A 121896-nucleotide genomic window follows, 5' to 3' on the forward strand; every position below is an offset into this window, starting at 1 on the left:
TTAATCCCAAGGGGAAATTCACATAATCCAGCAGCAGTATACTGATACAAAGAAACAATATTAAATTAAATAGTAATAAAAATGAAAAGAATTAAAATAAAATTAATGTTAGCATTTACTCCCCCGGGTGGAATTGAAGAGTCGCATAGTGTGGGGAGGAACGATCTCTTTAGTCTGTCAGTGGAACAGGACAGTGACAAAAGTCTGTCACTGAAGCTACTCCTCTGTCTGGAGATGACACTGTTAAGTGGATGCAGTGGATTCTTCATGATTGACAGGAGTTTGCTTAGTGCCCGTCGCTCTGCCACAGATGTTAAACTGTCCAACTTTAATCCTACAATGGAGCCTGCCTTCTTAACAAGTTTGTCCAGGCGTGAGGTGTCTTTCATCTTTATGCTGCCACCCCAGCACACCACCGTGTAGAAGAGGGCACTCGCCACAACCGTCTGGTAGAACATCTGCAGCATCTTACTGCAGATGTTGAAGGATGCCAACCTTCTCAGAAAGTATATTCTGCTCTGAGCTTTCTTACATAGAGCATCAGTATTGGCAGTCCAGTCCAATTTGTCATCCAGCTGCACTCCCAGATATTTATAGGTATGCACCCTCTGCACACAGTCACCTCTGATGATCACAGGGTCCATGAGGGGCCTGGGCCTCCTAAAATCCACCACCAGCTCCTTGGTCTTGCTGGTGTTAAGGTGTAAGTGGTTTGAGTCGCACCATTTAACAAAGTCTTTGATTAACTTTCTGTACTCCTCCTCCTGCCCACTCCTGATGCAGCCCACAATAGCAGTGTCATCAGCGAACTTTTGCATGTGGCAGGACTCCGAGTCATATTGGAAGTCTGATGTATATAGACTGAACAGGACCGAGAAAGTACAGTCCCCTGGCGCCCTGTATTGCTGCACAATGTCAGACCTGCAGTTCCCAAGACGCAAATATTGAGGTCTGTCTGTAAGATAGTCCACAATCCATGCCACAAGGTGTGAATCTACTCCCATCTCTGTCAGCTTATCCCTAAGGAGCAGAGGTTGGATGGTGTTGAAGGCGCTAGAGAAGTCCAAAAACATAATTCTTACAGCACCACTGCCTCTGTCCAGGTGGGAGAGGGATCAATGAAGCATAAAGATGATGGCATCCTCCGCTCCCACCTTCTCCTGGTATGCGAACTGCAGAGGGTCTAGGGCGTGACGGACCTGTGGCCTCAGGTGGTGAAGCAGCAGCCACTCCATGGTCTTCATCAGATGTGGCGTCAGAGCAACAGGCGGAAGTCATTCAGCTGACTAGGGCGTGATACCTTTGGGACAGGAGTGATACAAGATGTTTTCCAAAGCCTCGGGACTCTCCCTGTTCCAGGCTCAGGTTGAAGATGCGCTGTAGAGGACTCCCCAGTTCCAACGCACAGGCCTTCAGCAATCGTGGCGATACACCATCTGGACCCGTTGCTTTGCTGGCACAAAGTCTTTTCAGCTCTCTGCTCACCTGGGCTGCTGTAATTGTGGGTGGGGATGTCTCACCTATGCTGGTATCAGCAGAAGGATGGTTGGAGGATGCAGTACTCCGAGGTGAGCGTGGGTTACTGTGATCAAACCTATTAAAGAAGTTGTTCATTTGGTTTGCTCTATCCACGTCTGTCTCGATTGCGGCACCCCGCTTCGAGCTGCAGCCAGTGATAATCTTCATCCCATCCCACACTTCCTTCATACTGTTTTTCTGCAACTTCTGCTCCAGCTTTCTCCTGTACTGCTCTTTCGCCGCCCTGAGCTGGACTCGGAGTTCCTTCTGCACGCACTTCAGCTCATGCTTATCACCACCTTTAAAAGCCCTTTTCTTCTGGTTCAAAAGGCCCTTGATGTCACTTGTAATCCATGGCTTGTTGTTAGCATAGCAGCGTACTGTTCTTACTGGAACTACAATGTCCATACAGAAGTTGATGTAATCAGTTGTGCATTCAACAGCCTCTGCAATGTTCTCACTATGTGATCTCAGCAATATATCCCAGTCTGTAGTTCCAAAGCAGTCTCTCAGAGCCTGCTCTGCCTCAGGGGACCACTTCCTGAATGAGCGTGTGGTTGTAGGTAGCGCCCTCACTCTTGGTTTGTATTGAGGCTGAAGCAGAACCAGGTTATGATCTGCTTTCCCAAGCGCAGGCAGTGGGGTGTGACATACCAAGCGACTTGCTTCAGTAAAATCAAACGTCTTTAGTCTTAGGGGAGTGCTGTGTGTGCATGGCAGCTTACAACCAACGAATACTGACCCAGAAGAACAATGCCTAAAATGCAGTGACAAAGAGTAAAGAACGTGAGTGTTTTGGACCTCACAAACATGTTTTACAAACCATGACAGGAAATGGGAAAACGGGCATGGATTGCTGGTCTCTCCATACCTGTTAACCCTTTGTACAGCAGGCAGCACACTATTGGCTGTCAGAAAAAGGAGCAAGTACGGCTATGCTAGAAAGTTATCATGTGTGACAGTTTAGGGTTTCTCTCGCACCCTTGTACCTTCAGACCACACGTCAGACACCAGATAAAAGTCCAAATAATTGATTTATTATTATAAATAAGTGCACAAAGCACACACCTCTCCACAATTCTGAATAAACAATAATCACAATAAACAATCCTCCTCTCCCAGACGCTTAGCCACCCTGCCTCCCAACTCAGCTCAGTGTCTGGGCTTTCCCAGAGTCCTTTAATACCCCATGACCCGGAGGTGTTCCTGACCCACAGTCCATAAGTCCTTACCACTTCCAGGTCAGTGTAAAAGTCTTTCTCTTCAACCTGGAAGTACGTCATTCCTCCCGTTCACGTGACCAGGACACACTTCCAGGTTATAGGGCACATAAGAGTCTACGAGCCTTGCTACAGCGACTCCTTGTGGTCCCCAAGGTATCCAGCAGGGCTGTGTATAAAAACTACAAAGTCCATGAGGCCCTGCTGGAACTCGGGGCACGTCCATGCTGTCGGGAGAGCTCCACCTGGCGGCCTGGGGGTGAGGGCCTGCAACTCTTGCTGGACAACCATCACGATTCCCACCCCCTTAGCGAAGCCAACTGGGGCAGAGAGTCCAGCCCCCGCGAGGGACGTCCTCCTCCAGGAGGACACGTCAGTCGGACCTTGGCTATATTGTCTATGCCCCCCAGAGAACCTTGGGGGAATGGTGTATCTTCTGTCCCACCGATCTCCTGTCCTCTAAGGACAGCTTTGCCACACGTGGCCCCGCCGACAACAGTTGTAGCACCAACGTTGCCCTCCTGGTAGTCCTCCGCGAGACTGGAAACACCGCGGAACTCCGTCAGCTCCACCCTTTTCTCCGCCACAGGAATTTTACTGGACGCCTCGCTGCTCTCCACCCTTTTTTCCACCTTTTCAGGAGACCCACGGTGTATTTCGGGGATCCCCTGCTTACTCTGGGGCCAGAGCACAGCTTGAGTCTCTCTATTGGGAAAAGAGAGCCTCTTTGCTGTTTGCACGCCCATTGACTTTAAAGTAACCAGAGGCGGCGTCTTCAGCACCGCATCGCTCCGAGAGACTGCACTTTTCAGCTGCTCTGGTACGATCGGCGCTTCCACCTCCCCTTCTGTCATCACACCACATTTGCTTGTAGGGCTCGTAGTGACTTGGCACCCGCTACTAATTAACTGTGGGCCCGTGTCACTCTGTGTCCCCTTATTCTGTACGGTACCGGTAAAACTCACCTGTACCGCCAAATCAATCATGATGGGAGACTCCCGACCAAATCGCCATAGGAATTCATCCACCCTCCTTAAAGGCGCTTCGGCCGCTGCTCCTAGATCCCCAGCGATCTTCTTTATTGCCTCCACCACCTGTAAAAATTTGTGCACGGGCTGAAGCAACTTCTCCAGCTCATGCACGTCCAAAAAGTTACTTAATTCAGCCGGAGGCAGGCTGCAGCTATCACTAGTCTTACCCTCCGGCTGGGAGCCAATAAGCACGCCCGCTCCTGGCACGTGCTCAGACAGGTCCCGCATGGGAGCCTGGGATTTGGAGTTCTTTTTGGAGGACCGCGGTGCCACTTTTGGCTGACTGCGATCCGTCTGAATCAATTTATCGACGGACCGATCAGTCATTTCCTGGACCTCCTTACCTTTTTGTAGGGAGAGCGGTGCTTCCTCGCCTCCCCTTTCTCCTTCGGAAAAACCAAGTCCGTCTTTTCTTGGGCGAAGCCACAAACAGCTGGACATGGAACGTCACCTTCCTGGAATCCCTCGTGGTACGTCCCGTGTCCCTCGCCAGCACCCGTAATGCGGAAGTCCTTCAGGTTACTCATTTGCCTGAACGAGAGCGCAGGCAATGCCGAGCGCTAGACCTCCGCTGTTGCTGGCGCTCTGCTTTGTCTTCTTCTTTCCCATGACGTCCTTGGTAAATCGGGGTTTCTGGCAATTTTTCCTGTGTGTGTCGTGACGCTATCTTCCCGGGGTATTCTGTCCACAGTAAAAAAAAAATTTTCCAGGTCCTCTGCCAAACTGACAGCCAGAGAATCCTGCCGGCTACGCCAACTGTGACAGTTTAGAGTTTCTATTGCACCCTTGTACCCTCAGACCACACATCAGACACCAGATAAATGTCCAAATAATTGATTATTATAAATAAGTGCACAAAGCACACACCTCTCCACAATTCTCAATAAACAATAATCACAATAACCAATCCTCCTCTCCCAGACGCTTAGCCACCCTGCCTCCCAACTCAGCTCAGTGTCTGGGCTTTCCCAGAGTCCTTTATACCCCATGACCCGGAGGTGTTCCTGCCCCACAGTCCACAAGTCCTTACCACTTCCAGGTCAGGGTAAAAGTCTTTCTCTTCAACCTGGAAGTACATCATTCCTCCCGTTCATGTGACCAGGACACACTTCCAGCTTATAGGGCACATAAGAGTCTACGAGCCTCGCTACAGCGACTCCTTGTGGTCCCCAAGGTATCCAGCAGGGCTGTGTATAAAAACTACAAAGTCCATGAGGCCCTGCTGGAACTCGGGGTACGTCCATGCTGTCGGGAAAGCTCCTCCTGGCGGCCTGGGGGTGAGGGCCGGCAACTCTTGCCGGACATCCATCACACATGATATTCCTAGCTATGACCAATCATTTGATATGGTTCATTGACGAGCTCAGCAACTGCAGTTGATAAGTCTGACATAACCTACAAGTACAAGTCCAGTAACTTTATTAACACTGAATGACAGGATTAAAGATGCCCCCCTTCTGCTAACCTGGACGGATCTTGTTCCTGTATAGCCATTTGATTTCTTTATGATCTGACTTTTACAGCTGAGGACAGACACTTGACAGCTTTAAGAGAATCTGAGCAAATGTTTCCATGACGACAATATACATAAAATGGCTGCAGGACTTTGTGTTTTTCTTTACCAAACACTAACACGATCACACCCCACATATAACTAGAGTGTAATGAAGAGTTGTATCACAAACAATTAATTCTTTATCTGTCAGGAGACAGAGCTGGAGGTAGCAGAGTTAAAGATGCTAAGATTTGCATTGGGTATGACGAGGATGGACAGGATTAGAAATGAGTACATTAGCGGGTCAGCTCAAGTTGGAAGGTTGGGAGACAAAGTCAGAGAGGCGAGATTGAGTTGGTTTGGGCATGTGCAGAGGAGAGATGCTGAGTATATTGGGAGAAGGATGCTAAGGATAGAGCTGCCAGGGAAGAGGAAAAGAGGAAGGCCTAAGAGAAGGTTTATGGATGTGGTGAGAGAGGACATGCAGGAGATGGGTGTAACAGAACAAGATGCAGAGGACAGAAAGATATGGAAGAACATGATCCGCTGTGGCACCCTCTAAGAGGCCTTCTGTTTACTCTGCATGTATGATCCTTCTGTTTATGCATTTTAGTAAAAGTTCCAAGCTTTATGAAAAGTTGGTAGTCTATTTTTGGGGGCACCACATACCTTATTTCTGCACATTTAGTTTCACTTCTAATTAATACTTAGCCATGTTTGCTGTTTTCCTATTTTGTATTTTAAGCCTCCTCTTAATTTAAAATACTTTACAAATGAATGCAAAACAGTGGATTTGAATTTTATTACAACTAATGTGTTGCAGTCATCATTCAGCTATATTTGTGCTTCTTTGTTTGCATGGACTTCATGCAAGGTACTATGATTTTCCTTCCACATCCCCAAACAATGGCCTAGTGCCTCATCTAGGGCAGCTACCTACCTCATACTCTGATGCTACCAGGCTTGTATTAAGCACGATATACTGTAGGGTGTTACATTATTGGTAGCAAAACACGTGGACCTCCAGCCTCACGCATTTCTCTGTCTTTGTCAATCTTTTATTCTGTATCCTGCACTAGACACTCAGCAGATTGTGTTGCTCTTCTTCTTATTCCTCTTCCTATTAGGCTGTTCATCATCATCACATCATCAACTTCTGCTCTTTGCTTTCTGCTCAGCAAATGTTGTTTCCACCATGTCACCTCATTTGCTTATCACTGTGCCATAACAAACCCATGTGTGCAGGTCAGTTTGCTGAGTTTTCTAGTACTTTGAGTTACCAGAATGTATCAGCACATAGGCTTTCAGTCAAGACCAAAATCAAGCTTCTAAATCTCACATTTTTCTGTCTTTGTCAATCCTGCATTCTGGATCCCACACTTGATACTCATCAGTCTAGCCCCAGGTCAGTTGCATTTTTCTGTCTTTGTTGCTCTCTCATTCTGTATGCTGTATGTGACATTCAGAAGATGGCATTTCTCTTCTTCTTCTTCTTCTTCTTCTTCTTCCTCTTCTTACTATTATGGTGGGTTTTTTTTGTAACATCATCAGCATCTGCAATTTGGTTGACACTCAGCAGATGTCACTGGTCTTCTTTTTCTTTCTCCACATCACTTTGTTTAACTTTCACTTTAGGCAATAGCTGTAATCCAGTCAGGTAATAAAATTGCTTCCCAGAGTAGTAGAAAAACGCTGTACCTGTCATCTCAGATAAGATCCTGCTTTGGCCAGGAGAAAACTTTGTGCGTGCTGATTAAGATGTCCTCCCATCAGCCCCAGTACACTTCTGCAACCTGATGGAAAGTGTAGTCCCCGAGCCAGTGCTGGTTTTTGGGTTGACCCCCTCTCATTACAACCCTTCTCTCCTATACATCCTTTGTCTGAAGTTGGATTAAAGGCAACGCACCTGCAAAGTTTTGTGATAATTGGATCAGTCAATTTTGCATGATTGGCAGGGGTACAAACAGCTTATGATTTAACTTCTATAGTGTCAAGCACGTAAACATAGACAATGGGCTCTGGTGATGGTAATTCTATGCCACTCCAGGGGTTGGCGCTGTGTGATTACGTCTTCTTTTTCCTGCCTCTGCAGACCAAAAGACTAATGGCTTTTCTAAGAGAGATAACTAACTAAGTAAGTAAGTAACTAACTAAGAGATAACTAACTAAGAGAGATAACTGTGGTAAGTGCAACTGGTAACTGAATTCCTCCGGACACAAACATTAATAAGGCTCTTAACTTTCTTTATGCTAAAGTAAATAAACAACAGCAATCTTATCCCAATGGAGCACATATCATTGCTGGGGACTTTAATCAAGCAAATTAAAGACCATACTTCCTAATTTCACCCAGTATATGAAGTGCTCCCACAGAGGGGAAAATACACTTGACTACATGTGTAGTCAAATATAAAACATGCTTATAACAGACTTAGGTCAGTTGGATCATCTTTCATTGCTCCCCATTCCAGCATACACACCCTTCAGGAGAAGGCAAAGCCAGTTACAAAGACCATAAATACTTGGCCTGAGTGTGCTCTATCTCAGCTTAAGGACTGTTTAGCATAGACAGATTGGCACGTGTTTGAACAACAAGACTTGGGGAAATATACAGAAACTGTTCTACATCAAGAACTGTGCTGATAATGTCAGTGTCAAAAAGAAGATCCGGGAGTTTCCAAATCAGAAACCCTGGATGACAACAGAAGTACAGACACTCCTCAAAACACACAACACCGCTTTCAGGTCTGGTGTCAGGGTGTTATACAATACAGTCAGAGCTGAACTAAGGAGAGGTGTAAAAAGAAGTCAAAGAGGCCTATAAGAGAATAATACAAGACCACCACACAGAGTAAAACCCACAGCTGGTTTGGCCAGGAATTCAACTCATTTGAAAAACTAATAGGGCAGCACCCCCAGCTCTGTTCTCAAGAACAGAAATCAGAAATCTTAGTGATAGGCAAATATGGATATAATAAGGGTATTGGAAATAAACTTGCAAATAATTTAGGGGTAATTAATGACTAAGACCTAAACGTTAAATCACAAATTACTAGGTTTGTATTTTTTCACTTAAGGAATATAGCAAAAGTTAGACCTCTTATAACTTTACAAGATGCTGAAAAATTAGTATACACTTTTGTATTTAGTCAACTAGGCTACTATAATGCACACCTAACAGAACTACCTAAGAAAGACATCAACTGGTTTTAATTAGTGCAGGATGCAGCAGCCAGAAGCTTTACCAGGAAAAGAAAATCTGAGCACATCTCACCAGTTTTAGCATTGTTACATTGGTTACCTGTGTCATTCAGAATTGACTTTAAAATACTGCTAATGGTTTATAAAGCCTTAAATAATCTTGCTCCATCCAATGAGTTGGAATGCCTGCCCCCCTACACTCCAAGATGTAATCTTAGATATTCGATTTGCGGTCTGCTTATAATTCCACGAGACAAACTTAAAAGAAATGGTCTTATGCTGTTATGCCAGGCTAGTACTGTGCATCATTTAAAAAAACTATTGAAAATCCATATACTTAATATGACTTTTTCATAGCTACATTTTAGAACATTAGAACATTAGAACAATCTAGACGAGAACAGGCCATTCAGCCCAACAAAGCTCGCCAGTCCTATCCACTTGTTTCCTCCAAGAAAACATCAAGTCGAGTTTTTTAGTTTATTTTAGTTATATTCCTGATAGACTATACAGTATGGGCATAGAATTATCATATTCTTCAAGGATCCACAATCTGTACTAATCCCCACTATTTTTTTCTGCCTTTTCCAGTTCGTATGTAGTGGTGATCTGTGCCGCCACCACCACCTGATCAATGCACCATGCAGCCCCCTGAAATGATGGAATGAAGGTGGGCGTCTCAGCTATCCACAAGACCAACATCATCAATTACTATTACGTGAAGCCTGAAAACAAAGAAGACTGATATACAAACATTTATGTTAGGTAGAATGCCAGGTGGAGGCTGGGTGGTCTTATTGGCCTTGGAACCCCTGCAGATTTTGATTTTGTTTTTCTCTAACCTAGCTGGAGTTTCTTATGTTTTTTCTGTACTCCTGGACATCTTTGTTACTTATTTTTAATATTATTACTTAATTACTTAATCTTATTGTTTTTTTGTTTCATATAGCTTTCTTTTTGTCATTTTGTAAAGCACTTTGAGCTACATTGTTTGTATGAAAATGTGCTATATAAATAAACTAGCAAAATACCCGCGCTTCGCAGCGGAGAAGTAGTGTGTTAAAGAAGCAATGAAAAGAAAAGGAAACATTTTGAAAATAACGTAACATGATTGTCAATGTTATTGTTTTGTCACTGTTGTGAGTGATGAGTGTTGTTGTCATATATATATATATATATATATATATATATATATATATATATATATATAAATATAAATATATATATATATATTTACACACACACACAAACATATATATATACATATCTATACATATACACATACATATACATACACACATACATACACACACATATATACACACAAATACATATATATATATATACATACACACACACATATATAAACATATATATACATATACATACATATCTACATATATACACACACAGCTATTTCAGTATCAGTGCAATACGCTGTTTGTTAAAACGGATGACACCCGCTCTTACGTGCAAGTCTGCGTGGATATTATGAACTATCGTATTTGTTCAAGTTCTATTTAAATTTTAAATAGAAGGAATTTTTATTTAGTCGACAGAAATATCTTTGGTAGGAATGGTAAAAACAGACAGGAATATTATTCCTGAATAAATCAACTCAAACCTTAAACAACTTATAATATTTTGCTCTCCATAAAAATATATCCTGTCTAAATTATACAAGTTAGAAATAAAGTAAACATTAAAAGAACAAACATTCAAATTTCTTTACTCTTATGTAATTTTATATTTTATAAAAATAAACTTAGATTTTAAATATCCCAAAAGATTTTGCTCTCCATAAAAATATATCCTGTCAAAATTATACAAATTCAAATATGAACATGCTGCATAACAAAACCTGGAAATATAAATAAAATGTGTTCCTTTCAGCAATAACAAATCAAATCATTCAGTTGTCTTTGCTCATATGTCATTTTAGAGCTGGACGCCTGGCATCTTTTTGGCAACAGGTTCGTTTCTGTTTGGTGTGAGGTTCTGTGTTGTGGAGATTCTCAGGATGGATTGCAGGTGCTCATCAGTGAGGCGACTCCTGTGTGCTGTTTTGTTAGTCTTTATCACTGAGAAGAGCTTCTCACACAGATATGTGCTACCAAACATGCACAAGGTTCGAGCCACATGTAGACGGACTTTTTGTTCTTCAAAGTCACCAAAGCGCCGTGCAAACTCAGTGCGCTCAGTTTATCAGCAAAGTGCGTGTTGGGAACACCGTAGTGACGACTTGGTTTAACATTACTTGGTAATAGGGAAAGTGGGGCAAGTGGTTGTGTCTCCCATAAAAGCAGCCTCAATTGAAATCACTTTGTGATTGTGCACGGTAAAACGTCCGCTGAAGTGTCAGATTCTTATTTAATTCTTCTGCTTTCTGTATCTTCTGCATTGCATTCAGGTTACCCTGATGTTTTGTCTCATAGTGCCGTCTTAGATTAAATTCTGTAATTACAGCCACATTAGCTCCACAAATGAGACACACGGGTTCAGTAAACATATACTCAGCCTCCCATCGGTTTTAAAGGCTCTATTTTCAGAATCAACTTTTCTCTTCAGCATCGTGTGAGCTAGCCGCAATAACTTGCAGCATCTTAAGGTAGACTTGATTAACGCGTAACTGTTAGGCAAGGCAGCTGAAGCGCTGCATTATGGGATCTGTAGTTTATTGTGTTACCAGCGCTTCATATACCGGGCTTTAATAACAATAATACAGTATATAAAATGATCTCGGGGCGGATATAATTACGCCGGGCGGATGTGGCCCTGCCCTTGAGTTTGACACATATGGACTAAATAGAACTTGAAAAGATATATTTTTCAAATGTGATCGCGCAATTCAGATAGAGTTGGCGCACTACAGCCTGCATGCCTCAATAAGTCATCCTCCCTTGCCCTTACTTTTTTACCGTTCATCTAATGAATACACTGAGTATGGCTTTACCAAAACAATCACTGATGGCGAATAAAGTATCCATTATTCGAGTATGTAGATCGGGTTATATATATATACATATATATATACCAGCGTATCAGCGAGAAGTAGTGTGTTAAAAAGCTAGAAAAGAAAAGGGAACATTTTAAAAATAGCGTAACATGACTGTCAATATACAGTATTTGTTTTGTGAGTGTTACTGAGTGTTGCTGTCATCAAGGATTTGATTATCATTATTTCTTTCAATCAGGTTCGTATTTGTAGGATGTGTTGTGTTCAAGTTACATTCCGTGTTTGTCAATCGTTGTAAAGATGACAGGTTTCATTCATCGATTCGTTTCTTACTGCATCAATAAACAGCTCGTCTTGTTCTTTATCTGAGACCTGACACACTGCATGCACGGGTTTTTACACTGTCTTCCTTTAGCGGGACATTGACTTTTCCAACGTGTGCTTTGTTTCCGCAGTAGTTGGATTTATGAATATGCTTGTATGTATCAGGCGCTTCATATTTTTGCTGCCTTTTCAATTGTGTAATTGGTTTTGTTCAGCGCTCTTTGGAACTGTTGCTTTTTATCTGTGCACTGCGTCAGTTCACGTGAGCCACTCGGTGTACATGCATCGAAGGTTCCCAGCTGTGCTGGTGCCATCTCGTGCTATGTCCATGGCTGTATTTAATGTTACCTTAGTCCTGGCACTTAAAACTAACAGTTTCTCTGAGTTTGTGTCAAACACCACCCTAACCATCTCATCTTCCTCTCCATAAGCACAGTCCTTCACCCGTGAATATTTACCCGTGGCAGTTTGCTATTGGATTGCCGCTGACGGACGGCCTTATATGGGCAGGCACTAAATTACAAGCGCCAGCGCAGCCTGTCTATGAACTTAATTTAAAGTGTAGGTTTACATCGTGCTTTGTTTCAGTAGCAGAACTCATGAATATGGTTGTATATGTCACTTTCCGCTTCTTATTGTTTAGCTGCCTTCTCAATTATATAATGCATGTTTTCTTCAGCGCTTTTTGAGGTCTTCCTGGTTTTCTATGTACTGTGTGATTACGTGGGAGGCGTGATGATGTCACACGAAACTCCGCCCCACGGCATTGAAGCTCATCTCCATTACAGTAAATGGAGAAAAACTGCTTCCAGTTATGACCATTACGCGTAGAATTTCGATATAAAACCTGCCCAACTTTTGTAAGGAAGCTGTAAGGAATGAACCTGCCAAATTTCAGCCTTCCACCCACACGGGAAGTTGGAGAATTAGTGATGAGTGAGTGAGTGAGTGAGTGAGTGAGTGAGTGAGTGAGGGCTTTGCCTTTTATTAGTATAGATATTGTTGTTGTTTAGAGATTGTCACATACAAGCTAAAGGAGCAGCATTTTTGTCGCTTAATCTGTCGATCTGAACTACCATTAAATTCTCTTCAAATCATTTCATCTAAAGAACAGGTGAGCAGCTTTAAAAGGCACTGTAACATTTCTATCATTGTCATATAAAAAACAAAAACTTTAAAACAGCAAGCAGACTACATGGCAGTGTTATCATATCCACCCTTTAACAGAGAGCACAATTCTTCACTATTCTTTCCCATCATGGACTCCATTATTTGTGAAATGGAAAACTCTCCTCAAATCCTCAAAGTATAACATACAGACACTAAACCCATTGAGCAGTCAGCTCTTGAAGGAGGGAATGGAGATGTTATTGGCATAAGCACATGGCTCAGATTTTCAAAACTTGAGGAATAAGCTACATTAGACAAAGACTTTCAAAAGGAATAAGGCAAGTGGAAAAGAGAATCCCTCACACAGTTTGTTAATTTTTTGGATCCTTTTAAGGACATTTTTTCATGAGCTGTTAACATTTGTGTAAGACTGCAGTTGTGTTTCCAGTGTTGGAGGTGCATGCAGCTTCTCAGCCTTAAAGCTTGTAAATGTCACCCGCGCTCAACCATGGCAAAGAGTCAGCCGGCCGAAGTACAGAACAGGGATAAGTTTGTGAGCTGCACAGCACAACAACTGTCACCTTAAGCACTTTCAAGATTGTATGGAGGAAAGATGAGCTTTAAGGTAGCTTAGAACCAGTGTTGTTGGGTGAGTCAAGAGACGCTACTGGAGCTCCATTATACTAGCAGCAATATGCCTACATAATTGGGAATGGGACTACAACTGACAAGTCAGGCGTTTTTCTTACTTTTTAGGTTTCTTCATTTTTAGTCATTCTGCTGTATGTTCAAACTATATTGTGTGTGTGGGTGTGTATATTAAATTATCTATTACATTTATTTAAAGAGCTTCTGTAAAAATCCAGATTTCCCCTGGAGACAAATGATCTGATGTTAATGCCACTACCATAGAGTTCCCATGTACACCTTTGTGTCACATATATAAACTTTTTAATTTCTCTCACTCAGCTCCTAATACCTTCTTTATGTAGTCCCCGTTCATCTCCTGCATGCATGCACCATTCGTTAGCAATCCCACATAAAATCTTCTACATCTACCTCTGGGTCACACCAAATATTGGTATGATTTGGATTCTCACTGTTTACTGCTCTTTCCGGTATTTTTTACATATAAAAACTATTCATTTATTTTTGAAAGCCTTTTTACTTTGCAGAGTTTTTACAGTTGCCTGCGACTTCTGCACAGCACTTTCCACACACTGTTTTACCTAATCATGAAATGTTTTGGTAAACTACATGATTTCATTATTTCAATTATATTCTACTTATTTAAAATCAGTTTCTAAATCTTAATTAGCTAATACAAGGTCTCACTACTTTTAATTTCCAAACTGTATAACTTTTTTTATCTCATATATATTTCTCTTCTGGTTCGTCCTGCTTCCACTTCAAACCCGGTCATGTCACATCACGTCACCACCCTACTGTATATCTAGCCTGACCGCGTGACCTTTCACTTCGGTGATGACGTGGCACCAATGGGGTCATGAGAGAGGAGCGGGGAACGTGGTAGTCCGAAGGAGGAATAGGAATCGAGAAAAGCGGCATGGGGGTGTATGGGAGGCTGCAGCCAGCGTGGGGAAGGGTTTGGAAGAGGAGGAATAGGAATCGAGAAATGCCGTGTGGGCTGCATGTGGGAAAGACCGGGTTTGAAGAGGAAGCAGGATGAACTAGAAGAGAAATGTATATGAGATTATTGAGTGCAAACTGATCGCTATCCAAAATTCTGAAACAATCTTCATTCCCAGAATCCCTCTCCTTCCTTCTGACACCAATCTCCCTTTTAAATATTAACGCACACAATTTCCACTCAGACTCGCCTTCTCCATGACTATCAACAAGTCCCAAGGACAAACATTGCAAAGATTTGCGTTAATCTACAATAACCAGTCTTCAGCCACGACCAGTTGTACGTGGCTTTTTCTGGGGTTAGATCTTTTGACTCATTATCTGTCGCAAAACACCTATTCACAACTGCGTCTTTCAAGAAGGATTTCTTTCTTCTTGATTTCTGAATTCCTTTCTCACCATTTTCCGTTCCTATTCTTACACCGCCATATGCTACGGCGGGCATCGGCTAGTAATTTTATAATTTACATACATTTTTCTTTATTTACAGGAGTGGCCAACAGTTGATTTGTAACCAATACATTTTTGATTACTTCTTTAATTCTTCTTATCAGTATTCTTGCTAGACTTTCAAAATACAAAAAGAATCACTGATAAGCTTTTTTTAATTTATTTTCTTGTTTGTATTTCACTAAGAAATAATAATCTGCAGTCATATTACAACAGTCTTTTCAATAACTATTAATATTTCACAATATACCCTCACTAAGCAAATTTGTAAGAACGCCTGTAAACCTAATTAGCCTTGCAATTATATAATCAGCCAATCATGTTGCAGCAGCACAATGTATAAAATCATGTAGATACAGGTCAGGGGCATCTGTTACTGTCCAAATCAAACACTGGAATTGGGAAAATTGTAATCTCAGTGATTTCGGCCATGGCGTGATTGTTGGTGCCTGACGGGCTGGTTTGAGTATTTCTGTAACTGCTGATCTCCTGAGATTTCACACACAGCAGTCTCTAGAGTTTACTCAGAATGGTGCAAAAACAGTGAACAGCAGTTCTGCAGCCAAAAACGCTTTGTTGCTGAGAGAGGTCACTGGAGATGGTCAGACTGGTTTGAGCTGACGGAAAGGCTACGTTAAGCACTCTGTACAACTGGGCTGAGCAGAAAAGCACCTCAGAATGCACAACAAATCGAATCTTGAGGCAGATGGGCTACAACAGCACAAGTACTCTTGCCAGCCAAGAACAGAAAGCCGAAGCTGCAGTGGGCACAGGCTCACCAAAACTGGACAGCTGAACACTGGAAAAATGTAGCCTGGTCTGATGAATCTCGAATTCTGCTTAGGCACACGGATGACAGGCTCATTTGTCACCAACAGCATGAATCCGTGCACCCAACCTGCCTTGTGTCAGCAGTTCAGGCTGCTGCTGGTGTAATGGTGTGAGGAATGTTTTCTTGGCAAAATTTGGATCCATTAATACCAATCAATCACCACTTGAAAACCATAACCTATATAAGTGTTGTTGCTATCAATGAGCATTCCTTCATGGCCACAATTTACCCATCTAATGGCTACTTCTAGCATAGCATGGTAGTAAGGCACCATATCACAAAGCAAAAATGGCCTCAAACTGGTTTAGTGAACATAACAACGAGTTCAGTATTCTTCAGTGGCCTTCCCAGTCATCGGACCTGAACCCAACAGAACACCTTTGGGAAGTGCTAGAATAGAAGATTCGCAGCATGATTATGCAGCTGACAAATCTGCAAAAACTGCAATTATGTCAACATTGACCACAATCTCAAAGGAATGTTTCTAACATCTTTTGGAATCCATGCCACAAAGAATTATGGCTGTTTAAGAGCAAAAGGAGGGCCTGCCCAGTATTAATATACTAGCAGAATACCTGCGCTTCGCAGCGGAGAAGTAGTGTGTTAAAGAAGTTATGAAAAAAGAAAAGGAAACATTTTAAAAATAACGTAAGATGATTGTTAATGTAATTGTTTTGTCACTGATATGAGTGTTGCTGTCATATATATAGACACAGACACACACACATACACAGACAAACACACATACATATATACAGTATATATACATATACATATATATGCATATATATACATATACATATATATATACATATACACATATATACATATGCATATATAGCAAAATACCCGCGCTTTGCAGCAGAGAAGTAGTGTGTTAAAGAAGTAATGAAAAAGAAAAGGAAACATTTTAATAATAATGTAACATGATTGACAATGTAATTGTTTTGTCATTGTCATGAGTGTTGCTGGCATATATATATATATATATATATATATATATATATATATATATATATATACACACATATCTACATATATACAGACACACATTTCCATACACCTATATCTATCTATCTATATATGTATATCTATATCTACTGTATATCTATCTTATATATCTATCTACATGTATATATCCATCTATCTATATAATCTATATATCTATATCTATCTATCCATATATGTTTATCTATATCTAATTTTAAATATAAGTAATTTTTATTTGGTCGACAGAAATATGTTTAGTAGGAATGAAAGTTAAATTTAATCATCATTGCATAAATTTTTCTTCACCATAGAAATTTAAAGACTAAATCCAACTTCCATTCCTACCAAAGATATTTCTGGCGACTAAATAGAACCTACTGTAGTATATCCAAATTGAGCTATTGAGCTATCGCCTGCCTGCCTCGTCACCTCGCTTCGCTCTTACTTTTTTTCCGTTCATTTAATCTTGGCTAGTCGCGGACATATTATAACATGGAAGGAGGATTACACCGAGTATGGCTTTACCAAAACAATCATTGATGTCGAATAAAGTATCTATGATTCCTAAAGCTTAAATTGGTGATCTGGTTTTCTGCGTTAACCTCTTATTTTTCATACTTCTTCCCAAACAGGGGTTGCGAGTAAAATGAATCATTAAGCGCTGATATATATATATTGAATATATTGAAATAGTTTTACTATCAAATAATGCAAACAGTACGCGGCACGTGCTTCGCCCTAATTCTGGGCTCATCAGGCAGTACACACGCACTGCACCCACTCTCGCGAATCGAACCTAAGATGTCAGCGCTAAAGGTGAAGCCTCTCATGTTGCGCTATGGTGTGTGGGTCGTTTATTTGACAGTATTGTAGATCGGGGTGTATACATATATATATATATATAACTTTTGAGAATGCAACGTATAGTTTTGTCCAGGAGGAAAGCAATGTTGCCTCAAATCAATGGCAACCTTTTGTAGGGTGTGTCCCTGAGACTTATTAATTGTCATCGCGAAGCAGAGCCTTACTGGAAATTTGAGGCATTTCAATGCAAATGGGAGATCAGAAGGTATAACGGTGATGCCAGCAATACATTCAGAGTGTGGCGCTCTGCTTTTTCTGTGTAGCTGCCTTCACTCAGCCTCTCCGCTGCTTTATAAACGAACGCCATAGAAAGCCATCACCTTGTAAATTGTGTAATGCGTTTTTTGAACAGGTTTGATGCATGGAAGTGATCACTCGTACTGCGTTCAGTAAGTTCTCGTGAGCTGCTATCTTGTGTGATGTTGCGATGTCTACCGCTTAATTTAATGTTATCTAAGACCGGTACTTAAAAGTTTCTGGCTGCACTCCGGTTGTAATATGACGAAGCTGCACGAGCTCACTTTTGAGAATGCAAGTATAGTTGTCCAGGAGAAAAGCAATCTTGCCTGAAATCAATGGCATCGTTTTGTAGGGTCTGTCCTTGAGACTTATTACTTGTCATCGCGCAGCTGAGCCTTACAGGAAATTGGAGGTATCTGAATTGAAATGGGAGATTAGAGGGTATAAAGGGGGCGCGAGGAATACATTGAGTGTGGAGAAACTCTAGAGACAGCGTGTGTATTAACTTGTGGATTTTTCTGTGAGTATTTGGTGGGAGTGTGATGAAGTTGCTTGAAGACGCCGTTAGCAGGAGCTCAGCTCAGAGCGAAATGAGGTAAATGGGAGGGGATATGATGACGTCACTCCCCCAACCGCGTTAACTGTCAATCCCCCACAAACACAGTCTCTCGGAATTTGCATAAGCACACCCCTTCACCTGCAATTTTAACTTAGTTACAAAGTGATAAAAACTCTCGTTTATATCCTGCGTCCTCTCATTAAACTTGTATCCCCATTACCCGTGGGCATGAGAAACACCAGCGGCACCCTGTCTATTAACTTAATTTAAAGTTTAGGTTTACACCTTTCTTTCAGTAGCAGCACTCATTAATATGGTAGTATATGTCACTCGCCGCTTCTTATTGTTTGCTGCCTTCTCAATTATATAATGCATGTTTTATAATGCATGTTTTCTTCAGCGTTTTGGAGCTCTTCCTGGTTTTCTACGTAGTGCGTTGACAGTCAGTTCACGTGATTACGTGGGAGGCGTGATGATGTCACACGAAACTCCGCCCCCCACGGAACTGGCTGAACTCCATTACAGTAAATGGAGAAAAATACCTTCCAGTTATGACCATTACGTGTAGAATTTCGAAATGAAACCTGCCCAGCTTTTGTAAGGAAGCTGTAAGGAATGAGCCTGCCAAATTTCAGCCTTCCACCCACACGGGAAGTTGGAGAATTAGTGATGAGTCAGTCAGTCAGTCAGTGAGTGAGTCAGTGAGGGCTTTGCCTTTTTATTATAGATATAGATATATATATATATATATATATAGAGAGAGAGAGAGAGAGAGAGAGGTTAGGAGCACGCACTGATACAGAGCATTGCCGCACCACCACATGTGTATTAATATAGTGCTCCTAATAATTTTCACAGATCACGTACTTCCAGATTTGTTCGCCCATCTGTTTTCATAACCTACAGGGGGTAGAACTGAGTGCACAGAAGGAACCAACCCTGAATAGGATGCCAGTCTACTGCAAGACACACTTCCACACTCAGCCATACGCACTCACACTGAGGCACCAATCGACCCACCATGCATGTCTTTGCGACGTGGGATGAAATGTGAATGGTTGGAATAGCCTAGTCGAAGTCCTGACCTTAATCCTACAAAAACGTTGAAGCAAGCAATTTATGCAAGAAAGTCCACCAAAATCCCTGAGGTGAAGCAGTTCTACAAGGTGGAATTGGCTAAAATTCCTTCAGGCCGATGTGCGGGGCTCATCACCAGTTACTAGAAATGTTCAGTTGAAGTTATTGCTGCACAATTTCACACACAAGAACGTGACATTGGAATATTTTCCTCAATAAATAAATGAACAGGTATATTTTTTATGCGTCATTTGTTTAATTAGCTTCTCTTTATCTAGTTTAAGCACTCACATAAAAATTTGATCAAAGAAATGGAGAAAATCCTAAAATCTGTCTTAGCATCACTGCATAACCAGTCCCACAACAGGACACATTTTAAGATGTCTTGGAAGAACGGCCTACAATCTTTACAGTATATTTGCTTTATTTGTTCACTTGTCTTAACTCTTTGTTTATATTTTTATATTTTCAGTTAACTTGCAACACGCTAGATTTAGTCTTTTCAAAAGCTAATGTGACGCAGGTCATGGATATTAGTATATCTGACCATTTCTGCAGGGTGACACAGAAAAACGGGAACTTTTGAAAAACCCAATGAAAATAGAAGAAATCCAACAAAAAACTTGCCTTTTAAGAGACAGTAATCCAAATTATCAATGTCTGAAAATTACGTCCTGTAGATGGCGTCCTCCTGTACGTATGCATTCTTCCAATCTGGTGTTGAGGTTCCCCATTGATCACTGCAACATCTCAGCTGGGATACCACGAATTTCGTCTTGAATTCTTCGTTTCAGTTCATTCAGTGTCCTTGGCCAAGTCGTGTAGACCCGACTGTTAAGGTATCCCCACAAGAAAAAATCACAAACGGACAAATCCGGTGATCTTGAGGGCCAGGATATGTCACCGAATCTTGAGATGACACGGTTACAGAACAATTCTTGCACAGCTGCCATTGATTGCCTTTCAATTGATAACTAAATGGCGAGATTGTTTACAGCTCAAGGTCCCTGTTCTGCAGTGCTGCCAACTGTACGTGGCTGCCACTACGCATTTCAAAAGTTCCCATTTTTCTGTGTCACCCTGTATTTAATGCAGACATTCTTGAAACTAAAACTAAAGAGCAGCATATTGTTAAAAAGCATTTTTAATGCATTTGCAGTGTCTCAAGTTTTCTAATATTCTGAAAAATCAGTCCGAATATAGTGCCTGACCTAGCACAGCCAGCAATGTTACCAGTAAAGTGGAATATTATCTTTGTAAGGTTAGAGCTGCAGCTGACCTAGTGACCCCTAAATAAATTGTTATTTAAAGACTCGAGCACTAAAATACCTTGGAAAACTCATAAGACTTTACAAGAAAACAGTGTAGGGCTGAGTGTAAATGGAGGAAAATTAAATAAAGGCACCTACAGCTGAATATAATAAAGCAGTCCATCTTAAGAGGCATTAAAAGGCATCCACCTTAAGAACCATTTTTCTAAAATTCTAAATGATAACATTGGAAACTCAAGATTTTTATTCTCAATGATGGATCGTCTTCTAAACCCAATTCATTCAACGGAATGCCTCCTGGAAACTTCTAGGGAAACTTATGAGGCCTTTGTCACATTTTTTAAACAAAAAAATATTTAGAAAGAATACATCCCTCCAAAATGAATCATTTTGAACCTCAGCATGCTGGCTTTATAGAATTAAGTACCTTCACTGAACTCCCCTTGTGTCCTTGACTCAGTCCCAACAGGATTTTCCAGAGAAATCTCATAGGTTCTACTAAACAGTGCAGTTGACATAGTGAACTTGTCATTTGATACGGGGGTCTTCTCAGATTGTTTAAAGACTGAAGTGGTTAAACTGCTCCTCAAGAAAAATAATCTTCTCTGTACTTGACAACTTTAGACCTATTCCTAGCCTGCATTTTTTAAGTACAATTCTAGGAAAAGTCGTTTTTCAGCAATTAAATGACTATTTAAATACGCATTCTATTCTTGATAAGTTTCAGTCAGGTTTTTGAACAAATCATAGTAGAGAAGCTAGAATTTTAAAGCAGTTAATGTAGTTGGTCTGCTGGACCTGAGCACAGCATTTGACACCACACACCGTAGGATTCTAATAAATCACCTTAGTCAATGGGTGGGCCTCTCAGGCAGTGTCTTCAAATTGGTTTCATTCTTATTTAACAGGTAAGTTGTGGTGATCGTAGTTCTGAGACCCATGATATAGTGTACGGTGTACCATAAGGATCTATTCTGGACCCGTTGTTATTTTCAATTGATATGCTTCCATTAGGCCAGATTATCTCAAAACTCAAGGTGGACTACCACAGCTATGCAGATGACACACAGCTTTAGCTACCCATAGCAAGCAATGGCCCCAACACTCTGGGCTCTCTGACCCAATGTCTGGCTTCTATTTTGGAACTGATGACTAGTAATTTCCCAAGCTAAATAAGAAAAACATTGAAACCATAGTTGTTAGTAAAAATGGAAATAATTAGGGTATTAAAAACCAACTTGATCCCTTAGAATTAAAAGTCAAGGGAGAAATACGGAATTTAGGTGTACTGCAATCATGGACTCTGACGTAAACTTCAAATCACATATTAACCAGATTACTAAGACTGCATTAGTCAATTTAAGGAACACTGCAAAAGTTACACCTCTTATTGCAATGTAAGATATGGAGAAACTAATTGAGGCTTTTGTTTAATCATTGGCTAGATTACTGTAAGGCACAGTCAGTTGCAGTTAGTCCAGAAAGCAGCAGCAAGAATTCTAGCTAGAAAAAGAAAATTTGAGCACATCTCGCCAGTTTTATCATCATTACATTGGCTACTTGTGCCTTTTAGAATTGACAGTAAAATACCACTAACAGTACATTAAGCTTTAAATAACCTCGCTCCTTCTTATAATTTACAGCGCCTATCCCCCTACATTTCTATCAAAATCTTAAATCTTCTAATAGCGGTCTACTTATAATTCCAAGAGCCAAGCATAAAAGAAGTGGTGAGGCGGCCTTTTGCTGTTATGCACCAAAAATCTGAAATACTTTACCGATAGAGACATGCCAGGCTAAAACTGTGAAACATTTTAAGAAACTACTGAAATCCAACTTTTCAATTTGGGTTTTTTGTGGCTTCAATTTAGTATCTAATTTATTTAGTTTATTAAGAATATCTATTCTTAATAAACTAAATATACACAGAAGTACTATACTTTTCAATGAACCTGCAATCTTTATTAATTTTTAGTCTGTTTTCTTTTCCAGTTCTCACGTTGTGGAGTTCTATGCCACCACCACCTGATCAAAATCCTGTGCAGGCACCTGTAATGTTTGTTTGAATGAAAACTGATACCCCAACGTGCCACAAGATCCTATGCGTAGAATCCACTTAGACAAAGCCTTTCAGAAAATCAATGAAGAAGGTTTTCTTCTTTTTCTGTCCACACTGGCCAGCTAAACTCATCACTGGACTGTGACTTAAAAAAAAGACAATTCCATATTTAAGGACCCTATTTTGCTTAATTACATGTCTTATGTAAGTGCGCGGGACGGCACGGTGGCGCAGCAGTTAGAAGACCCAGGTACGCTTCCCAGGTTCTCCCTGCGTCGACTTTTCATGTTCTCCCCGTGTCTGAGTTAGTTTCCTCCCAGGGTCCAAAGACACGCAGGTTAGGTGGATTGGCGATTCTAAATTGGCCCTAGTGTGTGCTTGGTGTGTTTGTGTGTGTCCTGCGGTGGGTTGGTTCCTGCCTTGTGCCCTGTGTTGGCTGGGATTGACTTCAGCAGGACCCTGTGTTCGGATTCAGCAGGTTGGAAAATGGATGGATGTAAGTGTGCATTATTTGTCATATACTATTTATGCATTATTTTTCTTAACTAATATTCGTTTCTTTTTCTTTGCATGTACTGTACATTCATTACTTCTTTGACATATTGTAAAGCAGTTTGAGTTACATCATTTACAGTATATAAAGATGTTTTATAGAAATAAATGCTGTTGTTGTAGAACCTGACAGGAATTTTTTTAACACTTTAGACTTCTAGCTAAGTGGTTTGGTAGTGGAAAATAACCCGGATCAGAAGCTTTTTATTTTTAATACCTGCTGTCCAGTCCAAGTTTACATTTAAAAAGCTTTAATGGTGTGAGGTGTGGTTGCTTACTCTTTACACAACACATTCACATGTTGAGACTTGCCGAATTATTTTTATATTCTCTGTACCAAATGTTTTATTGATTATTATCATGTACTTTCTCTGGAACTGCACATTTATATACAGTATAGAAAAATCTTTTAAATCAGCAAGGGGAACTGATAACACAAATTGATTTATTGTAACTTGAGCTGTTTATAAAGTATGAAGAACTGACAAGAGCTCTGGCGTCGTCGCTGTCTAATGATTACTGTACTCTTATCGTTGGAACGTCTGGAATTTCCCATTTAAAAGAACTTCCTTCCTTCCTTCCATTTTCTCAGTGTTTGTGGGTGATTCATACCAATCAGTTGGACTCTGCACAGGTCCAAGTCAAGGACAGATCTCTTCAACACACTTGTTTGCAGTTTGTTCTTCATACTCATAAACATGCACACACTATGGTCTGAACACACAGCAGAATGACTATAAAGTAAGAAAATTAAAAAGAAGGAAAACGTCTGACTTGGCACTCACAGTCCCAGTGAGGCATTATGCAGGCAAATTACTGTTGACATAATGGAGCCCCAGGAGTGTTTCTTTACACACTTCTGCTTAAACATTTGTTGGCTGAAAGTCCTCGGTGTCAAGTGTGTCAGAGAAAGGAACTGCAGCATTGTTCATAATGGCACTCAATTTTAATTCTCTCCTTTGCTACGAACTCAAGGAGGTCTACCGTGTGTCCCATAACTGAGCCTGTCCTTTTATTTCGCTGGTTGATTCAGTGGCTGAATGATACTGAAGTGCTGCCAGCTTTGTCCAGGCTAGAATAAGCCTTGTGGAGCAGATCATTGTATCCTCCACTTGGAGTCTCTGCCCGATGAGCAAAACTGCCAGTGTTCCAGGTAGTCTACCACAAGAGGACTCACATAGTTCAGGACCAGCACTTTTAGAGGTCTTTGTGATATGAAACACAAGTGCCACTGGTCTGTAGTCGTTACTGTAGGTGAAGAGGTGCCTACTTTTTTTCTGAACTGGAACAATGCAAGATGTTTTCCACAACAGCAGCACTTTTGAGATTCTTAGAGACAGACACAAAGAGCAACAAACCTCATCTTGGGAAGATACTGGCCAAAAAGTTAAGCGAGCCTGAGCTTATCAATCTACACAAAGGGGGACATCACTTCTGTTATGAATTAGGAGTTTAGAACATCACAGATTTCTGTACTCATTTTGCATGCATTTGTCTAAATTTGAGTTGCGTCAAACTTTTACAATTTTGAGTATTTTTTTCATGACGGCAGTCCTATGCAGTGTTGTTGGCAACTAGTACAAGATGGTGGTACACGACTCTCAAGCTGTCCAATTTTCTAGATAATAAACACAATTTTTTTATGACACTCTAAACAAATTTATTTTGAGGAGACAGGATGTATTATGTTTGTTTTACCTTACTCAATTTTGCGTATAGGGATTTGGCAATTTTGGCTCTAGTGATTCATTTTGTTTTTAACTTTGACCATTTACTGACATTTACCTCATGTCTTCGAGTCAGTTACTTATTTCTCCAAACTCTGCCTCCATTTCAACTGTGACAGAACAATTTAATGGTCGCTCATACACATATTTCATTATTTAAATTGGGGGAAAGCAAAAATCTAAAATGGAATTTGTCATGCATCTCAATAATTGTTTGAATGAACACCTCAGGATGTTATTACTCTTCAGCTCAAGGCTTTTGAATTCCTGATACCGTAACTTGCCTACTTAAACACTCAATTAGGGTTCAAGACACTGTGTTGTTTGACAACTTTATTATCTGAAATTGTACAGAAATGTATCTATTTGAATTGCATTAATGTTCTAAAGTTAATAAGAGTACAAATTCACCATAAACTGGACTTTTGACATCCAAGTTTCATCTATCAGTTGTTGTGGAAATTACAACACATACATACGTTGACTGCAAAAAGTAAGGTCAGCACCAGGAGAAACTGAACAGAGGAGCTCTGGACTTTCATGGTAGGGAGTGCAATACATCAACAGAAGATCAGTTGGAGGTTTTGTCATTTAAAGCCAAATATCATACAAATTTGATATGAAAAGACAGGTTTGTAGAACAGCAATGTGCTTCATGTGCTTTAATGAAAAACACATTTGCTTTTTAGTGTACTTGCAGAAACAGACACAGCAGCCTTTGTTTTCTCTCAGAATAACCTTTCTGCTCTGTTCATTAGAGCATGGCATTTATTTGGATGCTGGTTTCACTTTCTAAAGATTTGGTTATAAAAAGTATGTAAAAATACTAATTTGTGGATCATTAATGCTTTACTGACTTTAATAACATCTATAAAATAAACAGACAAAATAACAGCTACTAACATTTGCAATTTACAATGTTTTGGGTGTGTATTTGCATCGAGAATGTTCGCACTATTCATCGTGTGATAATCCCCCGGTTTCATATCAATGTGCACAGTTAATTCCAGTGACCACAAATTCAAGGGTCAAGTTTTAAAAAATATGCTTTTCCGGTTTAAGCATTTAGCTTTGGGATTCCATACATCTTACAATTAAATTCTTTTAAAATTTGGAAGATATTGTATTTTAGTGAGCTGCTACAGGATATAAAGATATTTATCAACTCAAAGATATGCTGCAGTGTGTATTTAAGTGAGCTATTTATTTCTTCCAGATTAACACTGCTGTGCAATTTATTTGAACGTCGCATTTATTTGCGCAAATACAGTATTTGTCACCGACACTGGGAGAATTGGTGGTAAGGTTAAGGGCCCTGCATGCTCGTAAATCATTGTATACACATAAAAGGTGTATTGAAATTTAAAGCCTGAAGGTGAAAGAAATACAATTTAATGCACAGTGTTTTGGTATATGCATTTAACATGAAAAACAAGAAATTCTGAACATTTACTTAAAATAAATGTACACAGTAACAATTATGAAAAGAATTGCTAACTGAACAGAAGTATAAATAAGTGTAAAGAGTACACTGCAGATGTATTTTAACACAGAGTAGACATTAAACAGGCTGAACTTTAGTGCATATGTGCATCATCTTAAGGAGAGAGCTGAAAATAAAAAAAAAAAACACAAATAAAAATCACAATATACACCTTGAGAACATAATATGCTTACTTATAGATGTATTTTTTAAAGTTACCTATCAGTGTTGGAGGTGCAGATATACTGAAGAAATGTTGCTAATTATTTATTGTACTGGAAGACGTCTTCCACAAGTGAGCTTCGCTCTTGGTGTGTGGCTACAGTAAATAATGCAGTGTTCATGGTTACCTCAAAAATGTTGGGAATACATAATTAAATTCACCTTTTTTTATTTTAAACCTGTACTTCTGTTCCAGATTCAAAGTAATGATTCTCCAAATCAAAATTTTCTCAAAATGTATGCCAGTGTTATTTATTTGACTGTCAGAAACAAACGGTGGTGTTACTTGATGGTGCTGTTTTGAATTTGCATTTTGTCAGCAACATACTCCACATCTATATGAAATCTAGGACAAAAAGCAGGATATACAGGTTCCTTAAAGCTACAGTAAAATGTGTAAAGGCACTCGATTACGCTGGCATCATAGAAGGCTAATATTCCACTCTCCACATCTAAGAACAAGCCTATTTTCTCTGGTGTCCTGTTAACCATGAATGAAAAAACCAGCAAGTTGTGCTGGGCACAAAACTGGTTGCGACTTCTGGAGTATGATAGGGACCAAGACTTTTCATTACTTCCCAGTTTACAGCCTGGTGGTTCCCTGGGGATACTGTTCAAGGCAAGTCCCAAGGCCCACGTGGGGAGTCCTCTCACGGTAACCTCCCAGTAATGTCGACCACTGCTGAAAGAAGCAATTCCAAGCACATTGAATGACTGTTTGAACCTCTCGGAATTCTGGTCCTTAATGATAATTTCTTTCATGGCACAGACGGCAGTATGACTTCGACTGATCTTTAACTGTGCATGGGCAGTCTTTGGATCCAACAATATTTCTTCAACTAAAACAAAAAGAAAACAACAGCTATTTTGAAATGAAGCAATAGATAGACACTCCAGCAGATGCAAATAAACTTGTGATATTTGTGAGAAAAGTTTGTTTTCTTTTCAAATATACAGTACATAACACAGTTTATATACATTAAGTTACCTAACTATTTCAATTTAACTTCTTTCAGTCAGTGACTTTCATCACAAATTGTCCATTTTGGTTTGCCAAACAGTTTACTGAAGACTTGTACAGTGGAACCTTGGATTGCAAGCATAACTAGTTCCAGAAACGTGCCTGTAATCCAAAGCACTCGTATATCAATGCGAATTTCCCGATAAGAAAAACCCAAAACTATTCATATAAAAATAATTAAGACAAAATATAAAGTGAAAATACATAAAAAAAATAACCTGCACTTTACTTTCGAAATGAATTGTGGCTGGTGTGAGGGAGACGAGACAGAGAGGAGGAGGAGAAGGGTTATTGTGTAGGACGACTTTCACTCTAACTAACGGAATCCCGGCTATCTGATGGCTCACTGGAATCATCTTTTTTTGCGACTTTAACAAGGAACCTATCCAATGATGGTTGCTTTTGCCTAAAGAGTCACTACACTTGGACACAAAATGCTTTATGCACTGTAAGGTTTCTAAACTCTTTTGGGATTCCACCCAACAGGACGACATGTGGAAAAGCGTCCCGAAGCAACCACAGGCACACAGTGCTGTAGCAGTTCGCTGTAAAAGTGAATCCAAAAAGATTGCGGGCATGCTATAAGCACCTGCCATTGATGGGTGAAACAAGGAACATTATAACTGTAGGGCACAGTATTACTTGGCCACTAACCTGGCCATGACCCTGCCTGACTGCTGTGTCTGTGTATAGGAGAGTGGCAGACCCCGCTACAATAAATAACCCTCCTGTTCCTGTTTCAAGCTGAATTAAGCTGGTGTTGCTTTGAGGTGCAAGACAGGGACTCACATGTTACAACACGCATACGTGGTCACCATGCTACTGTAAGCAGTATACGCTCTTACGGATGTTGACTATATGAGTGAGGCACGCCGACTGAGACCGAGAATGGGAGACAATTACCCACAATCCCGCAGCAAGAGAGAGAAAGAGAAAGAGAAGAACCATCAGATCGGTTGTGATCACGTGACGCTCCGCAGACAAAGCATATACATTCTACTCGTATTGCAAGACCTTGCTTGTTTATTAAAAATGTATTACAAATTTTAGCTCGTCTTGCAAAACACTCGCAGACGAAGATTACTCACAATCCAAGGTTTTACTGTATTATGTAAAACTGGTGGACATTACATTAAAAAAAAAAAAAAAACTCTTTCGCCATTTCCAAGTGATTGTTTACAGTCTGTTACAGCTTTTACTTCTGCCATTAAGTTAAATAAAAAGCAAGAAGAATCAAACAGACAATTATCTTTTCTGTTAAGTGAAAATGCAATCACCCTTTTTCAAGTCTTCCTTTTCAGATATCAAGACATAACTAAAAATCATCTAACCTTCACTAAGTCATACCATAATATGAATTGAACCGCAAAGGCAAATAATGCATGGCAAACTTTACTTTGTTATTATTTATTCAACAGAAAAATAAGCCAACTTTGTGTGGAAAAAAAACGCACCCCTTGCATAGTGTATACCGTAACATTGTAACAGATTGTAACACATTACATGTACATGAGTACATTTCTGGAGAAATTATAGTTTTCACTTGTTTTTGGCAGTAATACTTTATTTAAGTACACCCATAAACAAAAGAATGTACTTTTACTCTGTTAAAATTTCTGTCACAATTGTCACTGTTGCAATGGAATTTTATTCACATTTAAAGTGGCAACTTCCTCAAGTCTCTTCTACCAGAAATACCTAGTGACAACACTTTACCATCAGCAGGCGTATCCTGTGGATTTCATTGGTCATTATCAAATATCATTCACTTTTTCCTTCTGGTACTGATACAGTAGCTAGTAGTGAACCCTTGTCACTGTCCGATGGCTTATTCTTTGGCCATACTTGGCTGTCAGTATCAGATATCCTGACACAGTGGTTGACAAATTTGTAGTCCAGACACCCAGGATAATAAAAACAGCAACATTAGTTGTAAAGAACTGGACCAGTAAGGGCAATAATGACAAAAGTTAATCAAATCCTCTCATTATTTACAGTAAAATAAAGTAATACAGTAATTAACCCAAGCTTAGTTGTGGATAAAAAAAGTAGAGGACAAAGTTAGGAAATATAAGCAGTACTGTGATAAAAATAAACGGAAATAACTTTTCAAATACAGGAAGTACTTTATCAGCAGATTAAATACAGACGAAATTCTAACAAAGTAGCAATGACTGCAGGGAGGGGAACCTCATCACCACTAAGTCAGAGAATATAGTGTGTTGTATGCAGACCACATATAGAAGCCACATATAAAAGCAGTGCTTTGCTATTGGGCAGAACTAATTTTAGGATTAAAAAGGTGAGAAAGCACAGTAACATTTAGCAGTTTATCTTACTTGTCAGACTGCAATATTTAACAAATGCTGATGCAGTGCGGTGTCATTTCATGAATTGGAAAACAAAAATGCACACTGGTGCAACAGGCAACTCTTTTCAACTGACAGGGCTTACTACGGCTAAAAAAATGACCTAAATATTCAGCAGCTTCTTATCCATATGTGATGGCTTGAATGTAACAACAATCGTCCTGTCACAAATTTTCAAAGTTTGCAGCCTTAGGAAATGGACATTAACCTTTAGAAATCAGAGAGCTATACGCCATCACAAACAGATTTTGCCTTATGCAGTCACAGAAAATCACAAAAGAGAATATCATAAAAAAATTTAAATCAACAAATATGTACTCTGGAGTCCTAACAATAAGTTTGTCACATCAAATGTAGCAATTTGACTACAATTCAAATTTATTTAAAAACTGTCATATTCGAAGGCAAAAGCTGACATTTGATTGTAAAAAGACGGTTGTTTGTTTTACCTGAATTCATTTTCGCATCGAGTTACTGTAGATGTGTTATGTAAAGCTGCAGTAGTTTACTGGTCAGTTTTGTACTTCACTTCCACAAACAGCTTTTGGTAATTTTGCATGGTTAACTTGTGATCTTCATTTGTAAAACTTGCACCCAGACCCCTTCATAGCGTAGTTTTTCTTTTCTATACCACTATTCTGTTAAAGAGCCTCATCAGTGTCAGCCAACAGGCCATATCCCACAATTAGTCCCTGACGGCTGGTTTGATAAATAATGGCTAAAATAATGAGTTACAATTAAAAATATTCAGGCCACCCTTCTTAAAATACCAGTTTGTTCCTGACTGAGAAAAAAAAAAACAAACCACAAAACAAAAAACGTACACAGATTGTGCGGACCCCGACTTGACAATGTGATGATCCTTTAAGCCACATAGGTGTAGCTTTTCCTTGTTAGTCCACAGATCCTGAATGGTAGGATATAAATGATGTCCTGCTCTTGCCCATTGTTCACCTCCAAACTAATAAAACAAGTTAGCTTTCAAGCCTGCCTCATTTGCCTGCTCTTTTACTTTGCTCGCTGTTCTCATCCTGTCACGATCTTACTAACTCATATTCCTTCTGAACCTTGCCAAGACAGCAAGCCATGAGAGAAGGAGCTCAACTCTTTACAAGCCACATGTGCTGACACCATGTTTTTCTATATTTTTATTAATATTTAATACTTTTTTTTTTTTTAAACTTGTTGTGCCTCTGCAAAACATGAAATGCTTATGACAGTGTTGTTGCACGCTTCCTGTTATAACACTCAGCTGGTATCCTGTGCTACAAACATATTGTAATGTGTCTGCCTGCTAGAAGGTCAGTTGTGAGAAATGGGAAACAGGGTTGTGGTGGACTCCAGGGGACAGCACTTTTGTAAAAGTACAGGACAGCTGAGTGACGGGGATGAGGGACATTGACAGTGCTTGTGTGCTCAACAAACTGAGCAGGTTTTTGACATTTTGTCAACCCGCTCATCAGTGCTAGACTGAAAACAAGACTGTGGTGCAGATGTTTCACTTTTATAGGGTGTAGCTGCCTGGGATTCTGATTCATGTTTTGTTGTTGGTGTTTGTTCTTGCTCTGGCCGCTTAGGATGTTACCACAATAATTAACCATTAAAAAAAGCACGTACATACATACATATAACAGCCTGAATCATTTAACCAGGTCTGAGGAGGATGAGGGCCCGCTGTCCAAAAGGAAACCGCAGCTGGCGGAGGAGTGCCTGGAGTTGCAGCCTGGTGGGAGTAACCTATGGGAACGGGTGGAGCAGTGAAGAAAGGGGTGGAGGGTGTGTGTCGGCTGCCCCGCCGGTAAAAGTTTGCAGACAGGAGCGATAAACCTCCATCCTGGTTTCAAGAACCACCCAAGGGCGCCTGCCTCGAAGGAGCAGGGCCTCAATGGATCGTGGTCAGCGGCGTGGGACAAGGCAAGTCCAGATACACAGATATATTTAACTTGCAGTTGGCTGTATGGGAGCTGGAAGGTGTCCTCCAACCTGTGCAGTCTCTGTTTCAGATTGTGGGACTGCTTCAAGTGGCAACTTCCTCAAGTCTCTTCTACCAGAAATACCTAGTGACAACACTTTACCATCAGCAGGCGTATCCTGTGGATTTCATTGGTCATTATCAAATATCATTCACTTTTTCCTTCTGGTACTGATACAGTAGCTAGTAGTGAACCCTCGTCACTGTCCGATGGCTTATTCTTTGGCCATACTTGGCTGTCAGTATCAGATATCCTGACACAGTGGTTGACAAATTGGTAGTCCAGACACGCAGGATAATAAAACAGCAGCATTAGTTGTAAAGAACTGGACCAGTAAGGGCAATAATGACAAAAGTTAATCAAATCCTCTCATTATTTACAGTAAAATAAAGTAATACAGTAATTAACCCAAGCTTAGTTGTGGATAAAAAAAGTAGAGGACAAAGTTAGGAAATATAAGCAGTACTGTGATAAAATAAACGGAAATAACTTTTCAAATACAGGAAGTACTTTATCAGCAGATTAAATACAGACGAAATTCTAACAAAGTAGCAATGACTGCAGGGAGGGGAACCTCATCACCACTAAGTCAGAGAATATAGTGTGTTGTATGCAGACCACATATAGAAGCCACATATAAAAGCAGTGCTTTGCTATTGGGCAGAACTAATTTTAGGATTAAAAAGGTGAGAAAGCGCAGTAACATTTAGCAGTTTATCTTACTTGTCAGACTGCAATATTTAACAAATGCTGATGCAGTGCGTGTCATTTCATGAATTGAAAACAAAATGCACACTGGTGCAACAGGCAACTCTTTTCAACTGACAGGGCTTACTACGGCTAAAAAAATGACCTAAATATTCAGCAGCTTCTTATCCATATGTGATGGCTTGAATGTAACAACAATCGTCCTGTCACAAATTTTCAAAGTTTGCAGCCTTAGGAAATGGACATTAACCTTTAGAAATCAGAGAGCTATACGCCATCACAAACAGATTTTGCCTTATGCAGTCACAGAAAATCACAAAAGAGAATATCATAAAAAAATTTAAATCAACAAATATGTACTCTGGAGTCCTAACAATAAGTTTGTCACATCAAATGTAGCAATTTGACTATAATTCAAATTTATTTAAAAACTGTCATATTCGAAGGCAAAAGCTGACATTTGATTGTAAAAAGACGGTTGTTTGTTTTACCTGAATTCATTTTCGCATCGAGTTACTGTAGATGTGTTATGTAAAGCTGCAGTAGTTTACTGGTCAGTTTTTGTACTTCACTTCCACAAACAGCCTTTTGGTAATTTTGCATGGTTAACTTGTGATCTTCATTTGTAAAACTTGCACCCAGACCCCTTCATAGCGTAGTTTTTTCTTTTTCTATACCACTATTCTGTTAAAGAGCCTCATCAGTGTCAGCCAACAGGCCATATCCCACAATTAGTCCCTGACGGCTGGTTTGATAAATAATGGCTAAAATAATGAGGTACAATTAAAAATATTCAGGCCACCCTTCTTAAAATACCAGTTTGTTTCTGACTGAGAAAAAAAAAAACAAACCACAAAACAAAAACGTATACACAGATTGTGCGGACCCCGATTTGACAATGTGATGATCCTTTAAGCCACATAGGTGTAGCTTTTCCTTGTTAGTCCACAGATCCTGAATGGTAGGATATAAATGATGTCCTGCTCTTGCCCATTGTTCACCTCCAAACTAATAAAACAAGTTAGCTTTCAAGCCTGCCTCATTTGCCTGCTCTTTTACTTTGCTCGCTGTTCTCATCCTGTCACGATCTTACTAACTCATATTCCTTCTGAACCTTGCCAAGACAGCAAGCCATGAGAGAAGGAGCTCAACTCTTTACAAGCCACATGTGCTGACACCATGTTTTTCTATATTTTTATTAATATTTAATACTTTTTTTTTTTTTAAACTTGTTGTGCCTCTGCAAAACATGAAATGCTTATGACAGTTGTTGCACGCTTCCTGTTATAACACTCAGCTGGTATCCTGTGCTACAAACATATTGTAATGTGTCTGCCTGCTAGAAGGTCAGTTGTGAGAAATGGGAAACAGGGTTGTGGTGGACTCCAGGGGACAGCACTTTTGTAAAAGTACAGGACAGCTGAGTGACGGGATGAGGGACATTGACAGTGCTTGTGTGCTCAACAAACTGAGCAGGTTTTGAGATTTTGTCAACCCGCCATCAGTGCTAGACTGAAAACAAGACTGTGGTGCAGATGTTTCACTTTTATAGGGTGTAGCTGCCTGGGATTCTGATTCATGTTTTGTTGTTGGTGTTTGTTCTTGCTCTGGCCGCTTAGGATGTTACCACAATAATTAACCATTAAAAAAAGCACGTACATACATACATATAACAGCCTGAATCATTTAACCAGGTCTGAGGAGGATGAGGGCCCGCTGTCCAAAAGGAAACCGCAGCTGGCGGAGGAGTGCCTGGAGTTGCAGCCTGGTGGGAGTAACCTATGGGAACGGGGTGGAGCAGTGAAGAAAGGGGTGGAGGGTGTGTCGGCTGCCCGCCGTAAAAGTTTGCAGACAGGAGCGATAAACCTCCATCCTGGTTTCAAGAACCACCCAAGGCGCCTGCCTCGGGAGCAGGGCCTCAATGGATCGTGGTCAGCGGCGTGGGACAAGGCAAGTCCAGATACACAGATATATTTAACTTGCAGTTGGCTGTATGGGAGCTGGAAGGTGTCCTCCAACCTGTGCAGTCTCTGTTTCAGATTGTGGGACTGCTTCAAGTGGCAACTTCCTCAAGTCTCTTCTACCAGAAATACCTAGTGACAACACTTTACCATCAGCAGGCGATCCTGTGGATTTCATTGGTCATTATCAAATATCATTCACTTTTTCCTTCTGGTACTGATACAGTAGCTAGTAGTGAACCCTCGTCACTGTCCGATGGCTTATTCTTTGGCCATACTTGGCTGTCAGTATCAGATATCCTGACACAGTGGTTGACAAATTGGTAGTCCAGACACGCAGGATAATAAAAACAGCAGCATTAGTTGTAAAGAACTGGACCAGTAAGGGCAATAATGACAAAAGTTAATCAAATCCTCTCATTATTTACAGTAAAATAAAGTAATACAGTAATTAACCCAAGCTTAGTTGTGGATAAAAAAAAAGTAGAGGACAAAGTTAGGAAATATAAGCAGTACTGTGATAAAAATAAACGGAAATAACTTTTCAAATACAGGAAGTACTTTATCAGCAGATTAAATACAGACGAAATTCTAACAAAGTAGCAATGACTGCAGGGAGGGGAACCTCATCACCACTAAGTCAGAGAATATAGTGTGTTGTATGCAGACCACATATAGAAGCCACATATAAAAGCAGTGCTTTGCTATTGGGCAGAACTAATTTTAGGATTAAAAAGGTGAGAAAGCAGTAACATTTAGCAGTTTATCTTACTTGTCAGACTGCAATATTTAACAAATGCTGATGCAGTGCGGTGTCATTTCATGAATTGGAAAACAAAAATGCACACTGGTGCAACAGGCAACTCTTTTCAACTGACAGGGCTTACTACGGCTAAAAAAATGACCTAAATATTCAGCAGCTTCTTATCCATATGTGATGGCTTGAATGTAACAACAATCGTCCTGTCACAAATTTTCAAAGTTTGCAGCCTTAGGAAATGGACATTAACCTTTAGAAATCAGAGAGCTATACGCCATCACAAACAGATTTTGCCTTATGCAGTCACAGAAAATCACAAAAGAGAATATCATAAAAAAATTTAAATCAACAAATATGTACTCTGGAGTCCTAACAATAAGTTTGTCACATCAAATGTAGCAATTTGACTATAATTCAAATTTATTTAAAAACTGTCATATTCGAAGGCAAAAGCTGACATTTGATTGTAAAAAGACGGTTGTTTGTTTTACCTGAATTCATTTTCGCATCGAGTTACTGTAGATGTGTTATGTAAAGCTGCAGTAGTTTACTGGTCAGTTTTTGTACTTCACTTCCACAAACAGCCTTTTGGTAATTTTGCATGGTTAACTTGTGATCTTCATTTGTAAAACTTGCACCCAGACCCCTTCATAGCGTAGTTTTTTCTTTTTCTATACCACTATTCTGTTAAAGAGCCTCATCAGTGTCAGCCAACAGGCCATATCCCACAATTAGTCCCTGACGGCTGGTTTGATAAATAATGGCTAAAATAATGAGGTACAATTAAAAATATTCAGGCCACCCTTCTTAAAATACCAGTTTGTTTCTGACTGAGAAAAAAAAAAACAAACCACAAAACAAAAAACGTACACAGATTGTGCGGACCCCGATTTGACAATGTGATGATCCTTTAAGCCACATAGGTGTAGCTTTTCCTTGTTAGTCCACAGATCCTGAATGGTAGGATATAAATGATGTCCTGCTCTTGCCCATTGTTCACCTCCAAACTAATAAAACAAGTTAGCTTTCAAGCCTGCCTCATTTGCCTGCTCTTTTACTTTGCTCGCTGTTCTCATCCTGTCACGATCTTACTAACTCATATTCCTTCTGAACCTTGCCAAGACAGCAAGCCATGAGAGAAGGAGCTCAACTCTTTCCAAGCCACATGTGCTGACACCATGTTTTTCTATATTTTTATTAATATTTAATACTTTTTTTTTTTTTTAAACTTGTTGTGCCTCTGCAAAACATGAAATGCTTATGACAGTTGTTGCACGCTTCCTGTTATAACACTCAGCTGGTATCCTGTGCTACAAACATATTGTAATGTGTCTGCCTGCTAGAAGGTCAGTTGTGAGAAATGGGAAACAGGGTTGTGGTGGACTCAGGGACAGCACTTTTTGTAAAAGTACAGGACAGCTGAGTGACGGGGATGAGGGACATTGACAGTGCTTGTGTGCTCAACAAACTGAGCAGGTTTTTGAGATTTTGTCAACCCGCTCATCAGTGCTAGACTGAAAACAAGACTGTGGTGCAGATGTTTCACTTTTATAGGGTGTAGCTGCCTGGGATTCTGATTCATGTTTTGTTGTTGGTGTTTGTTCTTGCTCTGGCCGCTTAGGATGTTACCACAATAATTAACCATTAAAAAAAGCACGTACATACATACATATAACAGCCTGAATCATTTAACCAGGTCTGAGGAGGATGAGGGCCCGCTGTCCAAAAGGAAACCGCAGCTGGCGGAGGAGTGCCTGGAGTTGCAGCCTGGTGGGAGTAACCTATGGGAACGGGGTGGAGCAGTGAAGAAAGGGGTGGAGGGTGTGTGTCGGCTGCCCGCCGGTAAAAGTTTGCAGACAGGAGCGATAAACCTCCATCCTGGTTTCAAGAACCACCCAAGGGCGCCTGCCTCGAAGGAGCAGGGCCTCAATGGATCGTGGTCAGCGGCGTGGGACAAGGCAAGTCCAGATACACAGATATATTTAACTTGCAGTTGGCTGTATGGGAGCTGGAAGGTGTCCTCCAACCTGTGCAGTCTCTGTTTCAGATTGTGGGACTGCTTCAAGTGGCAACTTCCTCAAGTCTCTTCTACCAGAAATACCTAGTGACAACACTTTACCATCAGCAGGCGTATCCTGTGGATTTCATTGGTCATTATCAAATATCATTCACTTTTTCCTTCTGGTACTGATACAGTAGCTAGTAGTGAACCCTCGTCACTGTCCGATGGCTTATTCTTTGGCCATACTTGGCTGTCAGTATCAGATATCCTGACACAGTGGTTGACAAATTGGTAGTCCAGACACGCAGGATAATAAAAACAGCAGCATTAGTTGTAAAGAACTGGACCAGTAAGGGCAATAATGACAAAAGTTAATCAAATCCTCTCATTATTTACAGTAAAATAAAGTAATACAGTAATTAACCCAAGCTTAGTTGTGGATAAAAAAAGTAGAGGACAAAGTTAGGAAATATAAGCAGTACTGTGATAAAAATAAACGGAAATAACTTTTCAAATACAGGAAGTACTTTATCAGCAGATTAAATACAGACGAAATTCTAACAAAGTAGCAATGACTGCAGGGAGGGGAACCTCATCACCACTAAGTCAGAGAATATAGTGTGTTGTATGCAGACCACATATAGAAGCCACATATAAAAGCAGTGCTTTGCTATTGGGCAGAACTAATTTTAGGATTAAAAAGGTGAGAAAGCACAGTAACATTTAGCAGTTTATCTTACTTGTCAGACTGCAATATTTAACAAATGCTGATGCAGTGCGGTGTCATTTCATGAATTGGAAAACAAAAATGCACACTGGTGCAACAGGCAACTCTTTTCAACTGACAGGGCTTACTACGGCTAAAAAAATGACCTAAATATTCAGCAGCTTCTTATCCATATGTGATGGCTTGAATGTAACAACAATCGTCCTGTCACAAATTTTCAAAGTTTGCAGCCTTAGGAAATGGACATTAACCTTTAGAAATCAGAGAGCTATACGCCATCACAAACAGATTTTGCCTTATGCAGTCACAGAAAATCACAAAAGAGAATATCATAAAAAAATTTAAATCAACAAATATGTACTCTGGAGTCCTAACAATAAGTTTGTCACATCAAATGTAGCAATTTGACTATAATTCAAATTTATTTAAAAACTGTCATATTCGAAGGCAAAAGCTGACATTTGATTGTAAAAAGACGGTTGTTTGTTTTACCTGAATTCATTTTCGCATCGAGTTACTGTAGATGTGTTATGTAAAGCTGCAGTAGTTTACTGGTCAGTTTTTGTACTTCACTTCCACAAACAGCCTTTTGGTAATTTTGCATGGTTAACTTGTGATCTTCATTTGTAAAACTTGCACCCAGACCCCTTCATAGCGTAGTTTTTTCTTTTTCTATACCACTATTCTGTTAAAGAGCCTCATCAGTGTCAGCCAACAGGCCATATCCCACAATTAGTCCCTGACGGCTGGTTTGATAAATAATGGCTAAAATAATGAGGTACAATTAAAAATATTCAGGCCACCCTTCTTAAAATACCAGTTTGTTTCTGACTGAGAAAAAAAAAAACAAACCACAAAACAAAAAACGTACACAGATTGTGCGGACCCCGATTTGACAATGTGATGATCCTTTAAGCCACATAGGTGTAGCTTTTCCTTGTTAGTCCACAGATCCTGAATGGTAGGATATAAATGATGTCCTGCTCTTGCCCATTGTTCACCTCCAAACTAATAAAACAAGTTAGCTTTCAAGCCTGCCTCATTTGCCTGCTCTTTTACTTTGCTCGCTGTTCTCATCCTGTCACGATCTTACTAACTCATATTCCTTCTGAACCTTGCCAAGACAGCAAGCCATGAGAGAAGGAGCTCAACTCTTTACAAGCCACATGTGCTGACACCATGTTTTTCTATATTTTATTAATATTTAATACTTTTTTTTTTTTTAAACTTGTTGTGCCTCTGCAAAACATGAAATGCTTATGACAGTGTTGTTGCACGCTTCCTGTTATAACACTCAGCTGGTATCCTGTGCTACAAACATATTGTAATGTGTCTGCCTGCTAGAAGGTCAGTTGTGAGAAATGGGAAACAGGGTTGTGGTGGACTCCAGGGGACAGCACTTTTTGTAAAAGTACAGGACAGCTGAGTGACGGGGATGAGGGACATTGACAGTGCTTGTGTGCTCAACAAACTGAGCAGGTTTTTGAAATTTTGTCAACCCGCTCATCAGTGCTAGACTGAAAACAAGACTGTGGTGCAGATGTTTCACTTTTATAGGGTGTAGCTGCCTGGGATTCTGATTCATGTTTTGTTGTTGGTGTTTGTTCTTGCTCTGGCCGCTTAGGATGTTACCACAATAATTAACCATTAAAAAAAGCACGTACATACATACATATAACAGCCTGCATCATTTAACCAGGTCTGAGGAGGATGAGGGCCCGCTGTCCAAAAGGAAACCGCAGCTGGCGGAGGAGTGCCTGGAGTTGCAGCCTGGTGGGAGTAACCTATGGGAACGGGGTGGAGCAGTGAAGAAAGGGGTGGAGGGTGTGTGTCGGCTGCCCGCCGGTAAAAGTTTGCAGACAGGAGCGATAAACCTCCATCCTGGTTTCAAGAACCACCCAAGGGCGCCTGCCTCGAAGGAGCAGGGCCTCAATGGATCGTGGTCAGCGGCGTGGGACAAGGCAAGTCCAGATACACAGATATATTTAACTTGCAGTTGGCTGTATGGGAGCTGGAAGGTGTCCTCCAACCTGTGCAGTCTCTGTTTCAGATTGTGGGACTGCTTCAAGTGGCAACTTCCTCAAGTCTCTTATACCAGAAATACCTAGTGACAACACTTTACCATCAGCAGGCGTATCCTGTGGATTTCATTGGTCATTATCAAATATCATTCACTTTTTCCTTCTGGTACTGATACAGTAGCTAGTAGTGAACCCTCGTCACTGTCCGATGGCTTATTCTTTGGCCATACTTGGCTGTCAGTATCAGATATCCTGACACAGTGGTTGACAAATTGGTAGTCCAGACACCCAGGATAATAAAAACAGCAACATTAGTTGTAAAGAACTGGACCAGTAAGGGCAATAATGACAAAAGTTAATCAAATCCTCTCATTATTTACAGTAAAATAAAGTAATACAGTAATTAACCCAAGCTTAGTTGTGGGTAAAAAAAGTAGAGGACAAAGTTAGGAAATATAAGCAGCACTGTGATAAAAATAAACGGAAATAAAGTACTTCCTGTATTTGAAAAGTTATCAGCAGATTAAATACAGACGAAATTCTAACAAAGTAGCAATGACTGCAGGGAGGGGATAGCATCACCACTAAGTCAGAGAATATAGTGTGTTGTATGCAGACCACATATAGAAGCCACATATAAAAGCAGTGCTTTGCTATTGGGCAGAACTAATTTTAGGATTAAAAAGGTGAGAAAGCACAGTAACATTTAGCAGTTTATCTTACTTGTCAGACTGCAATATTTAACAAATGCTTATGCAGTGCAGTGTCATTTCATGAACTGGAAAACAAAAATGCACACTGGTGCAACAGGCAACTCTTTTCAACTGACAGGGCTTACTACGGCTAAAAAAATGACCTAAATATTCAGCAGCTTCTTATCCATATGTGATGGCTTGAATGTAACAACAATCGTCCTGTCACAAATTTTCAAAGTTTGCAGCCTTAGGAAATGGACATTAACCTTTAGTAATCAGAGAGCTATACGCCATCACAAACAGATTTTGCCTTATGTAGTCACAGAAAATCACAAAAGAGAATATCATAAAAAAATTTAAATCAACAAATATGTACTCTGGAGTCCTAACAATAAGTTTGTCACATCAAATGTAGCAATTTGACTATAATTCAAATTTATTTAAAAACTGTCATATTCGAAGGCAAAGACTCGGTGGTTGGAGAAGGTCGGCGTACAGTTAGGAGCCATACTGGGTTTGCTGAAGCAGGGCAACGCTGCATTCCCCTGCCTGTGTGATGCAGTGGTACAGGTAAGTGACGCCTGTACCGTAAAGCAAGAAATAGGAGGGCCGGGTGAAATGGCAGCAGTATATGTCGGTTCCGCTTGCCAAGTAGCTGCACCTCCTACAAGATAGACAGCTGCGAGGACTGATTGCACGGCAGAAGTGCGTGCAAGGAGGTGACTGGAGAATGCTGGCTGCCAAACAACCTTGTCCCACCTGCTGGCATCAGTCTCGCAGGCGTCTACCAGGGCGCCGACGGCAAGAGGTCTCTTTTCTTTCCATAAGGGAACCCAGGCCGTCGGTGCACCCCAGAACAAGGAGCCTCCAAACAGTGCGCAGCATGAGCCCGTCTGCTCACAGACAGTAGAGGGCGGACGTCGGGGCAGGACTTCCCGTCCTGTTTCCGGTCCCGCAGCACCAGAGGGGAACGGCATTGCTTTGAGTGCAACCACTGTGGTCACAGCTGGAGGTGTTGCCTGTGGAGGACGCAGGTGTCGAGGCAGCACCTCTCGGCCTTTTCCTTGTATCGTTGCAGGACAGAGCCATGGACCCAAGGACGCTGACTCCCCATTCTGGAAGAGACCAGTCCTCACGGGACGAGCCGCTGTGCCCCACGGGGCTCAGCTGAGGGGGCACTGTGGCAGATGGCTAGGACCCATGCCTGGCCTGGTCGCCCCTCTGACATTGGGACCAGGGGAGCGGCCTGGAACGCGTGGTGGCAGCCCTACTGGGTTAAATCGGGGCCACAGGCATGGGCCATCAGGGCTCAGACCTGTTGGGCTTTGTGGCCACCACCCGGAGGAGCTGCAAGGCTTAATGAGCCCATGTGCTGGAATGCAGCCACACCTGGAAGTGCAGCCTAATTAGGCCAATTACCACCTGAAGCACTTCAGGGAGGGCTTTAAAGGGAGCCTGCAGCCACTGCTCAGGGTGCCAGAGTTGGGAGGAGACCGACAAAGCTGTCCTAGGAGGAGTGGAGGAAGAAGAGTGTGTTGTGATGTTTTTGCTTTTGTGTGCTTTGGGACTGTGTTGTGTCTGTGCGTATGAGGAAGGCGTAGCCCAGAGATGAAAAAAAATTAAAACCTTTTTATTCAGTTCTACACGTGCCCCTGTCAGTCTGTGTCAGGTCAATGCCTATGTAGTGCCTTTGCCACACCTGGTTTGAATACATTTGAACATTTACTTACTTTTTAATTTGAATATTTCTTGCCTAATTTGATTGTGAAAATGCTCCTTTACTATTACCCAAGGCACTGTGCGGTGTGAACAGTTTTTTCAAGCCTAAATCTCATCTTTACTAGCATGAGATACCCACTTAATACTCCAAGTGTGACATTTAACACAGCTGTATACACAGATCACCTGCTGTAGTCAACAAAAAGTTCTTGACAGTGTAAAGGATATGCAGGTAGTCGTTCACTTAAGACTTGTGTATTTGACTTAACAGCCACTACTGTGTCTCATGGGCAAACAATTTTGGCTATGCCAGCTTCTTAGGCAGTGACAGATTCATCTCTATCAGTTTATTACCTGCAGCAGTTTCAACTACATTCAGTTACATTTGTCTTACAGGAAAAAAGGCAACTGATCTTGACACAAAAATTAAGGTGATTAAGCAGTATCTGAAGGAAAAAGTGACTGCAATCGCATGTGACTTTAAGTTATTCCATTTTACCCTTCTCTGTATATGCTGTACTGCTGCGTTTTGGCTTTGAATCTCGTTAACATTCGAAGCCTCTACATTGTGACTCAGGATGTGCTGCTACATGCGAACCGCCATGAAAAGGTAATGAAAGCACACTGAACTTGTGCATCTTTTAATATTTATTATTATAACTGCCTAAAATACAAAAACAGAAAACATGGAAACTCTGCCGGAACTCCTCTTCTCACAGTTAACACAAAGAACACTGAGAGGTTCACACTGATACCATAACACAGATAAAGAAAGGAATCGTGAAGCTGTTCAAGGTTCAGAACCCATGCAATTTTGTTATAACAAAATAAAATAACTTTCACAAAAATAGAAAATCTACACAATGTGTGAAGAATGATGATTAAAAAAAGGACATAAGGAACTTATTATACAGTATAATACATACGGTCAGGTTTGAATACGTTTCTGTCTGTCTTATGTCCAGTTTGACTTACGACTGGCCCACCATAGTTAAACATTGTCGTAAGTTGATGACTACCTGTACTGATTAACATTAATGCAGAATTTCAGTTCATTTTTGATAAAATATTTTGTGTACATTGGAAAAAGGACAATGCATAAATGTCATAATCCTTCAAAAATCATCCAACTTAATAAAAGAATAAGTGTCTGTCCTAGTGCGATTTCTAAAGATGGTGCTTCACAAACATTTTTAGTAATAAAATGCATTGCATTTGTCATTCCTATAGATGGCACATCACGACTCCTATACCAAATGGCATATAACAGACATATAGACACTGCATGGTGCACTTTAAACCACTGACGTCTACACCGATAACTTAGACTAGTCTATTTACTAAAATATTCTCTTCCATGAGAAGATTGTTTATATATTGTGTATATATTAATATAGATATATATATATATCTCATGTACAACAAAACTTTGCTGTAAAAAGTTGCAGGTAACCTTCCACTCTGTATATAAAGCAGGGCTACTAGAAATCGCAGCTTGACTAGTAGATTTGAAAAAATGGTAACCCCACAGACTGCCAAATGTATTTCCAATTTGTCCACACGAAGGAAAACTTGATTAAAACATGCTGCCTGTAATAATAAAAGATCCAGCTAAGTAGTTAAAAAAATTGAGCAATGGAGGATTTACCAGATAAATTGAGTGAACATCCCAGATTTTAAATTCAGTCATTGTTCACACTGAAAATTAAAAAATAAGTTATATTACGTGTTTTTATCTTTGTACATCAAAACAAGTAGAAATTTCACCATGCATGAAGTCCACCTTTAACTTATAACACAAGGCTGCTAGAGACTGTTTCTATCCTGTTGAGTAGCTGGTGTGTCAGCTTAATCTGGGTACATTCCAAGCTTTGATTGATTTTTCAAAATCACTTCAATATCACCCATGGAGCATCAATAACTCACTAGCTATGCTTGACACCTTCACTAAATGCAAAAAACAAAATCCTTAAAGCTACTAGTAGATTTTGATGTCCTATGAGAATTATTATTATTATTATTATTATTAGTAGTAGTAGTAGTAGTAGTAGTAGTAGTAGTATCTAGCTGTCCAATCAGTTAGTCTAACAAAAGTTGAAAATGCATTGCTGAATATCTTAAGTGTGTGGATCTGAGCACAACACCTAGATATCATTTATTTAATATACCATTTGGAGATGGCTGTATGTTAAATACTAATTTTCAAAAATAATTTAGTCTGAACTGAAGGAGGTTTGGTTTTTAGTGTTACATAGCTAAGCCTTTTGAATGGATTTCTCAGCAGTTGATTTGTGTAAAATGCAGCAGTAAAAATATCTAGTCATGCTATATCGTTTTAATAAAGGACTAACAGCTAGTGTAAAACACAGGTGTAAACTCTGACTTCTTCAGTTCAAATATTAGTAAAATATACCACTCAAACCACTGTGATCTAGCACACACAGTTCATGAAAGAGTGTGGTTCAGAACAAAGTGTTTAAAGAAAAAAAATGCACACACAGTTTTTTCACCCTATTCTCCAGGCAAGTCTGTTTTTATGTGGAGTATAAAATCATAAAAATGAATTGCTCACATGTTTGATATATGCCTGTACAATATCACAAAACTTTAGCACTTTAGTAGTACTGTATTACAGATTTCTGACTATACTACAACATGTCTTAAAAATTTTAAATAGCACTTTTGAATTTTTAAAAACTGCACAAAACAGTTTTCTAAGACAGATTGTTCAAAAAGTGGGTGATTTAGAGATGCTCTCCAAAAAAAACGTCTCCAGGAAAGATTATTCTCAGCACTTTATTAGTTATATCTGGACTCATGTAACCCCTTAGGAAAATATAATGGCTGCTTTAGCATGAGTTTAGAATGGCATCTTGCCTGACATCTGAGTTGCCTCAAAACCTTGCATATTGTTATCTTTTTAGTTTGCCAATAAAAGGTGTCAATTTGCTTGACTTCTCACTACATTCATAATGGCTAACACGGTACAACACCCTAGTACTAATGACATAAAAAGAAATTCATTTGAATGTTTATTTTGGTGTGTAACTCAAGCAATAAGGCTGTCCTCTGTGTTGATATAATTAACGAAAACAGCATATTTAGGTATTCAATGAAAAAGAAAACCCTCCTCAAAGAAAAATCAACTAAATATTTTTAAAGCCTTCATACTTTCAAACATGAAAAATACCCCGGATTCAATTTTACCCATATTGTGAATACTGCTTACCAATAGAAAATACTGAAACATTATGTAATTCATATGTAAACCTAAATAGAAATTCCAATTTAACATACTTTACACACCTTGGAACACATTTTGTAAGGGGCGAAGTACTGGTATTTTCCCTCTTAATCCCTTCTGGAAAGCGGACATACTTTGCATGACCTCATGGATTTTACTGGAACAAAAGTCACTGTCTAGAATGTGATCCCTTTAAGAGAAAGCAGGTCAGGTTAAAGACAGTGGAACCATTTCTAAGAATATATTGCAAGCTCTAATCATTTCATCTGGCAAAAAATCAACTAAATTTCTTAAATGTTAATTTTATTAAGAAATATTATTAATAAAAATAAACATAGGAACCCCAACGGAATGGTGAAAGTTTTAATGCCATAAACCTCCAAAGTTCACATCTGGGTTCACATCTGAACCAGGGAATGTATCTGTGTGGATTTTCTCCAAGTGCTCCGGTTTTCTCCCACTTCCCAAAGATACAGTGATTACTTTGCTTGATACTTTATACTGGTCTGGTGTAAGCAAGTGCGTGTGTTTAAGTTTAGTGCCCAGTGCTGATCAAATGGCAATAATAAGAAAGAAAATGCAAGTATGGACAGATGGGAAAAAATTGTGTTTTCTTGGACATAAATACCTCTCTACTATTGTTTGCTGTCCTTTTTTATGCTAGTTTTGATCAATGGGTGCATTTTTTTTAAATTTGATAGCCCTTCTAAAATGGAGACTAAGGCTATCCTATTGTTGCCTTTGCACTAGCACTCCAACTCATATAGGAACTGATATGTGAAAATCTTAAGAACGTGAAACAGCTTAATTACAGCTTCAAGATCAATATAACCTCTATTGTATCTATACTCTTTGTCTATCTTAACTCCTATTGAAACACCTTAACACTAGAATTACCAAAGCCTACGAAAAAAATCGTAAATCCAGCCCACCTTAAACCCCTTCACACCTCTCTGTCAGTGTCTTTTGTGTTGTAAATGTGCCGATCAAGACAAGCAGCAAGCAGCCTACTATTACATCCCCCCACCGCCGCAAAATGTGCATAAAGTTCTCCCAGCTAATGCCTTGATTATCTGGGAGTGAAATCCTGAAGTTTTAGAGTGGAAATAATAGATTGTTATTTGGAACACATGCATTTCATGTGTGTTCTGTTTCTACAATAATCTGTGTAAACACATTGTTAAAACAGAAACTTTTTCATATTTTAGTAATAAATGACAAAATGTAGGCATAAACTATATAATGTGTGAAGCCTGAAGTCCAAAGATCAAATAAACACTTTCACAAAAGGTTCAAGGATGATGTAACAGTTTCTGTGGCGCAGCAGTAAGAACTGCTGACTTGTAATCAAGAGTCCTCCGGTTCGATCCTCACAGCCTCTTATATTTACCGTTTTGAGTAGTGAGCTGTTAACATTATACAATAAACACATATATTTGGTTTGCGCCTGTACCAGCCAGTGTACATTTATAGTACTTGAAAAAGTTAGCGTTTTTTTTCCCCACTTTTATTCTCTCAGTCACGATCACGATACATACTACCGCCCCTCCCAGGGATCTGACGCTGTTAGTTTTTATTTGAAACTGGGAATAACTGTAGCTGTGAGTGGTGTTTTGAGACAATCGAACTGGAAATTCTCTGATCTGGATGGATAAAAGCTGACACACAAAACGCTGGTGAATCTGCCTTCTTCGTATCTTACTGTCACTTGATTTTTTTTTTTCATTCAGCTTTATTGAGTGTTCCTGCTCACGTTGAATTAGTATGCACCTTATGGTCCATGATGTGTGATAGACAGCCAAGAACCCTACCCCGCAGGGATGCCTGGAGGAAGAAGGAGCCGGGAGAGCGGCGCTTCTTTTCCATGGGTACTCGGCCGGTCCTTGATCCCTGGGGGACAGCACTTCCGGAACACCAGGAAGTGCTGACATACCGGGGATGGCTTATGCCCGGAGTGCTTTCGGGTGCAAGGGTAGCACTTCCACCACACTGGGGAATGCTGCCGGAAATACATCGTCAGGCACCTGGAGCACATCCGGGACAAGATAAAAGGGGCAGCCTCACTCCAATCAGGGAGCCGGAGTTGGGAGGAGGAAGACGGAGCTTGCGAAAGAGGAGTGGAGGAGGTCGAAGAGAGACAAAGGAAGTCGTTTGTGAGTCACAGGAACCTGTAAACAGTTGTGATAATAAACCCGTGTGTTTTGGACATTGGTGTAATGTCTGTCTGTGGCTGGGCTATCTATTACAGATGTCAAAGCTGCAGTGACAAAAAAAAAAAAAAGAGACATAGGTATATGATATTTGGAATTATTCATTTTATGACATGCATAGTACATTTCGGAAAGAATTGTGGCATTGATGCAACATTATTCATATTAATTCGCATAACATCTTGCTGTTATCAGTGGCCGCATGTTTTTTTTTTTTTCGATCTTGCCAGTGTCCACTTTTGGGTGCATGGTGCTGGTTTCTTTTGTACTCCTGGATATGCAGAGGAAAGAATAGTACAGATAGGTCAGCTCAGCTCTATATGCAATCATCAGATTCAAATGTTAACAGTTCACACGCACGCAAGGACCGTCCTTCCTACATTTACAACACGTGTACCTCTTGCAATGTACACACTTCTCTCTATCCTTGAACCTTTTGTGAAAGTGTTTATTTTTATCTTTGGACTTCAGGCTTCACACAATATATAGTTTATGCCTACATTTTGTCATTTATTACTAAAATATGAAAAAGTTTCTGTTTTAACAATGTGTTTACACAGATTATAGTAGAAACGGAACACACATGAAATGCATGTGTTCCAAATAACAATCTATTATTTCCACTCTAAAACTTCAGGATTTCACTCCCAGATAATCAGGGCATGAGCTGGGAGAACTTTCAAAAAGTTTATCTTACTGGGGTTGGTTGGGAAGCTTCATAGAAAAAAGGTAGAAGAAATTAAAATGTTTTGGAATGGACAAAGACCAAACCTAAAACCAAATGAAATTTTGAGGAAGCTCCTACGACAAGCAGGTTCATGTGGAAAGCTAATGTTTGTTATTAAGCTGAAGCAATTTAGCATAGGACTGAAGAGAACTCCATATTCAAGTTGCTGCAGCTAAAGTTAATATAAAAAGTGACTGCAACACAATTGAGAAAACTAAACTTGTTATTTGTTAACTACTTTTTTTTATTATTACAATTTCAATGAAAATGTTAGAAATATGGACAAAACTTTGAATTATGCATGTAGAATTTACGGATATTAAAGTAACATATTATAAAATATCCTGCTAATTTCATTCTTAATGAAACCTAATCTTCCATTTAGCCGAAAACCAACTTTAGGCAAAAACTGCATGTCTTGCAAGTAGCCACACTAAAATGTTTCTCTGATGTAATGTATGAAACAGCAAAAGTAAAATGCAATATTTCTTTAAATTCATGATGAACAAAGTGTAGGGAGCATACTCAAAATTGAATATTCTACCAAAATGCATCAGATGTGCCTATTTTTGTTCATTGGGATCTTTGTTGAATTGTCTTGAAGAGTAAAAGATAATGTACAAAGGCGCAAAGTAATGTGGTTTGACTCCCCAAGGTTTTTCAGGTACAAATGAAACCTGGTAAATAGAAGTGCCTCTGGAAGGGCAAAGTGAATGTGATGTTTCAACAACTGGCTTCAAAAAATAACCTGTGGAGTAGGCAAGCAAATTTTATACTGAGGCTAGTCTAGCACAGGTAAATAAAAATAACAAAAGACTTTGTGAGGTGGTAAAACATCCCAGTGTGACACAGCCTTTGCAAACTTACACATATAACTAGTTGGAAGTCAATGCTCTATACAAATAGCTTTTTTATGATTTAAAAACCCAAAAAAGAATTATTCCCACACCGGGGGAAGTACCACACAAATAGGTGGGAATTACTAAAGCTTGTTAAATTTAGAAGTTGAAGCTTATCCCTACAGGATCAGGTGCAAAGCAGGCCCAAAACCTGGATGGAGTAGAAGTTCAACACAGGGCAAAGCCACACTACCAATTCAGCTAACACATATGTCTTTCAGACGCGGGAAGAATACTGCAGTACCCAGAGAAAAACAAAATTCCATGCAAATATGGGGAGAAACTACTAACTCAATAAGACGGCACCTTTAGTCAATGTTCTCCACTGCACTACCATACAGAATTCTAACAGTTGGGTGCAAAGCTCAGTCTATTTGTATATATCCATAGTTTACTAAAGTAACAGTCATTGATACAAATAGTCTAATTCTAATGTTTTAAAATATACATTTAATACTAAAATTCTGGGTGCTTAATGTCACCCTAAATTACAATTATAACACAATAACTTTATTATCTGACATTTTCCTTATTGCAATTTTATCCTTTCTATCTCATATAAATCATTACAATCGAAAAGAACTAAATTTGAGGAGGAAAGTAGTTGGAGCCATCTGGCACCACACCATAGCACTTGTCAACTAAAGTAAAGGCAAGTCTGATTCCTTGTTTGTAACAAGCCGAACAGAACATATCCCTGTGGGCATGGAGAAAAGCCAATACTATTCACAACAAATAAAAATTGCTTTAGATGTATTGTCAATGTAAGAATAGACGGGGGGGTTCCCACATACACTAGAAATTATTATTATACTCAGTAGTGAGAAAAACAGTATCTATATTTTCAGCTGGTATAAAAGTAAAATTAAGTATTTATTTCAATGTTGTTCAAACAGGTTAAGTTGACTTTTCTACAGTTAAGGTACAAGAACCATGGCTGCCATTTCATTTTAATTGACTATAATGTTATTTCAGCTTTATTGAATTGTAATCAGTCCTTGAGCTTTGTTATGTTCTCAAAACACAGTTAATTTTTGTCTCCCAGCTTATAATAAAAACACAGCAATAAATTTCAAGAAATAAGTAGTTAACAGAAAAGAGAATACTTACCAGGAGGTATTTTTTAAAACCTATTAAAAGAACACAAGACTGTTACTGCAGGTAAATTAATAAGAACAATACATAATTATTTGCTTTGCTTTACATAGTTTAAGTTAAAAAACAAAAAAACACATGAGCATACAAACAAAGAATAAACATCTGTGGACTATGAGAGCAGAAACACAGTTGCAGCTAGTATTCATCGGTTATCAAACGTGAAGATTTAATCCAGTTTATATTTTGAGCCTATTCCTGGCATTATTGGTTCAAGGTAGAAACCAAACCTAACAGTGTGCTTGTCTATCACAGAGTATACTCACATGGATGAGAGTTCCCCTAACATAAGTGAAGTGAAGGACAAAAAAGTAGAAACCAGACAAAAATACACACAGATATTAGGTGTACAACAAGTCTAGACAGATGCTCACTAGGCTAGAATCCAGACCCAGGACTTTATCCAAGATTCTAGAGCTGTTACTGTAGATAGCAACACTAAGCCTTCTGTCTCTGTAGGTTCTGTTAAAGTAAGCTCTTGTTTATTAAAACATAAAAGCATCAGTACATAAAAGCTATACCTGTTGTCTCTCTTATTGTAAAATAAACAAATTCTGTTCTCAAGCTGATTTTTAATTTTCTTCCAGTTTATTATTATATTCAAAACCATAATAATGAAGTCTGTGCATTTTATTGGTACTGCTACTGATCTGTAAATTACTTTCCTTTTGGTTCAGAATTTGTTCCACAAGGCTTTTGACATAAGGGTTATGCAATTAGTTTAAGTTCAAAAGTCACTTTTTAGATCTTGTTCTCTGCCAAACCCTCTTTAACAGCATAAAATCACTTCACCCAGTACTGCTTTTAAAAAGGAAAATGCATCATATTTCGAGAGTAAATAACATTCACTCAATCTGATGCATACATGAAAATCATTACCACAGATTATTATAATACTTGAAGTGCCATCTAGTGACACATTTACAAATTTCTTGTAGAATAAAAAAACAGATGCTTAATATGAGAAAACAAATACAATAATCTTTCCATTACATATCTGTCAAAACTAAGCTATTTAAGAACAAAAATTATTTCTAGAATACATGGGTGATACGCAAGAATTAGTAATATTCTTCCACTTTAATAGCCACCTTATTAAAGATCATACTGTTATGTGAAATAAATTTACTACTGCAAAAAATAAATGTCAGAAGCTGGGAGAGTCATGGGAGACAGTTTAAGGGCTTAGATGATGGTAATTCTCCACCAATCCAAGGGGTGGTGCTGTATGATAATGTTCTCTCTTTTCCTCCCTTTGTAGTCCAGAAGAATGATGGCTCTCCTCCACCAAACATCACTTTCATTGTCCATACAGCTAGACCCACCTCATCCTGCCCAGCTGCTACATGAACAGAAATCCACCATCTTGGGCAGTGTCAACATGTGCTCAAGTCTAAGAAGGCTGTTTTTTGCATTTTAACATGATTGTTTTTGAAACAAACATGGGTGGAGTGGTGGCGCTGAGGCTAGGGATCTGCACTGGCAATCGGAAGGTTTCCGGTTCAAATCCCATAAAATGTCAAAAGGGTCTCTGCTCTGCTCGGCCCTTAACCTGCAATTGCTCCATCCTGGGTTAATCTGCATCCGCCCCTGCATGTAGGCCCTCCAACCTGCAGGGAAAAACTTGGGGGGTTGGTGGCAGAATTGGCACTCTAGCCACCATAAAAAAACTCCACTCCATCTGAACTAGTGTGGTGCTGAGGTATGGCTGCACTCGGGTCCTAATCTGGATCCTTAGTTGGCTCGTCGTGTGGTGGGTGCAGCAATGCACTGTATCAGTGTGTGCTCCTAACCTCTCTGTTTTTGAAATAATATATTCAGTTACAAAGGGTTTGCCTCAGGGTGCCCTAAAACACTGATCGTCTCTGTCTTTACTTCTTACAATGGCATAGTCTACAGGATTCTGGTGAAATTCAAGATGACAGAACAGCAGGACATGCCAGTGATCATTTAATCATGACTACAGAAAAACAGGCACTCAAAGTCCAATTCGGTCAATAACAGACTCAGCTTGCTAAATCAGAGGTACGTAACTGAGCTTGCATTTCCTTCCAACAAGAGCAATAGATGGGTCTGTCCCAGGTATTGATACCCCTCCACCCAAAAAACAATACTGAGCTCTAATTTTTTCAGATGTACTGCTACCCCTCATCACTGGAAGCGTACATAGTGGGTGCACATCCTAATGCCATTCTTGAGGGGACCGGCACAGTGGGCCTATTACGACCTCGATGAGCAGGCGGCCAGTAATTACAACCAACTAAAAGCAGAGGTGCTGCTCAGGTATGACATCAGCTTGGACCAGCTGGAGGAGGCGTGTCGCAAGTGGAGATTTCACCCTGAGCATTTAAATTGTGGGGCACAGCTGGGCAGGAAGGGGCGGGTCCAAGTGGACAGAAACCAGAAGCGATGTTGGTATAGAAGAGTCGTCAGTCTTCTGGTCTGCAGAGGGAGAAAATGAGAGAACATTATCACACAGCACCATCCCCAGTTTCGTGGAGAATAACCATCACTTGAGCCCTTAAACTGTCACCCATGCGCACACACATGACAAGCCATATATTATACTGTATGTCTGGTGTGCATTTTTTTTTTCATAATTGAAAAGTGATCCCCTGGAATACACTATAACAGTGTAAATCAGTATGTACAACAGAAATAGCTGGTGCATCAAAATGAAAAAAAAAATTACACAGATGACAAAAGTTTGTAGAAGAGGAAAGTTTTCAGTTGAGATTTAAAAGTGCACAAACAGGAGCAATCTCAGAGAGACTGAGGAAGAGTTGTTTTGGAACACCACTGAATAGTGAAGCTCATTTGTACGAGACATATGGGAATCTCAATTTAAAACTACCTAACACCATGAAAATGAAGCACAACACCAGAAAAGTGTTAACTTCAAACAAAAATAACTATTTTTGATTGTCACTGCAATAGTGCCTGCATGTTAAATTTAATTACTAAGGAAACTCGAACCGAAATTAAATATCCAAGAGCACAAAAGTAAATTCAGCCAAGGTTCAGTGCCTGATATTTGTCAGAAACAACTTCATGTGTGTGTATCTGTGGTAACAATCTGGATCTATGATAACAATCTATTATACTAAGCAGGATAAACCTGTGTCCACCTGCCCACAAAGAACTGCTTCAGACACGTGAAGGCTCTCCTTACACGTTTAGCTGACTGTAAATGCCCTACCCACCTCCAACATTTCAACGTGACTGAGATATCCAATTTGTTTTCATACATTGTGCTGTGGATGTGCTTGAAAATTTAGAAACTGTTGTCAGTTGGATTAACAGAAAATATGCATTATAACAAAATTAGACAGGTGCATAAATTTGAGCACAACATTAATACTTAGTTGAGCCTCCTTTTGCAAATATAACAGCCTCTAGACACCTCCAATAGCCTTTGATGAGTGCCTGGATTCTGGATGGAGGTATTTTTGACCATTCTTCCATACAAAATCTCTCTAGTTCAGTTAAATTTGATGGCTGCCGAGCATGGACTGCCTGCTTCAAATCATCCCATAGATTTTCGATGATATTTAAGTCAGGGGACTGTGACGGCCATTCCAGAACACTGTACTTCTCCCTCTGCATGAATGCCTTTGTAGATTTCAAACTGTGTTTTGGGTCATTGTCTTGTTGGAATATCCAACCCCTGCGTAACTTAAACTTTGTGACTAATGCTTGAACATTATCCTGAAGAATTTGTTGATATTGGGTTAAATTCATCCGACCCTCGACTTTAACAAGGGCCCCAGTCCCTGAACTAGCCACACAGCCCCACTGCATGATGGAACCTTCACCAATTTTGACAGTAGGTAGCAGGTGTTCTTCTTCCGCATTGCAAAGAGCTTTTCGTTATGTCCAAATAACTCAAATTTTGTCTCATCAGACTAAAGCACTTTGTTTCAAAATGAATCTGGATTGTCTAAATGAGTATCTGTATACAACAAGTGACATTGTTTGTGGCGTGAGTGCAGAAAGGGCTTCTTTTTCATCACCCTGCCATACAGATGTTCTTTGTGCAAATTGCACTGAATTATGGAATGATGTACAGATACACAATCTGTAGCAAGATGTTCTTGCAGGTCTTTGGAGGTGATCTGTGGGTTGTCTGTAACCATTCAACACAATCCTGCACATATGCCGCTCCTGTATTTTTCTTGGCCTGCCAGACCTGGGTTTAACAGCAACTGTGCCTGTGGCCTTCCATTTCCTGATTACGTTCCTTACAGTTGAAATTGACAGTTTAAACCTCCGAGATAGCTTTTTGTAGCCTTCCTCTAAACCATGATACTGAACAATCTTTGTTTTCAGATCTTTGGAGAGTTGCTTTGAGGATCCCATGCTGTCACTCTTCAGAGGAGAGTCAAAGGGAAGCACAACTTGCAACTGACCACCTTAAATACCTTTTCTCATGATTGGACACACCTGTCTATGAAGTTCAAGGCTTAACCAGCTAATCCAACCAATTTGGTGTTGCAGGTAATCAGTATTGAGCGGTTACATGCATTCAAGTCAGCAAAATTACAAAGGGACCCACATTTTTGCACAGCCAGTTTTTCACATTTAATTTAATTTCATACAACTAAATACTGCTTCACTAAAAATCTTTGTTCGGAAAACACTCCAGTACTCAGATATTCCTAGGAAATGAAAGACATACCACTGTTATCTTTTTTGTTGAAAGTAGAGTAAATTATTATGCAGGCTAAGAGGGGATCCCAAACTTTTTCATATGTCTGTAAGTATTGCTTATAGCATAACTTGGAATCGTTGCAGTGTGCTGTTTTACAATTCAACCATGATGGCCTCAAGTTTCTCTGCTTGTTAGTTTTCTGAATAGTACTTTTCCAATACCAACTTTGAGTACTGGCAACATGTCTCAGCGTACCAGTTAGTACTATTACAGTGTACCTGCGATGTTTCTTGTGTCCCAGACACACTTCAGTTAAATGTCACTGTATTTCACACTGCTCGTATTTTCATTGGGGACCACTCTTCTATTGAATGTAATTATTTTGCAGCACTCAAAATTTCACAGAAACAACTCCACCCTTCCATCAAATGCTACTGTATTGCCATGAAAAATAAAAACACCTGCAATATGGTTCTACTTCAAGCACTGTTTCTGACTATGCCCGTTTATCTCCTGCATACCAAACGTGCCGTTTAAGTTGACCAGACACTTTATATTGCCCCCTGAGTAGAGCTGTGTGCATGTGTGTAATCTAGCTCTGAGGCCCTACCTAGGCAGTTTCCTGCCCTGTACCCAGGACTGCCTGGAAAGACACTGTCCCTAGCACTAGAAAAAGCAGGAATGAAAATGTAGGTATGTACTTCTTTTATTCGTGCTGTGAAATACAAGAAAAAAAGCAACAATAAAAAATAATTTTGAAAGTAAAGGTTTGGATGAATACATAACTATAGGTACATATTACAATTTGTTAACTTGTCTATTCAGAGAGATATATAGTGTGTATGTGTGGGGATATACATATAAATTATACCCCACCTCACACAACTGCAATCCTTGTTTTGAGAGATTGTTCAGGTGCAAGAGACTACATGTTTCCAAAAATGGTAAACTCTGCAATGCTAAGGAATATTAAAACTAACCCAGGTAAATCATAGCTGACACAATGAGGCACAAAAGAAAATTGATTCCAGGGTTGTGCATCATAAAATGTCTTGGTCATGTACTGAAAAAAATCCAGTTTTTGGAGAGAAATCCCTAAAGCAACACTTTTGTGTGTGTATGATTTAGTTGATATTGGTGTGAAACAAATGTTTTTATTTAAATACTTTCTTACAAAAAATTTGGAGTGTTATGCTCATCGGCCATTTGCAGCTCCTTTTTTACATTAGCAGAATAATAGCTGTTCATTTTTGGATGTATAATTTAGGTGCATTAATTGCCAAAAAAACCTTAGGAAATAAGGGGTTAAGACCCTCTGGAAGCTTTATTGATCTTAGTATGTGTTAAAATTGGAATGGAGGGTTAACTCAAATCTACACCACCTTTCTCATCCTTACTATTCACATGCACTTATTTGGTGCAGCAGATTCAAATTTTAATCAGATTTGGCAGATAATAAAGATGGGTTGCTTATACTTGCACTCACAAGAAAAGGCAGTTCTGTTGTATTTTGACTGTTCAATAAATGCTACCTTTCAGTGTCATTTGTTGGAGTAGGACATTTTGATCTACTGGCAGATGCCAAGAAGGTGACCAGCTGGGCTTGTGGGCATCAAATTAAAGAAGACACAGGGGTGGCATGAAGTTGAATAAACTAGAGGAAACGTGCCTGTCTGTTCACCTCACACTCTAGAAGCTCTTAGGTTCTAAGATTAATTACTGTATAAAACTAGCTTAACTCTCTACTCTGCCCACTTGTCCACATCATAAAACGACCTCCAGCCCTGCAGTTCAAGGCCTCCAGACTGTGTGGCAGCATACTATGCTCTTCTAAACATAAGCTGTGCAATAGGCACTGCAGGCAGAGTGCTACCACATACTTGATCCAACTCACCTACTCATTGACCAAATTCAGTATTTTCCTACCTGGAACAACAACCCTCTTTAAATTTAATTTGCTCCACTTACCGTATGTATTCATGGGTAAGTTCTCCCATGGATAAGTCGGGAGTTGATTTTAACGTATAATTTCTGGTATTTTATAATGTCAGTCGTATAAATTGAATGCGGAAAACTCACGCCATTGGTCCAAGAGATTATGATATGCTAACGCCCACCTGAGAGAATAAGGTGCTCCTAACCTCTCGCTCTCTCTCTGTTTTGCATATGTGACCACATGGTAATACCCAAACTATTCTGAAGCTACGTTAGCACTGTTTTGTGTTTTTTGCAGCTCACACCCTCATACACCTTTATCGTAAGAGCATCCCTTATCTACAATGGAGCATTCGATCAGAAGAAAATATGAAGCTGGTTTTAAATTAAATGTCGTTGAAGTAGCAAAAGAAATTGGTAACTGTGCTGCTGCAACAAACTTCGACGTGCCTAAGAAAATGATGCAGGATTTGGAGGAGACAAGAAGGTGTAAAAACAAAATGCAAGCGTCGCCTTTCTGAACGGGCGCATAACTGGACCTGATTTTATAATCAATTTTTCGGGTTTCAAAACCCGACTTTTATGTGTGTATATAGGGTAATAATGAAATAAGGGTCCAATCTTCACATGTTAACTTTGCTCAGGAGGTCAACATACAGTACTTTCTTAAAACACTGTACGACTGCACTTTAATGTATAGGTAATTAACACATTTTTACTTTTTAAAAGGTAAACAGTTTTCCATTCCCATTAAGGTTACCATGTAACACATCCACTTCCCAATTTCAAAAATGAAGTAAAAAAAACCTTGGCAACTGTGTATAGATGAGGAACTAAGGAGTGAAAAACTAGTGCAGAAAAAGAGATAAGATTACTACATCCCCAGCAACAGGTTCTAGCTTCATCAGGGAAGCCTACTTTCTAAGGCTGGACAACAAATATTGTACTATGTATTGGGCTACACACTGCCAGGTCCTACTAAGCCTGGCTAAACTCAGGAGCAGCAGCTCTATTTCAGGGTTCCATCAGATTATTGAGATTTTTATCTTATCATGCAGAGACTATAGAGAACTTCACTTCCGCCCCTGAATTTACCCATTCAGTCATTATTCACAACTCTAGACTGAAGAAGAGGGTAAGAGTGTAGACCAACCAGCAAAAGTAGCTTGGTTTGAAAATTCAAGTCTCACTTGACCACAAACGATTCTTATTGTAAACTTTTCACTGCCACTTCAGTGTTATGTCAGTCTCACAATCCCACCTATTCTTATCAAGAGGACTTGAAGAGAGTTAGGAAAATGAGTATAATTATCCTAAGCCATTTAAAATAAATCACAATAAAAATGGCTGTATAACAGATTTACCAGTTTGCAGCAAACTGTTCATGCAATAAAACATTTCAATAAACCAGGCCATGGGAACTCCTAACATGTTTTACACCCACCTAATTTGGAACTCATAAATAAAAAAAAAAATCATACTCATACATAGTTCATAATTAAATAAAATGATGTCAGCAAGTTAACTATACACATATTTGAAGCATAGCAAGAACACCCAAGAACTGAAATTATCTTAAAAAAGAACATTGCACAAAAACAAAACTATGACTAGGTTACCTGAACCAAAGTTAAGGGGTCCTGGTTTGCCACTGCATTATTGAAGGCACATTCGGCATCCTCAAGGATTTTTTGCATCTGTTGCAGTTTCTCTTCACTTTGCCTGTGCAGATTACTTTCCAGTAGAACATCTACAGAAAATTTCTTTTCCCAGGCTGCTTCTTCGATATCAATAAATAATTTTAGTTTTTGCAAGAAATGTAGAAAGCTTTGGCGTTGCTGCTCAATAGAATTCTAAAAGTGAAACATGAATGTGACACTCTTCAATTTACATTCACTAAATAAGCAAAAATGAAACTGGAAATTTGTGTGGGGTTAAAACTTAAAATTAAACTTCCATTACCTTTGAATTTGAGGCAGTCTGATCCAATTTCATGTGACTAGTTTGAATGTGCAGAAGATTTTCTCTTATTTTTCTTAAATTTACTTGGCATTCTTCCTAAAAATAAATTACAATAAATTGTACATGTTAATTTTTAAGAAAGCAACCTTGTTCATAGTATTGTCTTCAAATTTACCATTATTCTAAATGTTATATCTTTCACAACTTTTCCACATCAATGTAAGGGTTCTTTTTAAGTTGACATTAGTAAGAATTTGATGGTTACAAAAACTCGAAATTCAGACTGAATAAAGGTTATATACATCCACCTTTCCATCAAAAAATAAACCTGTTTAATTTGAAAGTTACAAGTTCTTAAGCTTATTCTGGGATCCTAAGGTATAAAGCAGTGACCAACACTGAACAGAGCGCCAGTTCATTACAGGATAATTTTGTGCATACGTCCACACAGGACCAGTACAGAGTTACCAGTTAACATCCCCGCGTATCTGGGATTTGAAACCCATGAGGGTATGGAAAGAACGTTTATACTCCAGAAGTTGGGAGCCTATTCTGACAAAATACACAATCAATTAAGAAACATTAATTAACCTAACCTGCAAATCTTTGGGATGCAAGGAAGTACAAGAGTAAAAATCTGTACACATGAGGAGTGTCATTAGCAGCTATTTAGCAAGTTATACAGCGTATATGTATGTGTGCACGTTTAGCATAAGTCGCTATTTACAGTATGAAATCATCAATATTCATCTACCTATTTTAGACACTACTTAATACACTTATATGACCCTTAGAGGCACTAGCCCATAAAGAAGCAATTGACCCAATGAAATACCAGCACATCACAGGTCACATACATCTTTATCTTGATTTAGGGATTTTTATGAAAGGGCACAATGATTGTGTCATTGCAAATATATTAACAGTTTCACAGTGATTTCTCTAAGGCCATATTGTCGTATCAAAGCTTTCTTCTCAGATGAACCACACAAAAAATTAGCTGATAAAGCACAAATTCTAAAAATTCTCTGATGAATAAACCTCACTTAGTAGTGCACAATAAATAAATCAAGGTTGTTAAAAAAGAAAATAAGCACATGACACCAATGAAGGAAGCAGTACTGTTCTTTAATATGTTTTAGAATTATTTATCATTCTTAATAGAAAACATTTATCACAGAATCAGTAGATATGAAAAGCTGACCTACAGACACAGCACTACTAAAACATTCCTATTGATAATGACTGTACGTGCTACCATGACGGCCCTGGTGACAAAAGCAGAAATGTTATAAATGGAAAATGTTGTTATACAGCATTAATAGCATTCAGGGACCAGTTTACACACTGCAGTATGGTGGAGAACTGTGGCCTACCCCAAGAGAATGATGTTCAAAGGTACCAAAAAAACTAGACTGCTTTTATTGCACCATCAGAGAAAAACACATTAACCAATGCCAGTGTAGAATCGTCTTATAAACTAAAATACAAAACAAAAATGTGTAGCTTGAAAAATCCATATGGATATACAGTAGGTAGAACTGCAAATTCCACACAGACAGTGTCTATCCTTGAAAAATATTCCTGGTTCCATTATAATAACACTACTGAAATTAATGTTGCAATTTCATTAAACATCTACTTATTCAAGATGTAAGAAAAAGAAAAAGATTCAGAAGCGTAATGCAGTTTATTTCATCTCAAAATATTACACAAACTAATAGCAAGTACTTTTGCATTTTTATAAACCATATAAGACTGTAGGACTCTATGCAGCAGTGATGATGATCGTGCTGTGTGATATCCCCTGTACTCAACCCCAGCATATATCAAGCCATGGACATCTAGTTCATGAATCGGACACTAGTGAGGGAATGAAGGACACAGACCACTACAAAAACAGTGAAAAAAATATATTAAAAGCAATTATATTAAGAATACAATAAATAATTCCCGAAAATATGAAATATTCAGGTAAGAAAATTTACAAAATCCAGCCAAGGCGTCAATCCAGCCATTTAGCTCTCTTACAGTATATAGTCACTCAGGGGTAATTCCTGAAAACATCTTGACGAATCTTGCTCTTCTATATTCTGGGAAGACTCTTCCCCAGATCACTTTCCTTCTCACAGCTCTGTTCCGTCTCAATCATCTAGACCACGGGTGTCGAACTCCGGCCCTGGAGGGCCGCAGTGGCTACAGGTTTTCATTCTAACTATCTTCTTCATTAGTGACCTGTTTTTGCTGCTAATTATCTACTTTTGCCTTAGTTTATATTAACTTGGCTCAGGCCCCTTAGGTGTCTCATTTTCATTAATTAGCAGCCAAACAATAATGAGACACAAAACAAGCCCATCACATGACCAACTCACCTGTGCCCATCGCACAATATCTGAAAATTAAGAAAGGTTAAGGTCTCAGTAAGGTAGACCTCTCAGGTCCCCAAAACATTTTGACAGTGATCTTAGAAAAAACAGAAAAATCAATGCTTTTGGAAATATCTGCTGTAGCAGAATGAGAGCAGTAACAGGCCATGGAATTCAATAATTGGTTTAATCAACAGCAAGAATGTGCTTCTCATTAAGAGATTGGTTGGAGTGAAATTGGTTGGAGTTTGAAATCCCAATTTATCGGGTCACCTGTTGGCTCGTTTCATGTCTTGCTTCTTTTTGGCACATATTTAAAGAAGAAATGAATCAATTCAGAGGACTGAATCCTTAAAAAGCAGGATATTAAAATGAAGGGAAATTAAGTTAATTAGCAGTGAAAACTGGTCACTGATTAGGAAAAGGGTTAGAATGAAAACCTGCAGACACTGCATCCCACTAGGCCTGGAGTTCGAAACCCCTGATCTAGACTCAAGGTCAAATTCATGGTCCACTCTTGTAGTAAACCTTAGCTGCTTGAATCCATTACCCTGTCCTCACTGCTTTGATGTTCTGCAGATCTGACCTTGAAATGATGATTCCTGAAACAAACAGACAAAATGCTAATCCTCATGCTCACCTCACCAAGATTCACTCTGGCTTTACATAACAACACTAGGAAACATCTTGAAATTTCATTGAATCCCAAACTGTCATTCAATCGCCTATAACTGCTAACATGCTGGAATCCTCCCTTTTAGGTATGTCTCTCAACGGTGCTAACTACCCCAGCTAACTGACATTGTCTTGATCGCTCTCACACCCTATTCAATTTCCATGCCAGCACTCCACTCATCTCTCTGGCCCTTTTTCTCTCTTTCTCCAGTGGTGATCAAATCCAACTTCATGTCGCTCTATAACCACTGCTTAAATATTTATGTTTTTGACTATATTCTACAAATGGCTACACCCACTTTAGCCTGATTCCCGAATTGCATTGTGATGCCTCGCCACATTGTGCCATCTGTAGGAATGCAGAACATTTTTTGGTACCTGCATAATAAAATGAATAAAGGTTAGCACTACAAGTACATCATCTGTACATTTTATGGCCAACCCTGATCTCCACTTTTTCTGACAGAAAAATCATCCAATTCTGAAACTGTCAATTTCAAAGCACAACAAATTCTGTGAGTATCAAGTGGGTGATTCGAATCAATAAAGCAATTAACTGATGTAATCAGCTAAGTGACTAACAATTTTTACTGAATTGTATTTTCTTAATTTGAGAGACGGTGTTACTTCTGTAAAATTACAAATAACAATGCTGGTAATCCAAGAGTTTTATTCTCTACTATTGATTGTTTGCTAAACCCAGGTCTCTCAATGGAATGCATCAAAAAAACATCCAGTGAAACTTTTGCTATATTTTTTAATCACAAAATTAATATTAGAAAAAATATAGTACATCCCCCCAATACTGATCCTATTAAACCCCGGTTATCCATTTTAAGATAATTAAAATCTTTCACCAGGATAGATTTACCTGATTTATATAATTTAATAATAATTTCTCAACTGCGACCTTCCACCTGCGTCCTTGACCCAATATCAACAACTTTTTTCAAAGAAGTATCTGGCATGCTAATTGATAGATTTCTTGACATAGTAAATTCATCATTAGATATGGAGGTCTTCCCAGATTGTCTTAAAACTGCTGCTGTTAAACCACCGTTCAAGAAAATTATCTCGACTCCTCTGCTTTAGAAACTTTTAGACCTATTTCTATAACCTGCCTTTCTTAAGTAAAATCCTAGAAAAGGTAGTCATTATGCAGCTAAATGATCACCTGAATAAACATTATGTTCTTGACAAGTTTCAGAACAAATCACAGTACAGAAACTGCACTTGTTAAAGTAGTAAATGACTTGCAGGTAAATGCAGATAGAGGCAGTTTATCTGTTCACATCCTCTTAGATCTGAGTGCTGCATTTGATACCATTGATCACAATATTCTTAGAAATTGCCTTAGTCAGTGAGTGGGCCACTAGGCAGTGTCTTAAATTGGGTTGGGTCTTAATTAACAGGTAGAAATTCTTTGTTAGTTGTGTTAATTATACTTCAAAGTACACATGATATTCTATATGGTGTTCCACAAGGCTCTATCCTGGGTTCGCTGCTCATTTCGGTCTCCATGCTTCCATTAGGTCAGATTATCTCGGGGCATAAGGTAAGCTACCACAGCTATGCTGATGATACACTGTATTTATCAGTAGCGCCTGATGACCCCGACTCTCTTGAATCACTGACACAATGTCTTGCTTGTGTTTCTGAATGGATGAGTAGTAATTTTCTCAAACTAATTAGTGATTGGCAAAAATGGATATAATAAGGGTATTAGAAATAAATTTGATCCATTAGGCTTAAAAGTCAAGACAAAGGTAAAGGATTTTGGTGTAATTATTGACACTGACCTAAATTTTAAATATCATATTAATCAGATTACTAGGACAGCATTTTTTCACTTAAGAAATATAGCAAAAGTTAGATCCTTTATAACTTTGCAAGATGCTGAAAAATTAGTTCACGCTTTTGTTTTTAGTCGACTAGATTACTGTAACGCACTCCTCTCAGGACTACCCAAAAAAAGACAATGATCAGTTGCAGCTAGTGCAAAATGCAGCTGCTAGAATCTTAACTAGGAAAAGAAAATCCAAGCACATCTTTCCAATTTTTATGTCACTACACTGGTTACCTTTGCCATTTAGAATTGACTTTAAAATACTGCTTATGGTTACAATGCCTTAAATAATCTCACTCCATCCTATATTTCGGAATGCCTACCTTGTATCTTCAAACGAGTGTTTGCTTATAATTCCAAGAGCTAAACTTAAAAGAAATGGTGAGGCAGCCTTCTGCTGTTATGCACCTAAAATCTGAAATAGCTTACAGATAGAAATTCACCAGGCTAATATGGTGGAGCACTTTAAAAAACTGCCAAAAACCTGTAACTTTAACATGGCTTTCTCATAACTTCATTAAGTGTAACCCTGATATTCTGTATATGCATTTAATGATCTTTATTTTTTTTTAATGGCTCAGAAATCTGTACTAAGCCCTACTTTCTCTGCTGTTCTTTATCTGGTTTCCTGTGATGGCGATCTGCACCACCACCACCTGATCAAGGCACCATTTAGTTCTTACACTGATGGATTGAATGCCAGTCCACATGACCATCATCATTGAATTCTTCCATGTGAAGCCTGAAACCCATGAGAACTGATTTAGATTATTTATGTTAGGTAGAATGCCCAATATGGGGCTGGGCGATCTCGTGGCTGTGGAACCCCTGCAGATTTTGTTTTTTTTCTCCAAGCCTATTTTTGTATTTTTCTTTCTTCATCTTGTAAGGCGGTTTGAGCTACATCATTTGTATGAAAACGTGCTATATAAATAAATGTTGTTGCTAATCAACTAACCTTCCCTGCCCCTCTTCCACATTGCACACCAGAATGCTACAACTCTCTGTACTATTGTTGAGTTGGTTAATCATGGCAGCATCTGTATGACCAAGTAGTGCCTGTTCCTCACCTTACTTTCTCTAATAAAAATACAACATGTGCATAGCAGTGCTGATGATGGACAGCCTTCTCTTTCTGCACTTTGAATTTCAAGATCTTCTGCTACATTTTTATTTATTATGATTGTGCTTGCTATACCTTCAAATCAGCACCTTCTCCAGAAAAAAAGCAAGTCTGTTAAAACTTTCCATATCATGGTTTATCAGATACGGTGCAGCTGTTTGCATATTGTTTTCTTTTGGAGTTGGCACACATACGGGTAAAGCAACTTGCTGATGCTCACACAGTAAGTCAGTCACAGGCAGGAACTGAAACAACAACCCTGGGATTTGAGTCCAGTGCCTTAACCACATCACCACATTGACTTCCCACATAATGAAGATGAGCAGACTGTTTTATCTGTAAATATTAAATTAGCCTGCTTCAACTGAGGTTGGATATGTGCTTGAGTGTCATATTGATGGGCTAGTGCTTCATCAATTTTTAGTTCATACCTTCTAGTCAATGCTGAAAAGATAAGTAGGCATCAGCTCCCTGGGACCTACAGCATGATAACAAGATGGTTGGATTCATTAGTACAAGCACATGTATTAATATCCACGCGTACACACATACGTACGTTTTAACCTACACATTAACTTTATAATTCCACCATTCTGCAGTTATTTATATTGTATGTTGCATAACGTATTTGTATGTGATGTTGTTTTCCATTATAGGCAGCTCCAAAGCTACCAAGTTAAATTCCTGTCCATTAAGTACTGGTAAATAAAAGTCACTCTGATTCCAAAAATGATACTGATGCACGCTGGTATAGCCAATAAAAATATTTAAAGTGGATATTAGTTTAGATTTGTCCAGGTTAGAAAAGCGATTACGCATAATCAAATGGAACCTGCTGAAGAGATACAGCTTAGTGATGGGGCCTGGGTGAAGCTGTGCACATCAAAGGTTATAAGTGGGTTGTCTATGAGGCACGTTTTTTTTCTACCAAATCTCAGAGACAAACCTGTTTAGGTCAATTGGTTCCTCTAAAATTTGGCTAGTACCGTATAAGTATTTGGTTATCTCCAGTGTTTCTGGTTAAAAGTGACCGTGAAATGCAAAATGCTTGTCTGGTACAAGACTGGATAATGGCAGCTGTGGGTTTTATGAAACGTAACGTACAGATTACAAGTACATTGCATAATTGTTTCCCTTATTTCAAAAATAGGAGCCGAGGATTTTTAAGGGACTTGTTCAGAGTCACTGCGCATTAATAAATCCTGAAGGATAGCATCAACATGATGTCAGACTAAAAAGAGGAAGGAAATGATCTGGTAAATGTTTAGCATTTTCTGCTTCGGCAGTTTGTCATCTTAAATAGCTATGCAGAAAGTTGAGCTGTGACTGGCTAAAGGCTTCTGGGCGGGTCTTGGAGATAACGTTTGAAAATACCGCGTCACTGTGCCGTTCACCTTTCCCATTTTCCTGGTACAAGTTAACACAACCAACACATGTCCCCTAGGGAATAAACTGACATCCAGGCAACCGGTACTAAACATCGCGATTAGGAAGAGCATCATAACAATCCATCCCGCGGTACCTTCACTACTTACTCTCATCATGTTCAGCACCTCGGTTATTCTCACCACATCGTGCCCCTCGAGATGCCCGGACTCGGCCGGGATCATGCAGAACACACACAGGGCGGTAGAGTCACTCTTGCAGTACAACTCCAGTTCTTTGCCGTGCTTTTTACACAGTCGCTCCGTATTTTCTGTTGGGTTTACTAGAACATGTTGCTGAAAAAAGTCATTTTCCAAATGGGGCATAATGTGTAAAGTGCAGTACGATTCACCACAAGTGACGCAGCTCTTCTCGGCGCCAGCTTTCTGTTGGCCTTTACAGACGCTACACGAAACCCCCTCGGCTGTCTTATGCCGATATTTCTCTATGATGTTGCGTAGCGCCACGTTCCTGTTGAGCCGGAGCCCTGCTGCACAAGGTGCGAGGCAGAGTGGGCACGTGTAGTGAGCCTGTCGGCTGCGGTTCCCCAGTCCAGCCGTAGCTGATTTCTTGAGCTGTGAAACGCATTCTTCACAATAATTATGACCGCACGGTAGAGTCACGGGTTCAACGAACACATCACGGCATACGGCACAAATCAGCTCTTCATCTATTCCCAAAGTCTCCATTATCGCCCCGAATCGACTTAACATGCATCACCAAATTCGAAAGTTGTTAGAGTGCCTAACAAGTTGAGACTGTCCAGCTCGCCGCTTATGAAGAGATAACGGAGTCGATGACGTAAAACCCAGGAAACAGCGCGAGTGGGCCGAGCTTAACGGGCGATATGAAGTATGGATAGCCGCCTGGCTCAAAACGGTTTGTGTTTTCGCTGTTTGGACCCAAAGGCTGCAATCGGTGCGCAGTAGTTGTTAGGAAGATACCTGTTACTAAATAATGCTGATGATTTGAATTTTTGCAGTCGTCATAACACGAGCACACACAATACAATAATACAGCTAGTCATCGGAAGTAACAATTTGTGGTTTAAATAATACAACTGCATATAGTGCCTTTCACAGTCCTGCATATAGTGCCTTTCACAGTCAGCCAATAATGCACAGAGTTAAACAGCATTATTAAAGATGATTTAAACAATGCACTGGCTGTATGCAAATAAATATTGTATAGGTACTGTTCTGTAATTCTTAAATCATCAATAGCGAGAAGTGCATTTTTAGAGTGTGTAAGCATATCTGGTCAAAAACTTCGAGGTGGCTAAGCAGTTAGCACTCACTAATCCAGAATCTAAAACTTGAACCCTGGAATGTGTGTCTCCGTCGGTTTTACTCCTGTATCTCAAAGATATGGATGTAAGGTTAACTGGATTGAAAAGAGATGAATGCAAAACTTGGTGTCACAGGTAAGATGTGGTCTTGTGTAAAAGCATTTAAACCTTCCTAATATCATCTAATCTATACTAATAAAAGGCAAAGCCCTCACTGACTCACTCACTCACTCATCACTAATTTTCCAACTTCCCGTGTAGGTAGAAGGCTGAAATTTGGCAGGCTTATTCCTTACAGCTTACTTACAAAAGTTAAGCAGGTTTCATTTCGAAATTCTACACGTAACGGTCAAAACGGTCAACAACGTCTGCTATGTTGAACTTTCTTATTCATGGCCCCATCTTCACGAAATTTGGTAGGCCGCTTCCCTGCGCTAACCAAAACCAATGTACGTACTTATTTCGGTGGTATGACGCCACTGTCGGCAGCCATATTGAACTTTTCAACGGTCTTTGTTACTTATGGGCCCATCTTCAAGAAATTTGGTACGCGGGTTCCCAACGCTAACTGAATCCTACTTACGTACATATATACTTCCATAGCTTGCAGCTCGGTCACTGTGTGAGGTGGCGTTGGGTCCCCCATCCCAAAGCCTCCCACGTTGTTGGCTGCCTGCCTATATAAGGCCGTCCGTTGCTCGAGTCTCTACATTCCCTTCCTTGCTTCGCCACAGGATTCACGTCTCCCTGCTGATAACTACAGCCTTTTTATTTAATCCACGGCTTCTCCGCTGTTTTATTGTTTATTTATTACGATTATAGTTATTGTGTAGGTATTTTAGACTTACTTTACATTGTTCAGATACCCATTTCCTTTTTCATTCCAACCGTACCCGCATTAACATGTCTATCGAGGTGATCACCATCAATCAAAGAACTGTCACTTACCGAGTGGTTTCCATGCCACGGAGATGGCACCTACGTTTTCCATTCTCTTTGTTACATATTGCATGGCCATATCAGGCTCACTCTTGATATCTGGAGAAACATTGTGTCTTATGTATTGAATGACTAGGACAGGTTCAAGGTGTGGACTGATGATGGTACAGGAGATAATTATACTACACAGGAGCACTAGAAGAGGGAAATGCTTAAGCCCTTCACCTATGCATCTGCATGTGAGTTGATGGCTGCCGCTGAATTGTTCGGTTGTCGCTTTCAAGTGTACCGAAATGGCCAAATATTTTACACCTTTCGACAACCGCCAATGCCTCTTAAACATCTTAGATTGACAGGTGACGATTTCAGTAGTGGACACTTTGATGTTTATGAATGTTTAAACTCTCAAAAGCTGGATGTGAAGTTATCGATGAAACCGGTTGTGTGCTTACAACGCTTGACAGATGCCAAATGTCACTTCAACACAACAAATCCTGCAAATACTGTCGTAATTGAAACAAACCATGAAACTCAAACCGATTATGACAGCAGCAATCCAAGCTGTGAGAGTTGAAACAAGATTGCTTTTCACATGGCCAACTGTACTTGCATGCTTAAGAGTAAGCTCAGCGCACAGCTTGGTCATGTTACAACCGGAGGGCCGAACTGACAACGTGGTATACAAAGAGATCCTTAACAAATAATTATTGGCATATTTTCCCTCAGTTTTTAAAGGTTTCATTTTCTTCTTAATAAAAATTTTAAGGCAGTACTTCGCAACTGCGAAGCGCGGGTATTTTGCTAGTTTTATATATTTATCACAATAAATTGCTTCAAATCCTTAAATAAAATGTAATATTAGATGAAGGGAACCAGAGTAAACATATGAAACCATGTTTACATTGCTACTTAATGACTTACAGTGCACAGTATAAATGAGTGACCCTTTCTGAAGATAAAAAATATATTTCTGTGTTTAAATTATGAGCATTTTGAGTCACAAAAAGATAAATTCAAATGTATTCAAAATATAATTAACAACAATATAGAAGGATATATCATCAATATCTGTAAAATAAGTAATTGTGTGTCATTTTGTCTTCCTCAGGTTTTTTTTTTTTTTTGGTTTATGTTTTGAGCAATTTTGCTATTTTTAAGCTGTCCTTGGGCTATATATATATATATATATATTTAAGGACCTGGCAAGCCTGGAGGGATCACTTGTTGATTTGGGCAAACTATAGGACAGAGCTCCAGTGACCTAAGAAAGATTTTTTGTTTGGACAGCCACAAAGCTATTTTTTTTTCTTGTTCTCTAAAGACTTTAGTTGAAATAAACTGGGATGACTAGGTTGGCATCCAAAATTTTATTTTCTCATTTGCATGCTCTTTTCGCTCACACGGTCATGAGAGTTAAAATCACACCTTCTTCTCAGATTAACTGCTCAGGGACAGGCCATGTTACACGTCATATCTTACAAAAGTAAATTGAATTGAATTAAGATAGAATACATCTGCAGGACAATGATAATGACATTTTAAGGGTAGTTACAACAACATAATGAAATGTTTCTTCAGCCTATTTGCAAGTGCTGTGAAAGGAATTTAAATGTAGTATGTTTGAAAACCTATACTGTAAGCTGTCATTTCTTTTAGGCAGACAAGTGAACCTGTCCTGAGAAAAAAGAACAAAGCCTGAATCACACAGGCATTAACAAGCAGATCAAAGATATTATTCTGACTGTGTATAATACCTAAAATATTTAAAGATCAGCTTAGAATTTTGTTTGGAGCATGAATCAATCAATAAAAACATTATTATAATTAACATCTTTTAGCATAACTATAAAGTTATTTTTACTATGTAGAATTAAACATTGCACTAGAAGGGAATAATTGGAGAATTTAAATGTAAATCACATAAACTTGATATAAACTTGAGATTAAAAGAATAAGGTATAAACTTTACAGAGTGAACATTTTGTAACAGGTATGAATAAGGCTTAGTAGTCAAAATGTTTGATTGTAAAATTAGTTTACAATGCAATTCAGAAAATTATTATCCATTTGCAAAACTCAATTTTTTAATTAGGCCAGGGAGCCAATCCGCAACACCAGCAATCTCTTTAAATATGTATATATTGCATTTGTTGAAGAATAAAATGCACCTATAGAACGTGTTTAGAAGAACAGGTCTAATTTAGTATATCAAATATTATTTATTAAAGCTAATCAATCAAGTAATTTGCTGCCCAATTCTAAAATTCGTTTCTCCACCAGGAAGTGTGTAGAGGGAGACATAAGTGGATACATTTAATGAAACATTTATGAAAATGTCTAACAGTGGTGTACAAATACAGTAGCACCTCAGCACATTTGATTTTCCTTTAGTACGTTTCTGAAACAAGGTGAGTAACAATTAGCAAATGACTTGGGGCTGATATACTGTTGTTGTTGAAAATCGCCTTGTGTTATTGTAGGTCTTTTACATTTACTGTTCACTTTTGCAAAGCTTTGTGTTATGGTACCTGCCTAAACAGTCACTGTATAAAATGAAGATTGACTGCTAGCTATCAGAGTGCAATTACCTCATCTCTATGCTGCTTAAATGTTGACGTTTTCATTTTTCATTCTTGCCACTCAGTTTTCCATTTGTTTCTTTCTTGTTGTCGTCTTGTTAGTCATTGACAGCCCACTGTAATTTTAGGTGGACTCACATCTCTGTTGGTATTAAATGCTCACTGTCTGATTGGAAATACTATTGTACTCCTTTGACTGTAATAATGAAGACAGAATTAAGATGAAAGTATGTAGCATCTTCTGTTTAAACAGTAAATCATGGGGGCCCAACTCCAGTCCTGGAGGGCCACAGTGGCTGCAGGGTTTCTTTCTAACTCTTTTCTTAATTAGTGACCTCTTTTTCCTGCTAATGAACTTCTTTTGAATTCATTTTAATTGACTTGCTTTTTTAAGATTTGTTCACCTGAATTTCTTCATTGTTCCTCTGAATTGCTTCATGTCTCTCCTTAAACACAAATGAAATGTGTAGTGAGTGAGACAACAGAAGACTACCCAAGTCAGGGCCTCAAACTCCAACCAACTTCACTCCAACCAGCTGCTTAATCAGGTGCCAATTATTGTTGTTAATTAAACCCATTCTTTAAGTCCATGGCTTGTTGCTGCTCTTGTGGTGCATTAGCAGACATTTCCAAAATTGTGGATTTTCTCTTTTCTAAGAGCAGATCAGCATTCCTGAGACCTTCACCTTTCTTTATTTTCAGATATTTTATGATGGACCTGATTGTTTTGGCTAATTTTGTATCTCATTTTTGGTTGGCTACTAATTAAGGAAAAAGAACCAGTTTTACCTGAGTCTTCAAGAACAAGTCAAATAAAATTAATTCAAAAGAAGTTAATTAACAGCAAAAACAGGTCACTCATTAAGAAAAGGGTTAGACTGAAAACCTGCAACCACTGTGGCCCTCCAGGACTGGAGTTGGGCACCCCTGCTGTAGATCCTGACAGCAAATACCCACATTTTATATTTGCATTTTAATATTATGTATTATCAGTTTTTGTACTTGTGTAACAAAATGAATTTGTTTCTAAGGTCCCTTGGAAGATGACTGAACTCTCTCGTCAATGCTATTAGAATGGCAATAGCAGGAACATTGTTCTTTATTGGTGTAAGAGGAGCAATTGCAACCACTGTCTTTAACATGGGCTGCAGTAATTTGGGAAAACATCGTTTTTGACACATACGTAATTTCTCGTTTTTCTCGCAATTGAGAATAAACAGTCTGATATAAAGTATGTGCGATTTGCTAGTGATCGGCTGTACAAAATAATGTACCCCAGCAACACAATCTATATAAGGGCTCATTACAGATTGCTAAAGTAAGAAGGTGTTATCTTGTGTAATTGAATATTCACTGTCTTATTGTAAAAACTGCTGTGACGTTTGAATTCTGTTCCAGTATATAAAAAAGATTTAATTGGAATTAAATTAATTGACTCAAGATGTTTGGTGAAGAGCAATGGATTGACCAGTTTTGGCCCATATGGATGCTATTTCAACTTGTTCTACTCTCAAATAAAAACGGAATAAAAAAATGTACTATAATATGGAACGAAACTGCAGTACTTAATACACCACATGAACGATCACAATATGACTCCGAAATCGTGTTAATATTTCATTTTAACAGCATAACACAAGAGTGTGGAACAATCGTTAAGTACCCGGACCAAAAAAAAAAAAAAAAATGCGCCACCATACGAACTCGGGAGATGAGCATCACCTATTAAGATGTACAGTACTTATTATTAAACGGCTCCATTATATTTATCTTACACAAAACCTGGCATTGTGCTACTGGTTAAAGATATGACTTCTTCTTTCGGCTGCTCCCGTTAGGGGTCAACTTTTTCCATATTTTCTTGTCTTCTCTATCTTGCTCTGTTACACCCACCACCCTCATGTCATCTCTTACCACATCCATAAACCTTCTCTTAGGCCTTCCTCTTGCCTGAGAGGTCTATCTTTAACATGCTTTTCCCAATAAACCCAGCATCTCTCCTCTGCACGTGTCCAAACAAACGCAATCTCACTTAAAGATTTATAATACCTGTTGGTGGCAGCTTTACAGAATTGAAACTTTTGGTGAACACTTGCGCGACTCAAAACGCTTATAGAATTATATGGGTAAATGGACAGTTTCTTTTGATCATTATTAGACTATAGGGAAAAGAAAAGTAAGCATTAAAATAATTTAATAAAGTTGCACTTTCTAAATGCACCAGTGCGTGTACAACGAATTAAAGCACTCGGAGACCTGTCACTGAATGCACAGTGCTTTATATGATTAGCTTTGCTTCCGTTTTTCCTTTTAGGCCTGAATTTTATAAACAAGAGTTTACAAAGTATACAAGAGTTCAATAATTAATAAAAAAAAATATATATTTCTGTCAGCACGGACGATGAAGAACCTATTCAATAAAGACGGGCACGGTGGATTATGGGATTTTTCTCCCACGTGACACGATTCCGCGGAAGTTTAACCGACACCGCGACTTCTACACTATAGGGGGGAATCGGCATTAGTAAAGCAGTATTTCCTCCTTTGCAGTTTGACCCTTAACTTCTTCATCATAAAAGTATCTGTAAAGAAAAATATCTGTTTATAAATATGCTGCTTTGTTTATATCTATATATATTTTTATATGCATAAAAATGCTTTTTACAACAAATTTTTCTTTCTTACCCAAGTGATTTGTACAATGGTTTGAACCCCGCTTCTACGACCGTACGATGGATGGAGGCAAAATTAAACCGCGATTCATATCCATGAGTTGTTTTGTACGCTATTTAAAACTTTCATTGTAAATTAACAGCAGTGGTTTGAGATTAAATCAAGTGCATCTTTTGCTGGGATTTTTGTCAGGTACGCGATTCCTATGAATAATTTTACTTATCTGCATTCTAATTTACGGACTTTGAGTTTTGTAGCCTTCGTTGTGAATCAAGCAAATCGTAATATGATAATGCGAATGCTTTATGTACATTTTTAAATTATTAGGCATGTGAGATTTTTATCTCTCACCACTGAATATTAATTCGCAGTAATCGTTATATACGAGCAAGCTTTATGTTTTTATGCCAAAGTAAAGTGACGAGTTTAAGAAATTCCCTTAGATAGTAATGATCAGTCACTATAGGTATCTGTGTTTTAGGCTTCTCTGTTGACTTCTTTAGCATGACATTGGCTCAGTCAGCAATGCTAGAAGAGATCGCCTGTTGGAATGAAGAAAAGTGCCGACAGGAATTACATTCCACGCTGCCCAAACTTGTCATATCCTTTCATAATGTTTATTGTATCAACAGAGAAAAAGAAAAAATATTGTTATTACAGACAGTGCCTCGAACTTTCTATTTTATTTTGCCCAGGCTGAATGGTATACATTTTACTTATTTTAGTGATGGAAAATTAGTTAGCATTTGTATTTAACAGTAGTCTTATTTACCTATTGTCTTTGTCTGCTCCTATCTGAACCATAACTCTACTCATTAACATATACTATATGTTTCATGTGTTTTATAGTAAATACTCTTTACATATGCCATTTAAACTGTGTCTTTAATAACTGGATTACATTGTTTCCATTCACTTCTCGAGTTTTCCTGAATATTACGCACTCCATTTATCATAATGCTGTCAGTTGGAATGAACACTTCAGTAAGTATGGTAGATTATTTCCTTCGTTCCCATACAGAATGTAATGATTGTGTGTACATATATACAGTGTGTGTAAACATGTACTATGAAAGTATATTTTAATTCAAAAGTGTCAGACAGTTTGCAGAATATTTTTTTTTTAATATGTGTCATTTGGAAGTAAGAATAAATTGAGTAAAAAGTAAATAGATATAAACATCTATATTTATGACGAAAGTCAAAATGTAAGTGCTTTTATAAAAAATGACTAATTAAATAAAGATGGGCTTTGATTACAACTAGGTCTTTTGTGCAGCATTTAAAAGAAAAACAAATTTATGCTCAATTTACTGGAACAAATAATGTTTACAATACCAATATTGAAGTAATTTTTTATCATTTTAGGTGTGCTGAAAATTCTTACAAAAATGTTTTTGCCCCATCTCCATGTTTCACACTTTGAAGAAGAATTGTTTTCAAAGATTTTACCAAAGGTATAGAATTTTGTGTTGAATAGAGATATTTGAGATAATATAATGTGAAGAGAACAAACTTACAGGTTTTAGGGTTTTGAAATTCATATATTACATTTAAACTTTAATATTTTGATGAAGTAGTTTATGGAATCTTAGTTTAAAATACTTAATAAGTAGAACTTGGGTGTTTATACTTGATATAATAATTTAAGGTCATAATTGGAGGCTGTGATAGCTTCTGTGCCTAAAGAAAGAATTAAAAATCTAAGAATATCCAGATTAAAATATTCTTCTATTTAGGAGACCTATGTTTTTGCAAAGCATACTTTCATAATATAAATATAATACATGTCTTTAAGGAGTAATGTTTTAGTAATCTGTAAAATGTTCTTTGGCTTGTTTCTTTTTTTGTTTTGGTGTTTTGACATTAAATAGGATTACAAAGAAATGAATAACAGTTTAATCAGTTTTTTTTTTAATTATATAAAAATGTTTCTTGTAGCTTGTCAGGATGTTTGACGATTTAATGAGCGAGTTATCCCTTAAAGCAAGTGGATTGTCTAGTCAAAATTTGGAATTGCGTACAGCACTAAGGCAGACTTTACAGGTAAGAAAAACCATTTTTAATTTGTTAAAGTTGAAACTAGGCAAAGTGACTCATGGGTAAATAAAGTGTTTCTTACATTATTTGCATCTTTTGATTGTCAAACCTGCTTATTTTCACTAGCTTCATTAGACTAAGTAGTGGGTCAGTATGAAAAGTAAACATTGGAGTAGGCCATAACGTGTTATGGGTAGGGTTCCAACTACCAAAAGTATGTGTTTAAAGCAATTTGTAATAATTGATATGGACAAAAATTATTAAACACTTCCAATAATTTTCACAGACAGTCATAAATATTCTAGAAATAATATCACAGTGTGTCAGACATTTGTCTTCATTGGAAGAGACTCTAATTATGGAGGACATCCGATCATTACCATCTTGTGCCCTTCATGTGTTAAAGAATACTTTCCAGCACTGCAAGGTAGGTACAGTTTTTAAAAGCTTCAGATTTTAATGGTGAATGTTGAATTTTTACAGGAAACTGTAATTATTTTATTTATCATGCTTGCAGGAAAGTGAGTCTGCATATAATGGACACTTATCACTGGTGGCAGATCTGTTGCAAGCTCTGTTTAAAGAAGCCTTTTTGCTTCAGAAGGCATTAATGGAACTTTTGGATAGAATTTTCTTAGAAAAAGCATCAACAGATAAAGAAGCTGTTAACATGGTAACAGGTATTATCATCATGAGCAGGAAATAATCAGTATAGTTTTTGTTAAAGACCTGCTTTGTATCTGGATACGTGCTCTGGTATTGCTGTACTTGTGAGTATTCCTGTCCTGTTCCTGTCCGATTTTTAAATAACGCCTAATGAAATCATCATTATTTATTTGTAGAAATCGTGTCTGTCAGTTTTGAACTGAGATTGTTACCAGTAATCTTTACTATTTTCTGTTTCTTTCTTAAAGGGTTACTAGATTTTTGTATCTCATAAATAAATCCACCAATGCCTTGTGTTACCTGGAAATGATGTAAACTATACTATTTCATAAGTAGCATTTGATAGAATTGGGAAAAGATGACACAACACTATGAGAATCATCTTAATATACAGTTCTAAACTCATTACCATTAATAATTGTCAAGTGATATTGCTAAATTGCCACATGATTGCAGCACATGCATAAGTTGTTCATTGTCTTTCATTTTACTGCTTATAGTACAACGGTGTGTCAAATTTTACTCATACTGCTCCTATTTTTTACTTTATCATCTATTTGATATAATGTTTATCAACCATTTAATAGTTTCAGAAATGAGTCAAAATATGATTTTAATTAAAGTTCTATTCAATATCTTATTATTGTGATTAATATTGAGGCCTTTTACATATAACAGTATAGTAATGAATTGTTGCATAGCCAAACTTACCCACTTTAGTAAAAGGACAAGTGCATTTCTGTGTCTGTCCACTGTAAATTTTAATGCTGAATACACTGAAGTGTACATGGATTGATTAGATTTTAACCTGTCTCAAATGTGTAACATAGCCAGTTTGAAAATAATTGCACAAAATCTGAATAAATGTGATTTTTTTTTTTTTTTTGGTCTCTAAAATATTTTTAAAAGGGTTCAATAGTAGTTACTAAATTTTATGATCTTTTTCAGTGATTCACAGTCTTCTAGATATTTGTTCAGTTATTTCAAATATGGATCATGCATTGCATGCTAATACTTGGAAATTTATTGTTAAGTAAGTGTTAAATTTTTTTCTTCTTTCTCACTCTTAGTAAAAGTAGACAACTGTACAATTTTGAACGAATGTTTTAAACTACTGTACTGTATGTCTTGTGAAGTTATGAGAGGTTTTTATTGGCCGTAGAAAACATAAAACATTCACCATTCCCATTCTACTCACATTCTGTGACTTTTGCAGACACTACAATTCTTTTGTTAGTTTTCAGCATTTTATGTATTTTCAACAACCATACGTAAGCTCTTTGGATTGATATCTCCAAACTACTTGCCATGGTACTAAGACCTTGAGCAAAGTGTTAAGAAAATTGTAGTATTCCCTCTTTGATGTACTGTTTTATACCTTGTATACTTTAATCTCTCGCTGTCTTATTTTATTTTATTTTTTTATTCGCTTGCCTATATTTTTAATTTGAATCAACACTTTAGTAGTAAGGAAAAGGAAATAGCATACTGTTTCTTGATAGGGAAAATGTTTTTAAAATTTAGTAACACATGTTTAAAAGTGAGTAATCAGTGAATTATATATGGTAAATGTTATTTTGTTTCTTTTTTTGTGTTTATTCCCAAACACATCCTTTATCCTTGTGTGTTTTTGTTGAATTTTCTTGTTTAGGCAGAGTGTGAAACACCAGTCTTTACTTGAAGAGCAGCTGCGGCACAATGACATTTTGGGGAATTTATGTGAAGACTTGCTTTTTTCATTTCAGTCCTGCTTACAGTTAGCCGATCAGATGAAGCAATCTAACCTCTCAGTAAGACAAACCACTGTTCTTGTCAAAATAAGTGCTTTTTTAAATCATAACATAGTTTTAATAAAACAAAAGTACTAAATTATTTTTTAGTGTGCTCATGTCTGTAATATCATTATCCAGTTTAAAAAAATCTCTTTGTCCATTGTTTACATTTTGTTTGAAAAAATGTAAAAAAGTTCTCATTCTTCATTTTGCAGGAGACTGATTTCACTACAGAGTATAAATTATTTCAGAAGTCTATAAAACTCTGTCGATTTTTTGCCAATACAATGGTTCATTACATTAAAGTAAGTGAAGTACTATGTTTGTAGTAAGGGAATGTTCATAAAGATGTCTTCAGCAGTTGATTATCTTTTTTGTTTCTTGTGTACAGGAATTTCAGCCTTTTCTTTCTAAGTGTTGCAGGAGAGTACACAAATTATTTCTTCAAATATATAGGTATGTCGGCAGCAGTATGTCTTATTTACATGTTTTTGCTACTGAAGTATAATGTATTTACATCTAGTTTACTAGTTTTTGTATAATTAGCAATGTATTTTCACTTTTTTGTTTCTTTCTCCTTGTATTACTCAACTATACCTAAATCAGTTTAAAGACTGTTAATTGGTATTTAAGGTACTTTGTAGTAAAATGGTTTGTGTGACTGCCTTGCAGCTCCTAATATTGGATTAAAACCTGGCTGGTTTACTGTGTTGCAGTTGACTCGGCTCTTTATGGACAGAAAGTGTGGAAGTTGGGGTCCACTGACTCTTGTCAGCTGTTTGGAAGTGCCCTATCAGTCAATGAACCGGGCAGGAGGAAGCTCGATCTTTTATTGTTGCAAGAGGCAGCACACTCACAGAGACACGGACACCAGTGTGGCAGTAAATCAATGCTACAAACATGAACTAGTGCTGTGCTCCTTTATTCACTTTATCAATTATGCAACAGTTCCATATTATTTAATTGTATCAGCAAAGACTTTTACCATAATTGATTGCATTTTGAGGTTACTGCAATACAGGATTACCTAGTATGGTCCTAACTCACTGTCCTTACTGGCAGTCCATTCGCTCCACTGACCCATGTATACATGACTTAAAAACTCATACTAAAAACACTTTGTTACAAGTGGAGAGCTCAATTGACCACAAATTCCCTGTTCAGCCTAGCAGAGCCTGTCAATAGGAAACGTACTAAACCACTAGAGTCACAGCAAGTGCACTTGAGAAAAGATTGCTTTTATTCTTTAATTCTTATATATTTTGAAGCTGTACTTGCTTTTGTCAAAATGTTAAACACTTTTGCTACTTTAAACAATTTTCAAGTGGCTGGGTTTTGCTACATTCTAAAATCTTAAAACATAACATTTAATACTTACTTATTTGCTACAGCAAGCTTAAATGTTCTTTGCTAATCTTATCCAAACATTTTGTTAATGCTGAAGCTCTTTTGCAACATAATATTCTTATTTCTCATGAAAAGGTTATTATATTTCATATTCCTTCATTAGTATATGCTTAGCAGGACAGTAGATTCAGCACTAACCTAGGAAGTAATACAGTTAGTTCAATCTTTAGACTCCGCACCTTCATTTTATGTTGGGTGCATACCAAGCCAGGGTTCAAACTATTTTTCCACAAATGTGAAGATAGACAAAAATATTGGGATATTGGGAAGACAAGTACATCAATTTGTTCCAAAGAAAATATGACAAATCAGAAATTTCCAGAATGTCCTTGACTTTCTTTTTTGTCTTATTTTTTAGTCATTTTCCACCTAGCTTGTATGCACCAGCACTTTTGGATACACACCAAAATGAAATAAGCAACATTGTCATTGTGGCACTGGATCCTCTCATTACTCTGATGTTGACCTTCACATCTTTTGCAGAAACGGTTTTGTCAGCAGACCAACGTGAGCAAAGATTCTTAAAATTATTAATGAATCCTTTCTATAAATATTTTAAAAGTTTTAGATTCTGAAAGAAAGTCTGTAACACAAATGGTGTTTGCTGCTTATTTAAATAGATATTTGCAAGTAAATTATATTTTCTCTTTCTGAAATTTTCTTTTAATCTAGTTAAAAGATTCATATTTCACTGCATTTTGTGTTGCCCTCTAGAAAATTCCTTCCCACAAAATCCTGAGATAGTTTTGCATTATCATTTGACCTAATGCAGAGTGTTGCTATTAAACAGTTTGCTATTAAACAGTTCATTTGGAAGTACCACAGTAATTTAATCATAAAATAGTGCAAAGGTAAACCTAACATATTTGCCTGTAATTCTTGTAGAATGGTTCAGCATCTATAAGTATTGTAGGAGCCAGTGACCTAGACTGAGTAGTAGATGTTAACTTTAACAAAACAGAAACATGTATACACAACAGTGTATATGGAATTCACTCTTGTGTGATATGTTTTTATTTGTTTTGTTTTTAGAGATATGTCCAGACCAGCTTCTTTCACAGTGTTTGTTACTAGTTAGCATCTTGGATAAACTCCCTTCGCTGCCAGAGGACAAAGTGGACATGTGGTGTCGAGGTAGTCAATTCCCTGAAGAGAATGTTAGGTAAACCCTAGGTAGGGGGTTGGGGGAATAAGAAAATAAATACACACTGTTTTTCTTTATCTAGAAATTGATCTATCTTTCTACATTTTTTTTTCAGGCTTCCTATATTCCAAGCACTTTTTTGGAGTTTTCAGCAGTGTTATTGTGAGCGGGCAGTGCCTGTTTATTTACCTGGGGTGATGGTAAATGAAAAACCTGAGAACAGAGTTACATTGCATCATTACGTCTGTGTACATCTTTGTGCTTTTGTTGCCTCGCTTCCTTCTATATGCTTCCCTGCTCTGGTAATTTCAGTGATCTTATATTCTTAATAATATGATCGAGTGTTCTGTATACCACAGCACTTCAGGGAAGTTAAAACTAACTGATTGCCTGTCTCTGCCCATGTCTCGAATCAATGAAAACATTTTACCTGCAGAATACATTCCATGACCATGAGTTAGGTTTGGCCGGTTTGAAAAAATGATGTCATTTTTAACATATTCCTAGAATTGCAGGCTTCTGGAGCTATCTGGCAGTAGTGCTAAGGACTGTGCTGTTGTACCATCCAAGTGTAACATTTAACACTAGAACTGATTTATTTTATACATGACTAAGTTATTTTTGATAACATTTTTTGCTAAATTCTATTACAGGAAAAGTCTCTGCTGAGTGCCTTGCTTTGCTTAGATGCTCAAACGGCTCTTCTTGCAGCTGATGTTTGGTGTTTTCTAGCAAGGTAAACATTATTACATTTTATGCATTAACAAATGCAAAACTGATCAATGAAACCAAAGAAGCCAACATGTAGAACTGGTCATTGATTCATTAAATGGCAAAACAGTATTTGTAATTTCATCTCCTCAGATAGCAATTTAAACAGAATTTTGTTCGGCTTTGCTGTGCTTCACTGTAATTTGTGACCTTGGGAAATAGTCAGCCCTATTTTTATTTATGTCATTTCACTGGTCTATCCATTATAGTGAGGTTCTCAGCTTAGTAATAATGGGTAAATGAATATATTAATATTATTTGATAGACAGATAGATACTTTATTAATCCCACGGGGAAATTCACATACTCCAGCAGCAGCATACTGATAAAGAACAATATTAAAGAGTGATAACAATGAAGGTATAACAGACTGACAATAATTTTGTGTAATATTAACGTTTACCCCTCTGGGTGGAACTGAAGAGTCGCATAGTGTGGGGGAGGAACGATCTCCTCAGTCTGTCAGTGGAGCAGGACAGTGACAGCAGTCTGTCGCTGAAGCTGCTCCTGTGTCTGGAGATGATCCTGTTCAGTGGATTCTCCATGATTGACAGGAGCCTGCTCAGTGCCCGTCTCTCTGCTACGGATGTCAAACTGTCCAGCTCCGTGTCTACAATAGAGCCTGCCTCCCTCACCAGTTTGTCCAGGTGTGAGGCATCCCTCTTCTTTATGCTGCCTCCCCAGCACACCACCGCATAGAAGAGGGCGCTCACCACAACTGTCTGATAGAACATCTGCAGCATCTTATTACAGATGTTGAAGGACGCCACCCTTCTAAGGAAGTATAGTTGGCTCTCTCCGTTCTTAAACAGAGCATCAGTATTGGCAGTCCAGTCCAATTTATCATCCAGCTGCACTCCCAGGTATTTATAGGTCTGTACTCTCTACACACAGTCACCTCTGATGATCATGGGGTTCATGAGGGGCCTGGGCCTCCTAAAATCCACCACCAGCTCCTTGGTTTTACTGGTGTTCAGTTGTAGGTGTTTTGTGTCACGCCATCTAACAAAGTCCTTGATTAGGTTCCTATACTCCTCCTCCTGCTCACTCCTGATGCAGCCCATGATAGCAGTGTCGTCTGCAAACTTTTGCACGTGGCAGGACTCAGAGTTGTATTGGAAGTCTGATGTATATAGGCTGAACAGGACCGGAGAAAGTACAGTCCCCTGCGGAGCTCCTATGTTGCTGACCACAATGTCAGACCTGCAGTTCCCGAGACGCAAATACTGAGGTCTGTCTGTAAGATAGTCCACGATCCATGCCACCAGGTATGAATCTGCGCCCATCTCTGTCAGCTTGTCCCTAAGGAGCAGAGGTTGGATGGTGTTGAAGGCACTAGATAAGTCCAGAAACATAATTCTTAAAGCACCACTGCGTCTGTCCAAGTGGGAGAGGGATCGGTGTAGCATATAGATGATGGCATCCTCCGCTCCCACCTTCTCCTGGTATGCGAACTGCAGAGGGTCGAGGGTGTGGTGGACCTGTGGCCTTAGGTGGTGAAGCAGCAGCCTCTCCGTGGTCTTCATCACATGTGACGTCAGAGCGACAGGCCGGAAGTCGTTCAGCTCACTAGGACGTGATACCTTTGGGACTGGGGTGATGCAAGATTTGAAATTGTTCAGTAGGATCTATGTTGGACTGGAAGCAAAATACACTATTCCACATTTTTTCTAGATACACAGATGATTATGGCATTAAAATATAGCTCTGTTTACAGGTATGGGACAGCAGAATTGTGTCAGCATCATGTTCATATCCTAGCCCAATTGGTGAGTAGTAGTACATTAAGGAAATATGTCTTTATGATGCTCTGTGAATATGCTCTTATCATATATTGTTGATCACAAATACAAATCATTTTATTATAATTTATTGTAAGGCTGTCATAATTTAGATTTTTACAAAAAAAATTGGATTTGTTTTAATGTTGCCAATGTGTGTACTAGGGTGTAAATGTACACCGCATCCGGAAAGTATTCATAGCGCATCACTTTTTCCACATTTTGTTATGTTACAGCTTTATTCCAAAATAGATTAAATTCATTTTTTTCCTCAGAATTCTACACACAACACACCATAATGACAACGTGAAAAAAGTTTACTTGAGGTTTTTGAAAATTTATTAAAATATAAAAACTGAGAAATCACATGTACATAAGTATTCACAGCCTTTGCTCAATACTTTGTTGATGCACCTTTGGCAATGATTACAACCTCAAATCTTTTTGAATATGATGCCACAAGCTTGGCACACCAATCCTTGGCCTGTTTCCCCCATTCCTCTTTGCTGCACCTCTGAAGCTCCATCAGGTTGGATGGGAAGCTTCGGTGCACAGCCATTTTAAGATCTCTCCAGAGAGGTTAAATCAGATTCAAGTCTGGGCTCTGGCTTGGCCACTCAAGGACATTCACAGAGTTGTCCTGAAGCCACTCCTTTGATATCTTGGCTGTGTGCTTAGGGTCGTTGTCCTGCTGAAAGATGAACCGTCGCCCCAGTCTGAGGTCAAGAGCGCTCAGGTTTTCATCCAGGATGTCTCTGTACATTGCTGCAGTCATCTTTACCTTTATCCTGACTAGTCTCCCTGTCCCTGCCGCTGAAATACATCCCCACAGCATGATGCTGCCACCACCATGCTTCACTGTAGGGATGGTATTGGCCTGGTGATGAGTGGTGCCTGGTTTCCTCCAAATGTGACGCCTGGCATTCACACCAAAGAGTTCAATCTTTGTCTCATCAGACCAGAGAATTTTGTTTCTCATAGTCTGAGAGTCCTTCAGGTGCTTTTGGCAAACTCCAGGCGGGCTGCCAAAGATATTTTGAATTTATATTAAGTAGACTTGCAATAAATCTGGCCTCATTTCTGCTTGTAGAGCTAACTTAAAGTGTCCCTGTAATTGTTTTGGATTCAGTAGGACAGAAATGATTTTTTATACGTGACAGTTTGATTGCCTTGCACGCCAAACTCTTTTGCCTTTTTGTTTTTCTTTCACATTTCATTTTACTGAAAGGACTGACTAGATTAACTGTGTAAAATACAATATTCGGAAGTCCATTTTATCCAGTTTAGGGTCATTGGTGAATGAAACCTATTCTGGCAGCTCAGTCATGCTAATTTGGAATTGGCAGTCAATTGAACACATTAATTATAACAAACTGGGGTGACTATTCAGTTTAATTTAAATTGAGAATGTAAAATATTGTGTAGCATTTCACAGGATGGCACAGTTTAAAAGTATGTCCTTCTTGTTGTCTTTAGGTTTTGCAGTGTCCAGGAGAGTGCTACCAGCTCATACAACTTTCATCATTGTTGAAACGAATGATGTACTTTATTACTGTGGAACATCATGTAAGAGTGAATTCTGAATTGCATATACAATTCTGGTTAAACTGTGGTATTGTAAAACATGTTCTGCTTTAATCCTCTGAAGTAGACATGGTTATGAATAAGTCTGTAATAATTCTGTCTTGAAATAGGTTCTCTTTTTGGAGAAGTTTTCTCCTGGGGATCCAAGTAATTTAGTGCTGTGGCAGCACATTTCTCTCAAGGCCTTTAATATGGATCTGAGAAAACAGGCAGCAAATAACATTGTGATGTCAGCCGTAACAGTCTGCACCAGGTGGATTGAGGACAGAGGTGTGCTACAGGAATTGGAACTTGTGGTGAGAGTCTTTCGTACAAATCAGTTTTGAACCTTTGTAGGAAGGACAATATGGGTAGGGACATGTTAAATGTGTAGATTGGTGAAAATAATACATGTATGTGCCTCACACAATCATCACATTTACACCTCTGAAAAGGAGTAAAAACGGTTCTTGTAAAAATGTTCAGTTCACACGTATGATCCTTCCTTTGCCTTTTTCTTGACAAAACAGAGCTTTGGTTATCTATCAGTACTCATTTGTCTTTATTCTTTTTGTAACAAGGAATAGACATTAGTCTCTGTGAATGTGATGTATTTTATGTCAGTATATGTGTATGTACTGTATATACAGACATTTATATAATCTGTCTAATATGCAGAATATACACTCAGTATAGCATTTGGTAGGGCCCTCTGTTTCCTCCAGATCAGTCTAGCTCATCAATGGCAACCTGGAAGCATTTTAGTCCGTGCTGACTCAGCATTTCATGCACGCATTTTGGCCGCATCATCATATTGCTTATTTCCAATTCTTCCTTTTCCTTATTGTACAGAGGTGTCATGCTTGTACAACTAGTTTAAAATGATGTGTCCTTTGAGACATGGCACATTACCCGGGTGTAAGTACTCATTTGGAAAAGGAGAGACTGTGGCTATGAAGGCACGCATATTACCAGCATCCTTTGGTATTTTGTGGCATTCATATGACACTTCATTGGCATTGAGAGGTCTACTGTAATGTATCCCCACATGAGAATAATTCTACCACCTACTATACTTGCACTGTTGACATAAAGCTTGATAGATTAATTCATTTATGTTGTTTAAGCCAAAATACATATTTCAGTAGGAATCAAGATTCATCAGATCAGAGGCGAGCACACTGGCAAAACGAATCCTCCTAGGAGAGAGTCGCCCAGAGCAGTTCCTTTTCAATTACCTGACATTTCTACATTTCAGTTTTTTTTTCTGACTATTTCAATAATGTGTAGGACCCCGGGCTTTTTACAACACAGGCTTACACAGCTCGTATTTTTATATTGAGGATACTTTTTTGACTTTTGCAGCCACAATATTGATTGTCTAGAGCGGCAGGCTGTTTGCATAGATGAGCATGTCTGTCTAGTAAAGTGACCACCAAATGTGTAATATAAAATAAGATTTGTCTAGAAACTGCACAAAATCACTAAATACACATTTCACTAATCAGTTATTTTTTGCATAAATTGATCACTTAATATTCCCTTAATATTTGAAGCTAGAGTAATACAATATAGTAATGATAATTTAATATAGTCTTTTTCCATTTTTAGAATACAGCTCTTTCTGCCGTGTGGTCTGTGTGCCGGTGTTGCATGGATGTTATTGATGAGGAAATTCTGAAATCTGTCACAGGACGTGTTGGTCAGCTGTGGATGCGCATGTCTGTCCATCAGGTAAGAACACACTTTTCAGGCTTTACTTGATATTTTACTCCCTCTATCCTTAGTAAAATATTAAAATCCTTGAGTAACAAAACAACAAGGCGATGTAGAAGAAAATCTATAAATAGGAAATACAGTGACCCGAAAAATCATTGAAATAATTTTTTGTACTTTGTTTTCCTAGGTTTTGAATTCTAGAAGGATTTGTACATCAGGGAGTTGAAAGCTTTGTGCCCATGTCAAAGGAAATGGCAGTGCAGTTGTTAGGGCTGCTGCTTCACAGACATTGAGTCCTGGGTTTGAGTCCTAGGTCGGGTCTTCGTCTGTGTGGTGTTTATATGTTTTCCTCACATCTGCAGGGTTTTTCCTCTCACGCCCAAATGTGTCTCTTCATTTAGTTGATAAAAGTGGCCATTGAGAGTGTCTGACTGGGCTCTGGGATGGACTGGCAGGGCTGATTCCTGCCTTTTGTCCATTGTTAAGAGGATGGGATCTGCCCGTGGAACTGGATTAGGTGTATTTTGAAAATGATCTAAGTCAGGCTTAAACACAATTTTACAAAAATTTGCAATGGCTTTTTTGTGGAAAAAACATCAGGCTGTTGAAATTGCCTTATTTTATTCTCTTAAGTTTTCCCTTAAATTGCTTTTGTGACTATAATTCATTTTAAACAAAGTTTGATTTGTTAATTCTGTATGTTTGACCAAAAGAATGCCATTATTGCATTTTTAAATATGAATTGTTTTGCAAACACTACTCTAGCTAGACTGTTTCATGGGTAAATTTTGAAAATGGTTAAGGAGATGGCCAAATGTATTGTCATATTTAGTTTCAAAAATTCATGAATCCAAGAACTGTAATTATTTTACAGTTATCACTGTGGTATTCTCATTTTGCCATCTTAGTCGCAGCCTCTAAATTAAATATGGTTTGTTTTACACTGCAGCTTCCAATTCTCCTGTCTTGTCTTTGGCCCTGCTTTGCGGACTCTTTAAGCTTTTCATCTCATTTCAGTTTCTTCAGTAGGCGCTGCCTAAGTGTCTCGTTCCTATATCTGTGTGCGCTCAACAAGCTTCCTTACTCCCATTCTATTAAAATCAAACAAACAAACAACAAGGTTGACTTCATTGTACTAGCTGACATATTAATTCTGTGATCAGGTGGCACGAAGGAAGGACGTTTTCACCCGGTAAGCCTTGCCGTTGCTTCTGGATGAGAATAGACTCATGGTATTGTTAACAGGTAGAAGCAAATGGAAAATGGCAGAGTTTTGATCTAATCAATTAATTTTTTTTTATTAATTTTAATTAAAAGCAAAGAACAATCCATACAATAAAATCTAACTTAACCAAACCAAAATTCAATTTCCAACTATAAAGTAAGAAAGAGAGGAGAGCCTGCCAACAGAGCAAATCTTTGAAGCAACAAGGAAGGAAGAATATCGTTTTCCTCAATATTGAAAAATGTTATTAAGTAGATCCTGCTATATCTTAAAAACGTTTTGAACAGATCCTCTGAGTGAGAATTAGATTTTTTTATTTATCTTAAATAAAGTACATGTATTTATATGTGCATACTGCCTATAAGGCCAAATTCGAATTTTAGGACATGGTGCATAATTTTTAAAATGTTTAACAAGCAAACAAAGTAAAGGTAAATATATCTTCTGTGAAATAAAGAAAAGCGTTAACTGAAGTTGTTTGTGACCCAGTAGGTCAGGTGCAGTAACAAGAGTTCGGCGTTAGTGGAGCGCCGGTCAGCACCAAAACCCTGCATCTCCAGGAAGTGTCGCTCTCCGTTTTGGAGTTCTCATGTCTTCTGTTAACTCAATACTGGCTCATGGCCAGTGAGTGTGTGTGTGTGTGTGTGTGTGTGTGTGTGTGTGGGCCCTGCACTAGACGAGTGTCTTATCTACAAGGCATTCCTTCTGGCACTTGACCACCATTAGGAGGTTCAGAAGATGGATGGATGGATTGTTTGACAAAAAAAAATTGTGTGAATCTCAGCAAGTAGATCTATCAGTTTTTAACCCAGTCCAACATCATTGTACTTTAATTGCAACTGCCATATTACATTTTTTTTTTCAAATTGTTTTACTGTGTAATAATTTGTCTAAATAAGCAAAACATCTGTCTGATTTTTATAGGTACTGAATCAGCCATGTGTCCAGGGCACTGTCCACCTTCTGCTGCTGTTATCATCGGCTCTGGTGCAAAATCTTGACCCACCGGTAGTCTCTCAGGTAATGCAACCACTCAGTGACTAAAGTAATGAATTCAAAATATTTATGGTGTGGGGAAATTTTATAAAGGAAAAGAAGTACACTTCCTTCTTTAGCTTGCAGCCTGCTTTTTATTGGTTTGTTTAAAAATAAGGTGACACTAAACAAATATGATGATAAAATTTAAAAAAACAAAATAAAACAAGTAAGGAATTATCAGTCACTGGAACACTGTGCTCCCGTATGCCCTTACACTGCCATGGTCCAAAAAGTCACCAAGCCTTTTGCCTTCCATGTATGACTTTCACCGAGTTCTTTTGTTAGTCAAACGATTATATTTATACAGAGATTTAAACAAACTCTCTGCCATGATGATACTTATCTTACGCACAAAAAATGTCCTACTTGACGATGTATCAGTGATTTTGAAATAAAAATACACACACACCCTTGCAACAGTGCCTGATGCTAGCTAAACAGCCATTGGCTCCCTGTCTCCCAAAATGCATTTAGCTACTTTAATAATGGATAGGTGGAAACTATTACATATTCTTAATCTCATTCTAAATTCTAATAGTTTCTAAACATAAAAAGAAAAGAATTTCATTTGTAATTGTGTATTTTTCCAAATGGTTTGATGTTCTGGACGAGCATCGTTCTGTTAGACATGTTTTACTCGGCCTTTGCTGTTGTTTCAGTACTATATGTGTGTTATGTATTTTATTTAACTCAAATAGCTCAGTATCAGTTAAATGTGATAAATCTGGTATGCAAAATAAAGTAAAAATGTTTAAATACTTCCATACTGCTCCAAAAAATGAAGGGAATCCTTAATCTTCACCGTCTAACACCGAATCAATGAAGCTTCAGGGATAGCAGTCTGTCCAGTTAGGAATCATAAGCGATTGTGAATCAACTTCACTTCCTTTGGTGCAAATGAAAGTGACAGCAGGTACACTAGAATGGCAGCAGCAAGCCAACCCCCTCAATAGGAATGGTTTTGCAGGTGGTGGCCACAATTGCATTATCTTTATCCTTTCAGACTGATTCTTCTCTTCTGTTTTATGCTAGTGTCCTTCTCACTATTGCTAGCATGAGGTGGTACCTGCAGTCGATTCAGGATGGCACATTCATACGTACCATAGCAAGATGGTTTGCCGTGTCTCCCTGCACAGTCTTGAGAGCATCGAGGAGATACCAGGACACAAGTAGAGCTGGATAGGGCCGTAGAAGGACATTGACCCGGCAGCAGGAGGGGGTATCTGCTTGTTTGTGCGAGGACGAACATTAAGGAGCACTGCCAAAGCCCTACAGAATGACACCAGCTGGCTACTGGTGTGCATGTTTCTGATCAAACTGCCAGACTCCATGAGGGTGGCATGAGGGCCCTATTTCCTCTAGTGGGATCTGTGCTCACAGCCCATCACCATGGGCCTGATTGGCATTTGCCAGAGAGTACAATTGGCAGCTTGGTATTGGGACTTTGTTCTCCTCACAGATGACACAGCAGGTTCACACTGAGCATATGTGACAGATATGAAAGAGTCTGGAGACATTGGGGTAAACGTTATGCAGTCTGCACGACCATCCAGCATGCCTGGTTTGGTAGTGCATCAGTGATGGTCTGGCAAGGCATATCCTTGAAACGGTCACACAGACCTCCATGTGCTAGCCAACAGTACCTTGACTGCTGATGAAAACCTCAGCCATTGTCAGACCTTATGCTGATGCAGGACAATGCATGGCCTCGTGTGGCAAAGGCATTGACTGGCCTAAACGTTCCACAGACCTGAATCCAATTGAGAACCTATGGGACGTTATGTATCAGTGCATCTGACACCACCAAGTAGCGCCACAGACTTTCCAGGAGCTCACTGATGACCTAATGCAGATCTGGGAGGAAATCCCCCGCAACACCATCTCGTCAGGAGCATGGTCAGATGTTGTTGGCAGTGCATACAGGCATACGGTGGCCATACACACTACTGAGACATATTATGAGCTGCTGTGATTCACACAAGTTGGATCAGCCAAGAATTACAACCATTCCGGCACAAAGGAATAGGCATCAATTCAAAGACCCAAGTCCATATCAGCAAATCCACAATATCCAGTCATGATCAGAGGCAAAAGGTTGCAGAAGGTTCCATTATTTACACAGAAGCTTGGCCATTGTGTTTCTGACAATGCAAGTCCTTCAGGCCGCTAAAAGGCTTCATCAACCTGTTGTGGATGTACACATAGTTGAATGTAATCAACATCAGTACAGTACTAGTTTGTTTTTTTTTCCCCTCAATATGACATGTCATATATTAGTGTAATAAAAGTAATAATCACCAGGTTATACATTATCTATGTCAGCCAAGCCAAGCCAGAATCCTTCCCGAGATTTGCCATTCGCCAGGTACCCAGGTCAGCAGATTTAAGCAGAGGTTTGGGTCTCATAGTTGCTGCTCTGTAAGTTTTTTTGTCATCTGTTTCTCTGTCACACTCACTCACCCCCTGCCGGGGCTTCATTTATAACTGGCCCCTTCCGACCGCGCGTCTCTGACAGGTCTGTGAGGCCGCAGCAGAATTTGCAATCCAAAAACACCACTGGTCTTTAATGTAAAACAACAGCTTCTCTGATGAGATTGTTTCCATTGTTTCTATGCAAGTAGTTTAACAACTGGGGATCATCTGTACACTGCTGTGTTGTTCAAAATATTGGATTTCACTATCGTAAAACATCGTTGAAGACCCAATAAGTTAAGTTTGAACTCTGAACATATGCAAATGTGAGATAATATAAAAATCAGCAAAGTGATTTGGATAAACTCATCTGACTATTTAACACGCGGTAGAATAATTTGTGACTGGAATTGGCCATAAAAAGTTCTAATTAGTGTCTCCTTATTAACAGAGAAATTTCTTAAATTGGTGATCTGCTTTTGTTTTTTTGTGCAATTGATTGTCAGGCGGTGCTAATTTTGAAATTTTAAATAAGCTAATGGAATTCTTTTTTTAGGTGAGAAGGCTAAACTAACACATGCACTGGTTCAGCTCTCAGCTTCTTTATGAAGTTTACTTGTTCTCCTTCTGATGACTGGACTGTACATGTGCACAGAGACATCCTTACAGCTCAGCCCAGTTGCCTCTGCTTTTCTGACAGATTGTTTTTTTTTTTTTTTTGCATTTTACTGTAACTATAAATCTGTACTGAATGTGTGCCTTGGCAAGAGTGTGAAAGGGAATTATCTTGAATTATAATCATTTTGCTGCTAGAAACAGATATTTAGAAGTGCAGGTCAGCGTCATCCATGACAATGGCAGAGTTTGCTTTGTGGTGCTCAGCTGACTTTGAAGAAAGCAGTAGATAACCACAAGTACCATCTTCTGTTTTTTTTTTTTTTTTAGATCGTGACATTCTTAAGCCTTCTTTTGCCTGCCCACCCGCCACATGAAACAGCTTTGGCCATTTTAGAATTCTTGGAATCATTAGGAAGAATATTTGTACCACAAGAAATACAGGTGGCTTTAAGTAATGTGTCATGAAATAAACTCAATAAATTACCCCAGCAATATTAATTGTCAAAACCATACAATTTGTCTTTGTGTTCACAGGTCCATGTTCTACCAAAGCTGTCAGATTTCTTTGCCTTCCTACTAACTGAAAAGTCTTGGATTCTCTACCAGCATGTTCTAGAAGCATTCACATATTTTGCGGAGGTAATATTTTTCTTCTCAAATTATCTTAAGTGGTCTTTTGTTTTCTCCCAGTGCATCCATTCCAGTGTATATACACATTGAATCAGCACTTTACTTGACACACATGGTTTAATATTCTCTGTCAATTGTCTTCTGCTCCTCTTGTGTTTCCTCTCAAGGTAACAAGGCATGAAGAAGTTGTTCCCCAAAGCTTAACATGCGAGGAAATGAAAAGTAAGGTTGTGCATTTTCTCAGTAAGGTATGCAGAAGAACTGAAAACAGTACTTGGTTAAATGGGTGTGGATGTGTATTGTTATTTTATTTATTATTGTTTGTTTGTTTCTTTACAGAATATCCCTTTACAAGAAAATGTTGACTTGAGGATAAAAAGACTAAAATCTGAAAGGTCCACTCTGAAAATACATCTGGAAAGAAATACTTTAGAAGCTGCTCATGAGCAGGTATTTTAAAATAATAATTACTGAAATTGCATTCTTAAAAAAGGTATTCTGTAAACAACAAAGATGTTGGAAAATGAGTAATTTCACTAGGATTATTTATAGGATTACGATTTCTGTACCCGCCCAAGGATGGCAGATCTTGCCTATACTGTCTGTTGATATTTAAAGCACGCAGATAATCCAGAGTTTATTACTTGAAAGCATATTCCTAAAATATTTTTGTTTAGATGTTTAATGTAACTTCCTCATGACGTTCTACTCACCAAATTTGGCCCTTTTTGTATTTTTTTAAGGAGGCATGCTAGACAGTTTCAGGAATATTAGCATCTTTAGCACAAACAAGCATCCCACTGAATTCCACCTGACGGCCTGATATTGTAGTATGGCTATGACTAAATGAATGAATGAATATGTAATGTTTTTCAGCCATGCTCCAAACGTGTCAGACAGGAGACCGCTGAAGAGGAGCACTACGAGCGGGCAGTGCAGTTGGTAGAAGACGCTTTGAGTGCTCTGGAGTCGCTGCTGCAACAAACCCCAGCTCCAGAATGGCTAGCCCCCAGAATAAAGGGACTGCTCGATCAGATAACTGTGATGAGCAGCAGCAGGAGCGCCTGCTCCAGTGCTTCTTAATGGTGTCGTATGTTGGAGGATTTATTTATTTATTTTTATTTTAATAGCTTAGTTTTCGTCATTGTATAAAATGTAAATATGCTCCCTCCAGTGTATATGCTGCTCTATTTTTTACCAAAATGAATTACTTTTCTTAAGTTCTTAACAGTGCAGTTCTGTCTTATAATAACTCATTGTGTATATTTTACAGGTAATTACAAGTACAATGCAAATGTATTGATTAAAAAGTTGACTTGTTAAAAATAATAAGTAAACTAAGTATGAAAATAAAGGTGGCACGAAAAATTGGACAAGAAAACAGTGGCTTTAATAAGGTTGATAAGACGGGTTTATGATTTAACGTTAATGATGAAGGTGGCTAGCTGGCAGAGGAGCCCCATTCGGCCGTCTAGATCCATCTCTTTACACGAGTATTGTGTCTGCGCCCCCAACCTGACACGCCCCCGTGCCAGCATTTACTGTAAAAACGCGGCGCCTATCATATTCTGGGGTCTAAATTAATGAACTGCATGAATGGAATCCGCACTTCACTCTGACGCACAGCCTTCATCAATGTTTTAAGTTGTGCATCTCTAGAAAAAAAACCATTTGTGCACATTTAGTAATTTTTATTCTTAGTGGCTCTCAAGACTAAATGTAGTGCAAAGATGACATTTACAATAAAATTCACATTTACATTTGAATCATTTATTCCATCATCAATTGGGTAAGCATAAATAATTTATATCAGTTTCAACCAAACTAAAATATACAATCTTGTATTCTTGGCAGTTCAAGAGAGAACTTTTCTTGGCCCTTATTTAGATTTAATGCAAAATATCTCTATGGCACCAAAAACAAAGTCACATTTTATCCAGCACCATTCAAACAATGCTAGACTGGGCAAAGGCCTCATAATAAGAATGCTTATATTTTATTAATATACTAATTATCTCAAAAGATGGCTGGTCAAAGCAGCAATAAAAAGTTACAAATTAAACTGGTATGGCTTTACACTGTACAGGATAGTCTGTAAAAGACTGGGCTCAGCATCATGGGGTTCATTTCCTGTGACATTATTATTGGTTAAAATCGAGTGGATATTAGTAAATTTACCACATGTACTTGGCTGTAATTCAACGACAGACTGGAAGGCCCAGTTAAGCCTAGCAAAAGTTATTTTCTAAACCAAAGAACCTAATTTTAGTGCAATACTCCACAATCCTCAGGTTTTCACCAGTTGTTCTCTTCTCCCCAGGTCACATCACCATCATCCCATCCAACAGCTTCTGTCTGTGAAAGTCAAAAAAAAAAAAAAAAGCCACTCTGCATCAAAAGGTTTTCAAAACTGTCGTTATCAGTTCTGTATTAAAATCAATGTTGTTGCATGCATGATAAATGCAAATCAACGTACAATTATTAAATATGACAATGTGATAGGTGTTTCATCAGAATTCATCCAGCCCTGTTCCAAGATGCTCTGACATTAGTATTGCTTAATATGACAAGTAAATTCCTATTATTTACCAAATAAAAATATTTATAATACAGTAATCCCTCCTCGATCGCGGGGGTTGCGTTCCAGACCCCGCGATAGGTGAAAATCCGCGAAGTAGAAACCATATGTTTGTATGGTTATTTTTGTATATTTTAAGCCCTTATAAACTCTCCCACACTGTTAACATTATTAGAGCCCTCTAGACATGAAATAACACCCTTTAGTCAAACGTTTAAACTGTGCTTCATTACAAGACAGAGATGGCAGTTCTTTCTCACAATTAAAAGAATGCAAACATATCTTATCTTCAAAGGAGCGCCGTGAAGAGCAGATAATGTCAGAAAGAGCGTTCGCTAAGAAAAGCAAACAATCAAAAAATCAATACCTGCTTTTAAGTATACAGAAGCACCGCGATAAAGCGGCATTTTGTAGAGGAGCGTCCTATCTTCTAGGCAAACAGCCACTGTGTAAACAGCCCCCTCTGCTCACACCCCCTCCGTCAGGCAGAGAGAATGAGAGACAGAGAGAAGCAAACAAAACAAGCGCCACGCGGGAAGCATATCTTATAGCATTGAGGAGTTTTAGTTAATATGTAATACATGCTCTGATTGGGTAGCTTCTAAGCCATCCGCCAATAGCGTCCCTTGTATGAAATCAACTGGGCAATCAAACTGAGGAAGCATGTAACCTAAATTAAAAGACCCATTGTCCGCAGAAAGCGGCGAATCAGCGAAAAATCCGTGATATATATTTAGATGTGTTTACATTTAAAATCCGCGATAGAGTGAAACCGCGAAAGTCAAAGCGCGATATAGCGAGGGATTACTGTACTACCAAAGACTGAAAATGTCTTCTATGACAATACCTATGATCCAGCCAGCTTCTAAACATACATCATGGAACCTGGGGGTGCGTGCGTTCATGTACTTCATACCAGGTCAGCTTGACTGCCATACCTTTATCTACTACGTATTTTTGAATTATACTGGTTAGACCGCTATGTTCATTAACATCCAACGTTGGGGGAAAAAAACACCTTTGGGTTACTAAATGTTAAACTGTATTTTGCTGATAATTTTTAAATATTTTAAAATTATACCTTCCTGATATTAATACTAATGGGGGGAAAAATGGTCACCTGTACACATCTGTAGCAGTACCACATGAAAAACAAGTCTACTTTATGTTGACACAGGGTGGTGGGCATCAATGAAGCCCTGCATAGTTTGATTTATCACAAGAGCCAAGGAATGTGACATGCTATATAACCTCTGTCAGGCAACTCTACTGAATATGCAGCCAACACAAGAGTTGGTGCAGCTCTGGGCGACCTGCTCTCCAGACACACCAACTTGCCCACTTTTGCCTCTGGGCCTCTTGGTAAAGTGGAACAAACCGCTGAAGGACACTGGGAGATAAACAACATCTTGGCCACTGAACTGAGGTCTGCTTTCATGAACAGGTCATGGCACATAGAATTATGAATCACAGCTACTGGAGATCATTTTCACAGATCAGAGTAAGCTTTCTAAAAAAAGTTACTAGCCACTCTTAAGTATAAATATCGATTTTAATAGAGGACTGGAAAATGGTCGGGCAACATCACTTGAACATATCTGTTCAGATTTGAAACTAGACTCAGATGAAATACCCAACCATGGAGCCTTATTGTGTTTAACTTTTCTAATACTGTACTCATAATGTAATTACCAAATCAGCAACACTTTCTTTTCATTACATTTAGAATTAACAAAAAACCTAAAAGCATTTGTTTATATTATAAAAATAAACTTAGTAATAAAATAAATATTAAATATTCAAACTGATGACACTTAATCCAAGAACCATACGATAAATAAATAAAACAAAAATTCATAGTTTTCACAATCCTGTTCGGTGTCAAGATATTTAATTGTAAAAATGAACTTTTACTCACTTCTATCAGATCAATAGCAGCATCAAACTTGGCTGGAAGTAGCAGCATATCAATTTGATTTCGCTCGGCTGTCTCACTTCCCACTGGTCTTGCCTCATAAGCATCTGTTCGATTAGGCTGTAAGATTAAAGGGGCCGAGGACAACTTAATATCTGGAACCATATCAGCAAACAAATCCATTTCAGGATCACTCTGATTCTTCCTTTTAACGTGTATTGTAAACTCCTCTCCTAAGCCAACATTTAGAACATTTTTTTCTACTTTACTTGTTTTTTCCAGAAGTTGTGAAGTCTGTTTAGCTTCAGGTGGCTGGATTTGGTACCAGTTATTATTGACATTTTCTTCACTGTTCACTTTACTGGCTTTTGATACATAACTCAATTTTAGAGCTTTTGACTGCAGTGATTTCTGCATTGTCGAAGTCACTTGTGAAGTTGCAGAGACTGTGGCTGAAGAATAAACAACACTCTTCTCATTACAAGCTTCAAAATCATCCCAAGGCTCTTCTTCAACTGCTTCATCCATTTGGTCTTGACCTGTAATATGATTTAAATTATTTTCTGCAGTCCTTATTTGAATTTCAGAAATTTTCTCAGCATCAGGATCTTCAGCATCACTCCAGTCTGGCCATTCCTCCACAGTTATTAAGTGTGTACTCTTTTCTTTTTTCTCGCAGTATCCATTAATTCCCAATTTTTTCTCGAGTTCTGCACTTCTCAATGCTGCTAAAATAAACATTAAAAAATTTCCTATTTAAAAATGTACTTGGAGCTACATATTAATTTCAAATGCACAATGACACATTATGGAATAACAGAAAATAAAGTCACACAAAATTAAACTGCAAACCACTATATTATTTTATAAATCTACTCTATATGCAGGTATATAAAATCCTAAGCCTAAAAGTGCAACAATTTTGTGCAATTTTATGTGACTTTTTATGTCACAGTTTTTGTCACGCTTTAAATCTGGCTTATTTTAAAACCTACATATATATGGTTGGTATCACAGACAAGACTTTGTGCCAAGAGATTTAACCACGCCCCAGGCTGGAAAGAAAAGAAAGAGTAGATGACAAAGACAGCTGCTGTACAGGCTATTTGTTTCCCATTGTATCACCGTTTAAGAGGGGGTTTCGGAGGAGCGACTGCATCTCCTTGGGGTGCGTTCAGCCCCCCTCTTTACAACACGAGCAGCAGAGACCCGAAATGGCTGGTGCGTAGTGCAGGCCCTGGGGTTTGGTGAGCGAGTGAGCAGGGGGTAACCCCCTAGTGTGTGTGTGTGTGTGTGTGTGTGTGTGTGTGTGTGTGTATATATATATATATATATATATATATATATATATAAACACACAATGACACTATGAAATACTGTATATACTGCAAAGGCAGCCCCTTGACTGAAAAAATAACTTTCATAAATTCAAGCATATAAACATTATAGTAAATTAAATGTTAAATAAATATGGTACATTTAATATTAAACAATAGGCCTCCACCCAGTCTAAACTATTTACTGCATTTCTTGTATGGCTAGCAGAACATTTCAGGGAGCACGTTCACTTGATTAAAATCAAAGACCTTACAAAGCCTTTTGTAGACCACTTCACATCCCTTCCATCACAGCCACAACTGATCTCCTAATTTGTGTTCTTTAAAGATACTTTTTAAAGACAAACAGAAGCAGCTAAGCTTTGGATCACATATTTCTTCAGGTCTTAATGACAAACTTAACTTTTTAATCTTTCCCTTCATCTTCCCTAATGGCAGCTTTCTCTCATCTGACAACCCCCCACACTTTGTTCCGTCCATTCCCCTTTATATGTTACCTGCTTTTTTCTTTTCATACAGTATGTACACCTGATGAAGACAATGCAGCCATGACACAGCCCTGCACCAACTACATTTTATAAATACTTTTTTTTACTATTTCAGATAGCTATATGACTTGTACAATGTACCTGTTTGAAAGTTATATTGTCTACAAACCTGATTCTGATAAAACTGGAAGTTTAACATCCTCCTTTGTTTCCATAGATTTAAAGATTCCAAGCTTCTGACTTTTTGCTTCAAATGGTTTTGGATATACCTTAACTGAGGTGATTTTTGATGGCTGAGTAACATGTGCTTTAAAGTTATTTCCTACATGAACTGGTGATCCTTTGCGGAGAGGAAAAAACAATCAAAAAAACATGTGAGCATCTGTTTCCAAACCAATATCATCAGTCAATGCCTAAAAATACAGTACTTTATGAACCCTACTATCCAATTCAGAGTCAAAGGAACCTTATAGCCTATTCTGGGACATACACCCTGACTGATTTACTGGAGGAAATACAATATAGAACAGTGTTAGTAATTTCAGGTTTCTATATGAGAACTAAAAGTATAAAATAGGGAAACAGTTTAAGATGAACAGGTTTACAACATGCTCCAGTTTGAGCACAAATAAAAAAAAGTCAAAATATAAAATGCCAGGGCAAAAAAGAAAATCACATTTTAAAAAATGACAATAGATATAAAACTATAAACATCTACTCCTTTCATTTGTTAGCTGCAAATCTTAGGAAAATCGTGGTGCCATTCTTCAGAGACCAAGCAGTGCATTATCCTATGTGGTACCAATATTTTGTATTAAAAACAATTTCCAGACACTACATAAAATTGTACAACATTCCAGTTACCCTTTATTTTCAATACACTTACTTCTAAATAGAAGCAGCAGCACAACAATCATTGATGCCAGACCTCTGGTAGTTCTTTGAAAATTATGCATAAGCAATGAAACAATGTGAGTTATGTTTTAATAATTATGGTGAACTTGTCATTACCTTCTGGTGTTACATCTGCCGACTTAGTAAAGTTTGGAGTTGTGCGTTTAAAGACTTTAGTTCTTTCACCGCCAACAACCACTTGTGCTCCAAGCAAAGGAACTAGTACCGCCAAGCTCTGGAGGGTCATAGCAACTAAAACATCGCTAGTGTCCCTCATTCCCAGCAGTACCTGACCCCAAAAAAACAAAAAAAAAAGAATCCTATTATTAAACTCTACCCAGTTAGTCAGGGTTATGTCAATAAACAATATAGCAGGTTTTTAAAATGCCAGTGCCGAGTTCTCATTGTCTTGCAAAAGGGAATCCTGTTTGGTGACAAGATATTTAATTGTAAAAATGAACTTTTACTCACTTCTGTCAGATCAATAGCAGCATCAAACTTGGCTGGAAGAAGGGCAGTTGTTTCCCTTCTCACCTGGAGAAAGCAATCCACTCAATTCACATTGCCCCTCCTGTATCTTTGGCTAAACTACTGGATGGATTCTTCCATCCAGCACCCTTGTATATGCTTTACTTGGAGGGCTGAGTAGTGTGATCCAACTGTACTTGGAACACAATCTCCAGTCCCCTTTCTTAAATCTGGGGATCACCACACCAATCTGCCTCTGTAAGGAAGCTTTATCCACATTCTATTCAACACTGAATAGACACATTAGCCATGCTATCCCAAAAAGTCCAGTATTTTCAACATCTCCGGTCTGATTTTATCCACCCCAGCATTCTTGCCACCATGGAGTGCAAAAGTCCATAGTCAAACTGAAGCTCCTTTTAATACTAAAGAGGTTTACTATTTATTCATTAAATCTAGCTTGAAATCAGGACATAAAAATGTCTAAAATACACAAAATTCATACCTGTGGTAAAATTTGGTGTTTCAGTTCATCCTGAGAAAACATCTGTGCGTAATCTTCAATGTGTAAAAGTAATACAATGCGAACATGTTCCTCATTCACTTTAAACAGCTTCAGGAGGTGTGGGATAATATATCTACGATAAAGAGCTGGTGACATCAGACCGTCCTGGGAGCTTGCATCTATTTAAAGCAATAAATTTTAAATATAAGTATTTATAAAATCTAACTTATAAAAGAATGTGGGTACGCAGAAGGATATTTTTAAAAATGCCACTAGCAAGTATTCAAAGGCAGATTTCTAATTACAAAGCAATAGGCAATCTTAAATTTAAAGCACATCAAGAACAGAAAATAGAACCTATTTGTGTTACTGTCTGCTTAAATTAAAAATGTTTTTAGCTATTTCTGTGATAACACTCTTACTGAAACTATATTTGTTTATAACACTGCTGGACCAAACCTTATATGATTTGTAAAAGGGCCGAAGCATGTTACACAATAGACAGTGATACACGACGCAAACAGTATTCCCAATGTCTTCAAGCAGTTTAAGAGTATTAACATAAATGTTTTTGAATCATTTAGATGCAAAACAAATATAAACTGAAGTTTTAACAAAAAAAGTTAATAAAAGTAAGAAACAGTATTACCTGTCTTAGGCTTAAGGAGATGTGGAAGAAAACTTTTGATTGCTATAGGTTCTGCAAATACAAGTGAATTCAATAATTTGGGAACAAGGCGTGTTGCTAATAAATCTTCTGGTACAGACTGAACTTTGTCTAAAAGAAATCTACAGGAAAAGATAGATACAGATTTTTTTAATTATTGCATTTTACATTTTCTTAATGACAGTTAAATGAAACCTAATAGCTATATAAAGAAGTTTAATTTGAATGATTACTTAAACCTAGATAAATGAGAATATGCATAAAATGTGTATTTTGTGATTCTCCTAATTAGTGGGAGTCTGTTTTGATTCAGTATTAAGTTATAAATACATATTGTACTTAAAGGTGAATATTACATTACTGTATTTTTCTCTCTTATACCAGATTTGTTTCCATTATTTATTAAACTGAAACAAAAATGAAAAAACTGAATTTTATCATTCTGTACACTAAATATGCTATATTTTTAATCAGAAGTGTCATAACTTGGTTAAGATTTGAAATTAGCTTGAAATGTAAAGTTTGTGTGTTACATCTCGATATATTACGTTAGAAAACTGGACAACAGAGGACTGGATATCACTGGCTTCAATCGCATTGTTTGACTAGAACTGTACAATATTAACTAAACATTATAAATCTTGATACTGAAGAAATAACACACCTCCTCCTTTACAATTCAACACGTTTCCATGTTAATTGAGGACTCTCTTCTTGAAATTAAAATGTACTTGATACAAAGATTTGACATAAATTGATTAATAAAAAAAATCTTTTTGCATTTGTTAGAGACAGACGTTGCTCTCACAAATATAAAAAAGAAGGGAGTATTCCTTCCACTAAAACATTTTTACTTCACTAATTTCGTCATTGCTTATTCTGAAAAAATTTAAACGGAATGGGTTAGGGAGTAATTCATGGTGCATTTAAACAGAAGGCAATTTCTTTATAGTACATCTGCCTTTATTATCTACCAAGAGTGAACCATTTGAACTGCTATTAGGAATGCCTTCTTCAAATTTACATCCATTCATTTTAAAGGATGCAATCGGTATTTTTTAAGTCCAAGTTTTCTCTGCAATATCAAGGAATATATTGATTTATGGTAAAAAGTATGGTAATTTATCCGTGATTATTGTCTGGTTATCTACACAACACAGACAGCAATTCACATCTGAGCTGTTAACAGCAGTTCCAGGAGAGGATTTTTTGAGGTGAAAAAATATGCCAGCGGAAACCATGCCCCTGGGGCTAAAAGGCTGTTGCCAACGGAGATGAGAAATGGGGTGATGGTATAAAGATGGTACTCTTTAAAAATGGCTGAATCACACAAAATTATTTTTTCACCTATTTTCATAACATTAAATTATATCCTATAAAAAGCAGACCATGTACAGTGGGGGAAATGAGTATTGAACATGTCAACATTTTTTCCAGCAAATATAATTTCCAGAGAGGCTATTCAAATGAAATTCTCACCAGACACTGGTATTAACTCTGGAAATCCACAAATATAATGAATTCACAACATTAAAGGCCATAAATAAAGGTATGTGTAATAATACATATTCAAAAAGACTTTGTATTGATAGCTTCAAGATTCTTCCTGTATGAAGAAACCAATTGCCTGCAGTGCTCAGATGTGATTTTAACCCATTCTCCAAAAGTGATCGTCTTTAAATCTTGAAGAATTTGGAGGGGCCCTCATGTGAACCCTGATCTTTAGTTCCTTCCACAAATGTTCAATTAGACTTCAGTTAGGCGATTGATTGGGCCATTCTAACAACTTTCTTTCTCAGAAACCAACTGACAGTTTCCTTTGCTGTATGTTTTGGATTGTCCTCTTGTCTTCATCATCCTGGTGGATGGCTGCAGATTAATTTCAAGAATCTCTCAGTACATGGTCCCACTCATTGTTCCTTCACATACATGTAGTCTGCCTGTACCATGAGATGAGAAACAGCTTAACACCATGATGCTTCCACCTTCAAACTTCACTGCTAGTACAGTGTTTTTCGGGTGATATGCAGTACCATTTGTCTTCCAAACGTGGTGTATAGCAAAGTTCAACTTTGGTCTTGTCTGACCAGACTACATTCTGTCAGTATTTCATAGACTTGTTGAAATGTTGTGTAGCAAACTTTAAAGAAGCTTCAACATGCCTTTTCTATAGTAATGGAGTCTGGCTGGGTAAACACTCATAGAAGCCATGCTGGTGAAGTGCAAGGTTTTCTCTGTAACAATTGCACCTGCTGCCCCCAAGTCTTTCTGGAGCACTTTCCGAATGGTCCTAGGCTCTTGGGTTACTCTTTTGACTATCCTTCATCATAAGTCTTGTGAGGAGCTCCTGTGCACAGCCAATTGATGGTGGAGTGCTCTTTCCACTTGCGGATAATGACCCAAATGGAGCTTACTGGAAGATTCAGAAGTGAAAGTCTTGGGAGTGCTCTTTGCTTTTACCTATCATGAGATGTTTCTTGTGCAAGACCGTGGTAGCAAAACACCTTTTTATTTCCCATCAATATGTACTAACCCAGCTGATATCAATTTCCACAGACAGCAGGTGGAATTTCTTTCTAACTACTTAAGAGATTTCAGTTGGCTCCTTGACTTTCTTTGTCTTGATATACTGCTCTTTCTTAGTATGTTCAATACTTTTCCTTGTATTATTCCACTTTATTACACACTAGCTATGTAAGCCCATGCTGAAAAAAGCCCAGTCTCCTAGAAACCATGGATTCTGGCACTTCAATCAATCAATTGCATCAGCTGCGCATTAGCGGCTAAGCAAGGTTCTCTTTCCTCAGCAGTTTCTTTTTGCCGACGTGCTCACCTCTGTTGTCTATCAGCTGCTAAGCGAGTTTCTCTCCCCTCAGAGGTTCGTTTTGCTAATGTGCTTGTGTCGCTCGCGTATTAGTGGCTAAGTGAGTTTCTCTTTTCTCAGCGGTTTCACTTTGGTGGCAGAGTCGATTTCTTTCAGCTTCATGCTGTAGCCTCACATTTCTGGACTGGACAGACAGACGCACACACTTCCACATGTAGATGTTTATATATAAGATACCTTTATTTATGGTCTTTAATGTTGTGAATTCTTTATATTTGGGGATTTCTTGAGTTAATACCAAACTCTGGTGAGAATTTCATGTGACAGCCTCATTGAAAATATATTTGTTCAATATATAAGGTAATAAAATATTAGCATAAAATCAGAGCACTATACAAGATATCTTAAAAAATTACTTTCAATGCTGCTGGTAACAGGGCTTTGCCAAGACATCTGACATGGAGCTTTAAGCAGAATACTTTTGTCTGCTTGCAGTTTTTCCTCTGAAATTATATTTTTAATAGATTTTTAACCTCCCTTATATCTGAATATGGTAATCAAGAATTACACAGTATTACACCATATACACCAAACAACTATGAGGGATACATTAAAACTATACTGTATATATCTGTATATATAGTCAGGTCTGCAAGATGGTATTTCAAAAGATGGCAAGATTCTTCTGCTTTTAAAATGAAGACTGTGATACAATTACTTAAAACTTGACTTACTTGAAAAATTCATTCTTCTCATCTTCTGTCTTTAACGTCAATGTTTTCAAAAAATTAACTATTTGTAGGAATTCTGTACTGTTTTCCAATAAAAACAAACAAGTTACACTAGTTAATGTATTTTTTATAAATAAAGTGAACAGAGGAATTAAAACAACAAATATTGGGTATTTACTAAACTAACTGATTAATATTTCTGAATTCAACTATTCAAAAACTCACTACGAATGTATCGTTATGTTAAGTATGTGCTTCTGCTTCAATTTTGTATATCATCCCAAAATATCCAGACCACTACCACGAAATAAACAAAGGAATTAACTCATAATAATTCTAAAGATTACCTGAAAAAACTGTGTGATACCAGTTTGGAAAGAGAGCAGCGAACCGATGGCTCAGAGTTCAGCAGGGTAGTTTTAACAGCATGCTGGAAACTTTCCAAAACATCCTTAGGCACTACAAAATTGATTACAATGACCATGTTTAGCAATTAGCTAAAGTGCAAAGGCTACAAAAAAAAAAATATATCTGCATTTTATATAATGACACAATTCTAAAAGCTTACAGATTGAATCCAATGGTGTTATTATTATGACACTATGTTTAACTTAAAATATTTTACTTTTTGATAAAATTAGAAATTGGCACTATTGAGAAAAGGGGAAGTTAAAAAGCCCTATACAGTATAAGTATATATATATATATACATATATACACACATATATATATATACACACATATATATATATATATATATAAATATACATATACACACATATATATATATACATACATACACATATATATATATATATATATACACATATATACATATATATACATATATACACATATATATATATACATATATATATATATATATATATATACACATATATATATATACATATATACATATATACATATATATATATATATATATATATATATATATATATATATATATATATATATATATATATATATATATATATATATATATATATATATATATATATATATACATATATATATATATATATATATATATATATATATATATATATATATATATATATATATATATATATATATATATATATATATATTCACTAATCATGTCAGTGGTAGAGAAACAGACCTGAATTTAATGGCTTGTTTCAAAATTCTATAGCGTAAAATATGAAAACTGTTCTGTTGTTAAAAAAACAAAGGTTCCTTGATTTTAAAGAATAATGGTAGCAATTTAAGTCACCAATTAATATGACATGAAAAGCAAAAATACTATAATAGTAACAATATTTTCTTAGTTATTTTTAAATATACTTCATCATTTAAGTTTTAACTTTTTTAGATATCTACTTTTATATTTTTCTTCCACATATAAAATCACTCACCATTTTCATACAGTGGGAAAAGTTTTTCTACTAAAATTCCAAAGGAATAGGCATCTCGTGCATGACCATGTTTGTCTGGCAAAATCTTGAAACAGTTATCCTAATTAAAAAGTAAATCAAAAGTGTTTTCAAATTATGCTCTATTATTTTAATGATCAAAACAAGATTCAGCAGCATTTACCAAAGTAAAAATTAGTTTTTAATGTGTAAAAGGAAATACATTTAGAAATTATTTAAAAAATAACCTACTTTTTCCTCTGGTGGAACAGCACTTTGGTCTCTTACTGTCTTTATGCTGTCTAAGAACTAATAAAAAATAAAGAGAAATAATTCAATAAAAAGTTAAAAAACACACAGGTCAATGCACTAATATACTATGTTTAGCCTTGTGATTATGACCTGCACTAATATACTATGTTTAGCCTTGTGATTATGAGTCATATATATTTATTATCAATGTTTTCATTCGTCACCTCAGGTGTTGCTTCAGAAAATTTGCAAACGGTCTCCATTCCGCCTAGTTTCCAATGCCCATCTTCACTCACAAAGATAGATGAGATGCAAATATTATTATGAGTTGATTTTCCCTAATCATAAAAATATACAATATATGTCAGCATTCTGTTTCTATAATTAAGTAGTTTTATGATATCCATAAAAAAAATCTTACTCGATCATGTAGGAAAACTAGAGCATTTAGTATATCGTACAGCCCAGCACAAATCTCTTCAGATGAGAGACTCTCCAAAACCAATTCCAAGGGTTGGACTTTCTCTGTCACCAGGTGGATCCCATCAACCACAACTGAACAGGACAGAAAACGCAGCAAACAGGGATGGCGTAGAGTTTTGAGATGCTATGGGGAAAAAAATAAGCATCAACAAGAACAAAAAAATGAATGCTTAAATCTTCACTCTTGTTCCATAATCATTGGAATTTGTTTTCTCCCCAAAAAATATACACAATATTTGCATTGTAAATAAAATGTATAAATTTTATGTTATTTTTCAAAAGCATAAAGACAGCTCCTGGGTTATAGTGGTCTGGACTTACGACAATTCCATATAAATGAACACATAACCCTAAAAAGTTTTTAAACTTTGACTTCATTATTTATTTATTTATTTTTTTTACTTTAGGTAAGGAAAGGTAAGGTAAGGCTTCCATCAGTCAAAGGCAACTTTGGAAAGTTGCCCTCAACTTTGCCTTGCTGATGTTGTTTTTGCTGTTGGTAGAGTTGTTTGTGACTGATGAAACTAATGTGGGAGTGGCAATCTCTGTTGCAGAGATCACACTTGTCGGTGATCTTAGCTCTGTCTGTGGAGCAGCGTTGCTTTTTGCATGCTCACTTGACCACCAATGCTTTCTGGAGTATTTCTTCTCTGGACATGTGATGCCTCTTCACTTTGAACAATCACCTGCAGGGTGTTCCCAAGACATACAGTGGTGTGAAAAACTATTTGCCCCCTTCCTGATTTCTTATTCTTTTGCATGTTTGTCACACAAAATGTTTCTGATCATCAAACACATTTAACCATTAGTCAAATAGAACACAAGTAAACACAAAATGCAGTTTTTAAATGATGGTTTTTATTATTTAGGAAGAAAAAATCCAAACCTACATGGCCCTGTGTGAAAAAGTAATTGCCCCCTTGTTAAAAAATAACCTAACTGTGGTGTATCACACCTGAGTTCAATTTCCGTAGCCATCCCCAGGCCTGATTACTGCCACACCTGTTTCAATCAAGAAATCACTTCAATAGGAGCTGCCTGACACAGAGAAGTAGACCAAAAGCACCTCAAAAGCTGGACATCATGCCAAGATCCAAAGAAATTCAGGAACAAATGAGAACAGAAGTAATTGAGATCTATCAGTCTGGTAAAGGTTATAAAGCCATTTCTAAAGCTTTGGGACTCCAGCGAACCACAGTGAGAGCCATTATTCACAAATGGCAAAAACATGGAACAGTGGTGAACCTTCCCAGGAGTGGCCGGCCGACCAAAATTACCCCAAGAGCGCAGAGACGACTCATCCGAGAGGTCACAAAAGACCCCAGGACAACGTCTAAAGAACTGCAGGCCTCACTTGCCTCAATTAAGGTCAGTGTTCACGACTCCACCATAAGAAAGAGACTGGGCAAAACGGCCTGCATGGCAGATTTCCAAGACGCAAACCACTGTTAAGCAAAAGAACATTAGGGCTCATCTCAATTTTGCTAAGAAACATCTCAATGATTGCCAAGACTTTTGGGAAAATACCTTGTGGACTGATGAGACAAAAGTTGAACTTTTTGGAAGGCAAATGTCCCGTTACATCTGGCATAAAGGAGCACTGCATTGCAGAAAAAGAACATCATACCAACAGTAAAATATGGTGGTGGTAGTGTGATGGTCTGGGGTTGTTTTGCTGCTTCAGGACCTGGAAGGCTTGCTGTGATAGATGGAACCATGAATTCTACTGTCTACCAAAAAATCCTGAAGGAGAATGTCCGGCCATCTGTTCGTCAACTCAAGCTGAAGCGATCTTGGGTGCTGCAACAGGACAATGACCCAAAACACACCAGCAAATCCACCTCTGAATGGCTGAAGAAAAACAAAATGAAGACTTTGGAGTGGCCTAGTCAAAGTCCTGACCTGAATCCAATTGAGATGCTATGGCATGACCTTAAAAAGTTGGTTCATGCTAGAAAACCCTCAAATAAAGCTGAATTACAATAATTCTGCAAAGATGAGTGGGCCAGAATTCCTCCAGAGTGCTGTAAAAGACTCATTGCAAGTTATCATAAACGCTTGATTGCAGTTATTGCTGCTAAGGGTGGCCCAACCAGTTATTAGGTTCAGGGGCAATTACTTTTCACACAGGGCCATGTAGGTTTGGATTTTTTTTTCTCCCTAAATAATAAAAACCATCATTTAAAAACTGCATTTTGTGTTTACTTGTGTTATTTTTGACTAATGGTTAAATGTGTTTGATGATCAGAAACATTTTGTGTGACAAACATGCAAAAGAATAAGAAATCAGGAAGGGGGCAAATAGTTTTTCACACCACTGTATACTTGCAAACAAAGAAAACTAGTTTTGATGCAGATAAACATGTACTAGGCATAACTAATGTTGATACACAGCATGGTACATTATGTACTTTGCCACAATTTCACATCATTTTTTGATGATGCTTTTTTAAAAAAAAAGTTGGGATGCTGTGTAAAATGTAAATAAAAACAGAATACAATGATTTGCAAATCTCATAAACCCATATTTTATTCACAATAGAACATGGAAAACATATCAAAATGTTTAAACTGAGAAAATATGCCATTTTAAGAAAAGAATTAGGTCATTTTGAATTTGATGGCAGCAATACATCTCAAAAAAGTTGGGACAGGGGCAAGTTTACCACTGGGTAACATCCCCTTTTCTTTTAGCAACAGTCTGTAAATGTCAGGGAACCCAGAAGACCAGCTGCTGGACTTTTGGGAGTGGAATGCTGTCACATTTTTCTTTGATATAGAATTCTACCTGCTCAACAGTCCTTAGTCTTCTTTGTTGTTTCATGATACGTCAAATGTTTTCAATTGGTGAGAGGTCTGGATTGCAGCCAGGCCAGCTCAGCACCCAGACTCCTCTACTACTAACCATGCTGTTGTAACGTATGCAGTATACTGCTTAGCGTTGTGTTTCTGAAATACACAAGGCCTTCCCTGAAAAAGACGTTGTCTGGATGGGAGCATATGTTACTCTTAAACCTGTATATACCTTTATCATTGATGTTCCCTTTCCAGTTGGGCATGCTGCCAGTTGTACAGGGAATAGTGCAACCCCATATCATCAGAGATGCAAGCTTTTGAACTGAGCAATGATAACAAGCTGGAAGGCCCCTCTCCTCTTTATTCCAGATGACGCAGCATCCATGATTTCCAAAAAGAATTCATATTTTGAATCGTCTGACCAAAGAACAGTTTTCCACTTTGCCTCAGTCCATTTTAAATGAGTTTTGGCCCAGAGAAGATAGAGCTGCTTTTCTGGATCATGTTCACATGTGGCTTCTTCTTTGCAAGACAAAGCTTTACCCTGCATTTGTGGATAGCATGGTGAACTGTGTTCACAGACAATGATTTCTGGAAGTGTTCCCGAGCCTATGCAGTGATTTCCATGACAGAATCATGCCTGTTTTAATGCAGTGCTGCCTGATGGCCCAAATATCACAGGCATCTAATATTGATTTTCAGCCTTGTTCCTTGCACAGAGAGAGATTTTTCCAGATCCTTTGAATCTTTTGATAATATTATGTACTGTAGATGATGAGATATTCAAAATCTTCACAATTTTACATTGAGGAACATTATTCTGAATTTTTTTCCAAAATTTGTAGACAAAGTTTTTTGCAGATTAATGAACCTCTGCTCATCTTCACTTCTGAGAGACTCTGCCTCTCTAAGACGCTCTTTTTATAATTTATAATCATTTACTGACCTGCTGCCTCTTTTAACCTAATTAGCTTCAAAATGTTCCTCCAGCTGTTTCTTTTTAGTACCACTTACTTTTCTCCAACTTTTTCTGAGACTCGTTTCTGCCATCAAATTCAAAATAAGCTATATTTTTTAATAAAACAATAAAATGTCTCAATTTCAACATTTGATATGTTTTCTATGATCTATTGGGAATACAATATGGCATTATGAGATTTGCAAATCATTGCATTGTTTTATTTACATTTTACACAGCTTTTTTGGAATTGGGGCTGTAGATTTGTTGCCATTATTGTCTGGAGTGTGGCAAAGGCAAAAAGTTATCTTAAAAAGAAATTGAGCCAATCTTATAAGCCACAAAACCATCCATCATGGAATTGAAAAATACTGCTAGCGATCATTTCACATTGAATATTCACACAATCATATTAATACGAGGGGCATGCAATTATAAACAGGAATTTTCATGTTCTGTTCTTATAAAGAGTGCAAGCTAGACCTGACTCATTGGACAAACACATGCATGTTTGAACTTGTTGTTAGTAGTGCTAGCTCCTCTTTCCCCCCTTCCTGTCAGTTATAATCAACATGTCGGAGCAGGAGGTACACAATAGTGTTGCAAAGCGAATTATTAAATATTTTACAAATGATGAAGTCATTCCATCTCCTGTTTATTAAAAGACTTAAAAATCATTTGGGGATGAGTGTCTCTCTCAGTCTAGAGCAGGGGTCCTCAATCACAGTCCTGGAGGGCCGTAGTGGCTACAGGTTTTTGCTCCAACCCATTTGCTTAATAAGAAGCACTTATTGCCCAAGTAACACTTCTGCTTCACTTTAGTTGTCTTGCTCTTTAAGATTTTGAACCCTTATTGCTTATTTTAGTCTTAAACAGCTGTATTCTTGGTTTAATTACTCCTAATTAGCAATAAGATGCTAATGACAAAAGAAACCAGCAGTTCTCCATTTAGCTTGTTACCATTTACACATGTGTTTATTTATCATGTACTATTGGGTTTAGTTAAATACTTGGAAGGGAAGTGAAGAAAAAAAAGTGAAGCACTGAGAATAACTTGTTGGCGTAAGACTTCATATCTTTTTGGATGATATCCTTTAGAAAGGAAAATAAAATCTAGGTTATGAGAATGACTTGACATGGCACAGAAAAAGCACTAGCAAGCCATGAAATTAAATTATTGCCAAGAATTGCTTTCTAATTAAGTAACCGGGGGGATAGAACAAAAACATGCAGCCACTGCGGCCCTCCAGGACTGTGATTGAGGACCCCTGGTCTGTATAATTGGTGCTCATTCAGAGAAGGACTATCATCTCATCGATCCACTTAAAGAATTTTTAAGAATGAAGAATTTCAAGTTGAATAAAGAGGTTATTGATGCTGTGCAAGAATGGGTTAACATGCAGTCAAAAGACTTCTATTATTCTGGGATTAAGAAGCTTCCTGAGAACTGGAACAAGTGTATTGCAGTGGCAGGAGACTAGATAAAAAAACATTGTGTAAATTGTTTCATTGTATTTAATAAATAAAGTGTAGCTCATAAATTCCTGTTTATATCTGAACCCCAATCGTATATTCAAGGCTACAATTCAGGATAAATATATAAGCACAGTTGTTAGTTACCTAGATGCAAGATTTCCTGATATGCCAATATTATCCTATTTTCAAGACTTATCTGTGCTGGACGTCATGATCAAAGTTAGGCTGCTAACATTAATTTTCATTATGTTTCTAAAAATGGCAGTCCTGCTGCTTTATATGTGTGACTGTACTAAACAAGAATGGAATGCTGCATCAAAAATAATTAAAGGACTGTCATACAAAAATCTCCATCCAAAACAAACATTGCTAAAATTAGCCAAAACATCTGAGCTGAAAGTGTCTTCTCCAAAATTAACTGCTATTGGACTATTCATACCTGTGAACACAGCTAAATGTGAAAGGAGACTTTCTACTCTAAAATGAATAAAAATCTGTTTAAGGAATTACACGAGTCAGAACATGCTAAATAATCTAATGCTGATTGTTTTGGAGGGACCAGATTCATGTGATTTTGAAATATACCTTTTAGAAGACTTACTATAGATCATTTTAGGCTTCGTAATCACTATGAGTATTGTAAGATTTTTATTAATTGATGACTAAAAAAGTACTGTACAGTCTCACTCTTTTTTATTTTTAACCTCCCATATTCTCCTTCATCCACACCCAGCTAAAAAATATTATCTTTGGTTCAGTTGAATTTAAAAAATAATAATAACAACAACAACAATAATAATTGATTACATTGAAACAGCACTTTTCTCACTACTCAAAATACTACCATTCAGGGAGGACCCAGGACACAAACACAGGACCTCTTTACTGTGAGGCAGTAGTGCTACCATTGTTCCACCTGTGAATCTGTGTTCTATGAAATTAAGTTACTGTACTATTGCTTCACTGTAGTTTTACTAATATGTTTTGATTTTTTTTTCAGTAAAAGTAAGTAATGAAGCACTATGCTTTTTGCCAATTTCCGATTGACATTTTTAGTGCAAGTTCTGAATTATTTACAAAATGGGATTACAGAGCCTGAAGAAACGTTACTTATTTGTGTACTGAGACTTGCCTGGAAATTCAGTTTTAATTCTATGACACCTTTTATACTCTTATCTAGTTACATACTTTGCTATTTTCAATATCTGGTGTTCTGCCAAGTTGAAAAGCTAACCCCTTCTCACCTAAATAAGTGCTTATCTATATGATTTTTATCTTAGAATGAACTGTAGAGAACCACAAATGTCTCCTATTAACTATTGGTATTGTGAGGATAAAATTGCTTTAATAAACTGCTTTTATTGCTTGCTTGCCTAAGCCAAATATTGTGATCACTGTACAACCAATATTCAAAGTAAGGAGAACCCAATTAACCTAATTAAAGCTAACAAAATATTAAAAGAACATTTGGTCAGATAATAGTTAATCCTAAAAGGATGAGCAAGGCATATTTTCATTTCTGTTTTGGTCTGACAGTTTTTAAGCTATACTACTAACTTTGGCAGCTTGGTTGACTTTATCTTCATTTTCATGCTTGTATACAAAAACAGAAGCAGGCCTCCCATCTTCTAAAACAGCAGAGTAGATTGTTAATCCAGAAGGCAGAGTTAACAATGGTTCTTCTAATGTGCATTTCTTCAGTGCACTACTCTCTGCACCCATACTAACATTTGAATGCACAGTGTTTTTATTCCAGAAACCTACAAGAATTAAAAGAAATAAAACATACTAGGTGAGCAAAATATCAATTCTCTATTTTGTCAATAAGACTGATAATGTAAAATCAACAGATGATATTGCAATATTGTACATATTAGGAACTTCCATACTATTTAAATATGTGACATATATGTCTTTTCATAACATGTTATTTGTTGCACTGATAGGCACTCCATAGTATTCAGACATCTATCGAAATCCAATCTTATTTTCATAATACATTAATATAGCTCACCAGGAGGCTTTGACACATACTTCAAACAAAATACATAATTTCAATTTTTTCCTAATTTTATTCATGACTTGTTGTCAACAATGGTAATAAATAAGCGTACTACAAATTGTGTCTAAATCTGTCTTGAGATGGGCTAAGAAGAAACCTTTATTTAAAACTCATGATGTCTTCTATGTTGAATGCTGGTGTCAGGCCGACAACGATGTCACCTGTTGAAGTCAATGATACAGATTTTTTTTTTTTTAATTTAACCTAATAAAAGTCTACAAATCACTTTGAAAACTATGCAGGAGCATTAACAAGTGACTTCACAAAATAACAGTTGCAAACTAGAATAATGGTATGGAAATGAACTGAGGCATAAAATCAAAAGCCTGAACAAATAAAGGAACAGAAAGACTTCTCTACGGTAAAGTCTTTTTCTTTGCTGCAACTAACTGGAACGGGAGAAAGTCACAAATATACACACACAGCACTCGAGCACTAATTTAGTTTCCCACTGTATGAAGTCTGCATGTGATCCTCATATTCACCATTGGTTTATGTTATGTATTCCGGTTTCTTATTATATGCTCAGTGGCACTGAATTGAATATGTTATAAAAGAGATTGGCAATGTGCACGGACATCCTTCTACCCAAAGCCAGAGCTGTCTATTATCCCTTTTTAGTCTGTGGCTGAGGAAGGAAGAAAAGCCAGCCAAACTAAAATTCAGAGCAGCCAATTAATTTAAAAAATAAACCATGCACCATGGCCTTCTAAAAGAACGTTGAGAAATATTGAAATTTTGACATGTTTATATAAAGTAGAAGCTAAATATATTTCTCCAGTCTCTACAAAAAAAAATAATTACATTTATATAGCTCTTTTCTCACTACTTAAAGCGTTACCACAGGGAGGGCCCAGGACACAAACCCCTAATCTCCTTACTGCGAAGTAGTAGCGCTACCACTGCGCCCATGTTTGCATGACACAATACATTCAGCACGCTTCACACAAGTGTGAAGGATGTTTTTTACTTTGCATTTGTATCACATATTTATGCCTGTCACCTCTTAATACTGCCCCCTTCGCTTTTATGCATTCCACTTCTTTCAAAAAGCTGGTTACATTTTACGATCATTACAAGCATCTCTAAATATTTTTTATTTTTAGAAATAGTATACAGAGAGATCAAGTCCAAATATAAACAAATCAAATCATCCTTTTTTGAAAATACTATGTCCATATGTTAATTACAATAATACTGGACAGAGAGATACCAAAAGCATATTGTATCATGAACCCAATATCAAGATACATTTTGTATTATGAGGTTTAAATGCCACAGATTAACTATGTATATCTCTCTATTATAAAAAAAAACTTGGGAAATCTTAGGAGGGAGACGAGACCTTCTCGGAAGACAATTTGACGTCCCACGAGAGACACTTTAACGTCACGCGAGACAAGGCAGTGAGACAAAAGGACAGCTGCTGTACAGGATTTTAAATGATCGACACACAGCATGACAAGCAGAACATGCACCTCAGCAGTAGCAGCACAAAGCCAGCAGCTAATCTGTCCTCCGCATCTCCTTAGTAAGCCTTCAGCTCCCCACTTCACAATGCGAGCGGGAGAGACACGAAGTGGCAGGAGCGTAGCACGCCTTGGTGGGGGGGTGGAAGAGACGTGATCATCTCGGAGAGACACAAAGACTGAGCTCCCCCTTCACAACGTGAGCAGCAGAGACGCAAAGTGGCAAAAGGACAGCTGCTGTACAGGCTTTTAATCGATCGTGCAGCGCGACAAGCAGAGCACACAGCTCGCTAGCAACAGCAGCAAGACAGCAGCTGATCTGACCGCATCTCCTTAGCGTGCGTCCACACACACACACACACACACATATACACATACATACATATTATATATATATATATATATATATATATATATATATATATATATATATATATATATATATATATATATATACTGCTCAAAAGAATTAAAGGAACACTTTTTAAGAGTATAGCATAAAGTCAATGAAACTTATGGGTTATTAATCTGGTCAGTTAAGTAGCAGAGGGGGTTGTTAATCAGTTTCAGCTGCTGTGGTGTTAATGAAATTAACAACAGATGCACTAGAGAGGCAACAATGAGATGACCCCCAAAACAGGAATGGTTTAACAGGTGGAGGCCACTGACATTTTCCCTCCTCATCTTTTCTGACTGTTTCTTCACTAGTTTTGCATTTGGCTACAGTCAGTGTCACTACTGGTAGCATGAGGCGATACCTGGACCCTACAGAGGTTGCACAGGTAGTCCAACTTCTCCAGGATGGCACATCAATACGTGTCATTGCCAGAAGGTTTGCTGTGTCTCCCTGCACAGTCTCAAGGGCATGGAGGAGATTCTAGGAGACAAGCAGTTACTCTAGGAGAGCTGGAGAGGGCCATAGAAGGTCCATAACCCATCAGCAGGACCAGTATCTGCTCCTTTGGGCAAGGAGGAACAGGATGAGCACTGCCAGAGCCCTACAAAATGACCTCCAGCAGGCCACTGGTGTGAATGTCTCTGACCAAACAACCAGAAAGACTTCATGAGGGTGACCCAAGGGCCCCATGTTCTCTAATGGGCCCTGAGCTCACTGCCCAGCAGCATGCAGCTCGTTTGGCATTCGCCATAGAATACCAGAATTGACAGATGCACCACTGGTGCCCTGTGCTTTTTACAGATGAGAGCAGGTTCACCCTGAGCACGTGACAGAAGTAAAAGGGTCTGGAGAAGCCATGGAGAACATTATGCTGCCTGTAACATCATTCAGCATGAGCAGTTTGGTGGTGGGTTAATGACTGTCTGGGGAGGCATATCCATGGAGGGTCACACAGACCGCTACAGGCTTGACAAAGGCACCTTGGCTGCCATTATGTATCAGGATGAAATCCTTGGACCCATTGTCAGACCCTATGCTGGTACAGTGGCTCCTGGTGCATGACAATTCCTGGCCTCATGTGGTGAGAGTTTGCAGGCAGTTCCTGGAGGATGAAGGAATTGATACCATTGACTGGCCACCACACTTTCCTGACCTAAATCCAATAGAACACCTCTGGGACATTATGTTTTGGTCCATCCAATGCCACCAGGTTACACCTCAGACTGTCCAAGAGCTCAGTGATGCCCTGGTCCAGATCTGGGAGGAGATCCCCCACAACACCATCTGTCATCTCATTAGAAGCATGCACCGATGTTGTCAGGCATGTATACAAGAACACGTGGGCCATACAAAGTGCTGCGTACAATTTTGAGTTGCTGCAATTAAATTTTGGCAAAATGGACTAGCCTGCCACATAATTTTTCACTCTGATTTTTGGGCGTCTTTGAATTCAGGGCTCTGTAGGTTGATCATTTTCATTTCCATCAAACGATGTGGCATCCTTTCGTTCCTAACACATTACCCAGTCTATATCAGTATAGATATCCAGGAGGATTTCTTTTTCCCATTGAGATCTGATGTGTTTTCAAAGTGTTCCTTTAATTTTTTTGGGCAGTTTATATATATCTCATAGCTAAGCTTGCCAAGGTGAAGATTTAAGACACCTATTTGTAAACTCTGTTTTAGAATGAAGTAGCATAAAAAAATCGGCAGATTTCATCACTTTCACTGATATAGACATTTAGTGTAAAACTTGCCTCAATTTTTACATGCCACAATTGGAGGAACTGCTGTTTAAGTCACTGCATTTACAGTATCTATTCATTGTTTAATCCATAGTACCAATTATAAAGACATGAGGAGCGACAGAATATCCCGACATCAGGTTTGAGGAAGTAATCAAAGTGAATATGAGAACAATCCACCACATGTCCTGTGCTCTTATGTACATGTTCACTCAAAAAAGATCAATTCAGAGTTTCCAACCTAAACATCAATGTTGTTAGTTCATGGAAAAAAAACAAAGTACTATACAATCTTATGTCTCAGAATAAAAACGCTCAATTTTACCAATGTGTTGGACAAGTGCAACTGTGCATGTTTTCCCCAATGTGTGCACTCTAAAAATGTAACCAGCACAGTCACGATCTACAATAAAAAATAAGTGAAACAGGCCATAAAAATCCAGACTGGTGCATCTCAACTTAAAGGATCAGTTTCAGAGGTGCTCTGGGGAAGCTTTCTTTACATAATATAGTTTAACAATCACTGAACATGTATTAACTATGTGAAAGTGTGGAGAGTTGAGGGGTGTTTTTTCTCTACAAGTCTAATTATAACAGGGGACTAAATTACAGGCAAAAGTACCACTGTGGATTACAAATTGAAAGGAGTGCGCCAAACTAATGTAAAATGTCTTTTTGTATTTGCTTATGTTTCTGTCTGGGTATTCTGGCTTCCACTTACAATCACAAAACATGCACTCAACTGAGAACTCTAAATTTCATTATGGTGACCACGGCTATGTTTGCATACACTTCAACATATTGGCTTCCCAATTAAAACTGACTTGCACTCCACTGCAATAGTTCCAGTTATTCACCGTCAAAATAGGCAGATTATGTGAAAAGACAAAATTATACTACCTTTTCCATTCAAAAACAAAATTATGGCAAAACATTATTTAACAAATGCTACTAGAAAACATACTGCTAGAGGACAGCAACCAAAAGCACAATGCAAGCCTTTTATCTAATCTGTATTTGCATAATCATTGTAGGATCTTTTTGTCTTGGAGGAACTCGGGCACACAAGCACACTGGGGATGTAGACTGCGTGAAAAATAGAATTATGAAGATGAGTCAAATTGTAGATATTTAATAACTATTATGTCCTGTCATCAAGTCATTCAAAATATCATTATAACTAGAAAGAAGGGGATCATGCGTGTTTATTTTGCTTTACTGGTCCAGTAGTTTGGTTTTACCAATTCTGAACCACTGCAGTATAATTCATGACACAAACATTTTTTTTTTAAATGGCCATTTTATCTTTTTGCAATTCAATTCAGAAAGACCCAATGATGTGTGTTTTACATCACAACAGAGGCATACCAAGATTTTGCTTCCTTATCTCTTTTCAGGTATTTCTGAAATTAATTACTTTATGATGAATACACATGATGTGGGCAAATAAGAGAAAAATAACTATTTGTACCAGTAATTTCTGATTTTACAATCTGTAATCACAATAAACATATCTGAAAATTTGATTTGAAAAGTCAAATACTCTAAGGCATTTATGAATTTGTGAATCATGGTCAGCCACATAAACTTTAATGCTTCCAGAAATACCATGAATCTAACTGTCTGTTGTCCGAGTTCACCTTGCACCACTGTACTGTATATACAAAAACTGATTCAATTAGTGGCCGATACTGCGATAACAAACGATGCTACATAGTTTGATAATGAATTGATTCGTCCACCTTCTGAACGTGTGATTTTTTTAATCATTTTACCATTCACTTCAAACTGCGTACATAATGAAATAACACACCAACTTAAAGTATATGTAAACGCAGCAAATGACAGATGGGTCTGCGCGTTTTCGCCACAGCCTCACGACTTCTAAAGATTCAATGAGTTTGGACCATTTCAGCTTGCTTCATTAAAACCGATATGACCTCCTGTGGCCATCGCTGTCAACTAATGCAGGAATGGGCAACTGAAATGGCCCAGGTACCAAGGAAGAATTCACCAGGACTGTCTGGTGTACTGTTAGTTGGGCAAGTCAGTCCAATTTAACGTGTTCTCGAAAATAAACTGACATTACTAACGCTCTGAAGATATACTGGCCATTCCACGTTTATGAAAAACATGTTCAACTTAAATAAATAGGATACGTGTCTATTTACAATACCTCAGAGGAACTGCTCTGATGTTGACTTCCCCGATAGGAGGTGGACGTCACGACGCCGGGCTGCTTAGGTCGGCCTCCAGTCTGGCGGGTCAGTGCGTTTCTTGCGTTTCCATCTTCCACGATCAAAATTATCTTAGTTTTAAAATAACGCACGTTTGCCGCACACACGACACACGTTACACACTTTTTCTTCTTTCAGCTGTAACTATTTACCTTCTAACTCACTGGCATATCACTTCCCGTGTAACGAAGCGCTGCTTCCTGAGAGCTGCAGCGCAAGGACGCGCGACCTGTGTCACGTGACAGCAGACTTGCTCGTGCATGAGTTTCCGGCTCTTGGGACTTCAGTTTAAAGAAGTGACGCAGGTGTTTACGAGCTGTAGTGGTACCAAGAGTCTGACTCGGGTACATTGAGTTAATCCATCCCTTTGCGGAAACCGAACAAGAGTGCGGTGGGGTGGTGGTTGGTCAAACGTGGACCCAAGACAACAACATCACAAGACATGTGCACGCACACGTTCGTTCTCTTATGGGAAGGAAGAACTGGCAAAAAATGACATGCAACTCTGGGAGGCCGAATGTACAATGTACTGCACGCGGATTGTGATCTCGAATTCTGTCTTTTAGGACTGCTAAGCAATAGATAGATAAGACAGCGCTCTGGATAGTTTGTTTTATATATATCTCTATTATAAAAAAAATACTGGAGAGAAACAGTAGGGATAGGAGACGTGAGTTTCACGTTAAGATCACGGAAGATACTTAAAAGACCCGCGAGACGAAAGAGAATGGCCACGGAGCGTCTCAGAGATTGACCCTGGACCGTCTCGTGATGACGTAGAACATGGCATTCTTGCAAGACACGCCCTACTTACAATCAATATCAAATAAGACCACGAGCTGCAAAACACTCAGTCGTGTAAACTAAGGCTTTGTGCACACACAGATCCAGGGTCTCAGCGCATATAAAGCGTATAAGGACAATATGTTATAAATTAAATGTCGACG

General features: G+C 38.2%; 3 protein-coding genes across 7 annotated transcripts; 1 reads left to right on the forward strand and 2 right to left on the reverse strand.

The window, feature by feature from the left end:
• Nucleotides 1-26496: 26496 nt before the first annotated feature.
• Nucleotides 26497-67807, reverse strand: LOC120543499 (E3 ubiquitin-protein ligase TRIM41-like). The gene is made up of 6 exons (XM_039776578.1): nt 67116-67807; nt 59571-59666; nt 59228-59461; nt 50978-50997; nt 46094-46221; nt 26497-27670 (listed from the first exon to the last, which is right to left on the reverse strand). The coding sequence occupies exons 1-6, from the start codon at nt 67716-67718 to the stop codon at nt 27114-27116; spliced, it is 1638 nt and encodes a 545-aa protein (XP_039632512.1). The 5' UTR covers nt 67719-67807; the 3' UTR covers nt 26497-27113.
• Nucleotides 67808-74472: 6665 nt separating this feature from the next.
• c14h1orf112 (chromosome 14 C1orf112 homolog) lies at nt 74473-94924 on the forward strand. 3 transcript variants are annotated; one of them, XM_039734438.1, is made up of 25 exons: nt 74473-74676; nt 74951-75084; nt 75429-75468; nt 75853-75941; nt 76426-76530; nt 76811-76951; nt 77042-77204; nt 78139-78223; nt 78842-78980; nt 79178-79267; nt 79354-79418; nt 80728-80876; nt 81402-81531; nt 81629-81815; nt 82167-82249; nt 84002-84053; nt 85542-85631; nt 85760-85945; nt 87240-87362; nt 89497-89592; nt 92968-93081; nt 93175-93279; nt 93438-93518; nt 93610-93720; nt 94147-94924. In XM_039734438.1, exons 2-25 carry the CDS (start codon nt 74989-74991, stop codon nt 94351-94353), a joined length of 2727 nt encoding a protein of 908 aa, XP_039590372.1. In that variant the 5' UTR covers nt 74473-74676; nt 74951-74988; the 3' UTR covers nt 94354-94924. The 3 variants fall into 3 exon arrangements, with proteins under 3 accessions (XP_039590372.1, XP_039590371.1, XP_039590373.1); XM_039734437.1 differs by having other exon boundaries at nt 74966-75084; XM_039734439.1 differs by having other exon boundaries at nt 74988-75084.
• A 25-nt stretch (nt 94925-94949) lies between these two features.
• scyl3 (SCY1-like, kinase-like 3) lies at nt 94950-121200 on the reverse strand. Of its 3 annotated transcripts, none has more exons than XM_039734443.1 (14): nt 120889-121200; nt 114597-114799; nt 107748-107933; nt 107551-107664; nt 107327-107383; nt 107078-107177; nt 106025-106136; nt 105681-105758; nt 102105-102244; nt 101456-101634; nt 100600-100771; nt 99758-99928; nt 97767-98488; nt 94950-95625 (listed from the first exon to the last, which is right to left on the reverse strand). In XM_039734443.1, the coding sequence occupies exons 2-14, from the start codon at nt 114759-114761 to the stop codon at nt 95566-95568; spliced, it is 2256 nt and encodes a 751-aa protein (XP_039590377.1). In that variant the 5' UTR covers nt 114762-114799; nt 120889-121200; the 3' UTR covers nt 94950-95565. The 3 variants fall into 3 exon arrangements, with proteins under 3 accessions (XP_039590377.1, XP_039590374.1, XP_039590376.1); XM_039734440.1 differs by having other exon boundaries at nt 97767-98491; XM_039734442.1 differs by having other exon boundaries at nt 97767-98491; nt 121102-121185.
• Nucleotides 121201-121896: the final 696 nt, after the last annotated feature.

Source organism: Polypterus senegalus, chromosome 14 (genome assembly GCF_016835505.1).
Source record: "Polypterus senegalus isolate Bchr_013 chromosome 14, ASM1683550v1, whole genome shotgun sequence".
NCBI classification, from domain to species: Eukaryota; Metazoa; Chordata; class Cladistia; order Polypteriformes; family Polypteridae; genus Polypterus; species Polypterus senegalus.

What these genes read in the sequence shown, in the direction of transcription:
- c14h1orf112 (XM_039734438.1), top strand. Translation starts at nt 74,989, where the DNA reads ATGACATTGGCTCAGTCAGCAATGCTAGAAGAGATCGCCTGTTGGAAT. An exon ending in TGAAGCAATCTAACCTCTCA is followed by an intron (nt 78,981 to 79,177) that starts GTAAGACAAACC and finishes TTCATTTTGCAG; the next exon opens with GAGACTGATTTCACTACAGA. An exon ending in GGTTTTGTCAGCAGACCAAC is followed by an intron (nt 80,877 to 81,401) that starts GTGAGCAAAGAT and finishes TTTTGTTTTTAG; the next exon opens with AGATATGTCCAGACCAGCTT.
- LOC120543499 (XM_039776578.1), bottom strand. Translation starts at nt 67,718, where the DNA reads ATGTTAAGTCGATTCGGGGCGATAATGGAGACTTTGGGAATAGATGAA. An exon ending in AGGTGCTGAACATGATGAGA is followed by an intron (nt 59,667 to 67,115) that starts GTAAGTAGTGAA and finishes ATTTATTTTTAG; the next exon opens with GAAGAATGCCAAGTAAATTT. An exon ending in CTTACAAAATGTGTTCCAAG is followed by an intron (nt 27,671 to 46,093) that starts GTGTGTAAAGTA and finishes TTTTTGTTTTAG; the next exon opens with TTGAAGAAATATTGTTGGAT.
- scyl3 (XM_039734440.1), bottom strand. Translation starts at nt 114,761, where the DNA reads ATGGGTGCAGAGAGTAGTGCACTGAAGAAATGCACATTAGAAGAACCA. An exon ending in TAGTTTTCCTACATGATCGA is followed by an intron (nt 107,665 to 107,747) that starts GTAAGATTTTTT and finishes TTTTATGATTAG; the next exon opens with GGAAAATCAACTCATAATAA. An exon ending in TTTCTGAAGCAACACCTGAG is followed by an intron (nt 107,384 to 107,550) that starts GTGACGAATGAA and finishes ATTTTTTATTAG; the next exon opens with TTCTTAGACAGCATAAAGAC.